Source organism: Thalassophryne amazonica, chromosome 8 (assembly GCF_902500255.1).
Source record: "Thalassophryne amazonica chromosome 8, fThaAma1.1, whole genome shotgun sequence".
NCBI classification, from domain to species: Eukaryota; Metazoa; Chordata; class Actinopteri; order Batrachoidiformes; family Batrachoididae; genus Thalassophryne; species Thalassophryne amazonica.
In genome coordinates this window covers 70,577,137-70,686,487 of record NC_047110.1, presented here as the reverse complement: position 1 = coordinate 70,686,487, position 109,351 = coordinate 70,577,137, and the positions used below count along the sequence as shown (strand labels likewise).

The 109,351-nt window shown below is 43.0% G+C and overlaps 2 protein-coding genes across 2 annotated transcripts; one reads left to right on the top strand and one right to left on the bottom strand.

Moving 5' to 3' along the window:
• Window positions 1-230: 230 nt before the first annotated feature.
• si:ch211-233h19.2 (uncharacterized protein LOC565175 homolog) lies at window positions 231-37,591 on the bottom strand. The gene is made up of 22 exons (XM_034176625.1): window positions 37,350-37,591; window positions 31,893-32,013; window positions 25,609-25,798; window positions 25,377-25,524; window positions 21,327-21,416; window positions 19,830-19,935; window positions 19,541-19,693; window positions 10,814-10,902; window positions 10,546-10,726; window positions 10,326-10,454; window positions 9,791-9,881; window positions 9,598-9,700; window positions 9,360-9,497; window positions 7,419-7,682; window positions 7,152-7,325; window positions 6,879-7,065; window positions 4,660-4,756; window positions 4,469-4,570; window positions 4,232-4,358; window positions 3,758-3,936; window positions 3,385-3,553; window positions 231-869 (listed from the first exon to the last, which is right to left on the bottom strand). The coding sequence occupies exons 1-22, from the start codon at window positions 37,443-37,445 to the stop codon at window positions 801-803; spliced, it is 3,003 nt and encodes a 1,000-aa protein (XP_034032516.1). The 5' UTR covers window positions 37,446-37,591; the 3' UTR covers window positions 231-800.
• A 3,652-nt stretch (window positions 37,592-41,243) lies between these two features.
• On the top strand, window positions 41,244-80,573 carry LOC117514923. The gene is made up of 3 exons (XM_034175494.1): window positions 41,244-41,731; window positions 67,352-67,430; window positions 80,314-80,573. Exons 1-3 carry the CDS (start codon window positions 41,246-41,248, stop codon window positions 80,571-80,573), a joined length of 825 nt encoding a protein of 274 aa, XP_034031385.1. The 5' UTR covers window positions 41,244-41,245.
• The last annotated feature ends 28,778 nt before the right edge of the window (window positions 80,574-109,351 follow it).

Sequence of the window (109,351 nt, the reverse complement as noted above, 5' to 3'; positions counted from 1 at the left end):
TGTAAATTAACAAAGACATTCAAAATTCAATGACTTTGAAATATTCATGTGTCCATCCCCTGACTTGTCTAAAGAAAACTGGCTGTAAAAGTGATTAATTATATGCGTCATACTAACAGGGGTCTATGCTGCAGCCATGCCACTCTTTGCACACCTGTTTATTTATTCATTCATTTTTAATAAATCTACTCAATTTCTCTGTAATGGATGTGAATCAAACACCTGTACATAACACATTGTGATTTATTTGATGTACAGTACATCAGTCTTATGACATCTTCACTTTCAGTTAAATAACAAAACCCTTCTCATTATAACATTCAAAACAAAATTTAAAAAAGGAAACCACAACACATGGACAAGGAAACATCAGATTCATACAGCCAGTTTATGAGTCTGTGCTCATCACAGCATAATAACATTGAACTAAAAATGAAATGACTGTGCAAAAGAAAATAGAATTTTTAAAACAAAGTCTATGGGAAAAAACTAAACATCTTAAATAGGTCCTCTTTACCTGAGCTTCTCTAACAGCCTTTATGACATCATTTGGCATTGTACATGCTTGTTGACAGTCCTCCACTTTGATTTGGACGGCTGTGTTGTACCGAGCTGTAAGGCCGCCGTGTTCCTGTTCTCTTGTCAACCTGGCTGCGGCTGCATGACGTGTGTGCACGTGTCAACACGCACACACGCACTTTGAATCTTCCAGGCTTGCAAAGCTCGTAAACATCATGTGTTAAAGGGGTGTCTTGGTGGGAAGTCTCTTTAGGGCGTGACCTTTTCCCCTCGCCGTCACTTTAGCTCCACACCAACGCTTTCGAGTGAGCTGAGTTTAACTGCATGTTTTCATAGCTGTCTCCGTTACGCTAAAGCCAGAGGGGAGAAAAAAAAAAAAAAAAGGCAAAATAAAAATGTATTTATAAAAATATACACATATACACACACACACACACACACATTGTGGAGTTTATTCAAAAGCACTTTCAGTGTCCAGAACCAACACAGACTGCTTAGAGACCTGTATGATTAAACTCAACATTGAATCAAACTTTTTGTTGGGGGGGGGGATCAAAATTACATCAAAAACATTTCAAAGTGAAAACAGATTTCAGTTTTGTGGTTTCAATTAAGGACCATGTCTGGAACAATTCCAGCAATTACCTCTCACCAAGGAAATAATGTTTTGACATGGACCTGTAAGTTTGTTGGTAGGGTTTCTCAACCAAAAAAAAAAAAAAAAAAAAAAAAAAAAAAGTGTAGCTAATCTCTTAGACATTTTGTGGAATGATCTGGATTCCCCCCATGGACACGTGGCAATTTTTTGACTTTCCATCAACAATTTTAATATCATGCATGGCGGTGTCACAGACCGAACGGTCCCCCCTAAAAATCCGCCTGCCTTCACTGCGCATGCGACATTTTTGACCACAGCAGCACGTCTGAGACGGAGTCTCTTCACCCAAAGCAAACAAATGGATTAATGGGATTATTAATCATCAAACCTCTTAAATCATTCTAAAGTCAGTTTTAAGCAGAAACTCAGCGAAACTCCGTGACGCTTTGAAATGACCGACACGCAGTGAACACCATCAGCTAACAGCTTGTGTAGCCACGGCGCTCTGATCGCTTCATCTGTCTTATTATGAAATAATGCTGAGTTTATGTGGAAATGATTGTTGTACAAAAGCTTCAAATATCTGTCGCTGAGACAGATGATGACTGGAGTGCAGTTTGAAGCAGAAACGAGGTGATAATCGGTGAACCGCGGCTAATGATGTATGCGCAGTGAAGGCAGGGCGGCCCAATTTTTAGAGGCGACCGTTCGGTCTGCGACACCAGGATACAGATGCGTCAATGAAAATATCCGTTTGGACAGAGGTGAGGTTAATGAAATTAATGTATTGACAGAAATAAAACTACAAGCCAACAGTAGTGTTAATCCAAACAATACAGTATCCTAATAATGGTTGGCCTTGGCATAAATACGTGCTGTTGGAGTTCCTTCCGAGTGGTCTTTGTAGAGTGTTTTCAAGTTTGTGTAGTCACAGTCAATTTACCAAAATTTACCAAATTTAATTAGGCAGATGTGTTCAACTGAAGTGTTTGTAATTAAATTTAAGTAGTTTTTCTCTCTGCTGCCTTACAATCTTTAATAGTCTGACTTTTATCTTAATGCTTTAACTTTGTTGTTAATGTAATTTGTAATTGCACTTTGTTTTGTTGTTTATTTTTAAATCACCGGTTTAAATGACCAGTGTTTTGCTGCTTTTATTCTTTTAATGCGTGAAGCTCTTTGAATGTTTGATTAAAGTGTTATAAAAATATGTTAAAAAAAAAACTCCAAACTCATTGGCAGACAATGAAAAACAGTAAATCAATGTTGAGGAGGTTATCCTCGAAGACTAAAGTAATTGGAATTATTGCCTTAGTGCATCAAATGTTTAGTTTTATGGCATCAAATAGAGCTTACTATCAGCCTCATCAGATCACAGAACCTTCACCTGACTGATATGAGCTTTCTTAGTGCCTTGTGGCAAAGTGAAAGAATTTTTTAAAAATTGAATCCACTGTATTTTAACTAATTTTTATAAATTTGCATATTTTCTACAATTTTATTCATGGAGTTATTTTTTGCTTTGTCTGTTTGTTTATTTACTTACTAGTTTGGGATGTCTTGTGACTTGCATACCGAAAAAAAACCCCACCACATTCGTTATTCATTACTATTAGTTATATTGGGCTTTCACAGGAATCAAAGCACTAAACAAAACAAATTCCAACAATAAAAGAATAAGTGCCAATAATAAAAGCACACAACAACAATGCACAAAAACCCAAATTAAAGTGCTGATAATACAGAAAAAGGTGCAACATACTCTGAAAAATACTGTAAATAAAACTTTCAAATGGTGCTTAGTAAATTTTGGAGTGTTTGTTCATGACTCAAAATACCTTTAAATCAACTCCATCACAGTGTGAAATTAACTCCATCACAATGGAAATGAATTACACTGGTCAACAAGATTTTTCTTGCATGGAGTTTTTCAGCGGATTTTGGGTAATTTGGTAGTGCTGAATCCGAATTTGGTGTTAGTTTTTGCCAATCACATCACATTATTGAGATATGAAAACATAATTCTTGTATCAAGCACTGAAGCAAAAGCTGCAGTCTCTCACACCTCTCTCACACCAATTTTTGCATAACCATCAATACGGAACATGCAGATTGCAAAAAAAAAACACACTGAACTCAGATTCGGTTCTCGAAATCCATGCAAGAAAAAAACCTTTTGCTGTTGACCAGTGTTATATGAGTGAATAACCTGAGCCTGTTTTCAGCATTGTACTATGAAGCAAAAAAACACAACGTGACCCTCTTACCTTGGATGCTATGGCTTTGATTTTTCCCATTAAAGAAGGCTTTGTGTACACAACCTCGTCCTCCATTTCTCCCTCGTTCTCTCCTTCCATCACAGCACAACTGTCAGCTCCGGGCATCTCGCACTCCTTGTTGGCAGACATCACCAGCCGAGAGTACTTATACTCCAACCTAACAGAAAGACGAGCGACAGTTTCCCTATAAATGCCAACACAAAGTCTGACAATGAGAAAAATGGCAGGAAGGAAAGGACTGAGCGATGGGAATTCTGTGCAAAGGAAACGAGTGGTACAGACTAAGACAAGGAGCGTGGAAGGATTGAGTAAAGAAATGAGATGGTACAGCAGAAAGAAAAGAACGTGGAGAATGCTGTACCTCTTGTTCTTCTTCCAAAAGCTACATGTGAGGGCAATGAGCAGCACTGCACAGAAGGCTCCCAGCCCTGCACCAAGCCGTACCCAGAAGTCCATGCTCTCACAGGGCAACATCTTAGTCTTAGGCAAGGACAGGCCTCCCGTACACAGCTTTGGCTCATTCCACAAATAGAGCACGTCCTGGACATGAACGCACAACATTTCTCAGAATGTCACGGAGCCAACAGATTCACCAGGCGCCATTTCTACTGTATTTCCCATTTCACCTCATCATTGTACAGGCAGAAAGTTTCAGAAGTACACGTTCACATTGACAAACAGCAGGAACAAGCTGATAGCTGCTACTGTACACGGCAGCTTTCTCATTTTCTGCTTTATTGCTACAAGCAGTAAGCGAAATGTGTAAAGCTACTGCCGTTAACCGTTTCCGTCTGTTCTTTTTCACACCTCATGAGCTGGATTAGACAGAACGCACCTGAAGCCCTCCCTTGCAGGCACCATCTATCCGGTGATAGTCTACGTCTGTGCACGTGGGACAAGCTGCAGAACTTTCCCACAAGAAATGAAAGGTGCAGCCATCGCATGTTCCGGCAGGACACTGACTGCAAGAACCAAACATAAGCAGTCATTTCTGCATAACACAACGTACAAAATTACATGTGGTGGCAAGACTAAATACGCATTAAAAAAAAAAAAGACAAAAACACAGTACCTGGGAACTGAGAGCTCTCCTTTAGCGCTTTTCTGTGGGTTACAACGAAGTGTCACAACTACACTCCGACCCAACTGACAAGACGAGGTTACCCCCAAAGAACTTATGAACAAAAAGACAACCAATAGACAACATAAGAGTCATGAATTGCTTTCCTTCAAGAAGTCATTTAAAAGAAAATTTTGAAATACCGATAATAAAAGTTGACATCAGGGACTTTCTTTGAGGTCTGGGGAAAGAACTCCGGTGTGGCTCTTATTCCTTCCATGGTCATCTTTACTGTTGCGCCTGTTAATAACAGAACAAATCCAGGTTTTCATCATGTCAGACTTTGCACTCATGCATCACTGGTGCTTTGAATAATTCTTTGCTTGTGTCACATCTCTTCTGTAACAACATTAAAAAGAAAGAAAAATAGAATTAAGTCTGGTAAATATCTTGCTGTTTTACTTTCCAACATTTTGCAACCAGCTGCAGCTGTCTGTCTGCATGTGTTGAGTATCTGCCAATACATTGCTCCAATGCACAGGACACATTACATGTACAATGAAGTCAATCCAGTATATATGTGTAGGACTTTTTTTTTTTTTTTTTTAATGTGCGTTCATGTTGAACAGATTACTGTGAAGGGTATGTGCAATCCTGCTGTATCTTGAACATAATGACAATAATACAACAACATGGTTTTGGAGGGCGGTATGCACTTTCAGAGGTCCGACGTTCATGCCCTGTCGCCCAAAATGACCTATATTCGCCTGAGTTAGACAAGGGCGAATATCGGTCATTTTGGGCGACTAGGCATGAACGGAGGGACTCAGAAAATGCAGACCGCAGGACAACAACATGTTATTTGCATTATTACAGTATCACTTTACTGAGATACACAACACGTAACGCGTACATAACAAGTTGGCTCACTTTAACTTTTGTCGTGTTGGCTGGCACGCGCTGCTCTCCAAATTCAGCAGTGCGTCCTCATCAAGCTGGCTGCGCTGTTCATTGCCGTACTATCCATGAGAAAATCAGCCGGAATATCCATACTGGGACCAACACACACACTTCTCGCCTTTTTATGTTTTCCTCTGCGGACAGTTCTTGGGCTGCGTGCTGTGACGTCATTTGTTAACGCACAGCAGGCGGGTATAGCCAGATAGCATCGATGTAAATCTACGATACCGGCCTAGCAACGGCTTGATAAAGTGATAATAAAAGATTATTAACTGAGCACGAGGTGTTGACAGTACAGACCTCGCTAACATTCGTCCCATGCGGAAAAACACAGAGGTCTGATATTCTCGTACATACCGAGCAAGAAAGGTCAATAATTTGTTTATATTATATATATATATATATATATATATATATATATATATATATATATAAATAAACACACACAAACCTACGGTATCGCCTGAATATGAAAGCTGCTGACAGTATTGGGCTTAGTCAGAAACCGGTTCACTTCACCTCCATGAAGAACTTGCTAAGAGGTGGTCCGGTCGTTAGCTGGTAAGCTTTCATCTGTGTTTTTTCTGATGCTGTTTAGATATTTAGGGAATATGTTCATGTCCGACTTGGCTTTTCTAATCGTGTTTTTAGTTTTCTGCTTTGTAACAAATGTGATATGCGTTCCGGACCAAATGTCATGGTAACCAGTCTGATATTTCCACATATCAGACCGGAAATCAGGCAATCAGAGTGCGCATAGCGTCGTAGCCATATAATAAAGGCATCACATCTTATCTTATGTATGTATGTCTATACATAAATGGCTCTAACCAATTCCAATTGATGTAGCACTGTACTGGTATTCACTTCAGAAAAAGGGGAGATGTGATGATTATGGGGTTTTACTTCTAGCCATAAAGTGCCTGTCATGTTAGTTTGAATGTGTTATGATAGAAGAAAAGATGGTAGAAGAAAACAAGACTTGATGGTACAAGCAAAAATTGACTGAGAACAGAAACTACAAGGAGTGAAAAGCAGCACAATAATGCGTGGGTTGATGCCACCAGAGAGCCCGACGCTAATAGACCATTTTCACAGGTACTGCCACGTGTTCAAGCAGCAATTTAAAGATCACAGGACTGGACTTGAAGCCAAGAACACCATCCATCAAAAGCACACCTGCTATGTATTTTAAGCAAAGCACAGAGTAGCATTAAGTGGCAGCTATCAGGTCCGTCAATGCATTTCTTACAAAATGGACTGTAGACAAATCAGATGTCTTTAAGGGGTGAAACACGTTTAATAAAACAGATACCAATCAGTTAAAGATGTGTCTTGACTGTCCAATCAAGACATATTTTTATACTGATCTTTGTGGCCAGCTCTGACTTTAACTCAAGTCAAATTCAGTTTTATGCACGAGACTCAGCAGTGCCCCTGTGTGTCACGCTTGCAAACAAACCAAGAAATCTGTCGGCCAAGCTGATAGACTGTGACGACAGTGCTGTGCGGAAGCCCCTCCCATTCGCTGGAATTATTGTTGACTGACAGATGAAGGTATTGACTGCGCCGGCTCCTTCGTCCTTCTCCCTTTGGGAGTCGGTGAGGGGTAGATCTGTTACATTGTCTGTGCAGACTGCCAAGTGAGCCTTCAGAAACAGAGACAAAATCTCACCAAAATGCAGCATTCACTGGGTGACTGAGTGCGCATGAATGTGCACTTCATTGGTCCCACCTGTCCTCCACACAGGCTGATGTTGAACTGGTGGAAGTACTTTGTTCCTTTGGAGGTAAAGCTTGGCCCATTCATCAAAGACCCCACAGATCCAATTCGGCTGAAGTCAAAGGTCAGAGTGACATTGCCCTCTGTATGCTTGAAGTGGCAGTCGCTGAAGCACAAACTGTGATCCTGAAAAGACGGAAATTACAAGTTGCACATCATATGAGCAGCATTTGTGGAAACCTACTTGTTTGATATCTTTTTACACAGTTGACAGCAAACCTTGTCGCTCTTGCTGCCCGGTCCACAAGGCCTGCAGGCATCTGATCCTTGCGGGGCATGAGAGAGGAGGTAGGTGTCCTCCGGACACTCAGTGCACTGGTTGGTCTGTGTGTCTATGTAGTGTCCGGGAGGACACGGTACGCACGCAGAGTTGGAGGACCGGGAACTCTGTGCACAAGCTTGGCACCCAGAGGACACACCATCCACAGCGTTACTCACAGAGATAGAGAAAATGCGCGCCGTGTCGTGTACATAGTGTCGCACCTTGAAGACACACAGAAACAAGGAGAAAATGATTTTCATTCCATTCAAGTTTGTGCTGCATTTTGGGAAATTTCCATCAATGCCCCATCTCAAAATGTTGAACGCAAGAGGGTAAAAAAAAGAACATTGCTAGGTGTGCCTTTGGATCCAGATCCACACTAATGGACTGTGAGTGATACAAAGGGTTTCTGGAGAAAACACAGCTCCACCGGCATTGATAATTAAACAGGTGTCTAATGACCAGTGTTGCTACAGTTACTTTGAAAAAGTAATCCAATTAGTGATTACTCCTTGAAAAAGTAACTTAGTCACTTTGCTGATTACTCAAATTTAAAAGTAACTAAGTTAGATTACTAGTTACTTTCAGCAGCTACTGACAACACCCCCCTGCCGCCTCAACATGAAAATAACCTGTTTTGCCAATACTCACTTTATAGTCACCCTTTCTTGACTTCAATGAATGTAAATACTTGTTTTATAATAAATATATAAATTTCTGTGTGGATTGGGAGGTCTGGGCGGCTTTGCCTGAGCTGCTGCCCCCGCGACCCGACTCCGGATAAAGCGGAAGAAAATGGATGGATGGATGGATGGATAAAATAAAATAAAGACATCTTTCTTGACCTCATATTTAACTGTTGACAGCACTGTAATGGTATTTCTAACCAACACTGTTTAGAAATGTAACATTTAAATTCTTTCTAAACATTTTAGTTGTTGAAATTATTATTATTGTAAGTAATATTAGTCATAGTAGAAGTATGAAAAAATGTCTTCAAAAGTGGATCTTTAATCTAGGGCTGTTGTGGGGAGCCATGTCTCACCTCACCCCCACCCATGTCCCCTTTCCGTGTGGATTCGCCCCAGACTTGACTTTGAGCAGAAGAATAGATAATGTTTATTTATGCAGGAAACAAGCACATTGACAGGTAAGAAAGTTTTATCAGCATGTTTTATGTCATGTCCTCCTCAGAAAGAAACACAAAAAGCATTAGTATTACTTAGTTTAGTTTTTAGTGAGGAGACACACCAGCATAGAGTTTTAAAGGAAAAAAAAAAAAAAAAAAAAACATAAAAATGTCTTTGTACAGCCATAGCTCTGAGCATCACCGCACTTCGAGAGACAGCCGTTTTTTCAACTCGGAGCTGCTGCACAGTGGATACGGCTCTGTGCTTCCAGCTCGCTGAAAGTGGGCGAAGTGGGCAGTTCAACTGAAAGCTGACCTCCCCCTGCTCACAGGCCAGTTTTAATGCTGCGATCGACCCACAATACAAAAATAACAGCAATGCATAGTGACCTGGAGAAGTAACTTTAATCTGATTGCGGATGTGGAAAGATTAACTCGCTACTAAAGAAAGCGGTCAAATTAGAGTAGCACGTTACTGGCATCACTACTAAAGACACACCCACACCCTTTACCATATGGCACTGAAACAGGTTACCTCTTTAGTACAGTTAACTTTATAATGACTAATCAGTCCTACCTGTGCTTATACATTAATCCAATAGATGAAGTTGAGCCTCATACAAAGGCAACAATCATCACCGCGAGGAGATTGAGAAGCAGGAGGTTAAGCCAGAGTCAGTGCATTAATTAGATTCCTAAAATTATTTTCTATGTGCATTTTTATTTCTTATTCATTTAACATGTCAGTATTTTAAGAAGTCATACTTACATCTGAAGGTTGGTTTGTCCTCTGGAAGGCCCATGTGTATGAAACGGAGGCATTGGTCGTCACGATGTGGGAGTAAGTCTGTCGCGTCTTGGTACCATTCCACCACTCCACCACTGTGGTAGCCTTCCTGTTTATATCCTTAAAACACAGTCACCGCTCAGTGGCCGTCAGCCCTATTTCATCCCCAACATCTAAAACAATGTCTGAAGCAGCAAATGTGATTGAGAAGGAATCTCACCATCATGAAGAAGAGTTCACAGGTCGCAGTGCACGAAGTTTCAAACTCAAATTGAATACGGCCAAATTCTGTCCCCGTGTGGTGTGACATGGACGTCGGGAGTCTGATGTATACAAATATGAAGTGGCAGATTTGATGCACCAGAAGAAAACAAAATGCAGCGACAATGAGGAAAACATACAGAAACACCTACTTGAAGCCAGGAATATGGATGCTGAGGATGAGGTAGTCGTTGTCCGAGGTTCCTGCCCCACTCCGGATGTGATCTCTCGCGACTTCCCAGCCTCATGGAGAAAAGAAATTGATGGCTATTATTAAGGAGAAATCTTTTGACTGAGAGAACTTGAGCTAAACTCAAAATAAGCCTTATATTTAGCTTGACCACGTACTTATAGGCTATGAAAACAGACGCATCATGTACTTGCTCCAACACGTTCAAGCAATATTTTTGTTAAATCCCTTGAACTACAGCCGTAAGTCTACACTACAAGCACATTTTGTTTTATTTCAGCTCCATTGTGGTCGTGTACAGACAAAGTTACAATAAATAAACGTATAAAATAATAATTTTATGTGGTGGCCCAGTGGTTAGTGCACTTGGATTGTGTACAGAAGGTTCCTATTATTATTATTGTTGTGCTGCTGTCCAAATACTTATCAACCCAAATGGATCTCCTGTCCCACTCTACTATGACATCACTTGCTAAAATTAGATAAGTACTACCCACCATTCATATTGTCACATTTAGCGTTTCCTACGTTGAAACAGGATGTCTTCATGTTAGCAGGAAGAACATTCCACCATTTATATTCATAACCCAGCGTGGGCTCGGTGCCCGCCGGACATCGCTGACATGCTGTTTGATGGACAGAATCAAAAACATGAGATAACCTACACAGAGCATCGACCGAAATAAAATGGCTGATGGTCACAAGAAATACAAGCACCTTTCAGCCCATCAGAATAGGTCCCAGGTGGGCAGGGTGAACAGGTGGCTGTGTCATTGTTATAGAAACCAGGGTTACAAGGCGGGCAGCGGTCTCGTTTCCCACTTGAAGGTAACACCTCAGCTCTAGGGACGCCTTCCAGACAGACCTTTGGCTCGATCCACTTATAAACAACCTGCGTCTGAGAGAGTAGAAGAGAAAGTACAGCTGATGGGACAGAAGAGTGATCAAAAGCTGCGATTGAGTTTGGGGCCAAAATATCTCTCACCTTTCCTTCATGGTCACATGGCGTATGGAGCTGGAAATAGTCCTTCATAGAACACGGAGGTCTGTTCTTACACACAGCTGATCCCTCGGCTGGCCGGAGTCGATAAACCAAATAGTGGAAGAACAGCAAAAAAAAAAAAAAAAAAATTGTTTTCTAATCCTGCAAATAGCACTTCCAAGTCAGAGCTCACCTTCTCCATCTCTAATCACAGGTGCAACAGTGCCTCCTACTGGCATGTGGTATTAGGCTTGTAAATTATCTTCCAATGGTAAACAATGATTTTAAAAGAACAGTAGAGTTGGTGAGCTTGAAATGGATCGTTTGTTGGTATAATGCAAGTCAAGTGTGGGAGCATGTGCTGGATGTTGCCACATCAAACATCATGGAGCGACGTTGGGTCCTGGATGGCAGCCACTCAGGTGGACAACTGGTCCATCCCCACCTCTCAAAAGTACCCATCTATCCGCCACAGGTGAAACACGGGAGTCCCATTGGACTTCTCCTGCCATTGGTGCAACCAACAATGAGGCATGAGCGTGCTGGCTCACGCTCAGAGAAACACGCTACACGGCCAAGGGATTACAGCTGATGCTCCCTCATAAAGCAAGCGATACTCCTCATCTGAATCTCACAATGTAAGACACTCTGTGCACTGTCATTTGATGCAAAGTCATTCTGGCAATACCCAACGGTTATGACGCATTAAAACTCAAACCAGTAAGCAGAAAAAATGCACAGAGAAATCCAAAAAAAAATTATTTTTTTTTGATGAGCCAAAATGCAACTCACCAAAACGACCCCCCTAAAAATGTATTTGTTTTGCAGGAGTTTAGGTTATTGTGGTCCGGGCACCTGGTGAAGATGCCCCCTGGTCATCTCTCTGTGGAGGTCTTCCAGGTACATCCAACTGAGTGGAGGCCCAGGGGAAGACCCAGAACATACTGGAGGTATTATAATTCCAAGCTGGCTTGGGCACATCTTGGGATCCCCGGGGCGAGTTACAGGAGTTGGCCAAGGATAGGGAAGTGTGGGATGAGCTGCTTAGTCGACCAAGGACAAGTGGCAGAAAATTAACATACGAATGAGTGCTGAATGCTTGACAGAATGTTTTGGTGGGCAATTAAGAATTTATTGCACAAAAGGACAACCTAAAATCAACCTTTAGGGCATCAGGCTGAAGCTAAAGTTTGCTTTTCATTCTGCATTGCCATGTTTTATACTTTTGGACATGCCGTGTACAGCAAAAGAAAGCAACTACAAAAATTGTTTTTTAAAAATATAAACTGCTGCAGCAGAACAAGGGGGACTTGATTTGTCTAATGTCATGCTACATTTTAGGCACAATAATTCATGTGTACAGTGTCATCGAAGTAATTTTCGATGAGATGTTTACACATGTAATTTTGTCATGAAGTATTTGATGGCCTTACAGACCATCTCTGTCTGCCACTGACCTCTTTAACCGTTACCATGTTTGATATGTCAAACGTTTGGGCCTGTGCACTGCCTCCTAGTGGATGTCTTGCTTAGCATCCATGCCAATGTGAAGGACGCATGCAAGCATGTGGGTAGTAACAGTAACATGGTTTTAAATGCATGGACAGATCTACATACATAAATGAGCTATGAATTGTTACTAAGGTCAAAAGAGTACATACGCAGACACAAACACAGAAATATCCAAGTGTGTCAACCGCATGTACAGCATACTAGGTACATAGTGGCAGAACACAATGCTGACTCAATTTACAGTAAGACGTGTAAAGACGCAAATGTGCAAGACTAATTGGTTTTTGCTAATGCACATTACAAAAAGGTACTTCAGCACAGAAGTACCGCAACACAATCACTTTTTGAGGAAAGATCAGAGGAAGCCAAAAGACATCATCAGTTGCCTTCTGACAGCAGACTGCAGCCAGAGAGTCATAAAATATGCACTTAAGAGCAGTGAGTTAAATATCTAATGTGTTCTGAACACTCAGACAGTATCACCTCCATGGAAGACAGCGTGTATTTTTTTTACCTCAGAAACAGCTAAAAATCAATATAATTCCAGAATACAAATATTTTTTCATTATGGTTAAATATTAGAATCAGTGCAGCAGATAAGAGAATATTTATAGAGGCATCCTTCAAATTGTGATGCAAGCACCAAATTTTGAACAAATACTCAGACTGTGTTTACACATAACGACAACAATTCACGAATGCCATGAAGTACACATTCTTGGCCGCTGATCACGAATGTGATGATTCGGGGCAGAGGCATCAGGTGTCCTCAGGAACTGCTGCAACCTGTTACCACGCGTTACGATTAATGGCACGTGTTGTTGGAGAATTATCAGGAACCATTACACACGGTCAAGAATAGTGTTCCGCGTTGTTCTGTCACGTTGTGAATGAGGTGAATTGTCTCCACACACACCCATATTCATCCAACCGAATTCAGATCGCTCCAGTTTTTCAGAAGACCTTTGTGACTGCATGCGTAGTTGGGCTCTGTGCCATGGAGTGGTGCAGAGAGGAGGAGGAGGAGGACAGAGCCAGATGTGTGGCTTCATGCGGCTCTCGTCTCGCGCATTTTCCCAAACATCAGGCACATGCAGCAGGTGGAACACCTGCAGGAGCATCCTGAGGAGCTTCAACAGGAACTGTGGAACGACATTTGGAGCCGAGTTTAATTGTGCGCACGTGACAGAAAACTGATTAGTTGTGGCGCACAGTGAAATGTGACGCCGCGTTACAAGTCGTGTCAAAACTTGACAGTTTCCATGTCACTTCGTAATAACGCGTGACAGTTTGAGCTCCAAGAATCATCACAGGAACCACTATGAACGTTGTCACATTCTATTAAGGATCAATACTCATCAAGATGAATCAATACGCTCAGTTGCGACCTCCACGACGTGAGACGAAATGAGGGTGATGTGTGACATTCGTGGAAGATTTTTTGACAGGCAAAAACATTCTCCATGAATATCACGCACCAACACGCACTATTAAGAAACCTATTCAGATGCGTTAAGTCACATTAAGAATGTCAGGAATGTGTCACGAATGACAGAAAAATGACATTCGTAACGCGTCTTGGTTATGTGTAAACGCACCTTTAGGCATTACTCTTTTGAAAAAGCAGAGTGTCCACTTGAATGTTCAGTAGACGGCCTGGTAGGGGTCAGTTGAAGAATTACACAGGAGTCACAGTTACACAGTTTCACTTTAAGAGCCGGGTAAATTCAAGGATCACAAACAAAAAGAACGCATGAAAAATGAATGAATAAAAAAAAAAAAAAAAACCCAAACACTGTCATCATCTTTCAAAAGCAGTAAAACACAATATTAGAAGTCACAGTTTATCTCGGTATTATATACATCATCATTTACGAACTAAAAGCTGCTGCTTTTTTTTCGCACAATTTGAACCCTACAGCTTAAACAACCGAAATACGTCCATTAATGCATTGATTGGCAGAATAAAAGACACAATGTAAATATCAATTCTTACCTGTTAGTTTCAGTGGGGTTCATTAAATTATGAAGAAATAATCCGCATAAAGCGTCCTGATTATGCAAAACGGTGTCTAAGAAAAGTCCCTCTGTAACACAGCTGCGCCATGAGGACTCCTCTCTGCCACCGAGTCTTGGCGATTAAATTATGCCGTCAGCCATAAAGAAATAAAATAAAATAATGTTAAAATTAGCCCGTTTTGTTTCTGCATCAAGCAAACGGTTAACCATGGAAATACAGACCTGGAATGGACGTGTACACCCCAATCTATTAGCGTCGCTCAAGACAGGGTGGCGCCATTATTAAGGGTGGAGATGTGCATATCATAAATAATAAACTGACCGCTTTTTTCACACTAGCGTTGCTATTTCCTAACGGATTTTAATAAGTGTAGGCTTGTTTTAAAGCCATTTGAAAGCTCTTTCCAATGAACCTATGCATGTGTGGGTGAAAAAAAAAAACATATGTAAAATGCAGAAATTTGGGGAAATTCTGACAAACTGTGCTGCTTTTCTCACTCTATTGTCGCTATTTGTTAACAGATTTTAATAAAAGTAGGCTTGTTTTAAAGCCCCTTAATCTTTCTAATGAACCCATACGTGTCTGGGTAGAAAAAAAATGTTTTATGTAAAGTGTGGAAAATTGGGGGAAAATATGCCATTCTGTTCATTTACTGTGATGGTTTTTTCCTGTCATAATTCTCAATGGATTTTTAGAAATGAAGCCTTGTAAGTTGTATTCAAGCCGATTAAAAGCTCTAATGAACCCATACATGCCTGGATAAACAATCCTTATGTATTAAAATATAAATCTGAAGTATGCCTTACCATTGTGGTCATTTACCTTGCTGCTTTTTCCACTGTAATATTTTGCTAGTCTTTTAATGACAACAACATATATATGATTTTTACTAACATTTTATTCCAAGTAGATATAAAGCCATTCAGAATTTATGACTTTTGACCCTCAGTCAGGGTAAAAAGTACCTCCTCCATCCCTATACCAACCACACTGTTAAAATGTAAATGCCACCTGTGACCACCATGTAGATATCATATTAAACAACTGCAAGTATGTGTGTGTGTGTATATATATATTTTTTTTTTTCCATATTTGTATGCATGTGGCATGTGAACGCAGCTTAATGAAAAGAACTTATGGCGTTGATTTATAGTCTCAGTATATCAATATTAAATTGTGATATAACGGCTTTAAAATAGACATTTGTTTTCAAAAAAAGTACTGATAAGTATATAAAAAGTAAACTGGAAGTATACTTGAAACACACTTGCATGTACTACTTTTTGGTAAGGGATATCATTACTTTACATTGTACAGTTCATGGTGAAGCACCAGCTGCCTTTTTTCCTCTCATTTCGCTTCTGTTTAACAGGTGCCATAACTGGCACAAGGCGCTCTGTCCACCCTTAGTAATGGCCGCCATGCAGCACGCTGCTAGTCACGTAACGTCCATTCCAGGTCTATAGTTCCATGCGGTTAACACTCACTGTAACATCAAATGAACCTGAACTACACTACCCACAATGCTCCCTGCGTCGACCGGCCAATCACATTTTGTGCTTAATTATGACATCAGCAAAGACAGCCACAAACACACAACAGATGGACGGACTAAAATGTTTGATTTTAGGGTTTACAAATATTTGACTGTTCAACTTTGCTCACTTTACAAGCAAAAAAAAAAGTTAGCAGACTGAAACTTATTGGAACTAAATTTATCGAAAGATAATTGGTCCGCTGATGGCTTTGAAAGTTGTCTGAAAAGCTAATCCACTAGCAAAAACATTATCTTTGATAATTATCGGTTATTGGATTAGCTGAACTGTGCCCACCACTGTCTATGACTGAACTGTATGGAGTTATGACGTAAAAAAAAAAAAAATAAAAAACATAAAATTGCAAAAATAATGAGAAAGGTCAGTTTGTTTGTACAGGGTCCATAGTTAAAGTTACTCCAATTGTGGTGAAACATGGTGCAAATTATTGGTTGTGCTAATAATCAATCAATCAATCAATTTTTTTATATAGCGCCAAATCACAACAAACAGTTGCCCCAAGGCGCTTTATATTGTAAGGCAAGGCCATACAATAATTATGTAAAACCCCAACGGTCAAAACGACCCCCTGTGAGCAAGCACTTGGCTACAGTGGGAAGGAAAAACTCCCTTTTAACAGGAAGAAACCTCCAGCAGAACCAGGCTCAGGGAGGGGCAGTCTTCTGCTGGGACTGGTTGGGGCTGAGGGAGAGAACCAGGAAAAAGACATGCTGTGGAGGGGAGCAGAGATCGATCACTAATGATTAAATGCAGAGTGGTGCAATAGGATTAATAGGATTAATAAATGGAATAGTTTTGACTGTGTTGAATGTTTGGTCTCCAGAATGAAGGTTAAACAACGTCGACGTCCATTGGATTCTACAACATGACACGTTACCCTGTAACATGATAACTAAGCATGACACATAATACAAACTTTTCCTTTTTAAAACCCTATTAACTCAACCAATAATCTGCATTAATTTATTCCAAAATCAGAGCAAGTTTAACTTTTGACCCCTGTACAAACTGAAATTGACCTTTGTCACCGTTCTTGCTGTTTTTACCCCATAACATTCAGTCACAGATAGTCCAAACCATATTTTTTTGGAATATCTGTGATCAGACAAATAACGTGGTATAGTTTTCAATATGATTTGAGCATCTTTTCATTTTGACCCCTGTGTAATTCTTCAATTGACCCCTACCTGATTACCTACTGGAAATTCAAGTGAACATCCTGCCTTTTCAAAAGGGTAATGTCTAAGGTGTATTTGTGCCAAGTTTGGTGCTTGCATCATCATTTGAACAATTTTTTTCAGTTATCCGCTGCACTAAATAGATCTACTCAATAAGAACTGATTTGAAGTCAGCCAGTGTCTGTTATTATAACAGAACATTCACTACCTTCTCGTATACCTTGATTTTGATAAATCTGTATAACTGAAGGTCATATAGCAAGTGATAACATTAAAACAAATAAGCTTGAGGTGTTGGTGGGTAATTTAAGTGTTCGTGCCACAGCTGGCGGTACCACATTCTTTGCGAGTCATATTTGAACACCCTGCGGTTTTGCAAGTTCTCCCACTTAGAAATCATGGAGGGGTCTGAAATTTTCATCTTAGGTGCATGTCCACTGTGAGAGACATAATCTAAAAAAAAAAAAAAAAATCCATAAATCACAATGTATGATTTTTTAATAATTGATTTGTATGTTACTGCTGCAAATAAGTATTTGAACACCTACCAACCAACAAGAATTCTGGCTCACACAGACCTGCTAATTTTTCTTTAAGAAGCCCTCTTATTCTGCAGTCTTTACCTGTATTAATTGCACCTGTTTGAACTTGTTACCTGTATAAAAAGACACCTGTTCACACACTCAATCACACTCCAACTTGTCTACCATAGCCAAGACCAAAGAGCTGTCCAAGGACACCAGGGACAAAACTGTAGACCTGCACAAGGCTGGGATGGACTACAGGACAGCAGGCAAGCAGCTTGGTAGAAGACAACAACTGTTATGATTATTTATTAGAAAGTGGAAGAAACATAAGATGACTGTCAGTCTCCCTCGGTCTGGGATTCCATGCAAGAGCTCACTTTGTGTTGTAAGGATGATTCTGAGAAAGCACAGAACTACACAGGAGGACCTGGTCAATGACCTGAAGAATGCTGGGACCACAGTCACAAAGATTACATTAGTAACACATGATGCTGTCATGGTTTAAAATGCTGGAGGGCAGCAAGATCCCCCTGCTCAAGCCAGCACATGTCCAGGCCCGTTTGAAGTTCACCAGTGACCATCTGGATGATCCAGAGGAGGCATGGGAGAAGGTCATGTGGTCAGATGAGACCAGAACAGAGCTTTTTGGAATCAACTCCGCTTACCATGTTTAGAGGATGAGAGCAACCCCGAGAAAACCATCCCAACCGTGACGCATGGGGGTGGAAACATCATACTCTGGGGGTGCTCTTCTGCAAAGGAGAAGAAGCATTTCAAGGTCCTGGAGTGGCCTGGCCAGTCTCCAGACCTGAACTCAATAGAAAATCTTTGGAGGGAGCTGAAACTCCAAGCCTGAAATATCTAGAGAAGATCTGTATGGATGAGTGGACCAAAATCCCTGCTGCAGTGTGTGCAAACCTGGTCAAAAACTACAGGAAACGTTTGGCCTCTAACTGCAAACAAAGGCTACTGTACCAAATATTAACACTGATTTTCACAGGTGTTCAAATACTTATTTGCGGCAGTAACATACAAATAAATTATTTAAAAAAAAAAAAAAAAAAAAAAATCACATTGTGATTTTTTTTTTTTTTTTTTTTTTTTTTTTTTTTAAGATTATGTCTCACAGTGGACATGCACCTAAGATGAAAATTTCAGACCCCTCCATGATTTCTAAGTGGGAGAACTTGCAAAATCGCAGGGTGTTCAAATACTTATTTTCCTCACTGTATGTCCAGAGGTTGACCCCCAAAAGATGCTTAAAGAATTCATTTTGGAAAACACCAAGGAATTTGATTTTTAACCTAATTTGGATCACATGTGGCCCACACTTTGGTGGATTACAGGAATGCCCTGACATGGTCATCCAGAGGGTCCAAACTCCATCCATTTGTCAGACTGCCACAGCCCTTAATGTTTTAATGCTCACAGGTATGAGTACCCAATTTGCAAAATGTTAGGTGCTACAGGATACAAGAAAAATACAAGAGCACACACCATCTGCCAAAATATGCTCTGGGAACAAGCCTTCTGCAGAGAACGAATCAGCATGTTTCTTCATCTAAGGCATAGGTGTCAAACTGATTCCAGAAAGGGTCAAGAGGGTGCAGGTTTTCTTTGTAACCACCAACTCCAGCAGGTGATTTCACTGATGAACTCTTCCCATCTGCTCAAAGTGATGTTCATCAGTGAAATCACCTGCTGGAGTTGGTGGTTACAAAGAAAACCTGCACCCTCTTGGCCCTTTCTGGAATCAGTTTGACACCTATGATCTAAGGTTTGACTAATGACTAATGTGACTGAAAATAAGACATGTTCTCCATCAACCCTCTGGAAGTCTTTCTCCCTCGACACTGCCAGCAATTACACTTTCATTATGTTGTTCCAAAGACTCCTCGTCGATGTGAAACTAAGCATCTGCTACAGTGTGTACTTACATGCATAATGTGTGGACTTGTTACAGGGGGTGCATGAGCTGGCACCATGACCAGAATAGGTGTCCCGAGGACATTGCTGACATGTGGATGAGCCTGGAGCTCGACTGAAAGTGCCTGGCTTACACGGGAAACACTCAGACGTGTAGGCAACTCCTGATGACAGATGGGGAAAATAATAAATACTTAATAGATTGCATAAATTTTCCCCATTCGTGTACGACTTATGACATTGGAAGAGTATTGGTTTAAAAAAAAAAAAAAATACCATGAAGAAAACAATGTCATGAACCTTGAATTAGGATATTCTTCAGTAGAACAGGCTTCACCACTTTGGACCCCATCAGAACCCCACCGGTCCTCCAGTACAAGATATTGGTGCCAGATTTCAGTTTCACCTGAAATGCACAATTTTGTACCATTTGTCAAAAGACAGCACGAACACTGACATTGTGATGAAAGATTGACGTGATTCAACTTTGGATAATTAAATCAAGCAAATATTTCTGACAACCCCACAGATTTGTCTTTATTTGGACATGAATTGTTGCCATCATTCAACCATAATTTACCTTTTTTTATTACACTGCATAAGTTGAAAGCTCTGTGTGCAACCATGATTATTTACATCATATTAAGTTTATCCCTTTGGTGGAACAATTTTACTGACCTGTTAGAATCTTGTGAGGAGTCAAAGGTGAAAACAGGAGATTTCAGTCAATTTCAAGACAAATGTTCAAGTGGATAAACTAGATATGCAAGTTCTCTGAATAGGCTGAACCCAAAATGTGATCTCTAGCCTGTGTGGTTACTGAGACACATATAGTGGCTAGCTAGAACCTATGTTTGGACAGATTAATCAAATAACGTAAAAAAAAAAGTAATTAGTTGGGGTATAACTGTTCACCTCGCTTACAGTTTGGAACAAATCATGGTGTAAAACTCACAGTATGGTAAATCATAGTACGTCCCTGACAGACCTCAAGGGTTTTTTTTTTTTTTACATTATACATAGTACAGTAGATGTAAAATATTACAGATTTTCAGTTTCACAATTTGTTGCACCCATAGCAAGTAGGCAGCTAGTTTTCCCACAACATTCCAATACAAAAAAAATTAGGTCTCATACCACAAAAGTTCAGGCCGCATACTTGAATTAAATCCAGCCATAAAATAAGATAATAAAAAAAGTTCTCATGGTAATATACACATGAATAATACAAAAACTAGATGGGCACTTAAAGTACATTCCAATGTAAGAGTAATAATACTCAACCATTATTACCTGTAAAACCTGAAAGAAAGGCATCAGTTGTTTGTGATGTCATGAGGCAAGATGTTGAAGAAAAATTAAACAACAGGACAAATCTGATTCTCCTGAGACCAGAGTTTTGATTCTTTGTACATACTAAAGTCCTCATATGTAGACACGGAGTGTCAAGGGTTTAAGGAAGAGCCAAATCACAAACAAAATTTACTCAACTCTTCCTCGACAAAGACCATCCGTCCGCAACATTTCTGCTACTTACTCTACCCCTTCAGAGTGCACGATGGAACTATGCACACATGAAGAAAAGAAAATGTATTAAGCAGCATATCTGTTTAAAAAAAACCCACTGCAGACAGTTTGTTACGTCAGCACCCGTCTGTCCAACCAGCAGGCCTCCTGCTCATATCCAACTATTTGCGTTCATTTGCCAAATGATGAAAAGAAAAAAATAAAAAAAAAACTCAAAAACTTTGTCACAGCTGTTATTCATCTTAATACTATTGAAAAAGAAAAACTCACCGTATAATTTGCCCATTCTCCATGATTAGTGAGCTTGAGCCACTTTGTATCAGCAGACTGATCCATCTCCTGACACTGGTCATTTTGAATCTATTGCACACAAAATCATAAAAACTCAGCTTTTGAAATGCACACACATATATATATATATATATATATATATACACACATACATAGGATGAAAAAAAAAAAAAACATTCATTTCCAATGATGTATGGAGAGAAAAATCACAATGGAGAAGCAGGAAGCACAGAGTAATACAGAATAATTGGTATTTTGTCCACCCCCCTATCAAGGAGAGTGGTTCCGGCTGGGATGAGGATCAGCACCTCTAAATCTGAGGCCATGGTTCTCAGATTTAGAATTCAGGAAACCGATGGATTTCCTACTACAGGTAGGGAATACGGCCTTGCCCCAAGTGAAGGGAAAAAATTCAAAATAACAAACGGCCTTGAAGTACGCTCTGCAACATCCTATATATATATGGTTACTATCACAGACTATACAGTCTATGATAGCAACAATACTGATATCATAGATCACGTGGGGGCTTCCCTGACTTGTGCGATGGGTGCTTCAGAGTAGAAAGGCAGTGTGACGTCAGCTGGCTGCTTGCTCGACGAGAATAATCCATGATGACAGAAAATGCTCTAAAAGAGCTTATTTCTGGATAAATCTAATATGTTGGTATGTTGGCATGCACACACGACACGCAAGGTAAAAAAACTCACGCATGCACATGCGCGCTTCCTCCTAAGACGATGTAAAAGGGAAAATAAAGTATCCATTATGTCATCCCGCAGGTAAATATGTCCTCGTCATTAAAATGAGCCATAATTTTGCAACACGTTTCAAAAATAAACTGCGTTATAATGCTTGGATTTCAATAGAAATAAAATTTTGCCAGTTTTGTGAAATTTGAAAGGTATTTTTGATGTGTCTGCAGAAAGTATGATAACCAGTTGGGCTTGTTCATCTTTTCAAAGCAGGAACCAGAGATTAAAGATTTCCACCAAAGTTCAGAAGTGAAACACATCATGTCAACTCAACATGTGGACAAACCTGCATGAAGCGCCACATGGAAACCATTCATCACTGTGAAATACATTATTCCTCAGCCACTGAATGTAACTTTGTTCATAAGTTGGCCGGTGGGGGTCTATGTAGTGCAGTGCAGTACTGAGTCCCCTCCTGCTCACAGGTCTGACCATATGTCCACCAAACAAATGTGGATAAAGGACCCCGGCATTGTCCTTGAAGAATTTATTTTAGTTGAGGTCAAGGACCTGGATTTTCAACCTGATTCGGACTTAATATGCACACACTCTGGTGGATCCCAGACATGCCCTAGCAAGATAAACCACAGGTCGATCATTTGGCTGAAGGTCAATGCCACTGGGGTCAATATCCAGATTGCTGCAGCCTGTCTTCATGAGCAACTATGTGCCACAAAGGACCGAATGTTCACACGTTTTCTTTCCTGCCGGTTGTCAGTGAAATCACCTGTGAAGGTGGAGCTAAGATTCACATAGAGTAGAAGCAGTGTGTTTTACAGACAACTTGCCAAACAAACTTAACAGGTTTTTGAACAATCCAGCTTCCATTAACAAGAGTCAACAAACTGGAGTGAACTGATTAACAGAGACAGAAAAAAAAAAAAAAAATACTACGCAGGCTGAACTAGTAATATCAGCAGTGGCGGTTCTACACTGACTACTCCCCGGGGGCAAGTCCCCCCCCCCCCCCCAAAAAAAAGAATTTTGCACAAACAACCATTTTTTGTAATTATTTGATTATTTTTCTTAATATTTTAGATGTGCCACTGAAATTGCAACTGACATCAAAAGACTGCAGGCTACAACACAAGTCTTTTACAAAACATCCATGAATTACAAATTTGAATAAACATGCCCTTGCATGCTAAATACCGTATTTTCCGCACCATAAGGCGCACCTAAAAGCCTTAAATTTTCACAAAAATCAACTGTGCGCCATATAATCCGGTGCGCCTTATGTGCGCACTGAATTCCATAATCTGTAAAAACGACTGACGTCTTTGACTGTCGGAATATCGGACCATTTCCCGCTGACACAGGGACGTAATACGTAAAGTACGTATGCTGGCAGCGTAGAGTATGTACCCTGGCAGCGATAAACCAATCGGAGAACATTACGTAATACGTAAAATACGTACGCTGGTAGCGTAGAATACGTACGCTGCCAGCGATAAACCAATCAGAGAAGAGTCCGTGAGTCCGTGGTACGTACACTTACCTCCGCCACTCCTCTGGTAGTTACTGTATACTACAGGTATCCTGCAAAACAACATTTGTTTGTCTAAGGACCCCGGAAAATGGTGCCAGTGAAGAGACATGCTTACGAGGCACAATTCAAACTGCAGGTTATCAGTTACGCGGCTGTTCATGAGAATAGAGCAACTGCGAGAGGAAACAAGAAAATGAACTGCGCCAAGTTAAAAAGACCAAACGGAGTTTCCGCGGAAACAAAGCGAGGTGGCCACAGCTAGAAGACCAACTCGAGCAATGGGTCATTGAACAAAGAACAGCCGGGAGAAGCGTCTCTACAGTCACCATTCGGCTGAAGGCAAAAACGATAGCGATGATTAGCGGGAACCTGGCGTGTTTGATGGCGAAATTGCCCAGCTGTTCAATTCAGACACAGAAGATGAGGACTTCGATGGATTTGTGATAGAACCATAATAAAAAAACAATGTGAGTACCATATTGTTAAATACCGGTAGTTCAAAGTTGTTAAAAAGTTCAAATAAACTCACCGTTTTGCTTCCGTGACCTTTTTTTTTTGTAGACTATATGTTTTAGCGTGCGCCTTTTGTAAGGGTTAAGTACCCGCTAATTGAGGCCGCGCCTTATAATCCGGTGAGCCTTTTGTAAGGGTTAAGTACCCGCTAATTGAGGCCGCGCCTTATAATCCGGTGAGCCTTTAAGGGTTAAGTACCCGCTAATTGAGGCCGCGCCTTATAATCCGGTGCGCTTTATGGTGCAGAAAATACGGTATATGTTATTAGACTTTATTAAACTGTCTTTCAGGGCGGAACAATTAGCTCTTTTATTAAGATGCATATTTGTCTCATTTAGCTAAATATTTAGCTTGATGTTTGCAAATATTACGTTAAATGTGTAAATACTTAGCATTAACTAATCTGCAAAAGTTTTAAGTTTGACAGAAATTTGATAATGTAGTGTTTCCCTTTTTCTCCCTAGTTTTTGGTCTTTATCCGTGGCTCAAAAGAAAATTTAAACTGAAATGTGACTTGTGTTCCCATGCCAATGAAATCAATTGTGTTTCTTTTTGTCCACCAAACAAACCAGTTAATTATGAAGATAAACTCATTTTAAATTTCATTATTATTATTAATATTATTTTGTCAATGTACATGACAACAAAAAGTTTCCAGCTGCTGGAAAATTATTGTAAAACACACTCTAGTAAGGCACACAAAAAAGGTCAGATTCAAGTCACTTCAGCTAGAAATGTGAACAGAGCTCCTGTCCTCTCCAGTGAGATTCGAACCAGTTGTTCCGCCCTGTCTGTCCGCTTTCAAACGCCTTTTATTTCATAAATTAGCTGCCTGCCTCATTCACTGAAGTTCTGGTTCTGCTCTGCTGCATCCTAAGTGGACTTCTGCCAGAGCGGAGACACTGTGGAGGCGGACCAGCGAGCATGACGCTCCGTCCGGAGCTGCGGGGAGGAGTGCGTCTGTCCGCAGTTATACAGGAAACAACCGCCAAACGTACTGCCTGTTCTGTGCACGTCAGCACGGGACTGCTGCGGGATGCTGCATAAATTTGTCAATTCCTCACACAGTGATATAACTGCTTTGTGATGCAGATTTTTTGGGGGTTTTTAAGTGCTTGTTGTGCTGCCCCCAAATGTGATAGTAAGTAAGATAAGATAATATACCATTAATAAAGTGTGATTTCTTCAACATGTATTATTGGACAGTTCCACAACAAACTTCTTAAGAACAACTGGCCCCACAAGTTCACATCAGAAGTGGGTAAAACTCACAAAGAATTCAAACAGCAGGTTACTGTCAGGATACTGGTACTCAAAGCTGGCAGAGCCCTGTTTCTTCAGATGGACCGTGTAGATCAGAGACACTGTGCATTCATCCCTGTTGGACTCCAGGTAGTTTCCTTGAGGCACCCAGGCAGAACTACAGCACAGCACGGGAGAAATAAGATTTTACAAGTTGTACTTATCTCTCAGTTTTGGGGTTTGCAGTGTGTCTCTTATTCACCTGTTGCAAGTGATCCAACTGTCACCATGGGGACTGTTGTCCAGGGAGGTTGCCAGGCTGCTGAATCCTACAGGCATGGAATCCCACTGGTCAAAGCGAACGCCACTTCCGAGGGAGTAGCTCCCTGCTGCACACTTGGTACATTCCTGAGCCGACATCTCCAGGAACTCCCCGGCCTCGCAGGAAAAGGCTGCAGGACACAGAGAGAGAGAGAGAGAGACAGAGACAGACTGTGGAGGGCACATTCTGCAACTAAAAATGATAGAATCACATGGCCTGGAGACAAAAACAAAAAAGTTAAAAAGTGGTGTTTGTTCAGTGTTGTTGTCATAGTGATGGACAAACTTAATCCCAGCATCTTGTTTGGTACGTCTAACTGCACCGTGAATGTAGGGGTGTCCAAATCTCATCCTGGTGGGCACCAGCCCTGAAAATGTCTGCATTTGCACTTGGACCATACAGGAATTCTACTACTGCACAAGATAAGATACCTGAAGTGTGCATGGTCCAGAGGCAGAAATGTCATTCAAATTTACACACTTTGACAAAAATTAAACCCTACCCTTTATCCTAGTCCTAACCATTAAACCTTTTAGAAAACATCATTTACAAGTTTGCCGGTATCGCAGACCAAACGGTCCACCCTTAAAAATCGGTCCGCCTTTTGCATCTGTGCATGCGTCATTTCGGACCACAGCAGCACGTCTGAGACGGAGTGTCTTCACCCACAGAAATCAAATGGATTAATGTGATTATTAACCATCAGATGATAAAGGTAAAACCTCAAATCATTCTGAAGTCAGTTTTAAGCAGAAATGAGGCTGTTTTAAGCAGAAACGAGGAAAAATTCCGTGACACTTTAAAATGTCCGACGCAGTGAACCCATCAGCTAGCAGCTTGTTTAGCTGCGGCGCTCTGATCGCTTCATCAGTCTTTTATGATGAAATAATGCTCAATTTATGTGGAAATGACTGTTGTACAAACGCTTCAGATATCTGTCGCTGAGATAGATGATGACTGGAGTGCAGTTTGAAGCAGAAATGAGGTGAGAACCGGTGAACCGCGGCTAATGACACACGTGCAGTGAAGTCAGGGCAGACCGATTCTTAGGGGGGACCGTTCCGTCAGCGACACCAGATACATCAATGAAAATATCCATTTGGACAGAGGTGAGGTTAATGAAATTAATGTATTGAGAGAAATAAAATGACAACTAATCTGTGAACCACGTCATCAGGGGGGACCAATTTTTAGGGGGACCGTTCTGCGACACCGGTCAGCTGAAACATCATGTTTAGAACCTCATGCTGACATCAGAAGCATGTAGTGCCCTTCCAGAAATCGCAGTTACCTTTAGGGCTGCAAAATATTCCCAGCATACTCAAGTTAACTTTGGGAGCATGCAGTAGTGTCACAACACCACAGAACCACCTTGGGTCCTGGATGGTAGCTACTCTGGCAGACAATCGGTTCATCTCCACATCTTTAAAACAACCATCTACCTGCCACAGCTTGGTGATGTGTGGGCATCACCTTAGCCTTCTCCAGCCGCTAGAGTCCTCAACACTCACACCTATTTGCTGAATCACACATAGAAAAATGTGCCACGTGGCCAAAGTGTTGAAGCCGACACTCCTTCACAATGCAAGTGACACTACTTATCCAAATTCATCATACTGGCCAGAATATTTTCATATCTACCTGAGTCGCTCTCACTGGATAACACAACTTGAGTATTTCCCTTTTACCTGGCCGAGTTAATTAACTGCACAGGAAGTTAGAAAACATGGAAGAATGTTGTCCTGCAGTAGAAGGTTGGGCACTTTGACAGCATCAGCTTTTACCTCACTAGATTAAAAAAAGATCAGACAGGGATCACCGTACGCAGCATAGCAACGAAGACAATGTGCAGTATTTATATCACTAGTGCTATCTGTGCATAGTGCATGTGTTCATTTACACAAGAGGATCTGTGTGAAACATAAATACATACATCGCATTTTGTTTAATTATGAACTGGATCGTTTATATACGTCCTTGAATTATTACTTACACCAGTTATACATCAACAACAACAAATAAGTGGTAAGACTTTTACTTACTGAATCCAGGATTACCCACCTCTATCTGGATGGACTTTGTTGACCTAGTCATCCAAGAAACCATCAACTAAAACTGTGGAACAAATATTTTACTCACCTAAACCAAAACAAACATAACCCACAACACTACTCAGGTGTGCTACAGAAGATTTGGCTGAGATTTTGCTTTCTGTTATTATCCACTGTTCGATCCAGTAATGTTGGCCAATTTAAGACCGATACCAATCCAAATAAATCAGATCGGCAGACCTCTACTTAAAAGTGTCAGATTGCTAAATTAGCTTTATATTCTTTTGCCTTAAATATTCAGTTACTTGTATAATCAGTTAAACTTATATACACTTAGTTGGCCTTTCATTAAGCTTCATATTATTGTCATGAGCTCAGTGGTTTGTTGTCGTACCTCAATGGTATCAGGGCCCAGAAAATTACTTCAAAAAGCCACACAGAGAACATACTCAGGAATCTGCCGAATCTCCAATCTTTGTAACCATATCTATGATGATGAGCTACTAGATAATGTTTTAAAATGACAGAATCAATGCAGGGTAGTTGCAGACAACAAGGCACACTTTATGTAGAAATAAAAACAGTAAGACCATAAAAAAAACAGATCTCAGAAAAGCCTCCCAATGCAAGTTATCATTGCTTCAATAGAACTCACTTTACTTGTAATCTTATCTCAGATTCAACTTAACTCCCTTCTAAACATCACAGTAGGTTGAATGACATAATGTGTATAAACTTCTGATTCTTCTACCCACCAGATTCATATGAATAATTCAATCTGGATAATTTTACTCAAAAGTAATTACTGGAAATCCCCTTTCTTTTTTAGGATTGAGCATCATCAATGGCAATACAAAAAAGAAAAATCCATCATGTGTTCATGGGAGCTTCTGGCTCATCTTTATGGCAGAAATAAGAAATGTCTTTTTGATAAAGGTAAAGAATCAGAGAATCTAAATCGAGCTTGTTGTTGGAGGAGCGGCAGTGGTACCCTGCCTTTAGCAAACATATCTATAATTACTGTAATCACCAAAAAGCTAAAGATTGAAAACTCACCCATCTGTCAAAAGCACACCGCCCTTCATTGTGTGAAACGTTCAGTTCAAGCTGAGTCACAGTTTTTGAAAGGGATAAAGCAGACGCACAGTCACAATGCAATGTCTCTGAATTTGTGGCACAGTGAGGGTTAATGTTTAGACGTTAGCGTACAATTTGTCTGTTGCATCATCGCTTCCACAGCTTCATATTGGAGTGGCAGAGAAAAAGATTTTATTAAAAAGACTACATGAAATTTCAGCTACATACAGTTTGCCAGAAGGCACATGGGAGACTTGAGCCTGGATGTCTTCTGAGGAAATCTTTTTGTGCTGCACTCCACCATGAAACTTTGTTGATGCACCTGCCAAGTGTTGCACTATGCAGAGCTTCTTCAATCACAGCCACAGAAGCCTATAACTCCTTCAGATTTGTCTGGGTGTCTTGGTGGCTTCCCTCACCAGGCTTCTTCGTGCATGGTCACTCAGTTTTTGAGAAATGTCAGATTAACCAATATGTTTGCATTTCATAATCACTGATGAATGAACTCCAACATATGGTCAGTGACTTGGAAATGATTATGTATCTATCCTCTGACCTGTCTGTCAAAGTGATGATTTCTATTTAAAAATAATCCATATATTTCATGTGTCCCATTACTTGTGTGCTCTGAAAAAGGAGGCAAAATGTGTAAATTTAATGCAGTGCTAAAATACCCTCAGCCATATGACCATTATGTTTTATAATTTATTAAGATCCTATTGTCTTGTACAATTTGTACATGTTCAACAAAGCCCCGCTATCAATCAATCAAAAACAATATTTACGTTTCTAAGGCCTTGTGTGTGCATAAACATGAGCTTTTGATAAGAGCGGACATTGTGCAAATCTAGGAATATTTGTAGATCACCTCTGTGCATTTGTAGGTATTAATTAGACAAATTTAACTCCACAGGAAGTTAGCGGAAGTTACAGTGCATGCTAATGCCGCAAAATTTCTTGTAAATGGCTCTAGAGGTGTTGCCAGGTTCCAAAAATAGCATTTTCAGTTTTAAAAGTATTTATTTCTCACTAGCTTATACATAATATATGACAAAGAAGATATTTACACACAAACAAAAATGAGTTTTGCAGCTAGCTACCAGCCTGTAATGTCACCATGCTAACATCCATGAAATGTCTTGTAACTAAGTTCAGAGGTGTTATCAGGTTCCAAAAACAGCATTTTCACTTTTAAAAGTATTTATTTCTCACTAGCTTTGACATAATACATGAAAAATATGTATATAAACACACAAAATCTAGCAATTTTGGAGTAGTGTTGCCAACTCCTCAATAAGAAAAGTAGCTATTGGATGTCCTAAAAGTCACTACAAGTCACCAAATGCCATCATCATCTAATTTGGATATTATTTACATAGTATGACGTTATAGCAGATGTTGTAGGGGAAAAAAAAACCTTTTGTGGGAGAAGCCACTGAATACATTATCAACCTTTCAATATTGTTTGGTCAATTCCATATTCATAAATGCAGAGTATTGAAAAAGAATTTCCATGGACCTCTGGCTGAATTTGAACAATATATAATCAGTATTAAGCTCATAGACTCTCCCAAATGTCAAAACTGTCACGTACTATAAGGAACTTTTTAAACAGAATTACTGCTAAAGAATCCCTTTACTTTTGTTATTGTACATTTTAGTTTTCTATCTCATTCCATTTATAATTATAATACTGTGAATGTTATTGTGGCCTTAATTGTTTGTTTACTGTTTGTTAATGTATTTGTTGAAATAAAGTTGTGAAAGAAAAAAATCATTGCGGAATAGACCAAAAGTGAGTAAAAACACCTTATTGGCTATTGGCTATCATGCCACGCTCTGTGATTGACTGTGGCATAACCGCAGAAAATGTAAGCTGGTTCCACTCCTCCATAGACTGTGGTACCAGTGCTACGTTGTAAACAAAGGCTGCAGCCAATCAGAGTGCGGCGTGTCTCAGCCAATCAACAAAATGTCAGAATCCTGACTAAAAGTCACGTGACTAAATAACCCAATACCGACTCCTTTGCATTGGCTGGAGGAGTGGAACCAACTTACAGCAGTGGAGGATTGCAGCTAACCCTCAGCTCAGTGCTTTCTAGTCAGCTGCAGCGGAGGTGGGGGACGTGCTGCCGCTCGGTGAGAACAGGGATCAATACATGCTCTCACTTTTGAGTCGCCAAACACCAGAAAAGTCTCCAGTGACGCCAGGAAAAGTAGCTAGATTTGTCGCTAGTCGCTTTTGAGAAAATAAGTCGTCAAGAGGGTTTGGAAAGTCGCTAGATTTAGCGACAAAGTCGCCAAGTTGGCAACACTGTTTTGGAGAGACTAGCCACTGACGTCACAGTGCAGCTCTATTCTGATTGGCTGTCTCCCACCCCCCGCCACTCAAAAACAAAACGGAACAGATTGAAACAGAACGTGACTTTTTAACCTCTTAAAATAAGTCAAGGTTAGCCATCTTTGAACTTGTCCAAGATCTGTGCCTTAAGAATGTTCCCTGTGAATTTGTAGACTGTGGCAGTAATAGGACTGCACTTGTGCTGAGTACAGACAGACGGACAGACGGACGCAAAGCCTTTGCAATATACCCAATGCCCAGATTTGATGGCCTCATGGATAAATGATCATAATTCCTGAATAGCTAAGGAAATATTTTTGTTTAGCCCCCTGAATTATAGCTGAAGGACTAGACTACAAGCACATGTGTATTGTTTCGATGCAGCTCCACTGAGGTAGTGCTCAGTCACAAAAATTGTGCCGCTGTCCAAATACTTATGAATCTGGCTCCATTTCTTGGGTCTGAGATTATTTGGTGTTGCGTAACCATCCATCAAATCTATAGCTCCCACACTGTATGCGAGACAGACGATGCGGTCCATTAATGATGTGGCTTGTAAAGTGAGCCAGCAGAGAACAATCACGTGTTTTACTGAGGTTACTGGCTTCTGGCTTTGATCTGGGGCTCATCAGAGGACTTCTAAACAGTGTCACTCAAATTGTACTGGTAGAAAATTATAGCCTACAGATAATAATATAAGACAAATGTGTCACCTTCCATAACACACACTCACAGGCATTAAGGATGTGACTTACTGCACTCTGTGCCGCGCACTGGCTCCGGCAGTCCTACGCATGCTCCAGGTCTCTGTGGAATAGCCACTCGCCACCGAGCTCCCGTGCTGTCACATTCTGTGTACTCGTAGTAGTAGTCCGTCTGCAGGAGATATGTTAAAAACAAAAAGTCACTGTTAAAGGTACAGTATGTTGGATTTAGTGTCATCTAGTGGTTAGGAGGCAGATTGCATTATGTTGATAATTATCACGGTATTGTTTCCCTTCACTCGTTTTGCTTCTTTGGTGAAGGAGATTCATGCTCCCTTGCATTCTCAAGATAATACGTGTGATCCTCCATTTCACAAAAATGAGGATTCTCAAACTTGTTAACCTGCGCTAACAGCAAGTATACAGGGACACAACCACTGTTTCCTGTTCAGTCTTACGGACAATATGCAAAATGCAAACATCAGACTAAGTATGTCTCTTCTGGGCTACTGTATCACTGTATTTTTAATATGGAACAATTCTATTTGATATGATGTAATCTAGTGCTAGAGTAAGGTAAATCTACAGAACTACAATGAGAGTAAAATTTTTATTTTAAGGTAAAATATGACCAGATTTTGCTGTCACTGTAATTCTGTTAATGTCAAAGTGGTCACAATTCTTTTTTTCATTGTTGACATTCACTTTCAGTGATACATTATAATAAGCCAAATGGTAGCATTGCTTAACTACATATTTCATGAAAAAGTGGGGACTTTCATCAGGATTTTGCTAATTTGCTGCAACCATTGTTCACCACTAGGGGCAACATCACATACAGCAGCTGAAAGAAGACAGCTTTTAGGATAATAATAACTAGATCACTGCGCTCATAGTGTGCAAACCTCCGCCAACATGAGCTTCCAATTAGACAAATATTTACCTTGGAAAAAAATTCAAGGTCAAAGTCCTGTTAGAAGTGTCTTTTGATAAGATAAATTATAATATAGATCAAAAGGGCTTTTTAATGTTAAAATCAAATATCTGCTAAATCCACAATACGGATCAGATGTGGATCAAACAAAGTCTATTCATTGAGAGTGCCAGTCTGCACCTCATTGTCACAAATGAGAGTGATTGAGGCACTTTTGATTGAGCTATAATGCAAAATGTACAACAAAATGGGCTTTTCAATATTAAATTCAAGTGTTCACAAAGTCCACAATCCAGATCAGATCCAGAGCCACCTTTCTCAGACCATAGTGAGTGTAGTGCATCACTTTCAAATATAAGAGTGATTGGGGCACGTTTAATTAAGATATAATGTAAAATATACATTAAATGGGGTTTTCAATGTTAAATTTAAATGGCCACAAAATCTGTAATCTGGATCAGATCCTGATCAAACTGTCAGTCAAAGGATACCATCCTACATAACACTCACAAATATGAAAGAAATTTGATCTATTTTTGACAGAGTTATGAATTTTTGAAAATGTGTTCACAATATTAAAGGATAGGGATTTTTCCAATTGTCCAAGATTTTTCCTGACTTTGACCTTGAAAAATCGAATCAGTTGTTGTCTGTCAGGATATGAATCCTCTGTAAAAAAAAAATTCATAACAATATGAACAGTTGTGGGTTACAGGCTGTTCACAAAACAGACAAAAATAAACAGGTGAAAACATAACCTCTGCCCAATTTCGTTGGCGGATGTTATTAGGAGCATAACTTTCCTGACCTGAAACTGTATGAGTAATAACAAAAGAAACAAGTGGAGGAATAAAAAAAAAAAATAAAGCCATTGACCACTTCATGGTACATGGTCTCTGCATCGCTGCAATCTGATATATTAATAGCGTTCTCGTTTGTATTGGCTAACTGTTCCCCTCTGAATACACACTGTAGCTTTCAGATGGAGTGACCTGAAGAGGCCTCCACCCACATTAGTCAGCTTAGTCCGAATGGGAGTTTGTTGCATATCAGTGGTGACAAAGAGGATGGCGTTAATGCAGGAGCAGCCAGAGCTGGAATTAGCTTCCATATCCAGCTGCTCGGACTTCTAAAACATGACCACTCAGTGTGTTATCTTGCAGAAACTATATGGCCCTGGATGGACAACATTCCATCTCCACAGCGATGGAAACAGGAGCGATAGTGCGAGCAGACTGGTTAAGAGAGGAGGTGCTGAAGCACTTGGACATTTTTAGATTTTCATGCATACCTTTCATTTGTGTTGACGTGCAGTCTGAAGTGAAGGTGTTAAGGGTTTGTTTTTTTACTTCGCCATATCTGCTCGCCACTTCATCCAGTGCATGTGGATTTATTTGACAGCTTACAGAATGTTGCGCCTCAAGATGAAACAGAGTAACCTCAGGCCGCCGTGTGCACAGCTAGTTCGCCTGCCGTGTGTGGTTCAAGTGACAGATGCTACTCAGGAAGGACAAAAAGGGATGAGGCTGGAAAAAAGAACAAACATACCACAGAAAGTCCTAATGCAATGCGCGATTCAAAGGGGGGGTGGAGAAGTTATCACGACGGACTCTATTTATTCCACAAAGAACCCAACAATGTCCACAAAGTCCAACTTTCTTCGCTAACAAAGGCAACCTAAATTGCTCAACTCCACAACGCTACACAACTCCCAGCCTATGCAAGCATTGAACACAGCAGGACCTATAACACAGCCCTGAGGATTACCAGAGTTCAGTGGAAAGAAGTCAGAGCCTGTCCCCACTCCTCACAGTACCCATGTACAGGCCAGTTATAATGTCCAGCTTCAAACTGGCTTACTGCAGATCCCACAAGTTTTCAGGAGGCTCCCACAGCGCATCCAAAATCAAACACTTTGGTAAAATCAACACAGGCTCCAAAGAAGTACTGCTGATATTCACGCTTGCATTCAGAGAGTACTAGCAGAGTGAGGATGCTGTTGGTAGTTCTTCTTAAGGGTGAAGTTAGACTGCTTCGTTGGCTGATTTGAATAAAGAAGCATCATTTTAGATGTCCATGATTATCATTAATATCATTAATGGTGTCCATGCGCAAAACTCCCGGAAGTGTGCAAACCCATGGTCTGGAAGTAAAAGTATTGTTGAAATTTCTAAACTATTCATGTATTTCGCAAAAATGAAACCATATCAAGACAACTTATTGAAATTTTAAACCTGACCCAAAGCAATTTAACACACAATAATTTACAAAGATACCAGGCAGGTTTAGAACCTTATTCCAACACGGGAAGCATGCAATGCTCTTCCAAAAAAAATGTAGTCAGAGTCAGTTAAATAAATAAATCCAGTTTTTGCCCTGGTTTTGGAAAGTGCACAAATCATTATCATCATCATCTGCTGTTAGCGTCAAGCACATGAGCATAATGCTAAAGCTAACAAAGTGTTAGGAAAATTTAAAACCTTATGTAACCTTGTGATAGCAGCTTTGCAACAATGTTTTTTGCATAGAGAAACCGCCGCCACCCATGGAGCACTTGTCGTACCTGCGCAAGAAATTCTTGTGATTGTCTTCCTGGATGTGGGTTGCGTAAAATGTGACCTGACCACAGGCTAATCTTGTGAAACCCAATGAAGCTACCCATACATGACGAAACCAAATGATCTGTACATGCCTGAAGAATACACAGGGCCCTTTAGGCAAGGTCCTTAATCTCCAGGTTCCTCCCGTTGTGTAGTGACCTCCTTGCACAGCAGCACCCTGACATCGCTGTGTGAATGGGCGAATGCGAGGCATCATTGTAAAGCACTTTGAGCTTCTGATATGGATGGAAAAGCGCTATATAGTAAATGCAGTCTACCATAATAGATGTGTTCTACTGACAGTTTCATGCTCCTCCTGTATGAGTGTGCAAGTCCAGAGCTCAGTGAACAACTTTGGGCTGTATGTTGAGTGTTGTTCCCTCACTGCAAGTATTCACTAACCAGCTTTGAATTTACTCATTCCATCTCGTGTGATCTCTCTGAAAAGTTATTGTGACACACAGTCAGCATTTTATTTGTAATTAGGCAACCGCACCATTTCGACATAATGTTGGATACAGCAAATACGAGGTCTGTCAAAGTATAGGTCCTTTTTATTTTTTTCAAAAACTATATGGATTTCATTCATATGTTTTTACATCAGACATGCTTGAACCCTCGTGCGCATGCGTGAGTTTTTCCACGCCTGTCGGTGACGTCATTCGCCTGTGAGCACTCCTTGTGGGAGGAGTCGTCCAGCCCCTCGTCGGAATTCCTTTGTCTGAGAAGTTGCTGAGAGACTGGCGCTTTGTTTGATCAAAATTTTTTCTAAACCTGTGAGACACATCGAAGTGGACACGGTTCGAAAAAATAAGCTGGTTTTCAGTGAAAATTTTAACGGCTGATGAGAGATTTTGAGGTGATACTGTCGCTTTAAGGACTTCCCACGGTGCGAGACGTCGCGCAGCGCTCTCAGGCGGCGTCGTCAGCCTGTTCAAGCTGAAAACCTCCACATTTCAGGCTCTATTGATCCAGGACGTAGTGAGAGAACAGAGAAGTTTCAGAAGAAGTCGGTTTCAGCATTTTATCCGGATATTCCACTGTTAAAGGAGATTTTTTTAATGAAAGATGTGCGGACAGGTCCGCGCGTCGGGACGCAGCCGGCGCGGTGCGGCAGCACAGGAAAAACACCTCCGTGTTGATAACCATTTGTAAAATCCAGGTGGCTTTTGATGGCTTTCAGTGGAGTGAGTATATGAGAAATTGTTTAACAGCTGGACATGTTCCAACTTGTCCTTAAGGCTTCCAACAGAGGTGTTTTTCCTGTGGCAGTTTTGTTCAGTTTACAAAATAAAACAATTCTGTTGACATATACCAATATTCAACCTTAAATTATACTGTTGTCTATAAATCTGCTGAATTGAAAAACAAACAATGGTAATTCACTATAAAAAAATTTTTAACTCACATTTTCATTTTCTTAATATTACTTAACCTACTTTAGTGCAACATATAGCCCACCATAAATGTAAAAAACAACTTCAACATGCTCTCCTTAATACTAGGACTAGTGGATCCTAGGACGAGTGGGAATCCCCCCCCTGGCTACACACTTGTATTTGAGGCAGTAACACAAAAGGATTTAAACAAGAGTGACTGAGCCAACACAAAGGTTTTGCTGCCAGTCTGGAGTCCAGACTCTGGACTGAGACTCAGCAGGGGAAGGAAAACTCCAGTCCACATGCAGGAAACTGATAAGACACACAGAGTGGTGAAGTTCAGCAGACCACAGCACAGATTCACCCGAAAACAAGGAGCAGTGTTTAAGGTGTGTGTTTGTCCTCACACCTGCCGAGAAGATTTTGGAATTTCACACCGCGTAAATCCGCCAAAAAAGGAGTCAGCACTTCTTTTGGTGGATTGCTAGATCATCGTCCACGCGATATTTATCCGCCACCTGCTTGTGTTCAGATTTTTTTTTATTATTATTATTATTTCATTTGCTTTATTAACGATTAAAATGCGCCTCCTCACCTCATCACACGGCCGCTGTCCTCTGGTGCCGTCAATCAACCGGAGCGTCCACAGGATGAGAGCGCAGCTGGCCACGAACCAAACCGAGGGCAGCATTCTGGATCATCGAACAAACACCATCCGCATGCGGGTGACACGATCGAAACGCCAACCTGACACAGATTACAGTTTGGAAAAACAAAAGCCGAAGTCCGTACCTCCTCTTCGCCGACAGATGAGATTAGAACCACCTGCGATTACGCACAGACTGTGCGCTGTATGCACGACATGAAATCAAGTTAGACAGTGTGAGTGAGAACTTCCGGATATTGCTGTCAAAATAAAACGTTCTTAGGATTTTTTTTTTTTTTTTTTTTTTTTTTTTTTTTTTAATAAGTTTAGATGATCCGTGTCACCAGTCCTGTTTGTGCTGTCCGTGGAAATGATGTCAAACTGCAGTCAGGGACTGAAGGGTGTCCACTTGGGTAACCTTAGAGTTGCATCTCTGGTTTTTGCAAACAATGTGGTTCCGTTGGCTTCATCAATCAGTTGACTCCCCACCTGATGCACACTGAGCAGGTTTGAGGCTGAGTGTGAAAAGACTGAGAATCAGCACCTTCAAATCTGAGACCATGGTCTTCTGTTGGAAATCGGTAGATTGTCCGTTCTGGTTGAGCAGAGAGTTATTGCCCCAAATGGAGGCATTTAAGCATCCTGGGGTCTTGTTCACGAGTGGGGGTAAGTTGGAGAATGAGATCAATAGATGTGTCGGGGCAGCATCTGATGCTTTACAGCTACTGTACTGGATCATTATCGATTTACGCTCTTATCCTCACCTGTGGTCCTGAACTTTGGGTAATGACTGAAAGAATAAGATCGCAGATACAAAGGAAGGAAATGAGATTCCTTTGTTGAGTATTTGGTCTTACATTCCTGGACAGGGTGAGAAGCTCAACTATGTGGGAGAGACTCAAATTAGAGCCACTGCTTCTTCATATTGAAAGGACCCAACTGAGGTGGTTCGGGCACCTGGTGAGGATGCCCCCTGGGTGTCTCCCTAGGGAGGTCTTCCAGGCACTTCCATTTGAAAGGAGGCCCTGGAGAAGACCCAGGACACGCTGCAGGGATTATATTTCCCAGCTGGCTTTGGAGCACCTCGGGATCCTTGGGAAAAATTATAGGACTTTTCTGAGGAAAGGGGAGTGTCGGATGAGCTCTTTGGTCTGCTATCGTGACCTCTACCCAGAAATGTGGCAGAAAATGAATGAATGAATTTGAAATGACATTTTTATTGTTATTGTAAACTTTTTAATACACGTAAGTAATCGTCCTAAAATAGAAATATTAATTTGATTGTATCTACCCTTTTTTGCAACTTTACTTTGAAGACTAAATAACAATACCTGTGGTGTTTTTCTGACTATGTTTGTTGACTTGAAGTGAGTAACCACAGGCTATGACGGCCTTATGATGTCAGAGGGCAAAATTATTATGACCATCCTTGATGAAGGAATGAAAATTATACATCAAGGTTATTATTTTCGTTTTGTTTGTGTTCACCACTATTTATATATTGAGTTGACATTTTAAAGGTACCTTGTGTCTTTATCTTTAACACTGAGCCTCAGCTTCAAGCATAATGTTGTTGGTGGTGGTGCTTTTGTTTGTTTGTTTTGTGTTTTTAAAAGCGCCTGACTAATATATCGACCTTTGTGAACTTTTTACAGACATATCAATATCACTGTTATTTTTGCTGATTATGAAAGCTTTAATTTTATCAAATAAACAATCAAGAAAAACAGTTTGTTGGATTACATAGTTTGTCCAGCAGAGGGCGCTCCATTGGCATTGTTTACAGTGCGGTCAATGCTTGATTCCTTGAAGAGACAGAGGCAAAGCGACCAGCTGCCATTCATTTTCAGTTATTTACAGCATTTTACAGCAACAACAGACAAGTGGTCGCTATGTCGCCAGCTAAACAGAGCCAGAACAGACAAGAACTCTATTTTATGCAAATGATGTGCAATGCTTCCCAGCGACTGCCAACCCAAGTGAAGGCAGTGCAACATATTTTCGTTGGTTGCTGGATATATTTATAGTTATTTGTAATAATGTTCACGTGTTTCCTAACAATGTTAGGAATCATTGCCATTTTTTGTGTGTATATCAGCAGATCTTTTCAGACTGTAATTTTTTTGGGGGCAGTCCAGAGGATTAGTGGTTAGAACTGTTGGCTCACAGCAAGAAGGGCATGGGATTGATTCCCACCCGAGGCCTTTCTGTGTGGAGTTTGCATGTTCTCCCCGTGTTTGTGTGGACTCCCTCCAGGTTCTCTGACTTCCTCCCACATCTAAAGACATCCAGGCTGGGAATTTTATAGTTGTCCAGGCCTCCCTTGTAAAAGAGATCTTGATCTCAATGGGACTATCCTGGTTAAATAAGATTAAATAAAAATTACTCACTAATATCGGCATCAGTATTGGCCCCCCAAAAAATCCATATCGGTTGGGCTCTAGTTTTGAAATCGTGCCTGACAAGGGTGGACATTAGGAATGAGCATATCAGAGGAGCAGAACAGGTAGGATGTTTTTGAGATGAGATGAAACTGGGATGGTTTGGACATGTGCAGATGAAGGATGCAGGGTATATCAGGAGAAGGATGTTGAGGATGGAGCCACCCAGCAGGAGAAGAAAAGGAATCAGAAAGAGGAAGAGGTTGATGGATGTTTTGAGGGAGTACATGCAAGTGGATGGTGTGGCAGAAGAAGATGCAGGTTGAAATGGAGACAGATGATCTTCTCTGGCGACCCCTAGCGGCAGCAGCCAAACTAACATAATTGCAGTGCACATGCCTGACCAATAGGTGGAAGTGTAACTCTAATACTTACTTTTTAGGTTCAGTTTTATTGAGAACACAAACAACAACAGCAAAGATTTCCAGAGTTCTTCTTAGTTTACTTATTTTTAGTTAAAATCGTATATGTTTTAATATTTTTTTCAATGCTGTTATTGTTTTTGTTTGTTTGTTTGAACCAGAAATGGCAATGCTATATTTCTTAGTCCACATAGAAAAGAAAAGCAGAATTTGAAATATCAGATTTTTATCCATTTTGCTATTTTCAAAATAAAATAATATATGAAACACTTTCAATTGCACAAATGTTTCAAGGGTCATTCTGCTCACTCATTTTCTTTACTCGCTTATTCCAAATGAGGAACGCAATATCAGACTGTTGTCTCTAAATACATAATGAACGGTGGAACTGTCTGAATGAACTATTGGTATTATTCTGCTTTATGCTACTGTATGAATACTTAAGTATATCACCCGAGGACGGCTGGGTTTCTCCTGTCTCACTCAGACCATCTCACTCTCTCTCTCTCATCTGAGGCCTATTATTTATGGGTGTTTACCTGTAACCTGACCTCTGGTCTCTGTCACCCTGCTGTCCTCACACTCTGCCAGCTGTTCTGTGATCAGATGAGTTCATTTATTAATAGTGCTGAAGCTTTGGGGTGATTGTATTTGTAACTGACCCTGAATCAGATGGTAACCAGAGTACCGTCGGTACACAGCACTCCCACCCCAGCATCCAAACTCACAACGTGCCCGAACAGGGACTACGCGGTCACGTAATGAGACACCTGGTCCTATCACACACACATGCAGGGTCTCACATGGAGATGTTGAGAAACAAAGAGCCGTCATCATCTGCTCCACTACAGAAAGCAACCAACTGGGAAACATTCTCATCTTTAGACATTCAGGTGTGACTTTGAGACATGGCTACTGCTAGACAGATGGACAACACACATGCTGAAGGGTAGCCAGGGGGTAGCTGTTTCCAATATGTATTCCTACTGAGCAACCAGGATTTCTCCTTTCTTCCTACACGCGGAACCTTCTGTTCCATCTGATGCCAGTGGAATTCACATTTGTTTTACCGTCTCTCTTTGACAACTGTGACGTTTCCAGGATGCATGGACTACCTTGCTCATCTCTAGGACACTGTTTTGGTCATCCTTCTGAAGTTAACTCTGATCCAACACCTTCTCAGGGGTCAAACCTTTCCAGGGAGCGGGGGAGTGACCGAGGACCAGGGGTCACAGAGCCGGTTATATCCCAACCAGAAGTCCGGCCGGAGCAGCAACGCAGGCAGCGTGAAGTCACATTCAGCTGTGTATCTACCTACTCGACCAGATCCAGAAAAGCAAACGGTACCAATCCTAATGGTCATGTGCAGGACGGCATAGATGATGACCTGTGTTTTGGGTCCCCTCAAGGCAGTGTGAGCTCCTTGCAAAGCTTAGAGGATGATGATCAAGAGTTAGAGCTTAGTCCTGAGCTGGAACCGAAATACCCTCAAATCCCCAGGCCCTCGATTATCATCAGACAGCCCAAGGTAAGAAATGGTTTTCAACAATTCAGTTAACTTTTAAAAAAACCATGTAATGTGTAACTTTTGAACAAATCAGCAAACTACTTAAAAGCTGGAATTACAAACCTGCAAACAAACCTGTTGGGGGGAGTAGCAACCCCCCCCCCCCTTTTCTTCTGTCCACCTAACCAGGAATCTCATAAGCACAAATCCTCCTAAGCTTTTTCAATGATTTCAGTGAAACTTTACACAACAGAATATGTGCATGCAAGATTTTAATTGACCTTGTGAACACAACTCCTCCAAAACTGTTTTATGGATTTCAGTGAAATTTCATACTGTGTTGGCACACCATATGAAGATGTGCAGAGAGGAAAATAATTGCAGTCTGATATCTTCCAGGGGAAATAACTGGACATTTGTGTTTAAATAATGCATCACATGATATTAACCAAGAAAGTGCAACTTCTCCAAAGTCGTTTTACGGATTTCAACAAAATTTCACACAATGGTACACACCATATGAAGATGTGTAGTAAGGAAAACCATTTTGGTCTGACATTGTCAAGTAGAGATAAGTGGTTTTTTTGCATTTAAGGGTGATTCTTTAACTACGGGCACTATTGGCCTTGTAAATGTAATTTCCACCACACCATTGCCTTACAATATAAAGCACCTTGGGGCAACTGTTTGTTGTGATTTGGCGCTATATACATGTGCTCTGATGTTACTGTTTATCTCCATAGAAACTACCCAAACAATCTTTCATACAAACTTTTTAAAGGGACATTATTGTTGTGGTGGAAATTATGGCAATAGTGTGGGACAACTACATTTCGTTTAAAAAAACCACAACAGTTGTATGACATTGAATACCCCAATTATGTTTTGATTATTTTACTGATATTTTATTCAGAGATATTTTAAAACATTAGAAAAAACATTTGTTTACTATTCATTTTTATCATTGAAGATCATAAGTCTGGGTGTGGGACAAGCACAAAATGGCAATATTTGCATATAATGATGCTGAAAAAAGGTGAAAAAGTCATCATAGACTACTAGGACAAATTTCTTAAAACACTTTCATTGTAAAGATAACTATAAAAGTGTGAAATTTCCCCTTTTTTCTTTTTTTCATAAAATATGATCAAGGGACATAAAAGTGCCCGTAGTCTAAGAATCACCCTTAAATGGCACGTTACATGATATAAGCACCGTTGCTCCTCAGTGTTTTGGTGGATTTCAATGAAATTTCACACAATGGTAGCACACCATATGAAGATGTGTAGTAAGGAAAATAATTTTGGCCTGACATTTTCAAGTAGAGATAAGTGGGGTTTTTTGCATTTAAATGATGCATTACATGATATAAGTGCTGCTGCTCCTCGATGTTTTGGTGGATTTCAACAAAATTTCACACAATGGTAGCACACCATCTGAAGATGTATAATAAGGAAAATAATTTTGGCCTGACATTTTCAAGTAGAGATAAGTGGGTTTTTTGCATTTAAATGACACATTACATGATATAAGTGCCGCTGCTCCTCAGTGTTTTGGTGGATTTCAACAAAATTTCACACAATGGTACACACCATATGAAGATGTGTAGTAAGGAAAACCATTTTGGTCTGACTTTGTCACGTAGAGATAAGTGGGGTTTTTGCATTTAAATGGCACGTTACATGATATAAGTGCCGTTGCTCCTCAATGTTTTGGTGGATTTCAATGAAGTTTCACAGAATGGCAGCCGTATGAAGATGTGCTTAAAGGAAAATAATTCTGATTCAACATCTTCAAAAGGAGATCACAGGAATTTTTTGTATTTAATTATTTAATTAATACTGTATATATGATATTGACTTAGCAGAGGTGGGACGAAGTCATCATCAAGTCATTCTCAAGTCATGAATCAGCAAGATCCAAGTCAAGTCTCAAGTCACAATGACCACCAATTGTTTGCAAGCTGACAAAAGGCTTGACTTGGGAGTTGCTGATTCATTGCTTGAGAGTGACTTGATGATGACTTTGTCCCACCTCTGTGACTTAAGCGCAACTTCTCCTAAACTGCTTAATGGATTTCAGCAAAACCTCATGTGGTAGCATACCACATGAAGATGGGCAGGAAGGAAAGTAATTATAGGCCATCATATTCAAGGGGAAATAATTGGACCTTTATTGTATTTTTTAAATAACTCATATTTGTCAGTTCCATGTACAGAGGATGACCATTTTGTTCATGCAGGTGTTTCATCAAAAAAGAATTATTACCGCTGATATCTAATACATGCAAACTACTAGTATGTCACAGCAGCAGGTATCATTTTGTGACCTTGATGACAGATCTCTCGTTTCATTTTACTGTTTGGCAGACACACTGAAATCACTCTTTGCGGCTATTATTCACCCTATGGCCACAAGAGGGGGTAAAAGCACGAAAATTATTATATTCAGCATGAATAGTTTTACTTCCCCTCTTCCAAACACTGTGATGGGCTATATAATCCACTGATATTTCTTACACTAACCTGTATACTATATATTCTCATGTACAAATAAAAAAAAAATTACTTGTCATACATATATGCAGTAGTGGTCAGAATATTTGACCCTGAACTTTATGAACATTTCATATATGTTCATTAAAGTTACTGAAAAATATGTTTTTATGTAGTGAAATTAAAAATAAATCATATGTGTCAAAAGCAGCTTGCTTTCTACAAGTCAGGGGATGGATACATAAACATTTCCCAGTCACTGAATATGTTGTCTGTAGTATCACCAGTTGTACAGCTTCACTGTGCAGTACTGGCTGTAAAAGTGAGAATTTACAGTAAATTCATCAATGTGTGCCTACAACTGTGTCACAGGTGCGTTAATTAATTATGTAAGTTAATTAAGTTAGTAAGTTAATTTTGACCTGTGTGCATTAGAAAAGATCCAAAATGATTTCAAACTTGTGCACCCAATTCTTGATTTTTAAAAGTCATTAAAGACGTATGGTGTATAATCATTCCACCCTAGAAAAAGAGCAGTTCGAAGGCATCATTAAAAGCCCCAAATTACCATGATATTCACAGCCATGATGAGTGTTCAGACTACTATGTTGGCCCTCACATATACATAGATACACCAATCAGCCATAACGCTGTGACCACTTGCATAATAGTGTGTAGGTACTCGTTTTTCCACCAAAACAGCCATGACCCATCGAGGCATGGGCTCCACTCGACCTCTGAAGGCTTCTTGCGGTATTTGGCATCAAGATGTTAGCAGCTGATCATTTGATTCCTGTAAGATGGAAGGTGGGAGCTCCATGAATGGGACTCTGGCCCAGTCATTCAGCCATCACTTTTTGGCCTTTTTGGACCCATTTTTTTGTGCTTCCAACGCATCAATGTCAAGGACAAAATGTTAACTTACATGTATCCCACCCACTGATGGGTGCCATTGTAATGAGACAATCAATGTTATTCATGTCTCCTGTCAGTCATCACAATGTTATGGCTGATCTGTGTATATTTTCACGCACATACAAAACTTGGTCAGGTTGGTACTCAAAATGAGAACTGGTTCTCAAATTATTTTACTTGCTGAAATAAAGGTCAAATAAAATGAATATGTTCTTCCTTACACATATATATATCTTCTTCCCTCATCAGTTGATTCCCATGTGTATATACAATTGTTCTTCAATTTACTCTTTACAAACACATCACATAAATGTAATTCCTCAAACGCATGCTTCCTCATAAATTTTCTTCCTCAAACACACACACACACGCACACACACACTTTCATCCTCACACATATACGAGGGCTGTCAATAAAGTTACGGTCCTTTTTATTTTTTTCAAAAACTATATGGATTTCATTCATATGTTTTTACGTCAGACATGCTTGAACCCTCGTGCGCATGCGTGAGTTTTTCCACGCCTGTCGGTGACGTCATTCGCCTGTGAGCACTCCGTGTGGGAGGAGTCGTCCAGCCCCTCGTCGGAATTCCTTTGTCTGAGAAGTTGCTGAGAGACTGGCGCTTTGTTTGATCAAAATTTTTTCTAAACCTGTGAGACACATCGAAGTGGACACGGTTCGAAAAATTAAGCTGGTTTTCAGTGAAAATTTTAACAGCTGATGAGAGATTTTGAGGTGATTCTGTCGCTTTAAGGACTTCCCACGGTGCGAGACGTCGCTCAGCGCTCTCAGGCGGCGTCATCAGCCTGTTCAAGCTGAAAACCTCCACATTTCAGGTTCTATTGATCCAGGACGTCGTGAGAGAACAGAGACGTTTCAGAAGAAGTCGGTTTCAGCATTTTATCCGGATATTCCACTGTTAAAGGAGATTTTTTTAATGAAAGACGTGCGGACGGGTCCGCGCGTCGGGACGCAGCCGCCGCGACGCTCCGCCACAGGAAAACACCTCTGTTGAAAGCCTTAAGGACAAGTTGGAACATGTCCTGCCTGTTAAACAATTTCTCATATACTCACTCCACTGAAAGCCATCAAAAGCCGCCTGGATTTTACAAATGGTTATCAACACGGAGGTGTTTTTCCTGTGCCGCCGCACCGCGTCGGCTGCGTCCCGACGCGCGGACCCGTCCGCACGTCTTTCATTAAAAAAAATCTCCTTTAACAGTGGAATATCCGGATAAAATGCTGAAACTGACTTCTTCTGAAACTTCTCTGTTCTCTCACGACGTCCTGGATCAATAGAGCCTGAAATGTGGAGGATTTCAGCTTGAAACAGGCTGACGATGACGGCTGAGAGCGCTGAGCGACGTCTCGCACCGTGGGAAGTCCTTAAAGCGACAGAATCACCTCAAAATCTCTCATCAGCCGTTAAAATTTTCACTGAAAACCAGCTTAATTTTTCGAACCGTGTCCACTTCGATGTGTCTCACAGGTTTAGAAAAAATTTTGATCAAACAAAGCGCCAGTCTCTCAGCAACTTCTCAGACAAAGGAATTCCGACGAGGGGCTGGACGACTCCTCCCACAAGGAGTGCTCACAGGCGAATGACGTCACCGACAGGCGTGGAAAAACTCACGCATGCGCACGAGGGTTCAAGCATGTCTGACGTAAAAACATATGAATGAAATCCATATAGTTTTTGAAAAAAATAAAAAGGACCGTTACTTTATTGACAGCCCTCGTATGCATTATCACTCAAACATGCGAACAGGTGATAAATTATAGTTGGGACACTGCTAAAAGAGTTTCAGAGTGCCTACGCATGGATTATGTAAGGAGATGAATTGAAGCAATTGCGCAGCATTCTTTCAGAATATATGGTATTCCCTCAATTGTTATTTTGATGATTCATCCAGAATCTCCCATAGGTGGACATATGCACTGAGATCTGGTGACTGCCAAGGCGTCAGCATATGATTAACATCACTTTCATACTTATCAAACCAGCCCTCCACAGCCTTTGAATGGAGCACTCGCTGTGTTTCAACACATTTATTCAGGTGTTTTCACTGATATGTATCCCAACTGCATATATGTTCAGTGTATGTATGTGTGAGAATATACTTTATGTATGTGCAAAGGAGAATTCATTTACTGTATATGAATTACATCTTGCCTAGTCTCTTATACCTAGGTGTGAGACTGTGAAACTAAAGATGCATGACTGAACGCTTGCACACCCTGTCCTTTGTGGTTAACCTCATCAGGGAGTGCAGACTGAATGTCAGTGAAATGCGTCCTGAGTTTGTGTTCTACATGTTTCTTGTTCTCTCTTGATCTGTGTGAACCGTGTGTCATTTGAGTACTGTGCATCTGGAAAGTATTCACAGCGCTTCACTTTTTCCACATTTAAGTTACAGCCTTATTTCAAAATAGATGGAATTCATTTTTTTCCATCAAAATTCTATACACAATACCCCATAATGACAATGTGAAAACATTTTTGGGAGATTTTTGCAAATTTAAAAAAAAACCTCAAAAAGGAACCACATGTACAGGTTCATCCTGTTTCCACTGATCATCCTTGAGGTTTTTCTACAGTGTAATTGGAGTCCACATTGGATAAATTCAGTTGATTAGACAAGATTTGGAAAGGCACACACCTGTCTACATATAAGGTCATACAGTTGACAGTGCATGTCAGAGCACAAACCAAGCATGAAGTCAAAGGAATTGCCTGGAGACCTCAGAGACAGGATTGTCTCAAGGCACAAATCTGTGGAAGGGTACAGAAACATTTCTGCTGGTATGAAGGTCCCAATGATAGCATTGATGGTGCCATCACCGGAGGTGATCAGGCCCCAACTTGTGTCCAGATAACACAGTACGCCACGCATCCCCCCTCTTCAACCAGAGCCAACGTGAAGCCTTTTCAGCAGCTTCCATGATGTTTTTATGGCTCTCCGTCTGTGCAATCCGCAGATCCCTAGGAATCCCAGGACCCGATGTAAAGACTGGCCACTTCAGTGGGCTCACAGCAAGCCTTCCACCCTTTCCTCCGACATTCAGCAACCAGGTCAGCATACTTGGCCTTCTTCCATTCCTGCGCTTCCTCCATCCGCTCTTCCCAGGGGACAGTTTGCTCCAACAGCACCACCTGTTTACTTACCCCGGACATCAAGACCATGTCTGGCTGTAGAGTTGTTGATGCAATGATGTCCATAAATCTTAACTGCCTCCCAAGGTCGACCAGAAGTTTAGGCCATAATAAGAACAACACTGTTGATGACTTCATCCCCAAAGCAAAAAGATTAATCATTAGATGTTTGGGTATCTGTTGCGTATCTGTTGAATTCTCTATTTTGTTTGATTTTTTTTATGAACTTTCAAGAAATCAAATTTGGTCTTTTAGTGGCTGACTAATGACAAAACATGAAAAACTGCATTTGTACAGTTGTGCTTCAAACCTCTGCAGACTACAACAGGTGTGCATAAACATGAGTAAAACAGAAGGATATTCTTTGAGTTCTTTAGTGCCTGTCTAGGATGTTGCTGGACAGCGTGTAATTCCTTTAGATTAATCATTAGTATCTTTGTTCAGACATCCAGAACAGCAGATGTTTCATCTGCTGTGTCTCAAAGCTTTATCTTTGTGCGTGCGTGCACGCATGTGTGTGTGCGCGTGCGTGCGTGCATGGGTGCGTGTGTGTGTATGATTGCTGCCTTTATCTCTGAACCCTCTTTTAAAGCCGGACATGTTTAAATCGACACTTCTGTTATCCGTTACAAAAACTGCTGTCAAATCTGAGGAACAGAGTACAACCTCAGACACACAGACTGTCATCATTTACAGTCTTCACTCTCACCCCACACACACACACACACACACACACACACACACACACACACACACACACACACACACACACACACACACAAAACAGGATCAGTAGACTGCAGACTATCAATGTTAAGTGAAGTGAAGGTTTGATCTGAACTGAGTGACAGACAGCAAAGGTACAGTCACTTCCTGAACTCACACCGGTTTCAAACTGTTACCCTGCTGTCCACTTGACATCACTCAGTATTATTTTGCTTTTCAATTGTGATTGTTTTGTCCATGTGTATACAACCCCAATTCCAATGAAGTTGGGACGTTGCGTAAAATGTAAATAAAAACAGAATACAATGATTTGCAAATCCTCTTCAACCTATACTCAATTGAATACATCACAAAGACAAGAGTAATGTTCAAACTGATAAACTTTATTGTTTTTGTGCAAATATTTGCTCATTTTGAAATGGATGCCTGCAACACATTTCAAAAAAGCTGGGACAGTGGTATGTTTACCACTGTGTTACATCACCTTTCCTTGTAACAAAACTCAATAAGCGTTTGGGAACTGAAGACACTAATTGTTGAAGCTTTGTAGGTGGAATTCTTTTCCATTCTTGCTTGATGTACGACTTCAGTTGTTCAACAGTCCGGGATCTCCGTTGTCATATTTTGCGCTTCATAATGTGCCACACATTTTCAATGGGCGACAGGTCTGGACTGCAGGCAGGCCAGTCTAGTACCTGCACTCTTTTACTACAAAGCCACGCTATTGTAACACGTGCAGAATGTGGCTTGGCACTGTCTTGTTCAAATAAGCAGGGACGTCCCTAAAAAAGACGTTGCTTGGATGGCAGCATGTGTTGCTCCAAAACCTGGATGTACCTTTCAGCATTGATGGTGCCATCACAGATGTGAAAGTTGCCCATGCCATGGACATTAACACACCCCCATACCATCACAGATGCTGACTTTTGAACTTTGCGCTGGTAACAATCTGGATGGTCTTTTTTCCTCTTTTATCAGGAGGACACGATGCCCATGATTTCCAAAAATAATTAGAAATATGGACTCATAAGACCACAGCACACTTTTCCATGTTGCGTCTGTCCATTTCAAATGAGCTCCAGCCCAGAGAAGGCGGCATTGTTTCTAGATGTTGTTGATGTATGGCTTTGGCTTTGCATGGTAGAGTTTTAACTTGCACTTGTAGATGTAGCGACGAACTGTGTTAACTGACAGTGGTTTTCTGAAGTGTTCCTGAGCCCACGCAGTAACATCCTTCACACAATGATGTTGGTTTTTAATGCAGTGTCGCCTTAGGGATCGAAGGTCACGGGCATTCAATGTTGGTTTTCGGCCTTGCTGCTTATGTGTAGAAAGTTCTCCAGATTCTCTGAATCTTCTGCTTATATTATGGACTGTAGATGATGGAATCCCTAAATTCCTTGCAATTGAACATTGAGAAACATTGTTCTTAAATTGTTGGACTATTTTATGCAGTTGTTCACAAAGTGGTGATCCTCGCCTCATCTTTGCTTGTGAATGGCTGATCCTTTTGGGTATGCTCCTTTTATACCCAATCATGACACTCACCTGTTTTCAATTAACCTGTTCACCTGTGGAATGTTCCAATTTGTCAGGCATGGTGACAACGTGGGTCATAACAGGTGGACACAAATGCGAATTCTCACCATGGATGGAGTTAGTAAAAGGTTTAATCATCAAAGCAAGCAGGAAGTCGGTACACAGGTGATCCAGCAGTGAGGCTACGGTAACAACTCAAATCAATTTTACTTATATAGCGCCAAATCACAACAAACAGTTGCCCCAAGGTGCTTTATATTGTAAGGCAAAGCCATACAATAATTACGGAAAAACCCCAATGGTCAAAACAACCCCCTGTGAGCAAGCACTTGGCGATGGTGGGAAGGAAAAACTCCCTTTTAACAAGAAGAAACCTCCAGCAGAACCAGGCTCAGGGAGGGGCAGTCTTTTGCTGGGACTGGTTGGGGCTGAGGGAGAGAATCAGGAAAAGACATGCTGTGGAGGGGAGCAGAGATCAATCACTAATGATTAAATGCAGAGTGGTGCATACAGAGCAAAAAGAGAAAGAAACACTCAGTGCATCATGGGAACCCCCCAGCAGTCTAAGTCTATAGCAGCATAACTAAGGGATGGTTCAGGGTCACCTGATTCAGCCCTAACTATAAGCTTTAGCAAAAAGGAAAGTTTTAAGCCTAATCTTAAAAGTAGAGAGGGTGTCTGTCTCCCTGATCTGAATTGGGAGCTGGTTCCACAGGAGAGGAGCCTGAAAGCTGAAGGCTCTGCCTTCCATTCTACTCTTAAAAACCCTAGGAACTACAAGTAAGCCTGCAGTCTGAGAGCGAAGCGCTCTATTGGGGTGATATGGTACTATGAGGTCCCTAAGATAAGATGGGGACCTGATTATTCAAAACCTTATAAGTAAGAAGAAGAATTTTAAATTCTATTCTAGAATTAACAGGAAGCCAATGAAGAGAAGCCAATATGGGTGAAATATGCTCTCTCCTTCTAGTCCCTGTCAGTACTCTAGCTGCAGCATTTTGAATTAACTGAAGGCTTTTCAGGGAACTTTTAGGACAACCTGATAATAATGAATTACAATAGTCCAGCCTAGAGGAAATAAATGCATGAATTAGTTTTTCAGCGTCACTCTCAAACAAGACCTTTCTAATTTTAGACCTGTTAGACCTCAGTGCTGCTGAGGTCTAACAGAACAAGCACAGAGATGAGTCCACTGTCTGAGGCCATAAGAAGATCATTTGTAAACCTTCACTAATGCTGTTTCTGTACTATGATGAATTCTAAACCCTGACTGAAACTCTTCAAATAGACCATTCCTCTGCAGATGATCAGTTAGCTGTTTTACAACTACCCTTTCAAGATTTTTTGAGAGAAAAGGAAGGTTGGAGATTGGCCAATAATTAGCTAAGATAGCTGGGTCAAGTGATGGCTTTTTAAGTAATGGTTTAATTACTGCCACCTTAAAAGCCTGTGGTACATAGCCAACTAATAAAGATAGATTGATCATATTTAAGACCGAAGCATTAATTAATGGTAGGGCTTCCTTGAGCAGCCTGGTAGGAATGGGGTCTAATAGACATGTTGATGGTTTGGAGGAAGTAACTAATGAAAATAACTCAGACAGAACAATCGGAGAGAAAGAGTCTAACCAAATACCGGCATCACTGAAAGCAGCCAAAGAGAACGATATGTCTTTGGGATGGTTATGAGTAATTTTTTCTCTAATAGTTAAAATTTTATTAGCAAAGAAAGTCATGAAGTCATTACTAGTTAAAGTTAAAGGAATACTCGGCTCAATAGAGCTCTGTCTCTTTGTCAGCCTGGCTACAGTGCTGAAAAGAAACCTGGGGTTGTTCTTATTTTCTTCAATTAGTGATGAGTAGTAAGATGTCCTAGCTTTACGGAGGGCTTTTTTATAGAGCAACAGCCTCTTTTTCCAGGCTAAGTGAAGATCTTCTAAATTAGTGAGACGCCATTTCCTCTCCAACGTACGGGTTATCTGCTTTAAGCTGCGAGTTTGTGAGTTATACCATGGAGTCAGGCATTTCTGATTTAAGGCTCTCTTTTTCAGAGGAGCTACAGCATCCAAAGTTGTCCTCAAAGAGGATATAAAACTATTGACAAGATAATCTATCTCACTCACAGAGTTTAGGTTGCTACTCTGCCCTGTGTTGGTATATGGCACTGGAGAACATAAAGAAGGAATCATATCCTTAAACCTAGTTACAGCGCTTTCTGAAAGACTTCTACTGTAATGAAACTTATTCCCCACTGCTGGGTAGTCCATCAGAGTAAATGTAAATGTTATTAAGAAATGATCAGACAGAAGGGGGTTTTCAGGGAATACTGTTAAGTCTTCAATTTCCATACCATAAGTCATTAATTAATAATTAATAATTAATAATTAAGTGATTAATTAATAAGCTGGAGTGGAAGATTGCTGCTAATCCTCCCCCTCGGCCCGTGCTATGAGCATTCTGGCAGTTAGTGTGACTCGGGGGTGTTGACTCATTTAAACTAACATATTCATCCTGCTGTAACCAGGTTTCTGTAAGGCAGAATAAATCAATATGTTGATCAATTATTATATCATTTACTAACAGGGACTTAGAAGAGAGAGATCTAATGTTTAATAGACCACATTTAACTGTTTTAGTCTGTGGTGCAGTTGAAGGTGCTATATTATTTTTTCTTTTTGAATTTTTATGCTTAAATAGATTTTTGCTGGTTATTCGTGGTCTGGGAGCAGGCACCTGTTGGGGAAGTGTCGTGACACGGACCCACAACAGGGGGCGTTAATGAAGGGACAATGGAATAGCCAAAAAGTAACAATTTAATGTTGTGACAGGTGAAATGCTGAGGCGTGTTCCAACAGACAGGCAGAGGTCAAAATACACAGTGAGGAGGCAATCAGAGACAAAGGCAAATTCAAGGTTGAGGACAAAGCAATCAGAGACAAAGGCAAATTCAAGGTTGAGGACAAAGCAAGGTCAAACATCTGGCAGGCAAAAAAACAAGGCAAAGGAGTACTTGAAACTATGGCTGGAGAGTGACATGAAATCAACAATCTGGCAGTGAGTAGTGAGACTGTGAGTGTTTAATTAGAGGAGAAATGAGGAGCAGGTGTGCAGAAAGTGCTGGAAGGGGGTGTGACCAGGGAAGACAAAGGTAAGTGCAAGAGAGTGCAGTGAGGCAAAAGCAAAGTGAACTGGGGCAAGATAACTAAGTGGTTGAAAAACCAACGGTGCAAAGCAAGTATAGTAAGTGGCATAAAACTAACAGTGTATAACTTGACGTGTTCCAGACAAGCAATAATGCGTGAGCAAAACAAAAGGGGAAACAAAACTAGGAAATAAAGTGACTAATCCAAATAGCGGGAAACATGCAGATCTATGATTATAATCAAAACTAGAACAGGGACTGATACAGATTACAAACAAAGCAGAAAATAACTGACATGAACAAAACCAGTAACCAAAAAATACAACACAAAATAGATGATAAACAGAGAATAAACAAACCCAGTGACTACAGATTAATGCAATAAATAAAAGATAACTGATAAACACACAATGGAATAAATAACAATTGGAACATGATATGAAAAGAAACACTGAAGGTGAATAATACAACCCCTGGCAAAAATTATGGAATCACCGGCCTTGGAGGATGTTCATTCAGTTGTTTAATTTTGTAGAAAAAAAGCAGATCACAGACATGACACAAAACTAAAGTCATTTCAAATGGCAACTTTCTGGCTTTAAGAAACACTATAAGAAATCAAGAAAAAAAGATTGTGGCAGTCAGTAACGGTTACTTTTTTAGACCAAGCAGAGGAAAAAAATATGGAATCACTCAATTCTGAGGAAAAAATTATGGAATCACCCTGTAAATTTTCATCCCCAAAACTAACACCTGCATCATATCAGATCTGCTCGTTAGTCTGCATCTAAAAAGGAGTGAACACACCTTGGAGAGCTGTTGCACCAAGTGGACTGACATGAATCATGGCTCCAACACGAGATGTCAATTGAAACAAAGGAGAGGATTTTCAAACTCCTAAAAGAGGTTAAATCATCACGCAATGTTGCAAAAGATGTTGGTTGTTCACAGTCAGCTGTGTCTAAACTCTGGACCAAATACAAACAACATGGGAAGGTTGTTAAAGGCAAACATACTGGTAGACCAAGGAAGACGTCAAAGCGTCAAGACAGAAAACTTAAAGCAATATGTCTCAAAAATCGAAAAATGTACAACAAAACAAATGAGGAATGAATGGGAGGAAACTGGAGTCAACGTCTGTGACCGAACTGTAAGAAACCGCCTAAAGGAAATGGGATTTACATACAGAAAAGCTAAACGAAAGCCATCATTAACACCTAAACAGAAAAAAAACAAGGTTACAATGGGCTAAGGAAAAGCAGTTGTGGACTGTGGATGACTGGATGAAAGTCATATTCAGTGATGAATCTCGAATCTGCATTGGGCAGGTGATGATGCTGGAACTTTTGTTTGGTGCCTTTCCAATGAGATTTATAAAGATGACTGCCTGAAGAGAACATGTAAATTTCCACAGTCATTGATGATATGGGGCTGCATGTCAGGTAAAGGCACTGGGGAGATGGCTGTCATTACATCATCAATAAATGCACAAGTTTATGTTGATATTTTGGACAATTGAAAGGATGTTTGGGGATGATGAAATCATTTTTCAAGATGATAATGCATCTTGCCATAGAGCAAAAACTGCAAAAACATTCCTTGCAAAAAGACACATAGGGTCAATGTCATGGCATAGGGTTAATGTCAATGAGCAGATCTGATTTGATGCAGGTGTTAATTTGGGGGATGAAAATTTACAGGGTGATTCCATAATTTTTTCCTCAGAATTGAGTGATTCCATATTTTTTTCCTCTGCTTGGTCTAAAAAAGTAACCGTTACTGACTGCCACAATCTTTTTTTCTTGATTTCTTATAGTGTTTCTTAAAGCCAGAAAGTTGCCATTTGAAATGACTTTAGTTTTGTGTCATGTCTGTGATCTGCTTTTTTCTACAAAATTAAACAACTGAATGAACATCCTCTGAGGCCGGTGATTCCATAATTTTTGCCAGGGGTTGTAGCCAAAACCTGTGACTAAAGCATAATACCAGAAATGTGATAACCAGAACCAGACTTATGGCACCAGGAGTGAACAAACAATAACCAACTACAGAATAAAAGAAAACCAAAGAAACAATCCGTGACTAAAGTGTAACATAAAGAAAAACAAAGAATAGCTGAATGACTGCAAACTAAATAATATGGTAATGAATGAAACCAGTGACTAAATAGTAAACAAAGCAATAAACAGAATCAAACAGACTAATATGGTAAAGTATAAACTATTGAAAGGTAAAACCAGAGACTCAAAGAGGAAATACGGCAATGAATGAAAACCTAGCCTCCGAGCCAGGGCTGGGCATGACACAATTGGGTGTTCTTTGAGCATTCATCAACTCTTCCAGTCTTTTGTTGCCCTTGTTCCAGCTTTTTCGAAATGTGTTGCAGACATCCATTTCAAAATGGGCAAATATTTGAACAAAACAATAAACTTTATCAGTTTGAACATTAAATATCTTGTCTTTGTGGTGTATTCAATTGAATATAGGTTGAAGAAGATTTGCAAATCATTGTCTTCTGTTTTAATTTACATTTCACACAACGTCCCAACTTCATTGGAATTGGGGTTGTACTAAAGCCCAAAGTTATTTGGGCACCTTCCTGTTATTTATTTATTTGTTTGCTTTAGTCAGCATGCCTCAGTGCTGAGGACTCCATCAGTCAAGGGGAGGCCCACATTGAGCAGGAAAATGAATTTACTCCATTTTGAAATTAGGCTGTAAAATAACAAAATGTGGAAAAAGTGAAGCGCTGTGAATACTTTCCCTATGCACTGTATCGCAGCTTATACGGCATTCTTAAAAGGTATATGGAGGAAAAAGTGTCTCATTTCATTTTGTACGCTGCCGCCTCAAGCACCGATCAATAATGCTGATCAGCTGAGCAAACTGCACAAGAATGGCAGGAAGGCGGGGCAGGCCATAATAAGAATCCTGGACTTTCCACTGTTGATGACTTCATCCAAAGGCAAAAAGATTCATCATTAGATGTTTGGGTATCTGTTGAGTTGAACCACTGAAACAAAAATTGTTGACTTGATTCAATTTGACAGTAATTGTTGAAATCCTATAGCAGTTAAAATTCCTTGGAGCACTGCACCAACTGCAAGCATTGCTCAAGAGTTTCTGGTGCCATGTCCTTGCTCTGGCCTCCCAATAAAACTATAGCTGAGTGTCTCACTGGCCAACATACAGTAAAGCATGTTTGTAATGACCAAGTCCCTGTACAATGAGGCTGTAAAAGCATGAAGCTCTGTTGCTGGCTTCTGTAAATACAGCTTTGAAACACTATTGTGTGTTTGGCACTTTACGTGGACATGAGATATTTCACAATGCGTGCCAAGCAAATACCAAAGTGTGATCTTGGGGGCAGGTTAAAAGAAGTTTAATCGATCTAGTGGAACACAGGAATGATTTGAGCATGTGCATTAAACTTTGCAATCATCCGACGACTCACAAATCACGCAACAAGGCCTTAATGACTCTCGCCATAAATGAATGTCCTTCTCAGCTGTGGAGCTCAAAGGACTGAATGTGATAATACAGCAATGAATTACAAATGCAATGTGAACAATGTAGAAAAATACTGCACAATACTGTGCAAGAATCTTAATCATGATTTTTAAAAAGTAAATTCATGTATCAATGATGTTGCAAAAAGCTTTTAAATATTAAATTGTGATTTTACAAAGTTCTCAGCATTAAAGCTCAAGTTTATTTATTTCTATAGCACTTTACAACAGTTTTCACTGAACCAAAGTGCTTTCCAATAGCACCAGCTAGAGATAAAAGAAAAAGAAAAGTACGAAAAACACAATAAAACACAATAAGAGCATCCAAAATAGAATAAAAATAGACAAAAAAAAAAGTGTCAAAGCAATTATGTGCAAAAAGCTGCCCTGAACAAGTATGTTTTTAACTTAGCTTTAAACAGAGGCAAGCTATTAATGGACCTCAGTTCAGGAGGTAATGCATTCCACAACTTAGGACCTGCTACTGCAAAAGAACGGTCACCCCATTGTTTGGACCTGGACCTGGGAACCTCAAGAAAGTTTTGGTCAGCAGACCGAAGTGCTCTGACAGGGTTATGTGTTTTTAACAGGTCACATAAATAAGAAGGTGCAATGCCATTTACAGCTTTAAAAACAAACATTAGCAGTTTAAAATCAACTCTAAAATGGACTGGAAGCCAGTGCAGGGAGTACAGTACAGGAGTGATGTGGCTGTGCTTCCTGGTATTGGTCAACAGGCAAGCAGCAGCATTCTGGACCAGTTGGAGTGGGTTTAGAGAGCCTTGAGTGATACCAACATAAAGTGCAATGCAATAGTCAATCCGGGAGCTGATAAAAGCATGCATAGCCTTTTCAAGGTCCTTTTGGCTTAGAAAGGGTTTGACTTTTGCCAGGAGTCTCAGCTGGAAAAAACTGGCTCTTACCACACTGTCAATTTGTTTCTCAAATTTTAAACAGTCGTCAAACCACACACCAAGGTTCCTTACCACAGCCCTACGATAAGGAGCCAGGGAGCCAAGATCTGGATCAGAGTTAGTTTTAGCTCCAAACAGAATACACTCTGTTTTGGCTTCATTAAGGTGCAGAAAATTCTGAGCCAGCCAGTCCTTAATATCCTTTAAAAAGCTATGTATGGAGTCCAAAGCACTTGTATTATTAGGCACAACTGGCATATAAATCTGGAGGTCATCGGCATAAAAATGAAAGTGAAGATTGTGTTTGGTGATGACTGAACTCAGTGGAAGCATGTACAAAGAGAACAAGAGCGGTCCGAGGATACTGCCCTGGGGCACACCAGTGGTCAGACGAACTGTGGAGGAGGAGAAGTCATTAACCATCAGCCTGAAAGTCCTGTTGCGATTAAAAGCGATTAAATTAAAAGCAATTATATTTTACTTTTTTTTTCATCTAGCTAATGTCAGGTTACCAGGAATCTTAAAAACAGATGTTTGTATGGGCAAAATAGTGCTACATTATAAAGTTGGACATGTTTGTGTGCCTGTTTCTTTAAATGGAAAGGAGCTGTTACTCACCACACCTCCTCTTGTAAGGGATTATCAGCGAGGGAGTAAGTCTCAATCAACCAGTCCCTCATTTTAGCTGCACACACTAAAAATAGGAACTGGATCCAAGCATATTTGTCAATTTTGGAGCAGTTATTGCACCATGGGGTGCTGATTGGCTGGTAGGTCTTATCATGTCATCATCACGACAGAGTTGACACATAACTAATTTAATTTAATTTAATTTATTAATTTATATAGCGCCGACTCACGACAAAGTCGCCCAAAGGCGCTTCACACAATTCACAACAACACAATAACTTTGCAAAAACAATGTCGGACTCTGTAGTTTTCTCTGGGCCCCTCCCCAATCTGACCGGGAGTGACATGTTTAGCCGCATGTTCTCCTTGAATTGCTGGCTGTCTGAGTGGTGTCCGAAAAACAATGAGGTGGGCTTCATAGATAATTGGCAAAGCTTCTGGGGAAAACCTGGTCTTGTTAGGAGAGACGGCATCCATCCCAATTTGGATGGAGCAGCTCTCACTTCTAGAAATCTGGCCAGTTTTCTTAAATCCTCCAAACTGTGACTATCCAGGGTTGGGACCAGGAAGCAGAGTTGTAGTCTTACACACCTCTCTGCAACTTCTCTCCCCCTGCCATCCCCTCATTACCCCATCCCCATAGAGACGGTGCCTGCTCCCAGACCACCAATAACCAGCAAAAATCTATTTAAGGATAAAAATTCAAAAAGAAAAAATAATATAGCACCTCAACTGCACCACAGACTAAAACAGTTAAATGTGGTCTATTAAACATTAGGTCTCTCTCTTCTAAGTCCCTGTTAGTAAATGATATAATAATTGATCAACATATTGATTTATTCTGCCTTACAGAAACCTGGTTACAGCAGGATGAATATGTTAGTTTAAATGAGTCAACACCCCCGAGTCACACTAACTGCCAGAATGCTCGTAGCATGGGCCGAGGCGGAGGATTAGCAGCAATCTTCCATTCCAGCTTATTAACTAATCAAAAACCCAGACAGAGCTTTAATTCATTTGAAAGCTTGACTCAGTCTTGTCCAACCAAATTGGAAGTCCCAAAAATCAGTTTTATTTGTTATTATCTATCGTCCACCTGGTCGTTACTGTGAGTTTCTCTGTGAATTTTCAGACCTTTTGTCTGACTTAGTGCTTAGCTCAGATAAGATAATTATAGTGGGAGATTTTAACATCCACACAGATGCTGAGAATGACAACCTCAACACTGCATTTAATCTATTATTAGACTCAATTGGCTTTGCTCAAAATGTAAATGAGTCCACCCACCACTTTAATCATATCTTAGATCTTGTTCTGACTTATGGTATGGAAATTGAAGACTTAACAGTATTCCCTGAAAACTCCCTTCTGTCTGATCATTTCTTAATAACATTTACATTTACTCTGATGGACTACCCAGCAGTGGGGAATAAGTTTCATTACACTAGAAGTCTTTCAGAAAGCGCTGTAACTAGGTTTAAGGATATGATTCCTTCTTTATGTTCTCTAATGCCATATACCAACACAGTGCAGAGTAGCTACCTAAACTCTGTAAGTGAGATAGAGTATCTCGTCAATAGTTTTACATCCTCATTGAAGACAGCTTTGGATGCTGTAGCTCCTCTGAAAAAGAGAGCTTTAAATCAGAAGTGCCTGACGCCGTGGTATAACTCACAAACTCGCAGCTTAGAGCAGATAACCTGTAAGTTGGAGAGGAAATGGCGTCTCACTAATTTAGAAGATCTTCACTTAGCCTGGAAAAAGAGTCTGTTGCTATATAAAAAAGCCCTCCGTAAAGCTAGGACATCTTACTACTCATCACTAATTGAAGAAAATAAGAACAACCCCAGGTTTCTTTTCAGCCCTGTAGCCAGGCTGACAAAGAGTCAGAGCTCTATTGAGCTGAGTATTCCTTTAACTTTAACTAGTAATGACTTCATGACTTTCTTTGCTAATAAAATTTTAACTATTAGAGAAAAAATTACTCATAACCATCCCAAAGACGTATCGTTATCTTTGGCTGCTTTCAGTGATGCCGGTATTTGGTTACACTCTTTCTCTCAGATTGTTCTGTCTGAGTTATTTTCATTAGTTACTTCATCCAAACCATCAACATGTCTATTAGACCCCATTCCTACCAGGCTGCTCAAGGAAGCCCTACCATTATTTAATGCTTCGATCTTAAATATGATCAATCTATCTTTATTAGTTGGCTATGTACCACAGGCTTTTAAGGTCGCAGTAATTAAACCATTACTTAAAAAGCCATCACTTGACCCAGCTATCTTTCTTAGCTAATTATAGGCCAATCTCCAACCTTCCTTTTCTCTCAAAAATTCTTGAAAGGGTAGTTGTAAAACAGCTAACTGATCATCTGCAGAGGAATGGTCTATTTGAAGAGTTTCAGTCAGGTTTTAGAATTCATCATAGTACAGAAACAGCATTAGTGAAGGTTACAAATGATCTTCTTATGGCCTCAGACAGTGGACTCATCTCTGTGCTTGTTCTGTTAGACCTCAGTGCTGCTTTTGATACTGTTGACCATAAAATTTTATTACAGAGATTAGAGCATGCCATAGGTATTAAAGGCACTGCGCTGCGGTGGTTTGAATCATATTTATCTAATAGATTACAATTTGTTCATGTAAATGGGGAATCTTCTTCACAGACTAAGGTTAATTATGGAGTTCCACAAGGTTCTGTGCTAGGACCAATTTTATTCACTTTATACATGCTTCCCTTAGGCAGTATTATTAGACGGCATTGCTTAAATTTTCATTGTTACGCAGATGATACCCAGCTTTATCTATCCATGAAGCCAGAGGACACACACCAATTAGCTAAACTGCAGAATTGTCTTACAGACATAAAGACATGGATGACCTCTAATTTCCTGCTTTTAAACTCAGATAAAACTGAAGTTATTGTACTTGGCCCCACAACTCTTAGAAACATGGTGTCTAACCAGATCCTTACTCTGGATGGCATTACCCTGACCTCTAGTAATACTGTGAGAAATCTTGGAGTCATTTTTGATCAGGATATGTAATTCAAAGTGCATATTAAACAAATATCTAGGACTGCTTTTTTGCATTTACGCAATATCTCTAAAATTAGAAAGGTCTTGTTTCAGAGTGATGCTGAAAAACTAATTCATGCATTTATTTCCTCTAGGCTGGACTATTGTAATTCATTATTATCAGGTTGTCCTAAAAGTTCCCTGAAAAGCCTTCAGTTAATTCAAAATGCTGCAGCTAGAGTACTAATGGGGACTAGAAGGAGAGAGCATATCTCACCCATATTGGCCTCTCTTCATTGGCTTCCTGTTAATTCTAGAATAGAATTTAAAATTCTTCTTCTTACTTATAAGGTTTTGAATAATCAGGTCCCATCTTATCTTAGGGACCTCATAGTACCATATCACCCCAATAGAGTGCTTCGCTCTCAGACTGCAGGCTTACTTGTAGTTCCTAGGGTTTGTAAGAGTAGAATGGGAGGCAGAGCCTTCAGCTTTCAGGCTCCTCTCCTGTGGAACCAGCTCCCAATTCAGATCAGGGAGACAGACACCCTCTCTACTTTTAAGATTAGGCTTAAAACTTTCCTTTTTGCTAAAGCTTATAGTTAGGGCTGGATCAGGTGACCCTGAACCATCCCTTAGTTATGCTGCTATAGACTTAGACTGCTGGGGGGTTCCCATGATGCACTGAGTGTTTCTTTCTCTTTTTGCTCTGTATGCACCATTCTGCATTTAATCATTAGTGATTGATCTCTGCTCCCCTCCACAGCATGTCTTTTTCCTGGTTCTCTCCCTCAGCCCCAACCAGTCCCAGCAGAAGACTGCCCCTCCCTGAGCCTGGTTCTGCTGGAGGTTTCTTCCTGTTAAAAGGGAGTTTTTCCTTCCCACTGTCGCCAAGTGCTTGCTCAAAGGGGGTCGTTTTGACCATTGGGGTTTTTACATAATTATTGTATGGCCTTGCCTTACAATATAAAGCGCCTTGGGGCAACTGTTTGTTGTGATTTGGCGCTATATAAATAAAATTGATTGATTGATTGATTGATAAATTAATCTAAAATCAAAATTACAAGCAAGAAAAGCACAATAAAAAAAAAACACAGTAGAATAAAAAAAATTACAAAGCAAACACAAACAGATTAAATTAATGATAAGACAGTCTAAAAAAGTGGGTCTTCAGTCTTGATTTAAAAGTCTCCACCGTGTCAGACTGCCGAATAACAGCAGGTAGATGTTCCAAAGAGTCGGACCCCGGTAGGAGAAGGCTCTATACCCCACAGACTTCTTGTTCATCCTCGGAACACACAGAACCCCTGCGCCCCGTGAACGCAAGGGCCTTGCAGGTATGGAGGGCTTAACCAAATCCGCCAGGTAGGAAGGTGCCAGTCCATGAACAATTTTATAAACCAACAATAAAACTTTAAAATCCAATCTGGCAGAAACTGGTAGCCAATGAAGGGATGCCAGAATGGGTGTAATGTGGTCAAACCTTCTACTTTGTGTCAAAAGTCTGGCAGCAGCATTCTGTACCAACTGAAGTCCTCGAATGCTAGACTGCGGCAGGCCAGAAAATAAAACATTACAATAATCCAGTCTGGAAGAAATAAACGCATGTATCAAAGTCTCAGCATCAGCCATAGACAGGATGGGACGAATCCTCGGCACATTTCGGAGATGAAAGAAGGCAGTCCTCGTAATGTCTCTAATGTGGGGGCCAAAAGACAATGTAGGATTGAAAAGTACTCCAAGATTCCTCACTTTGTCTGTATGATGCACAACACACAAACCAACTAGGGCAATGTTGGAGCAAAAAATAATAATCATTTTGCCTGTGCTGATAAAGCTTCATCATCAAGTAGCATATGATTTAAATCAAAAACAACTCAAATGCTTTTAGCTTTTGTTGAGGTATTTGTCCGGCAACAACTGTGTCACAATTTCTACCTCGCCCTCTGGTGGTCACAGTCAAAAAAACAGAGATCAAGGGGGTATGTTGGGCAGAGAGTAGGACAAACTGTAGAATATATTTACTATGTAGCACCAACTATATTGAATTGAATTAAGAATTGGCATATTCAGAACTATACAATGCTGTCAATTTTGTAATATATGAATTGATTTTTTTTTTTTTTTTTTTTTTTTTTATAAATTCTGTTTTGTTTGATTTTTTTTTTTTTTATGAACTTTCAAGAAATCAAATTTGGTCTTTTGGTGGCTGGCTATTGAAAAACATGAAAAACTGCAGTTGTGCTTCAAACCTCTCCAGACTACAACAGGTGTGCATAAACGTGAGTAAAACAGAAGGATATTCTTTGAGTTCTTTGGAGCCCATCTAGGATGTTGCTGGACAGCGTGTAATTCCTTTAGATTAATCATTAGTATCTTTGTTCAGACATCCAGAACAGCAGATGTTTCATCTGCTGTGTCTCAAAGCTTTATCTGTGTGTGTGTGTGTGTGTGTGTGTGTGTGTGTGTGTGTGTGTGTGTGTGTGTGTGTGTGTGTGTGTGTGTGTGTGTGTGTGTGTGTGTGTGTGTGTGTGTGTGTGTGTGTGTGTGTGTGTGTGATTGCTGCCTTTATCTCTGAACCCTCTTTTAAAGCCGGACATGTTTAAATCGACACTTCTGTTATCTGTTACAAAAACAGCTGTCATATCTGAGCAGCAGAGTACAACCTCAGACACACAGACTGTCATCATTTACAGTCTTCACTCACCACACACACACACACACACACACACAACAGGATCAGTAGACTGCAGACTACCGATGTTAAGTGAAGCGAAGGTTTGATCTGAACCGAGTGACAGACAGCAAAGGTACAGTCACTTCCTGAACTCACACCGGTTTCAAACTGTTACCCTGCTGTCCACTTGGCATCACTCAGTACATGGTCCATGTGTATACTAAAGCCCAAAGTTATTTTGGCATCTTCCTGTTATTTATTTATTTGTTTGCTTTAGTCAGCGTGCTTCATTGTTGAGGACTCCACCAGTCAAGGGGATGCCCACATTTTACCCAGCTGTACCAGATGGATGATTACTTTTGAGAGTTGGGGATGGACCAGTTGTCTCTCTGGATGGCTGCCATTCAGGACCCAATGCGGTTTTGTGGTATAGTAGATGCGGGAACACGCGGGCCCGTGCAGGCTGCCTGACTTGCCTTGACATTAATCTCAGGCTGAAGTATTTCAATGTAAAGCAAGGTCAAATACATTTGCACAGCTGGTTGGCACTGGGTCGTCATCTGCTTTATCTTTTGATTCAAGATAATCAAATCAAATCAATTTTATTTATATAGCGCCAAATCACAACAAACAGTTGCCCCAAGGCGCTTTATATTGTAAGGCAAAAGCCATACAATAATTACAGAAAAACCCCAACGGTCAAAACGACCCCCTCTGAGCAAGCACTTGGCGACAGTGGGAAGGAAAAACTCTCTTTTAACAGGAAGAAACCACCAGCAGAACCAGGCTCAGGGAGGGGCAGTCTTCTGCTGGGACTGGTTGGAGCTGAGGGAGAGAATCAGGACAAAGACATGCTGTGGAGGGGAGCAGAGATCAATCACTAATGATTAAATGCAGAGTGGTGCATACAGAGCAAAAAGAGAAAGAAACACTCAGTGCATTGTGGGAACCCCCAGCAGTCTAAGTCTATAGCAGCATAACTAAGGGATGGTTCAGGGTCACCTGATCCAGCCCCAACTATAAGCTTTAGCAAAAAGGAAAGTTTTAAGCCTAATCTTAAAAGTAGAGAGGGTGTCTGTCTCCCTGATCCGAACTGGGAGCTGGTTCCACAGGAGAGGAGCCTGAAAGCTAAAGGCTCTGCCTCCCATTCTACTCTTAAAACCCTAGGAACTACAAATAAGCCTGCAGTCTGAGAGCAAAGCGCTCTATTGGGGTGATATGGTACTATGAGGTCCCTAAGATAAGATGGGACCTGATTATTCGAAACCTTATAAGTAAGAAGAAGAATTTTAAATTCTATTCTAGAATTAACAGGAAGCCAATGAAGAGAGGCCAATATGGGATAGGTACCTAAAGTAAGTCCCATTGGTGCTGGTGCTGATCTCCGGGTTTCTGTAGCATGAAGCAGATGAGAGTTTACGAATGCCCCTGCATGGGACACCAGTCTTTTGCAGGTTACTTCCTTGGCAAAGATTGGTACCTATTTACACTTGAGTGAACTGAGCCAATACAAATAAAATTTCTTAACCAAGGACACATAAGTAGCATGACTGGGAATCCAAATTTGGGCTACAAATTGCTAGGCCAACTTGTTATACCACCTAGCTACCTGCGCTTACACTCTATGTTTTATAACTCAAGATTATCAGATTTCAGGACCTTCAAATTAGATTATTGGTGCAAAAACCAGTTTATTCAAGACACTTGAACAGTCAAAGAAAAATAGCCCAAACAGCATCACAGTTTAAATACAGTCCGACTGGCCACCCAAAAACAAAATGGCTCTCTAAATTTGGCTCTATAAATAAAAGCTACATCGCAGTCACAGGCTCAGCGAATGATGACGTGATGAGCTCAGCACATGATGTGCTGTTTCACAATTATCTGAAATAATTAGTATTGAGGCACAACAGCGAAGGCAATGGATTGCTGGCTTGGGGTCGTAGGTAACAGTCTTGTAATATTTTGCCATGTTTGTATGGGAGCAAAGGTTTAAATTAATAAAAACTAACCTGTTGAAGGACACTTTGACACAAAGCCACCTTTGGGGATTGCACCTACAACCCCTTGGTTAGTGCTTCACCCACGCTGATGTTTTTACTGACCTATAAATGTGTCAATTTTCAGTGAGTCCGCATGGTAGCCAACAGACCTATGAACTTGAGAAATAAGAGAAAATGACAAACTCATTTCACGTTGTTCAAAACCACCCATATGTTGAGTGTGATTGCAAGAAAATCTTTTCTACAGGGTTGTGTGGAGTTGTGACAGTTATTTGAGTTTCAGAATATAACAACTGTTAAACAGTCAGATAATAATTTATTACATTTTTGTGTAAAAACAGTCTCTGTCTCTCTCATCGATAACCACACCTGTGGCCATCCCATTATCAATCTAGTGTGCACTAACAATCCAGCAGGTGGCAGACACATCTATGGGATATTACATAGATAAAACAAAGTTGTTTTTGGATCGATCTGGTGCATCGTTCACCAGGTGAGAAAAGATTTGTCTTCATTCTATGCTTTTTTAATCTGGTGAGTTCCAAGACAATACCATTTATTGTTTTTTTAGTTATCATGTTCAAAATCAGGAGGGTGTGGACTCGACTTTTTATAACTTTACAATATATTTTATTTTCTTTCTTTACTTTTATTTTTAATTCAGGTGTCCCAATAATTAGAATGTGTCCACAAGAATAGTGGAACACTATATGCTGACTATGTTATTACAAAAGCTTGTCTCTAAATTGCCTTTTATTTTGTGTTTTATTTGACAAATGTTTACCAGGAACCTTTATCCTGTAATTACACCCTGAGCTATTCAACATCACGACAACATGCCCATTACATTCATCAGTTTGTTATTCATTGATGACCTAGAAGAGACTGACAGCATCCCTTATTGTTCCCTTCCCACAGTATCCTCAGGAATCAGAATTCCAGGAAACATCTTCTGACAGGTCGGACTGCAGAGAAACACAGGATGGGAGGTTATCAGGTATTAAAAAAACACACACGCACAAGCATCCTCCTATTTTCCCATTGCTCCTTTTTCCACCTCAGTTCTCCCACACCGGAGCGGTTGGGTACAGTTTTGATGTGGAACAGTTCTAGTTTGGATCAACCTCTGCTGATGGAAAACCTGCTTTTGGTTTTATGTGGACACAAACATATGTGTTAGGAAACAAGCTTCACATAGTTATGCTCTCAATGTGTCTGCCTGCTGGTGTGTAATTACAAAGGAATTTGACTTGTTTTCCACAACTTGTGACTTTATGAGAGATTGGGGGACTTTTTTTTTTTGTTTCAAAGGGAAGAGGAACCATGCATTTGTTTTCCTATAGTGACCTTAAGTATTTGGACAACGGCAACATTTTCCTATTGCAGCCACCTCCAAAATATAAGCTCATGGTTCAATTCCAGGTGTGTACTTGAGACTACCCGTTGGTGTCCTTGGATAGCAAACTTCATCTGAATCATCACAGTCCACCCAGACATAAATGGTACTATCCTTGGCTGGGTAAGTAACCTGTATTGGACTGGGGTCCGGTCCAAAGTATGTCGTAGACTCTCATCTGCTTCCAGTTACAGTATCTGGGGTTAAGCACTGCCTCAGTTGCCCATCAGGGCCTGTATAGGACTTAATTTTGATTCTGCTTTTACTTCTGCCACATCATATTTGCTGCATCTCCAGTAATGAGGGTGTTGATTCACCAACTCCACTGTAGCTGTATCAAGTTCTTGCCTGTTTTTAGGGCATCTTGCCTTTATCAAGTGAAATCTATGCTCAGGTGGATTCTACTCAAGTGCCTGACATGACAATTTGAGAATTTCTCACTTGTTTTCCTTAAAACGTTCTTAAAAATCATTTTGGCAGCATGACATGGACCTAGAATCATGACTGTCTAAGATTGGCAAATGCCTGGGAAGAGCTTATAGGCAGGTGTCTAAGTTGAATCATCTCCATCCTTGGTAGCTTACTCCATCAAACCCTTGGCATGAGTAGCTCTGTTCTGTCTTCAGTCAGTCTCTGTCTTTTGTTACTGCTTCTTCCGTTAGTTTCAGATGTATTTTATGGTTTGGGATAACATCTGCACTCACATATAGAGTAAATATTCTGGAGAAGAACATTCACAGAGTGCATATTTCTACTAACCTCCAACCTTCCCCAGCCAAAGGAGCACACAGCTCAAGTTTCATGAATAGTTTCCACTTTTCATTTGCTATGGTGGTTTTCACACTGAGCTCGCACGTCGCCTAAATACTGAATAGAATCAAAACTCGTGTGCACCCACGGACATGTTCATCTAAAAATGAGGTGTGCTCAGGCACATTGCTGGTTGATATTGTGTGGGAAACTACAAAGTATTTGTGCCATAGACAAAAACTGTGTGTCTGTGTCGGTTGTCACATCACAGTTTTCCACATGTATAAATGAGTGGGTGAAATTTTCTACATGCAAACTCTGCAACTGATAAATTGAAAATTTGACATGAAAAAAAATGCACTTAAAAAGAAGGATAATTAGGAGGTGATTGTACAGTCTTGTGTGTATTGGGGCTCAGTGCTTGTTGTGCAGCAACACAGTAGCCTGGTTGTAAAAGCTATGTCTTCTGTTTGTTGCTATATCACCTGATGATGATTGGGTGATTAGAGGCCTTGATGATCATTATTGCCTTGGCTACATACAGCTTTGCATATGGGAGGGAAGCTCACCTAGTGGTGTTTTCACCACTCTCTGTAGTGTTCTGTGATCATGGATGGTGCTGTTCTCGCACCAGGTGGTGATGCAGCTTGTCAGAACGGTCTGTAGAATGACCTGAGGATGTGGGGACATATACTACGTTTCTTCAGCCCCCTGAAGTAGTACAGGCATTGTTGGGCTCTTTTCACAATGTGTGTACAAGGAGTAGAGGAGAGGTCTTAGCACGCAGCCATGAGGAACTCCCACATTGAGGGTCAGCAGTTCTGATATACTGATATTTTAATCATGTTGTGTGGGCCGCTGAAGAGGAGGTACTGCTGGCCCACCACCACAAGATGGCGCCCTGCTTGAAGTGCGGGCTTCAAGCACGAGAGGGCGTCGGCTTTGCTGGAGGTGACAGCTGTCATTAATCAACACAAGCTGTCACCCATCACCACCACTACAAAGACCGGACTGCAACTCCACCTCCTCGCCGAGAAATCAACTACCATTCAGGTAATTTTCTCTGCTGACTTAAACTTTGAGTATTAGTCTGATCTCTTTTTGCAGCCGTTTTCCTGTGGTGTGCCTTATCTGCGGAGTTGGCGTTTGGTGTGACAGCGACGGATTCGCCTCACACCCCACTCAGATAAGTGGTTAACTCAGGAGCTGCACGAGTGTATGATTGGAGGTGGAGGTTCTCCCTCCTTTACTGAATACAGACTGTGGGATTACTGAGTGTGCGAACTCACACTCATCTGGACTGTCTCTGTTCTCTGCCAGCAGTACCGGGTCTGACTGCTGAAGACAGCGGCCACCTGGGGCGCAGGGCTTGGCGGCTCCGGTGTTCTTCAGCTCCGTTGGTGTTGGAAGCTGTGTGGGGATCCAGCTCTTCTCTCTCCAGGCGTCTTCTATCGTCGAGCCTGCCCACACGTCACCTGGTGTATGATTGACAGTCCACCATATTGTTATTGTCTGTACGTTGTTGTGCGATTCACAACATTAAATTGTTACTTTTTGGCTTATCCATTGTCCGTTCATTAACGCCCCCTGTTGTGGGTCCGTGTCACGACACTTTCACAACAAATCACCTGGTAATAATCTGACAGACAGGAGCAGACTCAGATTCTGGAGCTTGATGCCGAGCTTTGTAAGAACTATTGTGTTGTACGCGGAGCTGTAATCTACATTCAGTATTCGCACATAAGTTTCTTCCCTTAACGTGTGTAAGGGCAGTGGGAAGGGCCATAACAATGGCATTGTCTGTAGATTTATTTTAAAAGGTATGCATACTGCCATAAATCCAGTGTAGCAGGCAACACAGAACTGAAGTCCCTCACCAGGTTTGTTATGTGTCGGACGCAGCCCGGAGAACCGACCAGCGTTTGAAGGACCCAGTATAAAATAAGCAGAGCACGGTACAAAGGATAACAGAGTTTAATGAACATAACAGTGATGTGAAAAAATATAAAAGTGCGCGGTCTGGCGTGGTGGTTTTGCGGTGCGCTCCCAGCAGCGCCAACGGTCCAGAGCCAGAACCAATTCGGACCCAAGGACCCCGCCGACACCCCCCAGGTGGCCGCGACAAACCGAGTCTGTGAAAGAAGGAATCATTATGTGAGTCCACACTCAACACACAGAACGCTCAAAGGTGCACAAACAGCAAACACTTCCTGGCTTAATTACTAATCAGCTTCCCACCCTGCAGGCATGGAACATCCAGTTCACAAAACTCCACTGCAGTGGAAGCTGATTACACGACCAACATACAGCTCAATATAATAAGGTGTGAGGGACACCACATTTACTGACTGTATAAATGTTAGTCACAAAACGTACCTCAGGAAGTGTGCTGACGAGCGTGAGACCTCACCCCCTCCTCTTTCACAGACCATGCATCAAACCTGGACGTTCTCTGCATCCACTGATGATGAGATGGCTCCCGAGACGACGATCTCACCCGTCTGGTCACAAGGTCGAGTCTCTAGCAAATACACACTGTGTACTCCAGTCTTAAATGCCACCATGTTCCAATCCATGTAGATGCACCACAGCTGTGAGTCCTGACGAGCCGCAGGTGATCAGGGTGAGGTCCTGATAAACTCAGCTACACAGCCACTCAGTCCCAAATGCAAGCCACTTGGAAGGAAAAACAAAAGACGGAAACAAAAAGGCAGCCAGGCCCCCCAGCCATAAAACAAGGTTCTCAAAACATTTGCTGACAGCTGAGGTGAGGGCAACAGATCAATAGACATTTAAACATTTAACATTAAAGTGCTTGGGAACAGGTACAATGGTGGACATCTGGGGACAACAGTCTGGGAGAGGGAGAAGTTAAAAATACGAGGTCTATTAGAAAAGTATCCGACCTTATTATTTTTTCAAAAACCATATGGATTTGAATCACGTGTGATTGCATCAGACAAGCTTGAACCCTCGTGCGCATGCGTCAGTTTTTCCACGCCTGTCGGTTGCGTCATTCGCCTGTGAGCAGGCTTTAAGTGAGGAGTGGTTCACCCCCTCGGCGGATTTTCATTGTCAGGAAATGGCGGAATGATTTGGGCTTTTTTCCCCATCAGAATTTTTTCAGAAACTGTTAGAGACTGGCAGCTGGAAACCATTCGAAAAATTTATCTGGCTTTCGGTGAAAATTTTACGGGCTTCACAGAGAATAAGGACTGTTACTACAGCTTTAAGGACGGCTTTAAGGACGCTTGGCGCGCCGCGCTCCGTGCCGCCATCGAGAGCCACAAACCACCGGATCATTTCTAAACGGATGGCTCTGTGGAGCCGGGACCGTCGTGTGCACTTTCTCTGGTTATCACAAGAGCTGGACATCAACCATTTTCCAGCAGATTTCACTTTTAACAAGAGATTTTGTCATGGAAAGCCGAGCGGAGGCTTCGCGCGTCACGATGGATTCGCTACTGGATGCGAGACAAAACCACCTCCGTTTTGGTCTCACAGGACGGTTTTGAGATGGCGTTCAGACAAGTGTCGGTGGTTTTTCCATCGAGTGATTATCCGAGAAATTGTGGATGTGCCTGGACATGCCAGAACATGTCCCGTGAGGCTTCATCATGGCGTTGCTGTGCGCCATGCGGCACCGCCACGACGCGCGGAATTCCTCCGCACGGCTGTCTCAATGTGCCGAAAAAGTGCTGATGTCCACGTCTTTTAACAATTCCTGTGCTAGTCAGACAACGTCCTGGATAAATCACAGCATCCAGTTTGGAAATGAATGGCACATTCCACTGTTACAGGAGTTTGTGTCATGGAAAGAGGAGCAGAGGCTTCGCGCGTCACGGCGGTGCCACATGGCGCACAGCAACGCCATGATGAAGCCTCAAGGGACATGTTCTGGCATGTCCAGGCACATCCACAATTTCTCGGATAATCACTTGATGGAAAAACCACCAACAGCTGTCTGAACGCCATCTCAAAGCTGTCCTGTGAGACCAAAACAGAGGTGGTTTTGTCTCGCTCCAGTAGCGAATCCATCGTGACGCGCAAAGCCTCCGCTCGGCTTTCCATGACAAAATCTCTTGTTAAAAGTGAAATCTGCCGGAAAATGGCTGATGTCCAGCTCTTGTGATAAACAGAGAAAGTGCACACGATGGTCTCGGATCCACAGAGCCATCTGTTTAGAAATGATCTGGTGGTTTGTGGCTCTCGATGGCGGCACGGAGCGTGGCGCGCCGAGCGTCCTTAAAGCTGTAGTATCAGTCCTTATTCTCTGTGAAGCCCGTAAAATTTTCACCGAAAGCCAGATAAATTTTTCGAATGGTTTCCCGCTGCCTGTCTCTAACAGTTTCTGAAAAAATTCTGATGGAAAAAAAGCCCAAATCATTCCGCCATTTTCCTGACAATGAAAATCTGCCGAGGGGGCTGGACCACTCCTCACTCAAAGCCTGCTCACAGGCGAATGACGCAACCGACAGGCGTGGAAAAACTCACGCATGCGCACAAGGGTTCAAGCTTGTCTGACGCAATCACACGTGATTCAAATCCATATGGTTTTTGAAAAAAATAATAAGGTCAGATACTTTTCTAATAGACCTCGTATTTGCAAAAACCCCAGCCACCTAGGCCGCACATGTTGTCAGTATCAGGGTTACAAATATTCATCCACTAAGAGCTTTAGAAAATTCTCCTTCTGAGATATTTAGAAAGTGGAGCTCGACAGGTGGGCTGTTGCCAGCAAGTTTAGAGTTATTTACAGTGCATCTGGAAAGTATTCGTAGTGCTTCACTTTTTCCACATTTTGTTGTGTTGCGGCCTTATTCCAAAAGGGAGTAAATTAAATTTTCACTGGAAATTCAACACACAACACCCCATAATGACAATGTAATTTTTTTTATTCTTACAAATTTCTTAAAAATAAAAAAAAACTAAGAAATCACATGTACACCCTAAAAAAAAAGAAACTGCCATCTCAATGAGAAAAATTGATGTAACAATTTGCAAAGATTTTTTCAAATTATTTCAGCTTTAAACTGAATGAATGCCACAAGACTTCTGTCGTTACATTGAAATAACTTTTAAAAAAACCTATGCAAATTGTTACATCACTTTTTCTCGTTGAGACAGTGGTTCATTTTTTAAGGTGCACATAAATATTCACACTCTGCTCAATACTTTGTTGATGCACCTTTGGCAGCAATTACAACTTCAAGTATTCTTGAATATGATGCCACAACCTTGGCATATCTGTCTTTGGGCAGTTTTGCCCATTCCTCTTTGCAGCACCTCTCAAGCTCCATCAGATTGGATGGGGAGCGTCAGTGCACAGCCATTTTCAGATGTTTCAGAGATGTTCAATTGGATTCAGGTCTGGGCTCCATCTGGGCCACTCAAGGACATTCATAGAGTTGTCCTGAAGCCACTCCTTTGATATCTTGGCTGTGTGCTTAGGGTCATTGTCCTACTGAAAGATGAACTGGCACCCTAGTCTGAGGTCAAGAGCGCTCTGGAGCAGGTTTTCATCCAGGATAACTCTGTACATTGCTGCATTCATCTTTCCCTCAATGCTGACTAGTCTCCCAGTTCCTGCTGCTGAACAACATCCCCACAGCATGATGCTGCCACCACCATGCTTCACTGGATGATAACTGGTTTCCTCCAAACATGACACCTGCCATTCACGCCAAAGAGTTCAATCTTTGTCTCATCAGACCAGAGAATTTTGTTTCTCATGGTCTGAGAGTCCTTCAGGTGCCTTTTAGCAAACTCCAGGTGGGCTGCCATGTGCCTTTTACTAAGGAGTGGCTTCCGTCTGGCCACTCTACCATACAGGCCTGATTGGTGGATTGCTGCAGAGATGGTTGTCCTTCTAGAAGGTTCTCCTCTCTCCACAGAGGAATGCTGGAGCTCTGACAGAGTGCCCATTGGGTTCTTGATCACCTACCAGACTAAGGCCCTTTTCCCCAGATCGCTCAGTTTAGTTGGGCAGCCAGCTCTAGGCAGAGTTTTGTTGGATCCAAACTTCTTCCATTTATGATGGATGGAGGCCACTGTGCTCATTGGGACCTTCAATCAATCAATCAATCAATCAATTTTATTTATATAGCGCCAAATCACAACAAACAGTTGCCCCAAGGCGCTTTATATTGTAAGGTAAGGCCAAACAATAATTATGTAAAAACCCCAACGGTCAAAACGACCCCCTGTGAGCAAGCACTTGGCGACAGTGGGAAGGAAAAACTCCCTTTTAACAGGAAGAAACCTCCAGCAGAAACAGGCTCAGGGAGGGGCAGTCTTCTGCTGGGACTGGTTGGGCCTGAGGAAGAGAACCAGGAAAAAGACATGCTGTGGGGGGGAGCAGAGATCAATCACTAATGATTAAATGCAGAGTGGTGCATACAGAGCAAAAAGAGAAAGAAACACTCAGTGCATCATGGGAACCCCCCAGCAGTCTAAGTCTATAGCAGCATAACTAAGGGATGGTTCAGGGTCACCTGATCCAGCCCTAACTATAAGCTTTAGCAAACAGGAAAGTTTTAAGCCTAATCTGTTGTGTGTTGGGGGGTTTGGCTGGACATTTTGGTGTTGTTTTCTTTTCTTTGCTCTCCAGGTGGTATGCAAACTGGTTTTTGTCTGTGGAGAAGGTGCTGGCAGAAGAGTCCTTCACCCTCATCAGCATGATTTGCAGCACCTGTGGATGATGCTCACATGCAGACTTGAGGACTTTCAGCTGAAGCAGATAATGAGATGGCGTTCTGCATTTAAGCCATGAGTGGTTCAAGCAGAATTGCCGGGAACTCGACCTTGTGACGTTCGTTTGTGAGACGCTGAGGACCGCGCCTGGGTTTGATACATCGTGCCTGTGAAGGAGGACGGGTGAGGGACACATGCTGTCAGCACACATCAGAGGTGATTGATTGTCTGAATAAGTGTTAACAGTGATTTAGTATTTTGTTACGCAGTATATTTGAATATTGATGAGAATTGTGCAGCTCGCTTCTCACTGCCGTGGCGTACGGACTGATGATCCTCCACCTGTTGTGAGAAGCTGCTCATTTACATAAAGCTTAAATTCAGACCTGAATGTGTTGCTGATAGTGTGTGCCTTTGAAGGATATTTGTTGTAGCTGTTGACTTACCTCACCTTTTTCATCTTTCACAGAATCAGTCTGTCGTATCCACCTGGGGGGTGTTCGGCGGTGAGTCTGGGTCCAGAAGCGTCGAGCTTTGATCCATTTCGGCACTGGAGAGCGCGCCGTCCTTCACCTCGCCAGACAAACGCACATTTATGTTGTACACCAATTATTGCACGGGAGAAAAATAAAATTGTTTTCTTTTTGGAACCGCTTTCTGGTTATTTAGCGCTGGGTTCAGTCAGACGCAGGTCCGCTCCTCAACCCGCGTCTGCACATAACAGTAGTTCCCGGCCATTCCAAAATGGACCCAGCGGCAGAAGCGGTTCCATTTGCCGAAAGAGTTCAAGAATACTTGAAGAAGATATGGGAGCAATTACGGCCTCTCGCAAATCAAATTAAACAAACAGATGCTCGCATTACGGAGCTTGCAGCGCAAGCCGTTCCACTTCCTGCTGCTCCAGCTGCGGCACCATCGATACCAGTGCAGATAACTCCGTCACCCAAGGGGAGGCGGAGTGCGGCGGATTATTCCGTGGATTTCCGAATTTTGTCTGCTCAGTCCGGTTGGGATGCCGCAGCTTTAAGAGGAGTGTTTGTGGATGGTTTGAACGATTCATTAAAAGACGAGCTGAAGCGGCCATATTGCCCTGGTCACATAAGCGTCAAGAAAGATAGTGATGACGTATCTCCAGGTGTTCTGGGACAGGCAAAATAATGGACACAAAAAAAAAAAAAAAAAAGGGGGCAGATCTTTGGTTGTTTAGTTATTTGGGCTGTTTTTGTTTTCTTGTAAGGGGTTATAACTTGTTTGGGGATTTAGAGGCGGTTCTGGTGGAGTGAACGACTGGCAGTTCGGAGCTCGGCTGGACTCAGGTAATTGTTTGTTTTCATTATTTGGACTTAGGTATTTTCTGTTTGAGGATTAGGTCGTTTTGTTTTGTTGTTTTTTATTTCCCTGCTTCCCTAACCCCAACCTCACCTCACATTGCTCTGAGACCGTTTGTCTTTTGGGTTGTGGGGTGGTGCAGGTTGGTCACGCTGAGCATTTCTCAGAAGACCTCTGCACCTGGGGGGGGGGGGGTTGTCAGGGGCGTTTTTTTGGGTTTGGTTAGGGCCCGGTTCCTCTCCAGCCCCGGTGGGCCTTTGACCATTTGTCATTGGTGTTACCGGGGTGTGGTGCAGCGGGAACATACCTCAGTTGGAGTGGTGGGCCGATCTGTTGCCGTTCGCCATTTCGGTAGTTCCACCCCTCCCGATGGGCTGGTGGTATGGTCGGGTAGGGGCACCGGACGTATTTCCGGTTTTCCGCTGCGCTTCGGGAATGGGACCGAGTTAGTTTTTCCTGTTTCCTTCCCCAGCTCGGTAGTTTTGTGCCGTTCGCCAAAATTGAGCCGACGATAGGCTCTGGGAGTGATCTGGGGTCTTTCGGGGTGCTGGGGGAGGTAACAGGGTTTGCCGGTTGTTTTATTTGCCCCCGGGGTGGTTTAATGAAGTCCGCCGGGGGTTGGATTTTGTGTTATATTTCCTTCCAGGTTCCACCTCCAGGGTTGATGGGACGGTCCTCTGGGGGGGAATTGGCCTGTGGGGCCGACTAGCCAAGTGTGGCCGGGTCTGGGGTTCCTGGGTTGTGGGGAGGGTGCTTCCTGGGGTTGATGGTACAGTCCTCTGGGGGGCGCTGTTGCTCCATGTGTACCTGGGGACCTCTGTGGGATTCCGGCTTTGGCTGTTTCTCCTGGAACTGGCGGTGATGATCTTCTGGGGGGTGTTGGGCTCTGCAAGTCGTTCTGGGGGGGTTGTTTGTTGTTTTTCTTTGTGAATTTATGTTGGTATTGTGTTGTTGGGGCTGTGTTGGGTTGTTGGATTTGGGTGTTTTTCTTTTCTTCCCGGGGTTGGATGGGACGGTCCCCTGGGGAGGGTTTGGGTGGGTTTTGTGTTTTTTCTTGTATGTTGGGTTGTATATGGGACTTTTTGGGGTTTTTTGTTGATGCCAGCCGGCCTTCCAGCCGCGGTGCCCTGTCCTGCTGTCTGCGGTGGACCTTGGGAGCGTTACGCCGTCTGCTTCCTGACGTGGACCCCGGAGGGAGGTGCTGTTCTCGGGCCTGGTCTGTTCGGTCGCCGGGAGGCTTCCCGTTGATGGGGGGGTACTGTTGTGTGTTGGGGGGTTTGGCTGGACATTTTGGTGTTGTTTTCTTTTCTTTGCTCTCCAGGTGGTATGCAAACTGGTTTTTGTCTGTGGAGAAGGTGCTGGCAGAAGAGTCCTTCACCCTCATCAGCATGATTTGCAGCACCTGTGGATGATGCTCACGTGCAGACTTGAGGACTTTCAGCTGAAGCAGATAATGAGATGGCGTTCTGCATTTAAGCCATGAGTGGTTCAAGCAGAATTGCCGGGAACTCGACCTTGTGACGTTCGTTTGTGAGACGCTGAGGACCGCGCCTGGGTTTGACACATCGTGCCTGTGAAGGAGGATGGGTGAGGGACACATGCTGTCAGCACACATCAGAGGTGATTGATTGTCTGAATAAGTGTTAACAGTAATTTAGTATTTTGTTACTCAGTATATTTGAATATTGATGAGAATTGTGCAGCTCCCTTCTCACTGCCGTGGTGTACGGACTGATGATCCTCCACCTGTTGTGAGAAGCTGCTCATTTACATAAAGCTTAAATTCAGACCTGAATGTGTTGCTGATAGTGTGTGCCTTTGAAGGATATTTGTTGTAGCTGTTGACTTACCTCACCTTTTCCATCCTTCACAGAATCAGTTTGTTGTATCCACCTGGGGGGTGTTCGGCAGTGAGTCTGGGTCCAGAAGCGCCGAGCTTTGATCCATTTCGGCGCTGGAGAGCGCGCCGTCCTTCACCTCGTCAGACAAATGCACATTTATGTTGTACACCAATTATTGCACGGGAGAAAAATAAAATTGTTTTGTTTTTGGAACAGCTTTCTGGTTATTTAGCGCTGGGTTCAGTCAGACGCAGGTCCGCTCCTCAACCCGCGTCTGCACATAACATAATCTTAATAGCTAATCTGCTCAAAGGAGCAGAAATGTTTCTGTAACCTTCCCCAGATTTGTGCCCTGAGCCAATCCTGTCTCAGAGGTCTACAGACAATTCCTTTGACTTCATGCTTGGTTTGTGCTCTGACATACACTGTTAACTGTGGGACCTTATATGTAGACAGGTGTGTGCTTTTCTAAATCATGTCCAATCAACTGAATTTACCCCAGATGGACTCCAATTAAGCTGTAGAAACATCTCAAGGATGATCAGCGGAAACAGGATGCACCTGAGCTCAATTTTGACCTTCATGCCAAAGGCTGTGAATACTTACGTACACATGATTTCTTAGTTGTTTTGTATTATTATTATTATTAATAATAATAATAAATTTGCAAAAATCTCCAAAAAATATTTTTTTGACATTGTCATTATGAGGTATTGTGTGTAGGTAGATTTTTTGGGGGGGAAAAATGAATTTCATCCATTTTGAAATAAGGCTGTAACAAAAAATTGTGGAAAAAGTGAAACGCTGTGAATACTTTCAGCTCACCAGATTGAAAAGAGGAGGGGTACTCGACATAATTGGTTATACCCCTAAAATCAGCCATTGTCTGTTGCCCCACTCGGTGCTCCTTGCATTGCATTGTTGCATTGTAGAACTGTTTTTCCACCTTCATTTTGTATGTTTCTTTGGCCTGTATAATAAGGCTTCTAATTGCACCACCATATTCCCAGACCTGTATGTGAAATGCCACGCAAACATTGCTATTAATCCATGTTTGTGGTTAGGATGTCCAAACTGACTTTGCTGGAAAAACATCATTGACGTACTTCCATAAATCCAGTGACTGTGTCTGTGTACTCACTGATGTCATCATCTGAGGCAACCTAAAACATCTCCCAATCCATGTGATCAAGACAGTCTTGTGATATTGAATCTGATTGGCCAGATAAACTTGTAAACATGTGCAGATTGGCCATGCTAATTCTCCCCTGAAGCATTTGCTCAAGAATATTTCTCTTTAAGTTTGAATAGCTCACAATTTATGCATTTACTTATCTTTGCAGTGACAATCATGTTTCTGGGTCCTCAGCTTTTGAGACTAAGAGATGCTGGGAAGAGCTTATGGGGTCATGAGATCACTGGACAGAAGTGTTTCTGATATCTTTGCAGGAGAATGAAGGTCCAAGCCTTTAGTGTCCCATTGCAAGACTTAGGCTTAGACTAAGGTGACGACTGGATGTCTTTGGTCCTACGTTTCTTTGAAGGATTATTGGGTACCACTGATATGACTTAGCATCAAATAAACAGGCACTTATGGAGACAAAATGAGGCTGAACAATTTGCTGTTTTCTTAGCTGTCTCAAAAGATTTTTAAAATTTTGTATTTATTTATTTTAATTTGCTTTATTCCCTGCATTTTGGCCATTTGGCACATTTCTCTGTGTATGATCCAGCACATAGGTGCTTTGTGTTGAGGAACCCAATGGCTGGAGAAGGCCAAGGGGACACTCATGGTTCACCTGGCTTCAAGAGATAGTTCATTACTTAAATGTTCTATGCCCAGGTTGTCTGCCTGGGTGGTTTCCTTCCAGGACCCAAGGTGGTTTCCTGCTGTCCTAGATGCGGCAAAGTGCGATACCAGTGCATGTGCCGAAATCCAGTTAAAATTCTCACCGATTCAGTACACACAACCACAACCATGAAGACAGCTGACTTGACAGTTGTCCAGAAGACGCTCACTGACACACTCCACACGGAGGGTAAGTCCCAGAAGTTCATTGGTAAAAGAATTGGCTGTTCACAGCACACCGGGGGCAACTTGGGGATAAAGGACCTTGCTCAAGGGCCCTGAGTGATTATATAGAGATGTGTGTGTGTGTGTGTGTGTGTGTGTGTGTGTGTGTGTGTGTGTGTGTGTGTGTGTGTGTGTGTGTGTGTGTGTGTGTGTGTGTGTGTGTGTGTGTGTGTGTGTGTGTGTTTACTGCATGTATTGTATTCATATGTAACTGCATTTACTCAAGCATGTCTGGAAATTTTATTTGCATGTCCTTGCACGCTTTGGTTTTGCATTTATTTGCATGTGACCAAATACAAAAATCAAGATATACAGTCATTTAACAGCTTGTCTGGCCAAGGCTGTTATTGCTGATCAGTCCACTCAGATTTATTGAGCTTTACAAAGATGTTTCAATTTGCCTAATGAAAAAGGACAGCAGCATATGGCTCTGTAGAGAAACACTAAAATACCCACAGACCGGCAAAAAAGTGGCCACTATTCAACATGTTTTAGCATGAAGACTGTACCACATGGTGTGGCAGTCTGTGTCTGGAATATAAATCTTTGATTGATCCTTAAAATGGACACATGAAATATGGCAAGGTGGAGTGGGTGGAGAAAATTGTCAAGAGGGATTTATGATAGAAAGATAAGAGTGAAAGGACAAGTTTACAAGGCAGACCTGAAGATGCTGTTTTATTCCTTGGAAGTGACAAGGATGGACAGAATAAGATCATCTGTATCAGAGGAACAGCACAGGTGGGACTGTTTGGAGACAAAGTCAGTGAGGCTGAGATGGTTTGGACATGTGCAGAGGAGGGACCCAGTGTATATAGGGAGAAGGATGCTGAGGATGGAAGCACCAGGCAGGAGGAGAAGAGGGAGGCCAAAGAGGAGGTTTATGGATGTGCTGAGGGAGGACATGCAGGTGGTTGGTGTGACAGAGGAAGATACAGAGGACAGGGTGAGATGATAAAACAACTGTTTCATTATCACATCAATAAACAACAGTCATACAAGCCATCGTATTGATGTGCATTGTAGATTGGTGAAAAATCAATGATATAAAATGAAAAAACATGTATGTGGTGGAGGCCTCAATGAGTGAGTCCCAATGGGACACAAGCAACACAATGCAGTCCTCCCCTTGTCCATCCGTTTGTCTTTTTGTGTCTATCTTTGTGCATGAACACGCTGAATAAGCAGGAATTCTAACAGAGAGCAGGAAGGCCCTTCTAACAACACACGCACACCGCCACCAACGGAAACCAAGGTCAGTGTGTGCACAGCAGTGCCACTGACAGTGTGTGTGTGTGGGGGGGGGCATGATGTACATTACCCTCCTCCCCCAACCCCTACCGTCTCCCCAGTTGTATCATAAACTATTCTGATGGGTTTGTCTTGTTTAAATTTGTCTGATTGGAGGAAACCGCTGTCAGTCAGCAGGCTTACAGTGCTCATTGTTGTGTGGGCCGCTGAAGAGGAGGTACTGCTGGCCCACCACCACCAGATGGCGCCCTGCTTGAAGTGCGGGCTTCAAGCAGGAGAGGGCATCATAGCAACCGGGAGTGACAGCTGTCACTCGTCATCAGCACCAGCTGTCACTCATCACACATCACCATCACCATAAAGGCCGGACTGCCACTCCACCTCCCCGCCGAGAAATCAGTTACCAGAAGAGGTAATTTCTCCGCTGAACTTAACACTGACTTATAGTCTGAACTTCTTTGCAGCCGTTTTCCTGTGGTGTTGCCTTATCTGTGGGATTGGCGTTTGGTGTGATCAGCGACGGCTTCGCTTCACACCCCAACCAGATAAGTGGTTAGTTGTGCACTTCACAACATTAAATAGTTACTGTTTGGCTTATCCATTGCCCGTTCATTTTACGCCCCCTGTTGTGGGTCCATGTTCCTACACTTTCACAACAGGATTTCTCGGCCAGCGTCATGGATCCCGAGGGGCGTCAACCATCACTTGAACAGCCAATGGAAGAGCGAGGTGCACAGGCGCCAGCAGGAGGCGTGTTAGGTGAGCTGCAGCACATCTTACCCGCTTTTACTGCTCGGTTGGACTTACACTCAACAAAAATATAAACGCAACACTTTTGGTTTTGCTCCCATGTTGTATGAGATGGACTCAAAGATCTAAAACTTTTCCACATACACAATATCACCATTTCCCTCAAATATTGTTCACAAACCAGTCTAAATCTGTGATAGTGAGCACTTCTGCTTTGCTGAGATAATCCATCCCACCTCACAGGTGTGCCATATCAAGATGCTGATTAGACACCATGATTAGTGCACAGGTGTGCCTTAGACTGTCCACAAGGGAAATGGTTATATTGTGTATGTGGAAAAAGTTTTAGATCTTTGAGTTCATCTCATACAAAATGGGAGCAAAACCAAAAGTGTTTTTTTTATATTTTTGTGGAGTGTAGTTACCGAGCAGAGCATTATTCTCAATCGGAGGATGGAGGCTCTCACTGCCAGGTGGAAGCGCATGCTCAGGGTGCTGCTGTAGCACCTCCTCCTGCTGACCGAATGCCAGAAACAGACATTCCACTGGTCGTTCAACGAACCCCCACACCTTCCCCTGAAGCATACATAAGCCCTCCGGAGCCGTACGGAGGCTGTGTCGAGACGTGCGCGGACTTCTTGATGCAGTGCTCGCTCGTCTTTTCACAGCGTCCCATCATGTACGCGTCAGACGCTAGCCGGGTGGCTTACGTTATAAATTTGCTTCGTGGAGAGGCACGTGCCTGGGCTACGGAGTCTGGGAGCAGAATTCACGGCTCCTAACGACATATGCTGGGTTTGTGAGGGAGTTCCGACAGATGTTCGACCACCCTCATAGAGGCGAGAAAGCTTCAAGCGTGCTGCTGTCGATAAGACAGGGGTGTCGGAGCGCAGTGAAGTATGCAGTCGACTTCCGCATCACGGCAGCACGAGCCGGCTGGAATGCTGTTGCGCTCCGCCGCCTTCGTAAACGGACTGTCTCTGGTCTTTAAGGAGCACCTGGTGGCGAAGGACGAGCCGCGGGATTTAGACGGGCTTATCGACCTGGTTATACGGTTAGACAACCGATTAACAGAACACCGACGGGAGCAAGACCAAGGGCGTGGTCAGGCACAAGCCGTCCCTCTTCCTCCCGGGTCCGAAAGGGAGCCGTCTTCCCCACGCTCCACAGACAGGGCACTCCACGTGACAACAGCTCCCCCTGCTGACGTTGTTAGAGAGACGAGCAGGGCCAAAAGGCGATCAGATCAGAGACAAAGGAGGCTGGTCCGTGGGGAGTGTTTTCTCTGCAGCTCAACCGAGCACACACAGAAAAAATGCCCCAAACGGTCAATACAGCAGCACTCGTCCTTAGAGACTGAGCTAAGGGTGGGTCACAATACCCACGCGGTGAGACCCTGAAAATCTGCACGCATCCCAGTCACGATCCTGAGCGGGGATTTAACCGTATACTGTTAAGTCTTCAATTTCCATACCATAAGTCAGAACAAGATCTAAGATATGATTAAAGTGGTGGGTGGACTCATTTACATTTTGAGCAAAGCCAGTTGAGTCTAATAATAGATTAAATGCAGTGTTGAGGCTGTCATTCTCAGCATCTGTGTGGATGTTAAAATCGCCCACTATAATTATCTTATCTGAGCTAAGCACTAAGTCAGACAAAAGGTCTGAAAATTCACAGAGAAACTCACAGTAACGACCAGGAGGACGATAGATAATAACAAATAAAACTGGGTTTTGGGACTTCCAATTTGGATGGACAAGACTAAGAGTCAAGCTTTCAAATGAATTAAAGCTCTGTCTGGGTTTTTGATTAATTAATAAGCTGGAATGGAAGATTGCTGCTAATCCTCCGCCTCGGCCCGTGCTACGAGCATTCTGGCAGTTAGTGTGACTTGGGGGTGTTGACTCATTTAAACTAACATATTCATCCTGCTGTAACCAGGTTTCTGTAAGGCAGAATAAATCAATATGTTGATCAATTATTATATAATTTACTAACAGGGACTTAGAAGAGAGAGACCTAATGTTTAATAGACCACATTTAACTGTTTTAGTCTGTGGTGCAGTTGAAGGTGCTATATTATTTTTTCTTTTTGAATTTTTATGCTTAAATAGATTTTTTATGTAACACCTTCTACCTCCCGAGTGATTTTGGGTTTTCCATGGGTGTTAAAACACAATCCCCGGATTGATTGGCCGTCTGGGGTTGTGGTTCAGTGGAGCGAAACCTGCCACCGGGAGTGTTTAGGATCCTCAGTTCCACCCGGTGTGACAGCTAAGGAGGAGGTTTTAGTCCCCCCCAATCTGGGGTTGGTGCCAGCCGAGTACCATGAGCTTGCTGACGTCTTCAGCAAGGATCTGGCACTCACGCTGCCCCCGCACCATCCGTACGATTGTGCCATTGATTTGATTCCGGGCGCTGAGTACCCGTCCAGCAGGCTGTACAACCTCTCACGTCCGGAACGTGAATCAATGGAGACCTACATCTGGGACTCGTTAGCTGCCGGGTTGATCCGGAACTCCACCTCCCAGATGGGTGCTGGTTTCTTTTGTCGTGGCTCGTCTTTAGTCTTCTCAGGATGTCGTCTTTTAGATAACACAAACTAATTGCAAGTGATATGCTAGAAAAGGACACAACACTTTAGAATAATTCAGCCTTAAGCAAGATAAAATGCACAGAGTTTTTAAGTTTATTTAAGCCTTCGACACAGAGCTTAGACAAACTGAGTCCTCTAGAGAGACTGAATATGACAACCGCGCTCATCTATTTATTGGAGATCCGCGGGCATCGCTCCTCCTTCGACATTTTTATTTATTTCATTCCCAAGACATGGTTTTCTATTGGAAGCGTCCTCTAGTGAACCCTAAGCAGGTGTTAGGCCATTATTTCAATGTGACAAACGCTCCCATTAAAACGTGAAGGATTTACAACTGATTTTTTTAAAAGACCTTCAGCCACAGGTGCAGCTGGCCTGAGGCCCCCCCCGCACGTGACCTCAGCCACAGGTGCAGCTGGCCTGAGGCCCCTGCACGTGGCCTGCGGGAAAGCACCTAAAAAGCCTTGGAAAGCCCCTGACAGACTGAATGACTAATAGAGCCCTTTTTTTGGGTTGAACACCTGCTAGTTCAACCAGAGGACATACAGTTCAGATCAGGACACTTGATAGTTCATCATAGTTCAAATAAGGACCTAAAAATTCTTCTACACTTTTTTGTGGGCAAGAAGGACAGCGGACTCCGTCCATGCATTGATTACAGAGGGCTGAACGAGATCACGGTTCGCACCCTATACCCGTTACCTCTGTTGGATTCAGTGTTCACGCCCTTGCATGGAGCCCAAATTTTCACTAAACTGGATCTCAGGAATGCTTATCACCTGGTTCAGATCCGGGAGGGAGACGAGTAGAAGACGGCATTTAACACCCTGTTAGGTCACTTTGAGTACCTGGTCATGCCATTCGGCCTCACCAATGCACCCGCGACGTTCCAAGCATTGGTTAATGACGTCTTGCGGGACTTCCTGCATCGGTTTGTCTTCGTATATCTAGACGATATACTCATCTTTTCTCCGGATCCTGAGACCCATGTCAAGCATGTACGTCAGGTCCTGCAGCAGTTGTTGGAGAACCGGCTGTTTGTGAAGGGCGAGAAGTGCGAGTTCCACCGCACTTGTTTGTCCTTCCTGGGGTTCATAATCTCCTCCAATTCCGTTGCCCCTGATCCGGCCAAGGTTGCGGCGGTGAGAGACTGGCCCCAACCAACAAACCGTAGGAAACTGCAACATTTCCTCGGTTTTGCAAATTTCTACCGGAGGTTCATCAAGGGCTACAGTCAGGTAGTTAGCCCCCTGACAGCCCTGACCTCCACAAAAGTCCCCTTCACCTGGTCGGATCAGTGCGAAACCGCGTTTAGGGAGTTGAAACGCTGGTTCTCGACTGCACCAGTTCTGGTGCAGCCCGATCCCAATCGCCAGTTTATAGTTGAAGTGGACACCTCTGACTCAGGGATAGGAGCCGTGCTATCCCAGAGTGGGGAGTCCGACAAGGTTCTCCATCCATGTGCCTACTTTTCCCGCAGGTTGACCCCGACTGAAAGGAACTATGACGTCGGCAATCGGGAACTTCTAGCGGTGAAAGAGGCTCTGGAGTAGTGGAGACACCTGTCGGAGGGAGCATCGGTACCATTTACGGTTTTCACGGACCATCGGAACCTGGAGTACATTCGGACCGCCAGGCATCTGAAACCCAGGCAAGCCCGCTGGTCACTGTTCTTCGGGCGTTTTGACTTTCGGATCACCTACCGCCCCGGGACGAAGAACCAATGATCTGACGCCCTGTTCCGGGTACATGAAGAGGAGGTCAAGACCGAGCTGTCAGACCCTACGGACACCATCATCCCCGAGTCCACTGTCGTGGCCACCCTCACCTGGGAGGTGGAGAAGACCGTCCGGGAGGCCCTGACACGGAGCCCGGACCCAGGGACAGGTCCGAAGGACAAATTGTACGTCCCACCAGAGGCCAGGGCTGCGGTCCTAGACTTCTGTCACGGTTTCAAGCTCTCCTGTCATCCAGGGGTGCGAAGGACCATGGCAGTGGTCCGGCAGCGCTTCTGGTGGGCATCTATGGAAGCCGACGTCCGGGAGTACGTCGAGGCCTGCACCACCTACGCCAGGGGCAAAGTCGACCACCACAAGGCCCAAGGCCTCCTCCAGCCTCTGCCCGTGCCTCATCGCCCCTGGTCTCACATCGGCCTGGACTTTGTCATGGGCCTCCCGCCGTCCCAGGGCATGACTACCATCCTCACGATAGTGGACCGGTTCTCCAAGGCGGCCCACTTCGTGGCCCTTCCAAAGCTCCCGATGGCCCAGGAGACTGCAGACCTCCTGGTCCACCACATCGTGCGTCTGCATGGGATTCCATCGGATATCGTCTCAGACCGTGGTCCTCAGTTCTCCTCTCAGGTCTGGAGGAGTTTCTGCAGGGAACTGGGGGCCACCGTGAGTCTCTCGTCCGGGTACCATCCTCAGACGAACGGACAGGCAGAGCGGGCGAACCAGAAATTGGAGCAGGCCCTCCGCTGCGTAACCTCCGCGCCCCCGACGGCCTGGAGCAACCATTTGGCCTGGATCCAGTACGCTCACAACAGCCAAGTATCATCGGCTACTGGCCTCTCCCTGTTTGAGGTACCAGCCCCCATTGTTCCCGCTAGTGGAGGGAGAGGTCGGGGTGCCCTCAGTCCAGGCCCATCTGAGGAGGTGCCGTCGGGTGTGGCGTGCCGCCCGCTCTGCCCTGCTCAAAGCCCGGACGAGGGCCAAGAACCATGCAGACCGCCGGCGTGCCCCGGCCCCTACATATCAGCCTGGGCAGGAGGTTTGACTTTCCACAAAAGACATTTCCCTGCAAGTGGAATCCCAGAAGTTGAAAGACAGATACATTGGACCTTTCAACATACTCAAAGTCCTCAGTCCAGCCGCAGTGAAGCTGAAGCTGCAAGCTTCGCTGCGGATCCACCCGGTTTTCCATGTGTCACGCATCAAACCTCATCACGTTATACCCCTCTGTACTCCCGGACCGGCGCCGCCTCCTGCCTGGATCATCGACGGGGAGCCGGCTTGGACCGTGCGCCGGCTCCTGGACGTCCGTCGGAAGGGCCGGGCGTTCCAGTATTTGGTGGACTGGGAGGGGTATGGTCTTGTTGTGTGGGCCGCTGAAGAGGAGGTACTGCTGGCCCACCACCACCAGATGTCGCCCTGCTTGAAGTGCAGGCTTCAAGCACGAGAGGGCGTCATAGCAACCGGAAGTGACAGCTGTCACTCGTCATCAGCACCAGCTGTCACTCATCACACATCACCATCACCATAAAGGCCGGACTGCCACTCCACCTCCCCGCCGAGAAATCGGTTACCAGAAGAGGTCATTTCTCTGCTGAATTTAACACTGACTTATAGTCTGAACTTTTTGCAGCCGTTTTCCTGTGGTGTTGCCTTATCTGTGGGATTGGCGTTTGGTGTGATCAGCGATGGCTTCGCTTCACACCCCAACCAGATAAGTGGTTAAACAGGAGCTGCACGAATGTGTGATTGGAGGTGGAGGTGCTCCCTCCCAAAGGAACACAGACTGTGGAATTACTGAGTGTGTGAACTCACACTCATCTATACTGTTTCTGTTCTCTGCCAGCAGTACCAGGTCTGACAGCTGGAGACGGTGGCCACCTGGGGATCCAGGACTTGGCGGCTCCGGTGTTCTTCAGGTCCATTGGCGGGGAAGGCCGTGTGGGATCCGGCTCGGTTCTGGACGGACGTCTCCTATCCTCAAGCCTACCCACACGTCACTCAACATATAATTGTCTGTACTACCAAAACTGTATTTGTCTATATTCCGTTGTGCACTTCACAACATTAAATTGTTACTGTTTGGCTTATCCATTGCCCGTTCATTTTACGCCCCCTGTTGTGGGTTCGTGTTCATACACTTTCACAACACTCGTGTTATTCCGGCCCTATGTGCCACCAGATATTCTTTTGATTTCTCTTGCTGTGTGTGTGTGTATGTGTGTGTTATAGTGGCACAATTCAGCTTTTAATCCATTAAAAGCATCTACAACAATGAACCAGGTTTGTAAAGCATGAGTGGGGAAAAAAACAAACTTGTTTAACCTGCACTCATCATGGTTTATTTGGCAATGCCCCTCGAGGCACACGCTCTTAAGGGCCCCTTCACACAAAGTACGAATAAGTACAACTCAGGGTGACTCACTGTGAAACAGCTTGTATGAGCGAACCACGAAAACATCACGCCGACAGGCAGGCGTGCACGATCCCAGTGCGATGGTTCATGCATGCGGGAACGCAATGCGAGCAGCTGCAGCATGTGTAACCACATCATGTGTGCGTGTGTGTGCGTGCATGTGCGTATGTATAGTAGGAAGATATCTTCAGAATCAGTGTTGTATAAAGTACCAGAAAATCACACTTAAGTAAAAGTACAGATACCCATTAAAAAAATGACTTTGGTAGAAGTTCAAGTAACCGATTGAAATGCTACTCAAGTAAAAGTCTTAAAGTATCTAGTATTTATTGTACTTAAGTATGACAAGTAATGTACAACTAAATGTACTCAAGTATTGAAAGTAAAAGTACAAGTAAATGTTAATAATCAAAAACAGACTGATTTTTTTTTTTTTTAAATAAAAGTTTATCTAGGCTTGTAAATGACTGGTAGTATTAGTCAAAATACTGAAAATTGTGCACATCACACAAAAACACTTCAGAAACAAGGTTTCAAAACCTATATGAGAGTAGGCTACTCACTAGGTGTTCACAGGAAACAGTTATTTATTTCTATATGTATTTATTTATTTTCATTGTTACATGGTTTTATCTTTTCTGTTGTGTTTTGTTTCATTAGGTTATTTTTGTCTCGTTCTCTAAAATTGTAATGAAACATTATTAGTCTACTATTATTGATTATTACTGTCTATTATGTAGACTATTATTGTTGTTGCTATAATATATGAATAAAAATAAATTTCAAAATTACAATTTGACTCTTTTACGACAATGAACGCTGAGCCATTAATTATACAGAAAACAAACCAAGACAAAAGTGCTGATGCGAACCGCTCAATGCTAACTTTAACTGTGAAAACGCCATAGACATGCTAACGCGTTAGCATCGGTCCTGTTTTTAAGTTATAAAATACATCTATCAACTGTTTCAGAAGACCATAACAGGTCGGTTTAACATAAAAATATTAAATATTACTCACAGACATATGCTCTTCAGGGTTTTAGCAGGAAAAAATTAGGATAAAGTGAAATAAAATCCAGGAAGCACTGCTTCGACCTGCGAATCACTGCTTTGATTGGTTCAAGGTTCAAAGTAAAGCCGCGCTGCAGAAAAGTTGATTACAGACCCGCTGCAGGTCTGTAATCAATGCAGAGAAATTATCATTTTCCTGACAAGCACCCCCCAAGTGCACAACTGCAAAAAAGCCTATCGGACATGCCTCATGACAAATCGGTCTGACTTCGTTGCAGTCACTAGTAATCAGTGGTGTCTCTGGGTGAAAACACGACTTTTTTCGTGTGTGTGTGTGTGTGTGTGTGTGTGTGTGTGTGTGTGTGTGTGTGTGTGTGTGTGTGTGTGTGTGTGTGTGGTTTTTTTTGTTTGTTTGTTTTTTCTAACGAGTAACAGCATGGCGCATAGAAAATGTATTGGAGTATAAGTATGCAATTAAGGTCGGAAATGTAGTGAAGTAAAAGTGAAAGTAAGCTGAATTAAAAAAACTCAAGTAAAGTACAAAGTCTCCCAAAACGTACTTAAGTACGTTTTGGAAGACTTTAGTAGTGAAGTATTATAGTATTATTATAGTATAATAGTAGTAGTGAAGTATTTTTACTTTGTTACTATACAACACTGTTCAGAATACTGATCAAACCTGGTAGGTACTTTAATTGGGATCATCAACAATCAACAGTGTTGCCATAGTTACTTTATTAGTTACTTTTTACAGTTACATCTTACAGTTACTTTATACAATTACTTCATTAGCAGCTGCTGACAACTTGTCAGTAGCTGCTGAATGCAACTAATAAAGTAACTAGTAATATAATGTGGTTATTTTTAATATTGAGTACTTAGAAAAGTGACTATTAATTACTTTGCTGATTACTCAGTCTTAAGAGTAACCACGTTAGATTACTCGTTACCTTAGTTACATTAGCTATTGGTTACAAGTTGTCGGCAGCTACTAATAAAGTAACTACATAAAGCTGCTAATGAAGTAACTGTATAAAGTAACTAAAAAAGTAACTCATAAAGTAACTTTTCAAAGTAACTGTGTCAACACTGACAATCAAGGTCAGAGGTCAAGGTCAAATTTCCAGCCCCATGATCATATATAATATGTAGGCTTTAAAAAACGTAGGCATGCTGTTGTGTGGGCCGCTGAAGAGGAGGTACTGCTGGCCCACCACCACCAGAGGGCGCCCTGCCTGGAGTGCGGGCTCCAGGCACCAGAGGGCGCTGCCGCCGACGAAGGCTGCCAGGGTGACAGCTGTCACCCATTACTGGACACAGCTGACTGCACTCAGGACGGAGGTATATCAGCAGGACAGCGTCTCCACCTCAGTGCCGAGATATCGCCTTGAGCCTAAGGTAATCTTCTCTGCAGCTTATTTAAGTATAATCCTATAATACTTGTTAAACCTTTCAGGACAGCTGACTACCGAAAGCCGAGTGATCGGATAAGTACTCACCTTCCTGCTTATTGTGACAAGAGGTGGAGGCGGCTTGCCCCTCTCATCTACTGGGTGCGGTCGCATCCCAACCTGTGTGTTTGTGTTCTTTCCCGCCAGCAGTACCGGATCCGACGAGCGAAGGCAGTGGCCACCTGGGAATTCGGGACTTGGCGGTTCCAGTACTTCTGGGTTTCGGTGGCAGAGGAAATCTGGGTGGTTCCGGTTCGACTAGGACGGACGTCTCCTACCTTCGGGCCTGCCCACAAGACACCTCCAAATTGTGAATTATTGTATCAGTTGTGCTAATTTCACAACAGTAAAACTTGTTCTTACCTTTTTCCATTGTCCGTTCATTGCGCCCCCTGTTGTGGGTCCGTGTACCTACACTTTCACAACAGGATATCTCGGCCAGCGTCATGGATCCCGAGGGGCGTCAACCGGCTGTTGAACGGCCAATGGAAGACCAAGGCGCGGTGGAGGCCTCGGGAGGGGTAATCGGTGAGTTGCAGCGGATCCTCACCGCTTTCACCTCTCGGATCGATTTAATGACCGAGCAACACGTTCTCCTAAACCGCAGGGTGGAGGCTCTCGCCGCACAAGTGGAGGCACGCCCTTCGGGCGCCGCTGCGGCTCTCCCTCCCGAGGACCCTGCGCGTGAAAGTAACGTTCCACTGGTCGTTCAACGGTCCCTCCCTCCGTCCCCAGAAGCATACATAAGCCCTCCAGAATCGTACGGAGGCTGTGTGGAGACGTGCGCGGATTTTCTGATGCAGTGTTCGCTCGTCTTCGCACAGCGTCCCGTAATGTACGCGACTGATGCTAGCAAAGTAGCTTATGTGATAAATCTGCTTCGCGGGGAGGCACGCGCTTGGGCTACAGCGCTCTGGGAGCAGAGCTCACGGCTCCTTCATACATACGATGGGTTTGTACGGGAGCTCAGAACGGTATTCGATCATCCCAACAGAGGAGAGTCCGCTTCAACCGCACTACTGTCCATACGACAGGGGCGTCGGAGCGCAGCTGCCTATGCAGTCGCCTTCCGCATCGCGGCAGCGAGATCCGGCTGGAATAGCACTGCCCTCCGCGCTGCCTTTGTAAACGGACTGTCTCTGGTCCTAAAAGAACACCTGGTGGCTAAGGACGAACCACGGGATTTGGATGGGCTCATTGATCTAGTCATACGACTCGACAACCGGTTAGAAGAACGCCGCCGGGAACGAGGCGAAGGGCGTGGCCAGGCACGCGTCGTCCCTCTCCCTTCCGGGTCCGATCGAGCTCCGCCCTCCCCACGCTCCTCTGTTCCTGCGCTCCGTGGGGTCACAGCTCCCCCTACTGACGAAGCTAGGGACACGAGTAGGGCAACATTTAGGGCACCAGATGCACAGAGGAGATGGACCCACGGAGCGTGTCTTGTTTGTGGTTCAATAGAGCACCATGTGAGAGACTGCCCCGAGCGGTCAAACGCCAAACGCCCGCCCTTAGAGACTGGGCCAGGGGTGGGCCAAAACATTCACGTGGGACACACCCACATTGCTACACGACTCCCAGTCACAATCCTGTATGAGGATTCAACCCTGAAGGCCCCAGCACTGGTGGACACGGGCTCTGAGGGGAATCTGCTTGACAGCAGATGGGCCAGGGAGATAGGGCTCCCTCTGGTGGCTCTTACCTCGCCTGTGCAGGTTCGAGCACTAGATGGCTCCCTACTCCCACCAATCACACACAAGACACCTCCAGTAACCCTGGTGGTGTCAGGTAACCACCGGGAGGTGATCGAGTTCTTCGTGACTCAGGCCACCTCCCGTGTGGTTTTAGGGTTTCCATGGATGCTTAAACACAATCCCCGGATTGATTGGCCGTCCGGGGTAGTGGTTCAGTGGAGCGAAACCTGCCATCGGGAGTGTCTCGGTTCCTCGGTTCCTCCCGGCTCCCAAGCTAAAGAGGAGGTCCGAGTCCCGCCCAATCTGAAGGCGGTGCCAGCGGAGTACCATGACCTCGCTGACGTGTTCAGCAAGGATCTGGCTCTCACGCTTCCTCCCCACCGCCCGTATGATTGTGCCATCGATTTGGTTCCAGGCAGTGAGTTCCCGTCCAGTAGGCTGTACAACCTCTCACGGCCGGAACGCGAATCAATGGAGACCTACATCCGGGACTCATTAGCTGCCGGATTGATCCGGAATTCCACCTCACCGATGGGCGCAGGTTTCTTTTTTGTGGGTAAAAAAGATGGCGGGCTTCGTCCATGCATTGATTACAGGGGGTTGAACGAGATCACGGTTCGCAACCGATACCCGTTGCCCTTGTTGGATTCAGTGTTCACTCCCTTGCATGGAGCCAAAATGTTCACCAAGCTGGATCTTAGGAATGCGTATCATTTGGTTCGGATTCGGAAGGGAGACGAATGGAAGACGGCATTTAACACCCCCTTAGGTCATTTTGAGTACCTGGTCATGCCGTTCGGTCTCACTAACGCTCCCGCGACTTTCCAAGCGTTGGTAAACGATGTCTTGCGGGACTTCCTGCACCGGTTCGTCTTCGTATATCTGGACGATATACTCATCTTTTCCCCGGATCCTGAGACTCATGTCCGGCATGTCCGTCAGGTTCTGCAGCGGTTGTTGGAGAACCGGCTGTTTGTGAAGGGCGAGAAGTGTGAGTTCCACCGCACTTCTTTGTCCTTCCTGGGGTTTATCATCTCCTCTAACTCCGTCGCCCCGGACCCGGCCAAGGTTGCGGCGGTGAGAGATTGGCCCCAACCTACAAGCCGTAGGAAGCTGCAACAGTTCCTCGGCTTTGCAAATTTCTACAGGAGGTTCATTAAGGGCTACAGTCAGGTAGTTAGCCCCCTGACAGCCCTGACCTCTCCAAAAGTTCCCTTCACCTGGTCGGACCGGTGCGAGGCCGCGTTCAAGGAGTTGAAACGGCGCTTCTCGTCTGCACCAGTTCTGGTGCAGCCCGATCCTAGCCGCCAGTTGGTGGTTGAAGTGGATGCCTCGGACTCAGGGATAGGAGCGGTGCTCTCCCAGAGCGGGAAGACCGATAAGGTCCTTCACCCGTGTGCCTATTTTTCTCGCAGGTTGACCCCCGCTGAGCGGAATTATGACGTCGGCAATCGGGAACTCCTTGCTGTGAAAGAGGCCCTCGAAGAGTGGAGACATCTGTTGGAGGGAACAGCCGTGCCATTCACGGTTTTCACTGACCATCGGAACCTGGAGTACATCAGAACCGCCAAGCGTCTGAACCCCAGGCAAGCCCGCTGGTCACTGTTCTTTGGCCGTTTTGACTTCCGGATTACCTACCGCCCCGGGACCAAGAATCAGAGATCGGATGCATTGTCCCGGGTGCACGAAGATGAGGTCAAAACGGAACCGTCGGATCCCCGGATCCCATCATCCCGGAGTCCGCTATCGTGGCCGCCCTCACCTGGGACGTGGAGAAGACCGTCCGGGAGGCCCTGACCCGTGTCCCGGACCCCGGAAACGGACCAAAAAACAGACTATACGTCCCACCAGAAGCTAGGGCTGCAGTCCTGGACTTCTGTCACGGTTCTAAGCTCTCCTGTCACCCAGGGGTGCGAAGGACCGTGGCAGTCGTCCGGCAACGCTTCTGGTGGGCATCCCTGGAGACCGACGTCCGGGACTACATCCAGGCCTGTACCACCTGTGCCAGGGGCAAGGCAGATCATAGAAAAACCTCAGGGCAACTACAGCCATTGCCCGTGCCTCATCGCCCCTGGTCCCACATCGGCCTGGACTTCGTCACGGGTCTCCCGCCGTCCCAGGGAAACACTGTCATCTTCACGATAGTGGACCGTTTCTCCAAGGCGGCCCACTTCGTGGCCCTCCCGAAGCTCCCTACGGCCCAGGAGACAGCGGACCTCCTGGTCCACCACGTCGTCCGTCTGCATGGCATACCATCAGACATCGTCTCCGATCGCGGTCCCCAGTTCACCTCACATGTCTGGCGGAGTTTCTGCCGGGAACTGGGGGCCACGGTCAGCCTCTCGTCTGGGTACCACCCCCAGACCAACGGGCAGGCAGAGCGGGCGAATCAAGAACTGGAGCAGACACTTCGCTGTGTGACAGCCGCGCACCCGACGGCCTGGAGTACCCATCTGGCCTGGATCGAGTACGCCCACAACAGCCAAGTGTCATCAGCCACCGGCCTCTCCCCGTTTGAGGCGTGCTTGGGGTATCAGCCCCCCTTGTTTCCGGTGGTTGAGGGAGAGGTCGGTGTGCCCTCGGTCCAGGCCCACCTACGGAAGTGCCGTCGGGTGTGGCGGGCCGCCCGCTCTGCTTTGTTGCAGGCCCAGACGAGGGCGAAGAAACATGCAGACCGGCGACGGGCCCCGGCTCCCAAGTATCGTCCTGGGCAGGAGGTCTGGTTATCCACCAAGGACATTCCCCTACAGGTTACCTCTCCTAAACTGCAAGAACGATACATCGGACCATATAAAATCCTCAAAGTCATCAACCCCGCCGCAGTGAGGCTCCAGCTTCCGGCCTCACTGCGGATCCATCCAGTTTTCCATGTTTCCCGGATCAAGCCTCTTCGCACCTCACCCCTCTGCACCCCGGGTCCGGCACCGCCTCCTGCCCGGATCATCGACGGAGCACCGGCTTGGACTGTCCGCCGGCTCCTTGACGTCCGTCGGATGGGTCGGGGTTTTCAGTATCTGGTGGACTGGGAGGGGTACGGCCCCGAGGAGCGCTCCTGGGTGAAGAAGGGCTTCATCCTGGACCCGGCCCTCCTGGCCGACTTCTACCGTCGCCATCCGGACAAGCCCGGTCGTGCGCCAGGAGGCGCCCGTTGAGGGGGGGGTCCTGTTGTGTGGGCCGCTGAAGAGGAGGTACTGCTGGCCCACCACCACCAGAGGGCGCCCTGCCTGGAGTGCGGGCTCCAGGCACCAGAGGGCGCTGCCGCCGACGAAGGCTGCCAGGGTGACAGCTGTCACCCATTACTGGACACAGCTGACTGCACTCAGGACGGAGGTATATCAGCAGGACAGCGTCTCCACCTCAGTGCCGAGATATCGCCTTGAGCCTAAGGTAATCTTCTCTGCAGCTTATTTAAGTATAATCCTATAATACTTGTTAAACCTTTCAGGACAGCTGACTACCGAAAGCCGAGTGATCGGATAAGTACTCACCTTCCTGCTTATTGTGACAAGAGGTGGAGGCGGCTTGCCCCTCTCATCTACTGGGTGCGGTCGCATCCCAACCTGTGTGTTTGTGTTCTTTCCCGCCAGCAGTACCGGATCCGACGAGCGAAGGCAGTGGCCACCTGGGAATTCGGGACTTGGCGGTTCCAGTACTTCTGGGTTTCGGTGGCAGAGGAAATCTGGGTGGTTCCGGTTCGACTAGGACGGACGTCTCCTACCTTCGGGCCTGCCCACAAGACACCTCCAAATTGTGAATTATTGTATCAGTTGTGCTAATTTCACAACAGTAAAACTTGTTCTTACCTTTTTCCATTGTCCGTTCATTGCGCCCCCTGTTGTGGGTCCGTGTACCTACACTTTCACAACACATGCACCCTCTAAAATACAGGGACGAAACAGATCAGTGATTTCATCTGCTCCAGTTTGTTAACACACTGACAATAAATACTGTCCAGTGTTGCCAAAGTAACTTTGAAAAGTTACTTTATTACTTTATACATATATATTTTACAGTTACTTTCTACAGTTACTTCATTAGCAGCTGCTGACGACTTGTTAGTAGCTGCTGAATGCAACTAATAAAGTAACTAGTAATCTAATGTGGTTATTTTTAAGATTGAGTACTCAGAAAAGTAACTATTAGTTTCTCATTTTGTTTTTACTGTGTCTTGTGAAGCGCTTTATGATTTTTACCTGTGATAAGTGCTATATAAATAAATCAGTCTTACTTACTTACATGGCTGATACTTTGAAATGCTTGTGAGGCCTCATTTTCATTAATGAGTCAACAAAAAATTAACTGCAAGAACATCCAAACATCTTTTATGACAGCAACTAATCAATGTTGCAAATGCAACTGACGGACAGACAGATAGCCTGAGAGGCTGATGCAGCACTGATCTCACAAACTTCATCTGCAGCCAGGCACTGTGCTGCACGTGTCCATGAGCGTGCATGTCCGTGCTTCAGACAGGGACACGGTGGTGTGAGTCATCGAGCAGTGATTGAATTAGCTGAACTTTGGCTGAACACTCATGGGATAAAGAGAGAAACACAGGCCAAGATGAATATTTTACATTATGCCAAGAACTGGGAAACACAGCTCAGGAGAAGAGTGATGCTGTGAGTGCCGGCCAAGTCTGATTGTTTCTGTGCGTACAAGAATGCATGTATGTGTAGAAATGATGAGATGCTTCACACAATATCAGTCAAAATAACGAAATTGGTTGTTTCTTCCAGAACACATGGCGGATGGAATATTACTTCAGTAAAGAATTTTATCCTGCGGTTTCTCCAGTGTGCTGATGTTATATGGGCCCAACTGTTGCTGGGTCAGACATGAGGGAGAATGGAAACTGGAAAGAAATCACTATGTCTCCCAGGGATGACTGAAAGTGAAGAAAGTGGTGACTTTAAAGATGGGGTGACTATGAAGAAGAATGCAGAACTGCTTCTGGATTCAGGGATTATGGGTCTGGATGTGGACATACAGATGTGTATGTGCAAGTATTTGTTGTCTGCTCTGTTTTTATATGGGTGTGAAAGTACGAATGTCTTATACCGACCAAAAAAAATAAAATAAAATAATTTTTTTGTCCATTATCAAGTCATAGCAACTCATGTCACTGTCCTGACTGATGACTTTGTCTTATTGTCCTAATAGGATTAATAAACCCCTATCAAGGAGAGTGGTTCTGGAGCCAAGGCTGTGCGTGGAGGCGAGGCCCACCAGATCTAACTGGTATCGCACCACCTCCCGTACAAGCTCCAGCTCCTTCACCCACAGTGAGGTGACGTTCCACACCCCCAGAGCTAGCCCTTGCCGCCCGGGTCTGGTCCGTCAAAAGTCCTCGACTTTCACTGCCACCCCAAGGACAGCGCGCCCGACACCAGCGTAACCCGCTGCGGGTGGTGAGCCAATAGGGTGGAGATGGATGGTCCACATTGCATTTTCGGGCTGTGCCCGACTGGGCTCTGTGGCAAGCCCAGCCACCAGGCGCTCGCTGACGGGCCCTACAGGCCTGGCTCGCTGACGGGCACTACAGGCCTGGCTCCAGATGAGGGCCCCGGGCTTCCTCCGGGCCGAGTCACAGTTCCTCTACCTCGTTCTATCATGGTGTCTTGTGAACCATTCTTAGTCTGGCCTCTCGCCTGAGACCAATTTGCCATGGGAGACCCTACCAAGAGCACAAAGGCTCCAGACAACACAGCTCTCAGGTTCATAGCGGCACACAAACCTCTCCACCACGATAAGGTGATGGTTCTCAGAAAGGAACCATCACAATCTTCAGAAGGCCAAAGATCAGTGATTGATTTTGTGATCTTATCTGATTTGAGGCCACATGTTCTGGACACTCGGGTGAAGAGAGGGGCAGAGCTGTCAACTAAGCACCATCTGGTGGTGAGTTGGATCAGAGGGTGGGGGAGGATTTTGGACAGACCTGGTAAGCCCAAATGGATAGTGCAGGTCCAACAGGTCCGAAGGGTAGCAGCCTCTGCTGTGGGGGAAGCAAAGCAGTGGGTGTGGGAAGAGTTCGGAGCAACCATGGAGAAGGACTTTCGGTCGGCACCAAAGTGCTTCTGGCAGACTGTGAGCCACTTCAGGAGGAGAAAACGGGGACCCATCCAAGCTGTCTACAGTAAGGATGGGACTCTGTTGACCTCAACTGAGGATGTAATCCAGTGCTGGAAGGAACACTTTGAGGAACTCCTGCATCAGACCAGAGTGCCCTTTATAATAGGGGCAGAGCTGGAAGCTGATGGAGGATTTTCATCAGTTTCACTGCTGGAAGTCACTGAGGTAGTCAAACAACTCTGCAGTGGCAAGGCCCCGGGGGTTGATGAGATCCGTCCAGAAATACCGAAGGCTCTGGGTGTGGAGGGACTGTCTTGGATGAGATGTCTCTTCAACATTGTGTTGAGGTTTGGGACAGTGCCTAAGGAGTGGCAAACTGGGGTGGTGGTCCCCATATTTAAAAAGGGGGACCAGAGAGTGTGTGCCAAATACAGGGGCATCACAGTACTCAGCCTCCCTGGTAAAGTCTACGCCAGGGTGCTGGAAAGGAGGGTTCGGCTGATAGTCGAACCTCGGATTGAAGAGGAACAATGCGGGTTCCGTCCAGGTCGTGGAACAACCAACCAGCTTTTTACTCTCACAAGGATCCTGGAGGGTGCCTGGGAGTATGCCTACCCAGTCTACATGTGTTTTGTGGACTTGGAGAAGGCGTATGATCGAGTACCCCGGGAGATACTGTGGGAGGTGCTGTGGGAGTATGGAGTGAGGGGGTCCCTTCTCAGGGCCATCCAATCTCTGTACTCACAAAGCGAGAGCTGTAGTCGGGTGCTCAACAGTAAGTCAGACTCTTTTCCGGTGGTTGTTGGCCTCCGCCAGGGCTGCGCATTGTCACCAATCCTGTTTGTGACATTCATGGACAGGATATCGAGGCGTAGTTGGGGGAGGAGGGTTTCCAGTTTGGCGGGCTCAGGGTCTCATCACTGCTTTTTGCAGATGATGTGGTCTTGTTGGCTTCATCAGCCAGTGACCACCAACACTCACTGGATCGGTTCACAGCTGAGTGTGAAGCAGCTGGGATGAGGATCAGCACACATCTAAATCTGAGGCCATGGTTCTCAGCAGGAAACCAATGGATTGCCTACTCCAGGTAGGGAATACAGCCTTGCCCCAAGTGAAGGAGTTCAAGTACCTCGGGGTCTTGTTCACGAGTGAGGGGACTCCGTGGGGAAGTCGGAGTAGAGTCGCTGCTCCTTCGCGTTGAAAGTAGCCAGCTGAGGTAATTCGAGCATCTGGTAATGATGCCTCAGGAGGTCTTTCCTACCTGTGGCAATCAGACTGTATAATTCCTCCCCCTTCTGCAGGATGAATACATAATGAACAGAGTTATTCAGTTACTTAAGAGTTATGTGCAATATTGTTGAACATCTTGTGCAAATGTCTTTTAAAAAATTGTTCACCGTTTACTGTCACTATTTCGGTACTCTGGCAAAATAATTTCCTTTGTGATGAATAAAGTTGATCTTATTCTTATTATCTTATATATTGCAATCTTTATGATCAGGCAAATAATGTAGTATACTTTTCAGTATGATTGGAGCATTAAAACTTTGACTCCTGTGTAATTCTTCATTGACACCTACCTGGCCGTCAACTGAAAATTCAAGTGGCCCATCTGCTTTTTCAAAAGAGTCATGTTTAAGAAGTATTTGTGCAAAATCCGGTACTTGTTTCAACATTTGAAAGATTCCTCTGTAGATATTCTGTGAAATGCTGCACTAAGTGTGGAGTTTGCATGTTCTCCCTGTGTTGGCGTGGGTTCCCTCCAGGTGCTCTGGCATCCTCTCACTTTCAAAGACAGGAAGGTTAGGTGGATTGGTGACTATAAATTGACCGTAGGTGTGAATGTGTTTGTCTGTCTGTGTGTGGCCCTGCAATAGACTGGTCGCCTGTCCAGGGTGTACCCCACCTGTCATCCTATGACTGCTGGAATAGGCAGCAACCACCCCGTGATCCTTAATTGGAATAAGCAAGTATAGAAAATGAGGGAATGAATGAAGATTCAGTATGTTGTCCATCATACATTTATCTGTCCATCTTGCTTATTTTTGGAATTTAAATGTCACCCACAGGGAAATGCTGTGTTAAAAAGAGTGCTCTTCATACAGAAAAAAGTGAAATTTATACATGGGGGACTTTATGTGGTAAATAAGTTTGACTTCTCCTTTTATGCTTAGGGTTACCACAGCGGATCAGATATGGATCTGCATGTTAATTTGGTAGAAGTTTTAATGCTGGATGTTCCTTCCTGCTGCACAGAGAGTGGGCATGGGTGGTTCTGAAACAGGAACCTTCTGTTTTGACAGCAAACGCATTAACCACTTGGCGATCAAGCTTCCTTTCTGGCTACAAATTATCTCCCAATAGTTTGTATAGAAAGTGAGTCACTATTATCAGGGTTCGAATTACATGTTGACTTTCAGGGAGCCCTGTTTTCAGGTGATCACCACAACTTCCCAAAGCACATGCCCGCGTATACATAAGTGCATGGCAGCGCACTTAATAACAGGGTTAAGCATTCTCTTACTACTGCAGACAGTTAACACCGTTAATAACATTTTTTAGGCAACAACATAAGAATCATAAGGTTAGACCTTACCTGTGTGAAGCGCCTTGAGGCAACTCTGTTGTGATTTGGCGCTATACGAGGTCTATTAGAAAAGTATCCGACCTTATTATTTTTTTCAAAAACCATATGGATTTGATTCATATGTTTTTGCGTCAGCCAAGCTTGAACCTTCGTGCGCATGCGTGAGTTTTTCCACGCCTGTTGGTTGCGTCATTCGCCTGTGAGCACGCCTTGTGGGAGGAGTGGTCCAGCCCCCTCATTGGATTTTCATTGTCAGGAAATGGTGGAATGATTTGGGCTTTTTTTCCATCAGAATTTTTTCAGAAACTGTTAGAGACAAGCAGCTGGAAACCAGACGAAAAATTTATCTGGCTTTCGGTGAAAATTTTACGGGCTTCACAGAGAATAAGGACTGTTACTACAGCTTTAAGGACGCCCCACAATGGAGCATGGCGCGCCGCGCTCTGAGCCGCTATCAAGAGGCAGAAAACACCACATCATTTCTAAACGGATGGCTGTGTGGAGCCGGGACTGTCGTGTGCAATTTCTCTGGTTATCACAAGAGCTGGACATCAGCCATTTTCCGGCAGATTTCACTTTTAACAAGAGATTTTGTCATGGAAAGCCGCGCAGAGGCTTCGCGCGTCAGGACCGATTTGCTGATCGAGCGAGACAAAGGAACACCTCCGTTTCGGAGTGCCAGGGGACAAGTTGGGACATGCCCAGCTCTCCACAATTTCTCTTATACTCACTGGGCTGGTAAGCATTGAAAGCTGAGATAGGCATTAGGCACTTTTCTAATAGACCTCGTATAAAGGAAATAAATTGAAATAAATAAATTGAAATTGAATCATCCAATAAGTTAACCAAAGCAAAGCGGCCCATTCTTCTTATAGTAAGTAAGTCCCAACGGCTTCTCCCTTGTTTTTCCAGTCGGGTCACCACAGCAAACCCAAGGTGGATTTGTATGAATTGGCACAAGTTTTACACTGGATGCCCTTCCTGACTGGGCAGGGTTTGAACCAGGAACCTTAAGCCCTGAAACAAAGCACACTAACCACTTGGCTACCTTTCTTCTAACACACACACCTTAAAAAGCAACACATACTGTAATTTACACAATAAAAAGCTGAATATTATTTTGCTAAATACGCCGCCTTTAACGACAGCAACAGAAAACAGTGACTGTGGACATTTTTTAGAGTCCAACTTAACTTGTGTCCTTTTCACGGGAGCCGAGTTCCCCCTAGCTCCCCTGTAATTCAGACTATGACTATTATCATTTTTAACGGTCCACCCTCACATACAGGAAGGCATCTGGGTTTTTTGCTTGTTTTTTTAGATAACCACCATATCCTGTTTAAAGTGGACCTCACAGGAGCATCTACTGGCACATCTGCACACGTCAGAACAGTGGGAATTCTGTGATGATAACAGAAACGCTTGTTTCAGGCTTTATCAGTCGTACAAAGATGGGGTATAACTGGTAGAATAAGGTTTGGATTAATTTCCACGACTTCCCAGAGTTGAAGACCAAGGGCACCAATTTTCCATCCATCCACATTCTCGACTTACTTGTTCCAGTTAAGGGTCATAGGCATGCTGGAGGTACACCGTGGACATGGCACCAGTCTATCGCAGGTCTGACACATAGACAAATATATTCACACATATGCATTCATGCGTGTCTAAGATTAATTTAGAGTCACCAGTTCACCTAACTTGCATGTCTTTGGGAGGAAGCCAGAGCACCCTGAAAGAGAAATGCAAACATGTTGAGAACATGTAAACCCCATACAGAAAGGACCTGGTGTCCCATCCCTATGAGGCAACAGTGCTAACCACTGTCCAGCACCAATCTTCTATTATTATAATAATACGAGCATGCTGCCTGTGGGGATACACAGACTCTAGATTGGGTAGTGTTTCTAAAATAGGTAACAGCCATTTTTCCAGTTAGGATGGTAATAATAATTTCGATAATGATTTTAACTGAAAGTGCAGGAAATTAAAATGAGAACATATTGAGAGTAATTGTATTTGTCATTTGGCACATTTAGTTGATGTCATGTTTTACAACTGGCAAGGTTGAGATATTTCCGTTGTTCAGAGCTTGCCTGGTTAGCAGGGACTGATTAATGGTGATATCAACATCCATTGTTCACTGTTGTTACCTAATATCCCTAATTTCTCCAAAAATATTAGTCTTATCAACTTTGCGTTTTCGCGGCCTTCATCGTTGATCCAAAATACATAAACATACCGAACGGCAAATGTCAGCTCTCCCCAGTTTCTCCGTGATCGAAGCCATACACGGGTGATTCTTAGACTACGGGCACTTTTATGTCCCTTGATCATATTTTATGAAAAAAAGAAAAACGGGGAAATTTCACACTTTTATAGTTATCTTTACAATGAAAGTGTTTTAAGAAATTTGTCCTAGTAGTCTATGATGACTTTTTCACCTTTTTTCAGCATCATTATATGCAAATATTACCGTTTTGTGCTTGTCCCACACCCAGACTTATGATCTTCAATGATAAAAATGAATAGTAAACAAACGTTTTTTCTAATGTTTTAAAATATCTCTGAATAAAATATCAGTAAAATAATCAAAACATAATTGGGGTATTCAATGTCATACAACTGTTGTGATTTTTTTAAACGAAATGTAGTTGTCCCACACTATTGCCGTAATTTCCACCACAACACTGTAATGTTTCTGTGTAGGCTCTCAGTTGTCCAGGTGGTTTCCATAGTAGAGAAGCTTGAATCTTCGACTGGACTGGGTTGCTTGATGCGAGGACATTTCGCTTCAAATCACAGAAGCTTCCTCAGCTAAAATTCTTGCTCTGGTGGTCTGACTTCTGTCTTGACTCTTGTAGAGAAGAATAATCAAGAAGTCACAAAAGCTGGAGTTTTAAACCTAACCAGACCCCTCCTACCGAGAGGCAGACTGCTATAGGCTGGTGACTAAACAATAGCTCTAATTAGCACCTATTGTGCTCTAGTTAGCACTCTCCTAATGACAGGGAAGCTGTCCCTCTCCTGATGGCTCCCTTGACAACTCTGCTGATGACGTGAATGACTCATTACCATGAACAAAAGACTGAAACTGCTTTGACCTGAGTACCCCATTGTAAACAGGGGACAAAGCGTGTCTCAGACCCCCTCCCCGGTTAAGGCTGGGTTTCAAACCTTTCACAAAGAATGCCTCCTTGACCCCAGTCGAAGATTCAAGCTTCTCTACTACAACACTGTAATGTCCGTTTAAACAGTTTGTATGAAAGATTGTTTGGGTAGTTTCTATGGAGATTTACAGTAACATCAGAGCACATGTATAAATCACAACAAACAGTTTCCCCAAGGCGCTTTATATTGTAAGGCAATAGTGTGGTGGAAATTACATTTACTAGGTCAATAGTGCCCGTAGTTAAAGAATCACCCACACACGTACGTATGCATGCTCATACACAGAGGCCACTTGGATTTTAATATATAGATTATGGTGACTTACAAGAAGAATGAATCAGTGAGCTAAATGAATCACTGTGCTTTGGTGAAAATAGGAACAACTCTTATGGACAAAAACAAAACTTTACAACACACATATCAGGAGCTTCATCTGACTGCTCACCTTCTCTGCTATGGTTCACACTACATTTGCACAAAATGCACTCTTATACTCACCATTCACACTGCAACACTAACAACATACATTATAACACCAAATAATCACTACTACCACTAGCCACCTATAACATGTACCAATGACTGCTCACAGACGATTTTCCTAGTGCATGATGGACACTGCAGTATTTTTCATGGGACAAATGGCACAGTTATCAGTCCACACAACCCTGTAGAAAGGATTCTGTATGAAACTTAAAATCAGCTTATTTGTCAGTTTCTTTCATTTCAAAAGTGGTGGAAAGCACCTACGTACATTCACACAACTACTGCACTTCAGTACAGATTTGAGCTACTTGTCTTTTACTTGAGTAATTCTATTTTCTACTACTTTGTGCTTCTACTCTACTACATCCCAGAGGCACTGCATTTATCTAACAGCTTCAGTTACTAGTTGTAGATTCAGATTAGTAAGTCCCTTCGGCTGCTCCCTTATTTGAACTCGGGGTCACCACAGCAAATCCAAGGTGGATCTGTATGTTGAATTGGCACAAGTTTCCTTCCTGATGCAACTCCACATTGCATGGAGAAATGTAGCAGGGGCAGGACCTGAACCAGGAACCTTCCACACTGAATCAAAGTGCACTAACCACTTGGCCACCACCCCTGCCTACTTTGTAGATATAGATTACTGTTGTCAAATACAGTATTGTTAAAAAAAATAAATTATGCCATTATATGAGGTCTGGGAGCAGGTGCTGGTACTTCGCTTCGAAGCAACCACGACACCACGGAATCGCCTTGGTTGGGTCCTGGATGGCAACCACCCAGGCAGACAACCAGTCCATCCCCAATTCTCTAAAATTATCATCTCTCTTACGCAGCCGAAAAGGGGTTCCAAAAAGGGGAGAAGGACTCTAGGGGCCCATGAATGACAGGGGCTCAGAGAGGCCCCTAATGCAATTATAAGACTGACAAAATAGTGGGGGTGGCCTAGTAAAGATTTCTTTTCATGGGACCCAAAATCCCTGGCGGCGTCCCTGACCTATGTCTTGGATTGTACACAGAGAAACAGGTCATATGGTCAGAAATGTCAAAGCTAAGTTTGTCCACAGGGGGAATTCACAACCTACCCGGCAGTATGTAAAGTAATACATAAAATATATATAAATAAATTAAAATTTGTTTAGTTTCACATTGGCAATGATGAACACATTAATGTGTCAGTCCAAATATTAAATATAATATAAATATCCAAATATTATCAAAAATAATGGGCTGTTCTGTATGGTGAATACTTTTACTTTTGGTATTTTAAGTATATTTTGATAATACTTTAATAACATTTTCAATGGAAGACTTTTACTTGTGACAAAGTAGTTCTACAGTGAGGTATTACTGCATTTTATTTTTTCCAACGCAGGTTATATTGATAAAGAACAACGCGGTGTTTAGGGGAAATTTGTACCTGTGCGTAAAAAAAGGTTTTACTCTTATTGCAACAGATATGTGGGTGGGACGTAACTGTTGATCGTGTCTACATCTCTCTTGCGGCTTACAAGAAGAAGTGAGAAACTTCCCTGAAACAGCCAAAAACGGAAACCGCTAACATTTGTGCAGTATCTGTGCTGATCACTGAACACGTTGCATCACATACAGACATGTCTCCATAGTAATTAGGAAGTACCTTCTTGCTGCGGTTGCAAATAATTTGCTCAGAACCTGAATACAAAAGCTTGTATTCACTTTTTGATGCAACTTTAGTCTCTGAAACATGCATACTTTCATGTACATATAAAATGCACGCACATCTGTTTCCTGTGCAATGTGGTAGTCTTTTTGTCCTTCAGATACGACCCCACTCATGACTCATCCTATTGTTCAAGTCCAAGACTTAGTCACCTCCCCTCCTAAAATATGAGGAGGTCCTCGGGAATGCTTTATTTCTCTTACTCCTCAAGCATATTTGAGTTTTCGACCCAACCCTCAGAACTTCCTTCATTCTTAGTCATTTCCAGTTAATCCTGCTGTGTTGTTACGCATCATCATCATCATCATCATCATTACAGTCAGAGCAGAAGTCAGCAGCCCCAGTGACAGATATGCAGAGAGGCGACAAAAATTAACTGTGTAACTGAAACCGATGCCCCATGAAACTCAGAGATTCTGTGAGTCGGGTTAACAGGAGGATGAGGGGGATAAGAAGGAACCCCCCCCCGGACCCTTCATTGGTAAGAAGATTAGTCTTCATCACAAAGAATGGTCAGGGTACTCAATCTGTTCAGAAGGCTGCAACAACAGAGGCTGATCTGTAGTAACTGAAGTGATGAATGATTTATATGATCAGCCTGAGGGACATTTCAACTCCACCTGAGGGAAAAATAAACAAATATTACAACCAGAGCTTCGACCTAGATTGACTCAGTTGTTTCGCTCACCATAATATTAAGTTTCTTTAACCGGCTAGAAGTAAGTCCTACCTAGGCCTTGAGTATGATGCCTACACAGTAAATTCACCAGTGTAAAACTAACACTGACAGTGTTAAATGAACACAGCCAGTGTACATATAGTCCTACTCTGGTCAGAGTGGGACCATATGTACACTGTCAGTGTTAATGGTGATTTTACTGTGTATCATCATCGGATTCTGTAACATCAAACGGATGAGACTCTGCGGGTCCTCCCAGACGGAGCGCTAGTCCAACGCAAGTTATTTTCCCAGCTGAGGCTGATACACATTTACTGCTGGGTGGATTGAGTCAGTGCGAATTAAGTGTCTTGTCCAAGGGACACAGACAGTTAGCATGAGTGGGATTCAAACGCAAGGCTATACTGTATATCAGCAGACCAGCTACTTATCCACTCAGCTATCTGCTCTATCTTGACCAGTTAGAACCAAAAGAAATACCAGGTAATAACACTCCACATGAGGCGGTGTAACATAACAATATGTATCATTCAAATGTTAGAAGAATGTCTTTTGATATATGCTATATTTTATGCTGGGGCAACTCAGTGGACTAGTCGTTAGCACTGTTGCCTCACAGCAAGAAGTTAATGGGTTTGATTCCCACCTGTGGCCTTTTTGTGTGGAGTTTGCATGTTATCCCCATTTTTACGTGGGTTCTGTCTGGGTGCAGGTTAAGTCGATTGGAAACTTTAAATTGCCCGTAGGTGTGCGTGAGGGTTTGTTTGTTTATATGTGGCCCTGCAACAGACTGGCGTGCTGTCCAAGGTGTACCCCGCCTCACACCCTATGACTGTTGGGATAGGCTCCAGCCCCCTGTGACCCATAATTGGAGTAAGGGGTTGAAGATGAGTTGAAGATGCTGCAGTTAGCAAACTAGGCTATACTGGGTACATAAGGTTTAGCCCAGGGGTGGCCAAGTTCGGTCCTCGAGAGCCACATTCCTGACACTCTTAGTTGTCTCCCTGCTCCAACACACCTGAATCCAATGAAAGGCTCATTAAAAGTCTGCTAACGAGTCTCTATTCAGGGATCTCATGAGTCCAAAATGTTTCCTACGTATCTTTCAGTCTCAAGGAATCTGTTTGCAACTTAATAATAATAATAATCTGTTGGATTTTTTTTTTTTTTTTTTTTTTTTGGAAAATGATTGGGCATTTTAAATTACATTTTCTGTTGAAGCCACTGATG

What these genes read in the sequence shown, in the direction of transcription:
- si:ch211-233h19.2 (XM_034176625.1), bottom strand. Translation starts at nt 37,445, where the DNA reads ATGCTGCCCTCGGTTTGGTTCGTGGCCAGCTGCGCTCTCATCCTGTGG. An exon ending in GGAGAGCTCTCAGTTCCCAG is followed by an intron (nt 4,359 to 4,468) that starts GTACTGTGTTTT and finishes TGGTTCTTGCAG; the next exon opens with TCAGTGTCCTGCCGGAACAT. An exon ending in CCTGCAAGGGAGGGCTTCAG is followed by an intron (nt 3,937 to 4,231) that starts GTGCGTTCTGTC and finishes GTTCATGTCCAG; the next exon opens with GACGTGCTCTATTTGTGGAA.
- LOC117514923 (XM_034175494.1), top strand. Translation starts at nt 41,246, where the DNA reads ATGCCAGTGGAATTCACATTTGTTTTACCGTCTCTCTTTGACAACTGT. An exon ending in TTATCATCAGACAGCCCAAG is followed by an intron (nt 41,732 to 67,351) that starts GTAAGAAATGGT and finishes CCCTTCCCACAG; the next exon opens with TATCCTCAGGAATCAGAATT. An exon ending in ACAGGATGGGAGGTTATCAG is followed by an intron (nt 67,431 to 80,313) that starts GTATTAAAAAAA and finishes GTTTCCTTCCAG; the next exon opens with GACCCAAGGTGGTTTCCTGC.